The following is a 118,774-nucleotide window of genomic DNA, read 5'->3' as shown; positions in this document are numbered from 1 at the left end:
TTGCCATTTGATGGAATGGTACAGCCATAAAAACATAAAGTCTGGGTTTGGATATTTCACTCAATGTAAATGATAAATAGCTTCAATGAAGAGTTGGAGCTCGATGATATAGAATATTCTGTACATGATGCTGTCAGACAGCGTTGGGTAAGATGTTTTTTTACAACCTTAAAACTACTTCAATGGAAATGAAAGGGAGAAATGGAAATCAACGGGTAAAGACACACTCACACTCTGTATTGTAAGTGGGAGGAAAAAGATAAAAGGAAGCAGTAAATTAAGTGCCAGGTCTCTCAAAACACATACAAACACCAGACAACAAGCAAGTTTTCTAAAGTTTTCCAAGCATGAGGTTTAATTTACTGTATCTGTAACGGATGTGGTTTAAAGAGAAGAGAGATTGCCCACTCATAGAACCAGCACCTAAGGGTTCATTCAGCCATTATCACTGAGGTCACAGGTTTGGTATTCAGTAAACCAGCACCTCCTTTACATGGTCATCCAAGCAGTATGGTCATCTGCAGTTTCCACAGCACAGCGATGGCATTCCCGATAACACCCGCCATTACCTCGATGTTTGTCCACCCTGTGACGACACCTACGTCACTCCTTGACCACTCGGCCGAGGGGCCTAGCAAGAATCACGATGCCCCAATGGTCACTCCTGACGGGCAGACACCCTTAGAACCTTGTCCCAGAAGTGGTCTTGGCAGTTGCTGGATGCTGGCTACGTCATCAAGCTCACCTCAGCCAAAGTGCAGGCCAGGGTCAACTCCTGGGTCATAACGGCAAGGATCGTGTCGTGTTTGATTGTTCACTCACACATTGAAGGTGCCGGCCCGAATGAACGCCACCATCCAGAACCCAAGTCAGGATCCACTCTACCTGGCGTGCTGCTCCGCTTCAGGGATGTTTCACCAGGTCTGCCTCCTGCCGGAGGACAAGCTCTTCCTCCGATTCCTCTGGAGAGACATGGGTCGCAGCGCATCACCCGACATCTACGAATGGTAGGTGCGGCCGTTCGGCACACCACGTGGCCCGCACTGTGCCACCTCCTCTCTTTGCAGGCTTGTTCTGGTTCACAGTACCCCACGTCGTGACGATACCCACCGCTCTGTTGTGAACTGCTTCTGCGTTGACAGCCTACTTCAGAGCTTCACGTCTGTATCAGAAGCCAAGCAACTTGTCAACAAGTTAGAGCAGCTCGTCCTCTCAGGTGGGTTTGACCTAGGCCAGCGGGCTACCAATGTCCCAGACATCATCAGTCACATGCCGTCATGATCACCATCGGAGAGCAGTGGAGAAGAGATTGGGCTGAACCATAGCTGCTGCATGACCTGCTTCAGCTGTGGCTTGCATGGGAGAATGAACTTCATCAGCTCCCTGCCATCTCTCTTCCCAGATGTTATGTGCATCCGGAGACATTTGCCTCTTTTCAGATGCATCAGAGAGACCATACAGGTCTGTAGTCTACCTTCACACAGTGGACCACACAGGTAAAATCCAAGTGGCATTCCTAGCGGCAAGATGTCGAGTTGCCCCAGCCCGTCAGCAATCCATCCCAAGATGCTCACCCTACACATCTCCGGCGCCACCCATTGGACTGACTCCATCACAGTCCCAAACTGGCTGCAGTCACCATCTTGCCGTTATGATTTACTAAATGCTGCCAAAGTTGCAGGCATCCGGGAACTAACAGACCGCCAGATCCAAGCCAGAGACAAGACACACACCCGGCCAGTTGCTCGGTTCATCAGACTCCCAGGACTCCCAGAGGACACCCTTGGCTGACCTTCAACCTACTCAGCTTCAGCTCCTCAAAGCTGGGTGCGGCTGTTTAGAAGGTCATCCAGTCCTCAACGGTTTTCAGTTCAGACATCTCTCTTTTCAGGCCATTCACAGTCCACATGCAGATTCACACAGGAATATCCCAAAGTACCAACAATAGATGAGTGGCACGTCAGTCAGTGTGTGTGTGTGTGTGTGTGTCATGAACTGGATTCATTGACCAATCCCCATTCTTCCTGTTCTTATCAGACAACGGCAGTGGAGAGTGCACATCCATAGAACCAGCACCTAAGGGTTCATTCACTCATCACATTAGGTCGCTCGTCTGGTATTCAGTCAACCAACAGCTCCTTCATACAAGAACTGAGCTTTAATACAACTTTAAGGTAGTTTTACTTTACGTGAACAGTTACATTCTATGCATCTGTATACTTCTACTTCAGAGTTGTACACTGCATCGTATTTTCTACTGCACTACATTTACCTGAGATCTGTAGTTACTAGTTGTTTGCTGAAGTAAAAGTACTCGTGTGCAGATATATAGCCCCTTACAGAGTGCAATGGTGGGAAGTAACTACACTAAGTACATTTATACACTTACTTTCTTTTATGACAATTTTAAGGTACTTTACTTGATTATATCCATTTTATGCTGCTTTACTTTTCAATTCAACTACATTTCAGTGTTAAATACAGTCCTGGTTGAAATGATTGGCACCCCTGAATTTTAATTACCGAATTAACCGATTATGGATAATCAAAATATTTCTAATAAAATGTCCATGGTTACTGAATAAAAAGAAGAAAAAAAAAACCTTGCATAACAGTGAAGTAATACAAACACAAAATGTACCCCAGATACAATTATTGGCACTGTTTTGATTAATTTAAATTAGTTCCTTAAAAAAAAAAAATTAAACTTACCTGTAGTGTGTTCACATGACCAGAATTAACCAATGAATGATGGTTTTAATGTATTAAAAGAGGCTGATTGTTTCCTGTTTCTTTTTATTTACAATGGCGAGGACGAGAGAGCTGTCTGAGAGCATCAGAACTGCTGCTATCAAAAAACACAACTATTCCAAAGGCCACAAGGCGAACGCCAAAGATCCCGAAATCCCTGTTTCAACAGTTTGTTACCAAGAAGTTTCACAGTAATAAAACTGTGGAGACGCTTCCAGGACGCGGAAGTAAGAAGAAGAAACTCAATGAGAGAAGTCTGCGAAGGTTGATGCGGATTGTGCAAACAACACCACACAAGACATCTAAAGAGCTTCAGGCTGACCTGGAGCAGTCTGGAGTGGTGGTCTCAGCCCGGACCATACGCCGCACACTAAACCGAGCAGGGCTCCATGGGCAAAGGCCCAGGAGGACACCACTGAGGCACAAAAAGGCAAGACTAATGTTTGCAAAAACTTTAATAGATGAGCCACAGTCTTTCTGGGATAATGTTCTACGGACAGATGAAACTAAAATAGAGCTCTCTGGGAGGGAAGTGTATCAGTTTGTTTATTGGCGACGAAATGAAGCCTATAAGGAACCTACAGTAAAACATGGTGGAGGTTCTATCAGGCTGCGGAGCTGCTTTGCTGCCTCCATTGCTGGAGGCAATGAACGAATCGAAGGCCTGATGAAAGACAAACATCCAGCAGCACAAAAGAAATGGTTGAAAAGGAAAAGGTGGACTGTTTTATACTGGCCAGCAAAGAGTCCTGGGCTGAATCCCGCTGACAACCTTTGGCGAGAGCTGAAGTCTGCCATTGCGAAAAGGACTCCTGCAGACTTCAAAGAGCTTGAACGCACAGCAGTGGAAGAGCGGCAGAAACCACCAGCGGCCAGGTGCAAGACGCTTCTAGAGGGCGACTAGAAACGTTTAGAGGCTGCCACTGCTGCCAAACGTTGTGCAACCAAATATTAGTGAAGGTTGCCAATAATTGTGTCTGGGCTACATTTCGTTTTTGTTTTACTTCACTATTATTCAAGTTTTGTTTTTGTATTTCCTTTTATTCAGTAACCTTGGACATTTTACTTAATTTTTGCATTTATTTCTGAAGATATTCTAAATATTGCACTTAAAATTCAGGGGTGCCAGTAATTTTAGCCCGGACTATGTTGTATTTTTACTCCAGTACATTTATCTGACTGCTATAGTTACTTTGTGATCTTAAGGTTCTTTGATCGAAGCGACCGGTAGTCCAAATGCAGTATTTCCCCCTCAGCTGTAGTGAAATAGAAGTACTGTGTTATGTGGCATAAACTGGGAACACTCAAGTTAAAGAAGTACCCGGATTGTGCTTAAACAGAGTAACTGAGTAAGTGTACTTAATTACTTACCACCACTGTCAGTAACCTGCGGCACAGGTGCGCACATTGGTGTGAATGGGCCTCAACATACAGATGAAGTCGTCAGCATGTCATGGGTGGCGGGTGGGGGGGGGGGTCAGGCCACCTCAGATTACACTAAAAGCTTTATTTAGCCCCGGGGGGTTTTGAGGAATACAAATCTGGTCGTCACATGAGGCCCCACCGTTAACGCCAGTTGACAGATGATGCAATCCCATGAAGCCATTACGTGACGTTGCATCACAGAGCAACAATAACCTGAACATAGATCAGTGTGTGTGTGTGGGGGGGGGGCAGTGCTCTGAGATCATAGTTTTCACATTGTTTTAGTACTTTTGCAAATGGAGGGAACGTTATCACACGCCCGTCTGGGGGTCACCGTTGACTGGCCACCAAACGCCTCGCAGCAAGCCGCGAAAACGTGCAGGTTGGCCACCGTGGGACCATCAAAGCCTCCAGAGAGCGGCGACGCGAGGAGGGACGTGTCTGTGGTCATGTCAGCGCAGCCCCCATTCAAAGCCGGGGTCTATTATTATCTCGGGAAACGGGCAATTACGGCGGGACATCTCCTGGACGGAGCCCAAAGCCGGCTCCAGCGCGCGAGGGACGCGGGGAGGGATGACATACCGCGGAGTCTCACTGGCGGAAACGCTGACCCTCATTTGCGCAGCCAAACCCCAAAGGTGGATTTATTGTCCCATGTCAAATTAGGGCCGCAGCCTCGCTCTCAGAGCGCAGCGTGGGCGCGCGTAATTTGCGCTCATTATTATTAGTCCCCCCCCCCCCAAAAAAAAAGAAAAAAAAGTTGTGCAAGGACCTCGGGGAGGGCAATTAATGGAAAACACTCATGAATAGACAACGTTGTTCGTGAAGAGAGCGGCTCATTTGCGTCAGACCAGAAAAACAAGGAACTGCTTCACCACCGACATCGATTAAAGCGGCTCCCGAGCGACGCCGAGTGAAAAACCTCTTCTCGTTTTCACTCGTGAGGCCAGAAAAACGCAGCCCGCGCGTCTTGTTACCGTAATCTGGAAACCTAGGGTATGGTTTGGTGCGGCACCCGGGTGAGAAAAGGGGGGAGGGGGGCGTGCGTGCGTGCGTGCGTGCGTGTGCGCGCGTGTGTGTGTGTGTGTTGGGGGGGGTCCTTGATTGCAACATCAAACACTGGTGTCGTCACTCGTCGGCGATACGTGCGGGCACTGCCTGTTCCAAAATAAATATTGACGTGACTGTTGTATTCAAATGAGCTGCCCCGACCGGACAGAGGCGGGCCAATCAGAGCCCATCGTATCACTAGACCCTCTTTTCAGAAATCATTCATAACGCCGATGCGTCAAACACTCACAGAGGACCCGGCTATAAATACGGCTGCACGCAGGGCACAGTTAGACATTTCCCCCCAAATCAAACGAAAGACACAACTGAGCAAGAAGCGTGGGAATCCGGCGTATCCTCTTGATCACTCTCTCTACTCTGCTCCACAATTGATATTCTATATTTAGTATCCAGCTCACTATGTTGGCCGCGGGTGGATTATATTTGAAGCACGTCGTGGTGGCGGCGGTGTGCTCCGTGCTGGCCACGGGGACGCTGGGGTCCCCGGTGCCGGGGCCAGAGCCGTTCCGATGCGCCCCGTGTACTCCGGAGAGGATGAGCCAGTGTCCAGCGGTGGCGCCCGGATGCGCCGAGGTGCTGCGGGAGCCCGGCTGTGGATGCTGCCTCGCCTGCGCCCTGAAGGCTGGGGAGCTGTGCGGGATCCACACGGCGCCGTGCGGCTCCGGACAGAGGTGCACCCCGAGACCCGGCGACCCCCGGCCGCTGCACTCGCTCACGCAGGGACAAGCCGTGTGCACGGCGAGCACCGGGCCGGCGCCGACCCCCGAGTCCCAGACTCAAGGTAGGCCTATCACCTCCACGTTTATGCATCTGTTTTACCACATCCAGCAAATGCTCACTATTACACCCCCCCCTCCTAAAAAAAAGAAACACCTGACTTGTCTAATCTGAAGCCATTCACGGCTGCGTCCAGTCAGTCCCGCTTCACGTCCATTCAATCTCCTCCTCCTCCAGACCAGGGAGAGCCAGCGGCTGAGATGGAGAACGCTGCCATCATCTCGGACCCCAGCCCCAGCCACTACCTCCCCGGCCACAGTAAGCCCTACGACCCGCGGGCCGCGGCCGACGCTCAGGAGAGCATGAAAGCCAAACTCATCGCCGTCCGCAAGAAGCTGGTGGAGCAGGTGAGACGCAGACGCCGCGCCCGTGCGCCTCAAATCCCCAGCGCAGTATGCTGCTCAAAGTTTTTTGGGGGCGACGCTCGGGGAGAGGCCCGGCGCGCCACAGGGGGGCGCTCGTGCGCTGCTTGAAATGCTGAGGGAAAAGGCAGAGAGAGAGAGAGAGAGAGAGAGAGAGAGAGAGGATGGGTGATGCCTGTTGTTACACGTTTTCCACGCGGTTGGATGTCGCTGATAATAAAGCCGTGCTCATCATGACCTCGGTGTGCTGGCACTGTGCAGGTGCAGAGCTCGCGTTAACCCCCTCTCCCACCTGTTCCCTCTCAGCAGGGGCCCTGTCACCTCGAGCTGCAGAGGGCCTTGGACAAGATCGCCAAGTCCCAGCAGAAACTAGGAGACAAGTTAACCAGGTTCTACCTCCCCAACTGTGACAAACATGGGCTTTACAAACCCAAACAGGTTGGTATCTTCAGCAAAACGTGCTCAACGCGTGTGTTGCCTTTGTTTGTGTGTGTGTGTGTGTGTGTTTTTTTGGGGGGGATGGATTCATGACTCCACTCAGCATGAAAAAAAAATCTCAGCGAGTTGTGTGCGAGAGCTTGTGGCCAAGATCATGTCAGGCACAGCCCTTGAATGATTGTGCGCGGCTGTGTGTGTTGCAGGCAGGGATTTGTTCAGCCAGTTGGTGCAGCATGACCCTACATGTGCCTGTTGCATAGGCAGCGCAAACGAAAATGATCCCTGTTTCTGTTGCCCCGCAGTGCGAGTCCTCCCTGGACGGGCAGAGGGGTCGATGCTGGTGTGTGAGCTCCTGGAACGGCAAGAGGATTTTAGGCTCGACCGACGTGCCTGCGGACGCCGAGTGCCCCTGAAGGGACCAACCACTGATGCAGATCTCACAAAAAACAAACAGAAAAGAAGAAGCAAGCCACTGATATTTCCTTTTTGATAGCTGTTTATTTATTGTCCATGGTGGTGTTTAATTCAGGTACACTGTCATTGGGGGACCGTGGGCCCCCCCCCCTTCAAACACCCGTCCCAAAGAGAAAAAAATAATCTATTTTTGTTTTTTCTGAAAAGGAGATTTTAATATTGATGCATTCACTTCTACTCTTCAGCCTTATTTATTTCAAGTCTACTGCATTTTGATTTATTTGTAATTATGTCATGACTATTTATATCTTTTTTGCCTTATCGTTATTATATTATTATTTTTGTGAGTGTATAAAGTGTACATATGTATCTTGGCCCTGAGTAACTCCACCGCCGAGTTGAGCTCGCTCTGCCCTTAAGGAGTCGTCTGGAGGTTTGGTTTGTGACAAACCAAGCGAGAAGAAAAGCACTGAGTGACCAAATGTCATTTAGAAGAGTTTCTAAATGTTTGTTTCAGTGATTCATTTTCACATTGTTGCCATTGTCGCGTCTTCTTCTCTTTGTCGTTGCCTTTTTTATTTTCCGATGTCACGCACGATCAGCTCTTTCCCAGCGAGTGCGAAACTCTCGCTCGGGAATCCTTAAACGGTCTCAGAAAACATTTCCCATGGTTCCATGGGGCTGCAGATAGCAAGACAGGAGGTGCCTCTCTGCGCTGCCTCTCAGACGGGTATTTCTACATTTGCCTACCTCCAATATTTGTGTCTGCTGTCAGTTGTGTGGATATATTTGTCGAGGAAAGACTTGCCGTTTCACTTTGTATGTTGCTGTTCTCTCTGACCAAGAACACATGACCACAAAGAGCAAGTCCCACAGTGAACCGTGACACGTTCTGCTCTATCTAAAAGCTGCTGTCGGAGAGAAAAATAATTGTTAACGTGAGTCTATTCCAAAGTGACTAACCGCTCACTCGAGTGTATGTACACTTTTTGTAATTGAGATGTATTGTAAGAAAAAAAACAGGTGATATATTTAATAAAAACATTAACCTCAGCTACTGGCTCCTGGCCTCTCTTTCACCTCAGGAAGGTTTTTCTGTTTTGTTTTTTGGTTTTGTTAGTTGTGTGCAAACGTCCATAGGTGGCAGAACGTGAGAATCTCAACAGTTTCGCCGGGATGTGATTGTGAAAGTCTTCGCGTAGATGCACTCGTGGACCACATTTTCTATTTTCAGTGTGTTTGCGTGGAGTGTTATCGCAGCGATCTAAAGTGGAGGTCGCTGTCTAACTTTAGACAGTTCGCCGGGACATGCAGCTCTGCTCTGCCTTTTGACCCGCTCTCTGTTTGCCTTGGTCGGGCACAGGAATTCGCCTCAACCTCTCATGCCCACTGCCAGCCTGCCTGGCACCACCAGATTTATTTTTATTCTTTACAAATTCAACCTGTGCTTTATCCTTATTGACACATTCCAAGACTGAGGGGAGCCTGATTGCTTTCAAGGACTTCAACGGGAGCAAATTTACGTGCTGATTGCCTGCAGAAATTAAGCTGATGAGAGGGCGATCGAACTATTAGCTGCTAATGACAACAGGGGTCTGTTCCTTCCCAGTGATGAAAAAACAAAGTCACGCAAGAGTCAAAAACAAACCCTCAGAGAAAGCACCTTAAAATGTGTTCACTTTTTATTTAAAAAAAAAAAAGACATTAAATACAAATTATATTTTGAATCAAAATCATTTCCTTTCTCTGTGTGATTTCTAGTTTAGTATCATGAAAAGCTTGAACCAAAACAAGTCTTTGAAGGATAAACTTGAAATGAAAAACAAAACACATTTACCCGTGAACAGAGAGATTCTTAACGTGACCAGCAGGGAAAATTAAAAAAGAAAAAAGTGACATTACAGGAGTGTGACCCTGGCTCTGCACTAAAAGACTGAGGCGGGATGGCGGGGCGTGCATGGAGAGAAGTGACTTAGTGAGAGGTGAGAGGTTCACTGGCCTTAAGAAGCAGCGAACTAAGGTGACCGACTGACACAGATTTCGCCCGAGGCTGAAACTCGCCTGCTGGGCACGGAGCTTACAAATGACGCTGCTGAGCAACAGAAAGAAAAGGTTCATTAAAAAATATAACATTCATTAGTGATTATATTCCCCAAAATACACTGAATCATATAGACTTTGCTGTGCAATCGGTGAGTCACTGAATTGTTCACAAGAAAACCTAGTTTGGATCAGCTTATAATTCTTTCTTAGATAAATAATTTTTATTTTTAAGTACTGTACATGATGTCTAGTCAGACACATAGCTGGCCAGGAAATAATTATAATAATAATAATTAATAATTAATAATAATAATTAATAATAATAATAATAATAATATATAAAAAGACACACTTACAAATAATCAGGGAGGGAATAGCTTAAACATATTTGTACGTATCTTCCTCCCTTTTACATCAAGTCTTTGAATAGATGGGATATAGCACCAACAGGCTGGTTGTAAGTTGCTGCTGTCTATTAATGGAAGTGTACAGCCGATTTCATGCTACCAAGCTACTGGGCGAGCATTCTTTGTCGGCACTCTCTCCACTTTTCAAGTCTTTACACAGGATGTGGGAGAGCATCGGGCAGGAAGCTCCTCGGGGAGGACCACGCCTCCTCCCTCAGACCCCCTACCACGTGTGTGAATGCATATTTGGTGCTGTGTCCACCTTGTGGAGATTTGTTGGCATACGATCATACACGCATTTTTCAAAGAAACAAAAACAACAACAACAAAAAAAGAAAATAGTTGCATTGAATGGAAAATATCTGAGGGGTTTTCGATAAGTTTGCTGTCAGAAGTCCTGGTGTAGCTTCGTTTTTTTTTTTTTCCTTTCTTTCTTTTTTTCCTCTCAGGTTATTATTGTTTGCTTACAGTATCACACCATTTCATCTGACATTACCTCTAGGGAAAGGTATGCAGATGCAGATAGGTCCAATTGTCTTTAACTGCATGCATTGACGAGTAGCGGCGCAGCTAAAGTGCTTTAAGTGCTTGTGCTTGAAGCATAAGGGCAGCTGGCACCTGCGGCAGGGTGAGACGGTCACACCGGGCTCACCGCGTTTAAACAAGTCTACACCAGGTTGCGCTACTGACAGGAAGAGGACCAGAGGTGAGCAGGGCGCTGGAGTGGGGGGAAAAAAAACAGCTCAGGTTAGTGAGTTGGGGGCAAGGACAGGATTAGGCACAGAGACGCAGACAAGGACAAAGTTTCTGACGGGGGGGGGTGAAGACATCTAGGATTAGCGGGACCTCAGCACCGGAGCTGTGTGACGGACGAGGGACAAGGACGGGGCGAGGACACGGGAGAGCAGGTTAGACCGATAGTGTGCTTGGACAGACAGGACCAGGGGCATGGATGTGGACGGGAACAGCAGAGGGCTGGAAAAAAGACAGAAGACAGACTAATCTAGCCAAACTGTTTCCTAAGACTGTAGGGCAACATGTGAGCACCTCAAATAATACTCCACCAAAAATCCATCTTTTGAGTCTTAAATACTCGTCTCCTGCTCAGAAAAGCTTGTAACTTGCTCTTTCACTGAGCTGTAGTTGGCTTGGATTCCCAGCAGTTACAATGGATTCCACTGGCAACCTGGAATCACAGAAAAAGGATAAAAATGTCCATGGAATCTTCTCAAACCACTGCTGCAAAATGATCCAATATTCCACCGTCTGTTCATGTGACTGGTATGTTCCATGTATGCGTAGCGTTGCCAAAATATGGCTAAATACACAAGCTACATATGTTGCTAGCGCAGCTAGCTTTTTAGCTGTCTGTCATTAGTATACTTGCTGACATTGGTGACACACTTCAAATGTAAAGAGCGTATTTAGCTCTGTGGTGGTAGCCCGATGAGCAGACCGAATCGCCATTTTATGTTCGCATTACTGAGTTCTCCCTGGGAAGTGGTGCTTACTTTTGCCATAACCGCTGGTTTACATTTTGTCGACGTGGAAGCTCTGGTGGCAGATGCTAGGAGCACTTTTCTAACTAACTGGAGAAATTTGTTACCTCAGCAGCTGTTATTTCTGTAAATCGTTGGGGTGTAGGTTGTCTAGCTGCGTCCATCCAATCCACACTACTTTTGAGGCCATTTTTTCTGGGTCTGGCACGGGATGATTACGTCTCCATTGTTATTCCAGTTGACAAAGCTCTGATTGTTCCTCAACCAGGGGAGCAGCCATTTATGAGCACAACACAAGACCTATTTGAGCCGGTGAAAAAGTCAGAGATGTGGGCATCGATTCAGAGGTCTGGAACCAGGCTAATGTTTTGGCAAAATTTGCAGTTTTATCCACTTCTCCACCATTCCTTCAATATGTTCCAAACGTGCATAGTTTCTCCACAGCAGAGCTACTGTAAATATCCAAAGTCCATGTCACACTGTGCACACTTTATAGCTGTAGAATCTCTGCTGGAAGTAGTGTACTCTACATTTCTTGTGAAGCTATCAGCACACGGATCAGCAGCGCAGAAGTGGTTTATGCTGCAGGAGGGGTTTCGGTAGTTTGCGTGGACGTTTTTATGCTGTTTTTGCTGGGTCGCCCTCAAACCATGTGTAGCTGTTGTGAATCCAAGCCAACTGCAGCTGCTGTAGCTACAAATCTGTCAGAGCCACATTTCAAGCGTGCAGGGGAAGAGTATTAGATGAAGGTAGATTTTCAACGAGGTATTCCTTTAGTCGAGGACCACAGAGGGTGTAAGGAGAGGGGAGGCTCGGAAAAGTCGGTTTTTAAGGCACTACAACTGCCCCCATTCCCTTCCCAATAGTAGGCCCAGGGAGAAGCCACAGGCATCAAGGACGGCCTTTGGTGGCTCTCATGCTAGATAAAATGTCAGAGGCCCGCCATCCCATAATCATTCACTTCAAAATGGACCCTGAGCCAGAGAGTGTTTTTTTTCTGCATTGTTTAATGGAGCAGGAGGCTGGGGATGGGCGGTCTGACATCCCTAAATTGAGCTTAGTGACGTAGAGTATTTACACAAATAAACACTTTTGGGAAAGCACCCCCTCACTCGGTAAGTTGCGCAGACATGCAGCTGTGCACACTTGTGTTATGGAGGTGCTCACACATGAAGACACACACACACACACACATACACACACACACACACACACACACACACACACACACAGAACCCGCGGTTACACGATCACAGACAGACACACACACAGAAATGGTGGTGGTGCGGTTTTTGGGGTCACAGTCACAAACAAGTCCTCTTTAAAGTGAGTGGAAAAGTCCCTCCTTCCTCTCTCTCTAAAAGAATAGTGCAGATAGGATTCTCTCTTTCTTCCCCTTCTCTGTCAGCTTTCAGCTTAACTGTTTTTTTTTGTTTTGTTTTTTTTAAAGAAAGGATAGAGGTTCCCTAAGCACAGGACAGATAGCTGTGATGGACAGGAGGCTTGGCCGGTCACCGAGACTGCGCTTCACCCTTTCCCCTCCCCTCCTCCTTGTTCTCTCCCTCCCTCTCCGACAGAAATGGGACCTGAAATCAAAGGTCCAGAGCTCCTTCAAATGTTTACATAAAACTACATGCAAGAGCAAAGTAGGCTCTCTTTCTTTCTCTCTGTCTTTCTCCCTTCTACCCCCCTTATCCGCTGTCTTCCTCTCTCTGTCCACTTGTCGTCCCTCTGTCCTCTCATTTGCGCTCCAGGTTGTAGCACTGCGTCTCACCCCGCTCCCTGCCATCCAGGCCGGGCAGAGGCTGCCCGTATTTGTCCACGCACCAGCAGTATCCCCGCCTCCTGCCTTTGGACGGACGGCACTGCAAAGAGAGGTGGAGAAAACATTTTTTTAGTGGTGCAGAGCTGCTTCTTTGCTTTTACCGAAAATGTTTGCCATGCAGAGACGGACACGTGCAGCCTCCGACAGGAAGGTTTGCACAGACAGGTGGCACCAGCAGGCCACGGACGAACACACAAACTTCACTCGACTCGCTCTGACTTCCAGCTTTAGTTCAAAGTCAGGAGGAAAAGACAGGAAAGTAGCAGGGGGACTTATCGCTTTGAGACACATTGTGAAAACAGATAAGCGTTTCCAGTGTGAGGAATTATTATCCTGACACAGCTTTATCAACACCACCTTCAATGTGCATTTGTGTATTATAGTAACACTCAATCTCTCTCTTGGCTTTTAGATTTCAAATGCTTGTCAGGAGGCCAAGTCATGCCTCAGCAGAACTCTAGTAAGACAAACACCTCATCGATCATGGAGAGGAATGCTCTGCTGCACATGAAAACTGGCTCTGAGTTTTTATTGCGCAGGAACTATTAGAGATAAACACCGCGGATGATACAGCTGCTCACCTTGCGAAAGATGATAATAAATGTATCAAGATCAGGGCGGGATAGCCTCGTTCAGGCATGCACGTGCACCCAGCATGCTGGTGCGTTTGTCCCACTTATGAGCTGTGGAGCAGTTTATTTCTCAGGCTTACGTGCTCCTGACCAGTGGGGGTAAATGATGAAAAAGCAGATCATTTCTGATAGGGGGGAGGGAATGAGGAACGCTCTGAGTGAGGGAGAGCGAAGGAGTGTGAAGGTAAACATGGTGTTGCTAAAATATTTGCCAAGGCCAGTTGGAGGGCTGCAGGGAAACCAGCGCTGCTATTCTGGGAAACTGGCAGACACTCAAAATCATCTGGAGCTGATTATGGCCTGCGCGTGCACGGGCGCGCGTGCCCGCGCACGTGCGCACATAAACACACGTCTTCAAACGTGTAGGCGCACACAACCCAGTTGTATGTGATGTACATACACATACCCCCCACCTGCCTCCACACATGTGCTCACACACATGTACGCAGTAATATCAGATGTCCCACAGGGGGCCGGGCTTTGCAGAGTGGCAACTTTATGAGCTCCATTTGGGGTACACATGAAACGACACAATCAGCCGGGCCAGGCTAAACTGTGGCTCAGAATAATCCTCCACCTACCCATCATCTCCCCTCGGGGGAGTGGTGACAGATTGGCGAGGAGCAGCAAGAGCCGAGGCACGCCCGTCTGTCTCTCTGGCGGTGCGGTCCGTAGGTAGTGGACGGTATATACAGTACACGTAGTCCATAAGTGCGTATCTACAGTATGTATTCGGTTCCGTACACCAGGAGACTGGCCTTCGGCTGAAACAACCACTAGGAGCTTAAAGTGCCTCCTTTCGGTGGGCTCGCATATTTTAGCCCAATTTACTACAAACCACTAATACTTACATATCACCGCTAGTCATTCTGGAAAACATGCTACTGCGTTTTACAAATATGAAAGTGATTTTATTCTGCCGTTTCAGGCACACACTGGTTTCCGTTCTTTTCCCTAGGGTATGAAACTTGTCAACACACAATACTCAAACCAGTAATTTTGCCATTTATTACAATATACACTTTAAGTTTTTGCCGACAAAACGACCACATGCTTTAGATTTTGCCATTGTTTTCCATTAATTTCCACAGGATGTGAAAGTCAATTTGTAGATTCTTTAAACTTGCTTGAGTTCTGTCCATTACAGTGACCTTTAAGTCTGCATTAATATTTGTTCAAATTCCTTTATAGATTGACGGCAATGCAGCCCAGGCTCTTTCAATTAATCTGAACTTGATCTGCATGAACATGCAGTGACAATCTAATGCAGACTTGAGGTTCAATGGGATGGATGACACACCTCACGCAAATTTCATTCGTAAACGAATGAAAAACCAATGGTTGCCAGGGACAGTGGGAAATGTATATTAAAAAATCTTTCACTGAACATGATGCATTTGAAAAATGGTCGACAAAAATGTAACGTAAACATGATTTGCAGGTAAGGATCTCAAACCTGCACTGGACCGCACAAACACTGGTATGTATCGTCCTTTAAGGGTATTTGGGGGTGCTCAAATCCATATTGCGACTCTTAGTTGTTAACAAACTATATCGGCCCTTGCTTAAATGCTTAAAACAACCTATATTCACATGCTCCTGACAGGCGACCTGTTGCGGTTGTGTAAATGATGACACACAGGCAGCATTATGTCATTTAGCACACACCAGGTAGACGACAAGGCCGGGATATCATGAGCCGAGGAGCAAATGTGATAAAATTGCATTCTGAAGAGCTGATGCACATCGGCACTGGGAATGGCGCCAGGGGCATATACAGGCGGGTGTCAGCTTTCGATGATGTGTCGGCTTACAACGCTAACAAGACGTGAGGGTGCTCTGATGGGCATCTTACGCCGCCGTGCTGTGTTGGCCTCTCAGGGACTTCCAGTAGTCTTGATGTCACAGTGACTTTGCAACCACAATTTATGAACAGCAAACTGTTGTTTGTAAAGAAATAGGTCACTAAACTATGTATCTCCCTCGGGAAAAATTTCCCAAAATGCAGTAATGTCCCAAACCGTAACAAACTAGTTTTAGTTAGCTAAACTAGACCTTAGCCGTAAAGGCTGCATATCACTCAGTTTACATTTTTGGAGCAAGCATACAGTATAGGGCACTATCAAATGACGTATTTTGTCATTAAGAAATGAGAACCCAACCCATCTTGGATGAACAGCGTAAGATTCGTAGCAATTTTTATCTTCAAGAGGCTGCAAAAAAAAAGGGCTATTATTTCTACTCAGCTTATCTGATGTGGATGTAAACACCCTCAAATTAAAGCTGAAATCAGCACTTAAATCTCAAAGTCATTGTTTAATTTAAATTCCTACACCCAGGAATGCAGGGCCAAGACAAAATTCTCCTAATACTTAGAGACTGCAGTGTAGGCGGCTGTGCAGCGACACCGAGGAAGACAGACAGACAGGCTTTAGAGTGTGACCAGGTGTCTGTTTCCGGTGTAGTCAACATCCACGTGCAGCCTGAGTGCATGATCAAAGGCAGCTTTATAGAGACAGAGGCCTATTAAAATACCTCGCCAACAACTACTGTAGCAGTATGGGGGCAAGTACGCAGCCCAACATGTCCCGTTCTCACACACTAACATCATCGAGGGACCTTTTTCGATGAACTCAGTTTTCCTCCTTCCTACCTCTCCTCGTCCTCCCCCTCCTCCGTCTCACTCTGTTTTCTGTCTCTCTCTCCCCTCTCCTCCCTCCCTCCCTCCACCCCCCCCCCCCATGTCTGAGTCTGCGGCCAGCTTCTATTTTAGCCTCGACCCAGCGGACGAGACTGCGGAGAGGAGCTTAACATTGTGTTCCTCAGCTCTGGTTAATGATGATAGAGTCCTGTATGCGCCTGGTGTGTGTCAGTGTGTGTGTGTGTGTGTGTCAGTGTGTGTCAGAGTGTGTGTGTGTGTGTGTGTGTGTGTGTGTGTGTGTGTGTGTGTGTGTGTGTGTGTATGGGAGGGTTGAAAAGCCAAAGGAGAGGCGGAAGGGAGAGGAAGAGCAAAATGTGCATGTGTGCATTCCCCTGTTGCTTGGCTACCTTTGAATTTCCGTTCAGTCTCTCTTTCATCTGTGAACTATTAGCAGTCATCTCAAGCAATCCTTTCTTTACTGCTTGAATCCACACAAGCACACACACACACACACACACACACACACACACACACACACACACACGCACGCACACGCACACACATACACACACACAAACAATGTAGGACAAGGCAAACGACAGTCAAACTTCCACTGAGGACTGGATGTCAGTTCAAAGCCTCCTAATGAGGATGCAAGGACTTGTAGAAGTAACACTGAATACAAAGAAGTTTCACAACAACAAGAGAAACAAGAGTTTCTCTTGTTGTTGTGGAAATTTCATGTTTTTTTACACTTTTTACACAATAACACAATAATAGACTTGATTACAGAAGGTGTAAACAAGTCTATTTGACCTCTTGTAATCTCTACATTGATCAAACTGGAACTTAAAAATACATTCTAATCCTGATGGCTTAAAGAAATACTCGCTGAAAACCAGTGTTTGGAGTATCAACACTCACTCTGTAAACTTGAAAGGTGGCTCTGATAACTCTGTAGTTTGCTTGGGTTAAATATGACAAAGGCTTGTAAGAAATTGTAAGAAATAGGAGACAATATCCACAGTCTTCGTTCTGTGCAAAAAATGACTTCTAAAGTTCAGCTGAAGCCAAATCATGTGGATATCTGGTAGGAATCCCTGAGAATTTAATACTATAAAGACCATGATTATGGAAGAGGGCCTGATTTGGCTACCTCAAAGGGGCGTCTCTTCTTAGCTTTGGCTGAACTTTAGAGGTCCTTTTTGCATTGAATGAGGGCTGTGACTTCTGTCCCCGTATTTCACTGTGTAGTCCTGTTAGGAAGGGATTGGTTCGTGGCCGGTATGTGAGGAGATGTGGGATAATTATCCTGACCAATAACTCAGTTTCAGTGAACATATGACATGTTGAGTACTGTATTAAAACGGACTTGGAAAAAAAATCCAAACCTGTCCTTTAAGAGAAACCAAAAACCAAAAACCAATCCGGCTCATTCTACTTCCCCTCTGTCCACTTGTACATTCACTGTGTTCCAAACATCCGCGCTTTTATTTATTTATTTACTTTTCTTTGTTGCTAGAAGGCTTTGCTGTCGACATAAGCCTAACGCAACTATATATAACGCTAGCAACAAACTGAAGCTTTGTATTTAGCCATACTTTGGCGTATTTGGGTGAAAATATCTAACTATGGCAGAGGATAAGGGAATGACAGTATGCTGCAAAAGTAATCTCACATTAGTATGCTACTGGGATCCCGGAGGATTCTGCATCAACCTTAAATCTCAGCTGACTATAGCTGGCATCTTCCATGAAGGAGCCAGCCACAAACTTTTCAGAGCAACTACATCAGGCCCACATAACGTGAGTAGCTGATACTCAAAACACGGGTTTTTGGAAGTGCACTCCTTCAACGTGCTGACTGATCTCGGCATCCTCAACCGCAGAGTCTAAAACCTGGGTCAGCTCAGACCTCGTGCCCTATATTCTGAACCTCACAGATCCGGCACTTGCCCTGCGTGGTCCACATGGCTGTCACTGAAAAAACACATTTCATCCACCCCACGCATTCATAATGCTACCTTTATGGGGTGTGTATATATGTGTGTGTTGTGCGTATGAATGCATGCTCTTGTGATGCTGGTCTTTATAGCTAATAGCAGCACTGCTGGGCTTCACGGACATTAAAAAGAGCCTGGTCTGACCACAGGATAAACACAAGCTCATAAAATGCAATTTGTGTGTGTGTATAGGGGCGCATGTATATGTATTTGTGTAAAAGAGGGTGCATCTGTGTGTGTGTTTGCGAGTGAATTGGGAGTAGCTGCAGGATATTGCTTTTTCAAAAAAAAAAAAAAAAAAAAAAAAGTTTAATGAGAGTTTGAGTGAATTCAACTCCAGAATAATTTGTGTTTGTTTTAGGAGAATGGAGCCACACAAACTTTAAAATAGGAGCCTAAATATGACTTTACAAAGTTTGCAAAGAACAGGGATAGACTGGACCAGGTGAGATCAACATAAGTCATGACTGGACATGATGAGAGACAATGTGACACGAGGGGAAGAAGACTTTTAACAGAAAATTAACCACTGACAAATCTGACTACCACCATGATCATTTATCAACTAAAACTACCAAATATTTGCATGTTCAAGCTTCTCTAATACAATTTGCTATGTTGCTCTACTTAATATTGTTGTTAATTGAAAGCCTTTGAATTTCTCAACTGTGGGTAAGATTAAAAAAAAGATAAAATAAATCTGGGCTTTGCTGACTTGTGATGGGCATTATTGTTGACATTTTTTAGACATTTAAATCGCTGCACTCAAATATACATCCGGATCCGGATGGACATGTTGCGATGTGGATGTTTTTATACAACACTGGGTTTCTGCATACACAGGCATGTTCAATCAATAATGAAAATGATTATTAGTTGGAGCTAATGGCTATCAAAGTTCAATACTTTACGATGTATATATTTATATTATACAAGTATACGATGAAATCAGTCCATAAAATCAAGTGTGGAACAGCACTGAAAGTTGGGATGGAATCCTCAACCAGTAGAAAAATCTGTTTTTATTCTCAAACCAAGGTATTGAAAAACTATAGTTTTTGGTATTAGTGCCAAAACTACGAGTTGGCACTGATACTGAAAAATAGTACTCTGCCCTACATATTATGCAACAGCTATGGCAAAGAAATTACTCCATATCCCCCATTGAGGAGGAAGAAGGGCTGGATTAGAAATCCGGGGCTGGGGGGCGACAGAGAGAGGGAGAGTGAAAATAGCTGTCTGGGTCCTGAAGGTTGGCCAATTATTATAAAGCCATTGTGGTCGGTGTGTACGTTTCCACAGATCCCTTGAGTCACGCTCAATAAGTCAGCCCTTATGAGTCTGGCACTGACAGGACCCGGTGAGGGAGGGAGGGAGGAGGTATAAGGGCATGCAGGCACCTGGATTACATCCTTAACTCACTGCCTCCTCCTCCTCTCAACACACACACTAAACTCTGAAAGAGTACATAGAGAGACGCAGACACTGTCATCCCATTCACAACCCTCTGCTGATCCCTGGCCAAACAAGGAAGGAAAAGCCAGGTGGGCGGAAGGGCAGGGTGGACAGAATGATGGAGCAAGCAGACAGAACAACAGATGGGTGGACGACTGTAGGTAGGGCAAAATGGGGGTAATGATGGGTTGGTGAAATGAAGAATAAAAGAGACAGAGTGCGAGAGTGACAGTGAGAGAGAGCGAGAGAGAGAGAGAGCGAGACTTTGACGGGTGTAACGAGTGGATCAGTGTTGGGCATGCATGTCCTGAACTGGGATACTGAGCCAATTCATATAACTGCGGCTAAAAATAGGTTTCTCTGTAGCGGAGGTAGGGCTAACACGGCTCAAACTTCTCCTAGAGGCCTAAAGTACTCATAGTAACAGCAACATGTACAGAAAACCACACATGCATACAAACATACGTGCTTTTTCCTCATGATCATTGACCAATAAAACATTATTTTACCTCCAAATCTATTGTATCTTTCTTGTGTCAAAACTCACTCATTGTAGGCTTAAAAAGTAGCTGCTTAAGGTTGGTACTTTTGTCCTTAATGGGAAACAGAGGGTGTAATCAGCTTGAATTCACGTACAGTAGACTACTATGGACTCCATTAGCAACAAGTATTCAGAGCGGGGGGAAATAGTATCAAAACATCCAATTGTCCAGCCATTCCTGGAGCATACTTCACTTGTCCATGGTTTGCTTAGTATGCTTAGTGTACGTCCAGCAACTTCTGTGACTTTGCCTACCTGACAATCATGTCCACTTGGCAAAGCATTGACCAGGCGTGTGAAGGTGAGAAAGTATGCAGGAGTTAAACGTTTTGTCTCAAGTAACTGTTTCTGCAGCTTGCACAGTTGGAACTAGCTTTGAGGAAATAGTCACAAGCGACAAATGCAAAGAGCTACAAATGACATCAGTGTGTACAGACACATTCTGACAGAAAAGTGACTGCAACATACTGAGCGTAGTATGTGTAGTGAAGACAGTGAGGGAGCAAATGATCCTACAGGAGTAGTTTCATAAGTTTCTATGGTCATTCTGATCCTTTCCTTTGGCTGCGAAAACCCCGTCACCATTGGAATCCACTGTAGCCAACATGAATCTAATCTGACCACAGATTCAGTTCTCTATTAGCCCTTTCAGTGGCAGAAACTTTTCCAGGAACCCAGAAACCCTTTGATTAACTCTGGGCCTTTTCCTGCATTTCAACCAGATGAACCCTTTTCCAGTTTCAGTAGCTACCCGTCAAAAAGTCCCTACTATGGAAGCAGGACTTTCTGGTGGACCTGGGACTACTGGGCAAGAGTATGTTGGACCTAACGACACTTATTGATCAAACAGAAGTCTACAACTTCTATCCAACTGCAAAACAAGGGCTGGCTGTAGTTACAATCAATATTCAGAACAGGGAAGAACAGGGATCCTTTTCATGCTATGGACGATTAAACAACAGTTATGCTGCTGAATTATTATGAATAGTCTTAAAATGAGAAAATACATTTAGCAAACAAGAGGAACAAAACTGAAATTTCACATTTGCTAATTGAGGTAAGTAAAATAACCACAAAAAAAACTGCCACCGGATCATGAGCTAAACAAACCTGTTGCTTTTTTCTCATTACTGGTCTACTTTGACTCAATATTCTAGCTCTTGAGAAGCAGTTGAAACCGAAACCCCAAAAAATGTTCTCAAGGAACTTTCATTCTCCTTTCCCTCCTCTGTGTGTCTCACACAATGAATATATGTAGTGCTTCTTCATGTGTAAAAATGTGTTATGTACTTTTATCGGTCTGATTTGCCTTAACGGTTCTTCAGATCCAGTGAAAATCCAAACAGCAATGCACATAAGGGACTTGTGTATAGTTTTGTTCTCAGTTTCTGAGTATTTTATTTCCTAGTTTAGCTTCTGCTGAGCCTTTGTTCCTGGAACTATTCGGTTGAAACGGAGTCAGCACCCAATTGCTTCCTGGTACTATTTGGTGGAAAAGGTCCTTATGAAAGATGAAACTAGCAGCTTTAACAATCCACCTTTCAACAGTTCATGAATATATGATATTGAAAGATTTTGGCTGGAGAATCGCTTTAAGATGCTGAGACAGCTTGTGTATCATGTGTATGGTTATGCCGCTTTTGCCTCTGCTCAGTCCTTCACCCCTCCACCCCCTGACCCCTTCCTCCATCTCTCCCTCCCACCTCCTCCCCTCCTCGCTCCCTTCTTTTCACAGTATTGTCACCCTAGATGGTTCACACGGTCTCCTCTTCGCTGTGTTTCCGGTCATAAATCTCTGCAACACACCGTGAAGGCACATCCCCTCGGATGGATTTAACACAACACCCCGCACCCCACGCCGGCCCTCTGAGAAAAGGGCGACAAGGGCTGGCACACTGCTGCACGCAGACACGCAATTAAACACACATACACACACACTTAGAGCAGAACTGACACTTTCCTGGTAGGTATTTGTTGATGAAATCCAGGAAAAGAACAAGGAAGAGTCTGATTTTAATAAAAGCAACAATGAAACCATGCATTGGAGACTTTGGGGAAAGACTGAGGTAAGAATCTGAGAGGATGATTTTATTCTGTGTGAATGCCCGTTTGTGTGCCTGTGTGTATGTGTGAGTGTCTGTTATGGCTCGAATTGGTCTCTGACTCATGGTGCTTGGGGGGGTTTTTTTGGTGACTCATGCGTTTCTCAGAATGGGCTCTAGTCACATGGAATTCCTCCGATAAGGCTCCCAACCCAGGAAATGGGGTGGTGGTTATTTGACATGCTGTATGTCTGTAATGCCCCCCCGCAAACCATCCGCTACCTTCCCGTCTTTTGCACCTCCTCCCCTCAGGATAGCACGTCACCCACCAAACTACTCCAACCAATTTCAGCTTCCTTGTCTTTTTCCTGTCCTGCAAATGAGCAGGCTATGGGTGGCCCGAGTCTGCTGCACCACGGACGAGAAAAACTAAACCAGTGACAGCCTGTTTGTTTTTTTTACCTCACCAACAGCACCCCACACCTACACACCCTCACCAAAACTACCGCCATCACACAAGCGCCATACATACACTCCCCTGCCGCCACATCTACTGTGCCACACACACTCCCAAGACCACATTCTTACATCCCTACCCCCCACACTCTCCCACACCACACACCCACAAACACACCTGACCGACTTCATTTCCTGTGAGGCATGAGTCAGACGGCTGCAGTGCATTTACTGGAGTAATACATGGTTATTAGCCATTCTGATAATATAGTGTTGATGTGGCTGTCAAGGCAACCTGAGATGCACAAAAAAAGGGGACTGTGTATGCGTGGGTGGGTTGGATGAGTCGGCGAGGATCCTTTGGAAGTGTTCAGGCATGCGGTGGGTCTATTTGCATGTCCGCAGGTGTGTGTATGTTGAAGTGTGTGTGTGTGTGTGTGTGTGTGTGTCTCAGAGAGGCGGTGTGTAAAAGAAAGAAACAGCAGGGAGAGCCATTCACCTGTTTTTTCTTGTAGAAGCCCTTTCTGTCACAGTTGGGTATGCGGAAGCCTCTCGGGTTGAGCACGTTGCTGATTTTAAGACTGTTCAGGATGCTCTCCATCTCCCGCCGACAGGGCCCCTAGCAACACGGCAAACACACCCCAACAACACCAATATTACACACTCATCCTTACACAATCACAGGACACGAAGAACATGAGTAGCGTTCATGAAGTTCTAGGAGTTCATGGTGAACATCACAGTTTATGAAAGTTACCCTCCTGCACCCTATGTCCCATTAACAACTAAGCATTTAGAAAAATATTTTCCCATACTGTGTGATTACATATATTCAAAATCTGCTTGTTCAAACACACCCTTTGATCTCTTTAATACTTGCATTGAACAAAACTGAGGTTGGCCATAACTTGGCTGCAACATCACTCCAAAATTACACAATTCTAAATGTCTTGTGCATAATTTTATGCAAATATCCCCAAACTTCAGTTTTTGACACATTTAGTATTTGTGGAAAGTTTGCGTTTTTCGACAAAAAATGTAAATTAAGTTCTGTAAATCTGAACAATGCTTTTCTGAACAACACTGGGTTGCAGTGATGAACCCACTGTTAGGTCCAGATTGAAGAGGTTAAGTCCCAAAATGAGACGTCAACTTTCTGAAAAAAAGTGGTACCTTCTCTCACAATTGATTTGAGAGCATGCAATTTAAAAAACAATCATGTTTAAATCATAGTAGATACCCGAAAGGGACCTGCTGGAGTTTTTGACCACAAATTGCTCTGTAGAGCAATGTTTTGATGAGAGATTCCTCATACTCTTTGCATCTTGTGTTTTTCTTGCATGCACATACACATGCATACCACCTACCATGGATTGACAGCGATATGCATTTTAGCCAACAGCCATGTGCTACGGAGAGCCAGCATTCTGCAGAGTTTAATACCAACAAATTACCTCAGCAGGTGATTTCACTGATGAGCTCCCCTTTAATTAGAAGTGCTAATCAGTGGGTGGTCTTTAGCTGAAATTTAAAAAAGAAAACAGCGGACTGATTCAACCTCATGGCCCAGGAGTTAAAGCGCTGACCATGAACCTGAAGCATCCCTGGCTTGGTGCCTGGCCAGGGGACATTTGTTGCACGGCATATCCCATCTATCTCTCTTCTGATTTCCTGTCATTTCTTTTCTATCAGCTCTCTAAAGAAGGCATAAATGACCAAAAAAAAAAAAAAAACATTTAAAAAAAGGAAAACCTGCAGACTGCTGGTTCTCCATGGCATACAGTATGGTTGGCCACCCCCGGCACCGGGTGATTATGCCTATCAACAGTGACTGGCAGTAATTAGGGAATAAAAATATCTGGTAATAAAGGAAAGAAGATGGCCAAGCCAGTGTAAACGAGGCTTTGCAAATGTTTTATGAGCTTGGACAGGTATTTTATATGTTTTTTTAAAGCCTTGAGGACACACACAGTGTAATTTGGTGTGAAGCATTAAAAGTAAAAAAAAACAAAGTTAAAACTCCACCAGGTACCTTTAAGTAGGTGTTTAAGATATGACAAGGACGAGAAATTATTAAATTTAAAAGGCAGGTTTTAATAAGGGCACAGAACCATGGATTACTGCAGCCCAGGGACATGTCTTTGTCAAGTCAAGACTTTTCCGGCGGCACCAGTACCAGAGTTTCCTGACGGGGTACAAACCCAGAACCGTTTACAGTTGTGAAAATAAAAAGGTGGCAGGATTTTTGAAGGGCCAAAAACCTGGATATCAAACCGGAACTTGTCAAAAGGTAAACACTGTATACGGTTTACAAGTTAGCCTGCAAGCTACCTAGCTAGCAGTTGCCAGCTGCTCATCGCACTCTCCTTTTTTCACCAATCGTTTGTGGGCTCATGATGTCTAGGCAAACACTGTTGATTTCACATCTTAATTTCTCCAGAGGTAATGACTGTATACAAAGTAGGCTGTGAGTTAGCTAGTGAGCCAACCACGCAGCTAGCAAAAGAAAATTAAAAACAAAAAACAAACGTAGCAAGTTGACGCTAACGGTTTTTAGCCCCTGCACGATCGTCATGATTTCTGTCTTCGAAAGGCCAGTTAATCAAATTTTTAATTTAAATTTGTTCAAAGCTGAATATTGTTTACAAATTAAAAAAGTAGCTCGAAAGCTAACTAGCTAGCAAGCTAGTAATTTACGGCCACTCTTGACAGCATATACATATGTATGTTATGGAAAGTTAGTCGTTTATTTTATTTTACGTATTTAGTTGTGAGGACCCGCGTATAATGTTGAATCTAAATGCTACCACTTGATGTGCGGTACCTTCCGCAGTCATACCGGGTTCAGAGTCAACGACTGCCGTTGTTACGAGCACCTGTCACGACTGTTGTTCTTTCAGAAATCGCAAATCTCGTTGCCTCTGGGTGCGACTTACATACTCGGTCTCCCTCTTGCTCTCCAGGGAGAAGTTGTGCATGTCCATGTTGGCTCCTCCTGACACAGATTCCACCTTGTAGCTCTGCGTCTTCCTGTTCTGATCTTTCTGGATCAGTTTGTTGTGCAGCGGGGACCTGGTGTCCATCGATGCCCGACTGTGTCCGCCCTTCACAGTTGCCACGCCGGGCAACACCGTCATCGCCTGGGTCACGTTGGCACAACCCTCCTCTACCTGATTTCCACCATTCTCTGTATGGGTAAATGTAAGTCACACACAGTTTTCAAATGATCCGTACTTACTGACAGATGTTGAAGCTAGCATCCGATTCGTGGCATTCGTTTGGGTAAGATTAATGTTGAAATTTAGTGGCTGGTTGTCTGTTTTTTTGCCACTGATAGTTGTGTGAAAAGTGATATATCTCATATTTAAAACCTTGAAACTGTTTAAAACCCACAAACACATTTGTTAAACCTTTATTTTAGCTTTGTTAACAAAAAAAGGGTGATTTCACAACTACTACTGCATTGAAACCACGTACTTCCACATGTCAAATCTGGACTAGATTAGGAGTAGACTGTAGTGATTTAAGATTCTCTTATCTGCTGTCTTATGTGGTCTGGATGAAGAAAAACGCAGTGACATCACTATTTTTTTCTGCTGTCAGTAATAGAGCTAAGGCTTCACAAATCTTAAACAGTGTTTTGGAAAGTCTCTGGAGTCTACTTGTTAATCTAGTCCAGGTTTGACAAGTGTAAATATATTGTTTCTCTAGTTAGACTTTGTCTCATTTGATTTTTCCGGAGAATATCAGTGAAATCCTCATTTTCCTGTTTTCACAAATACATTACAGACTTCACAGATTTGAAAGTGCGCTCTATATAGTCTCTGTTGTTTACTTGTTAATCTAGTCCAGGTTTCACAAGTATAAATATAGTGGGGTTTTTTTTAGTTAGACCTGGTCTTAAGAGGTCTTGATGCAGAAAAAGCAGTGAAATTGCAGTTTCTTCTGTTTGTTCCCGAAAGAAATAAAACATTCACAAATCCTGAAGTGGGTTTCAAACAGCCTTAAGGCTTTAATTACAATATCGTACGATACTACGTTTTCACAGCTATCTGTGTGTGCAAAATTGGAGATTCATCTACTAAATCGCATATATTTTTCACTTAACTTTGCCCTCAAACTCTGAATCAGAAGGTACAAATCAGCATCGTAGAGCTGTTTTAGTTTGCAGTTCTTACAAAATACCACAATAATAAAATGATGAATGCCTGGTTCGCTAGCACTTAATCCAGCAGAGAATTCTTGACTGCCTAAAAAAGGCCTGTTTAAAACAGATGAAATAAAGTTAGCTCATTGCCTTGTGGGCTGTTTGGAAACAGAAATGAAGCCAAGTAATAAACAGAAACATGACGATTTCATATCCACAAATTTCCACGGTATGCAGACCAAGAGATAGAGACACAAAGAGGAACTGAGTCTAAACAAGGCTTTTTTAGGACGCTGTCAAGGAGAAAACGTTATGCGTGTGTTTATATGTGTAGGGTGGGGAATCGGGGATTGGGGCTAAAAGAGGAGGAGGTTAGGGCAGTAAGTGGTAAAGTGGGAGATAAGGGAACAGATATATTAATAGCCCGTGGTGCTGGCAAAGATTCCTGTCAAATCGTTAAAGACAGACAGAGCGGGGACCATCTGACCCTGAGACAGAGAGGAGGGGGCTCCAAACACTCCTCCCTAATATAGGAGAGGGCCAAACTACCCGCCATGTGCCACCCGGTCTGCCACACCACCACAAGGCCGCAGTCAAAGAAGCTAACTGAGCTTGGAGGCAACATCCCGAAGAGGCAGGGGTGACGATGGGAACACACATGCAGTGGCTCAAACACACCCAAACACAGCTTTAAACCGTTAACTCAAAGCAGATTTTGTGTTGGAGAGCTGTGGTGAGGGCGGCGGACGGGCATGTAGGGCTGTAGCTCGTGTGGGCAGGCAGGCTGGCAGCCCACCCTTTCTCCGTGACCACCTGATCAATTAGTGACGTGGTGGGGCTCCACAGTCTCCCAGGCTCTCCAGAACTTAGAATAACAGCATCAACTGCATCGAGACACAGACAGAAGGCGACAGATGCTCTTTAACCTGATCCAGTTTCCACATGGTTTTCTGAACTCTTAAAAAATAAATGTTCACAACCAAGGAAAAGAATATTGAGCCCTGTTTCCTGCAAGCATTAATTTTTTATTGTCAACATAAACTTTTATACAACCTTTCTAGGAAGTCTGGGGTGTTTCAGATAAACACATTACGCAATTTGTTTATATAATAGCACAGAGGTAAACAGCACAAGCTGCAGTGAGGAGAGCTTGTTAATGTCTGGGAGGAGAGGCTGCTCTGGATTTGGGGACCAATGGCGCTGGAAACTACTGGGCTGCACCGGTACACAATGACCAACGGGGGCGCTTTGGATCATTTCCAACCTTTTCCTGCATCTCCAGTGGTGGAGATACTGTAAATGAGCGCGCATTGACACGGTCTACGTGTCTCACTTGTAACTGATTGTGTGCTGCCTCACGGGCCCGGGAAGTGCTATAAGATGTATTTCTTTGCCCCCACGTGAGAAAAAAATGTTAGTTTTGTCTTAGATAAGAGGCTGCAAATAGTGAGGAGCAGATATGAAATGACACAAAGAGAGAGGCAGAAGAAAACAGGGAAATATTCATACTAAATGACAGGATATCAAGTGAAGTAAAACAGTGTGGGCAAGTTGTTGATGGTCTGCGAGTGTGTGTATGCATGTTGCTGGAATGCGTGCGTGTGTGTCTGTATGCATGACAATGTGACTCCCGAGTGCCTGCACACCACATATTACTGTGGCCAAACCAAATAACCAGGAAGAAGAAAACGCACACAGTGGCTCCTGGAGGCCCGACGTCAGCAGTGCCCAAACACACAACAGTGTGTATTCACATGGAGGTGGCATGTGTGCCGTTTCACCAGTGTGAGCAGCGTGCATCCATTCACACGAAACACCATGCAAACGAGAACTCTCCGTCTTAGCATGCACTAAAGATAATATACAGCCTGCGCTCATTGATAATGGGCCCTGATTGTTTGTTGAAGTGTGTCTTGGTTGCTTATAGGGAACTCAGAGAAATTACCCCCCCCCCCAGCAGCACATATTTTCATGCTGTGTACAAAAATCCATGACCTTTACTTGAAGGAAAATAAAGACATTACAGTAGACAAGGAAATTATCTAGGCTCAGCTTCAGCTAAATACTGTATACTTACAGTATGTATGTGGCATTCCTTAACTATTGGTTTGAGGGAGCCAGGTTGTGTGTGTGCTTGTGGGTGTGTGTGTGTGTGTGTGTGTGTGTGTGGGTGTGTGTGTGTGTGTGTGGGTGTGTGTGTGTGTGTTAGGGAGAAAGGAAGAAGGAGCACTGTTGCCCTTTCTTAAAACAAACTATCTGCACAACCCAAAACGACAATCTTTTAATTTTATTTTGCATTTTACGCATGATGGTTCAAATCTGTGCGCGCATGGAAAAAAGCGGTCGCCTGCTTGGAGAGCAACGATTAATTGCCGGGTAAACCTCCAAGCCATAGCTGGTGTTATCCTCTAAAACGTTCAGGAGCCTATGGGATTTGTTTAACCCAGACCAGCACATCACTGTGCAATGTCAAACCTCCCCTCTAAAACCCCACGGCTAGAATTGGCGCTTTACATTGTGGCAGGGTGCAAAACAGCCCAGAAAATGCGGATAACGCATTCTCCGCATGTTTCTCTGTGCCTTATATCTTAAGTAGATCAGTCTAAGCACCTTTATCTCATCCACTATCAGCACAACGCACTAATCGGTGTTTCCATGAACAAGGAACTCCCCAGACCCGCTCAGCAAAGAGCACCACCTCATGGGGAGAGCGCCTGTCAAACCCACCAAATAACAACACACACACAGACAGACACACACACAGACACACACACACATACATATACACACAGACACACACACAGACACACACACACACACACACACACACACACACACACACACACACACACACAAAAACAACAAGGTATCTACAAACAACAAAAAGCCTCCACAAAAACGTCGCTTCTTACCTTTCTTTTGCGCCGGTATGAGAATGGTGTTGAGTCTTTTGGACGCGGCACTGGAGCACACTCCCCGTCCCTCCAGCAGAGCCTGCAAGGGTCGGCTCTCCCCCGGCTGGTGCCGGCAGGTCAAGCCGGAGCCGCAGCGCGCCGTGTACACTCCACACGCCTGTCCCTCGCCGAGGGCGCAAGTCATGCAGCAGCCGCAGCCGGGCTCCCTCACCCGCTCCGCGCAGTCCTTCGGCAGGGGCTTGCACTGCAGGAGCGCCCCGGCGTCGCACGGCTCGCAGCGGACCACCGGCCCCACGGTGCCGACGAGCCGGGCGAACGCAGCCAGCGCGGCGGCGAGACAAAGCACACAGAGACCGGGCATTCTGCCGATTAAGCTGGTCACAAAGTGACAGTATGTGAGTTGTCACGTAGGCTTAAGGGGACTCTCTGTGACACAGCGAGCCGGCGAGCCTTCTCCATCTGTATTTTCTTTTACGCGAACTTCTCGTTTTATATAGGCGGAAAAAAGAGCCAACAAGTCACACCCTCCCCCGTATGAATAATGTAAACGGAGAGCCCCGATATGAGGGACCGCTACATCCAGTCTGGGGAGAGAGCTGCTCAAACATTTAACTCTTTTAATCACTTATTGTATTTCACTGAGGACTGTTCAGTCGCAGCGCTTTTATGCTCACCCTGTTCTGGAAGGGAAAAAAAAGCAAAGGTGTTTTTTTTTCCGTGTTGAAATTTGGCCTTCTGTCACAAGACAGGCGAGTTATGTGAGCTGCAGATGGCGTGTGGCTTGGAAGTGCTGGCTGCATCCCTCCTCGCTGATCAGTAACATAAATATATTTTACGTTACGGATGAGATGCACATCTAGGAATTTCAGCCAGATGGAGAAATAGGCTGCACCAGGGAAGGTTTCTTCTGTACTGACTGATCCCAAACCACTGGCCACATCCCCTGCTGGCACCAGTGGAATGTGAGTGAATGCCAATGGTAGTACCCCCCACATGCAAAACATTCCTCTGGGCAGGTGTGTAGGTGGCCTCCATATTAACCCACTAAAACAATAATTTCTTTACATATAAGCTCTGTGTGAGTGTGACCACATGGCCAGTGGTGGGTGCAGCCGGCGAGGTATTGCTTTACTGTTCTGGGTTGTGGAAGCTGCAGTGTTAGAATGCAGTCAGAACAGCAGTCACAGCTACTGAGCACGTGCAGACTAGACTGCATACCTGACCGTTTTTCCCAAATAGTTTAAGGAGCGGTGCTCACCTTTCACATACCCACTTTGCACCCCCCACAAGCCCCACCGGCATGCATTCAGACCCCCTTCTCGCCTGTGTGCCCCCCCTCGACCCCACAGGATTTCAAATTATTAGAAAGAAAATGTTCAGGTTCTGCAGGCTCAGCATCGCCCCCCCCTGTCCGGCATATCCTCCTGTTCTGCAATAACAAACGCGAGAGGGGGGTACACACTGAGAAAATAAAGCAATCAGTATTGGCCATTGTGTGATTTCCACCACAGAAGCAGAAAAAGTGTTGAGACTGCATTATGAAAAACAAGCAGAGGGTAAGGAAACACCCCCGGAATAGCAAGAAAACGTCGCCGGCTAAGATTAGTTTTCTTATTACTTGACATTTTTTCTCTTTATGCATTTTTTTCATGTCTAAAATATTCAGCTCCTGACCTTTGGCTTGTTTATTGTCTGCCCGTCCGTGCAGCGTGTGATTTACCTAAAGCACCCTTACAGTTTAAACTAATTCAGCGAAAAGACATTTTTGGGAAACTGTGCCCCCTTCGTAAGAATGCAGTACACTCTCGGTTTATTTTGTCATACTATAAAGGTGGCAGGGTTCATTCTGATACGCTGTTATTATTTCCTCGGCTGAAGATAGCTGCTAAACCGATCCTCAGACAGGATATGAACAGCTTAAATGGGTACAACATTCTCAAGTTTGATGACATTTTTGCTTGATTAGATATCGTGCGATGCAGAAGTGACGGCATGCGGTGAAGGTCAACCCAGCGGGACATGACACAAAGTTCACCTTCTCCCGCACATCCATTGGGATCCTCCAGATTTCAAGATTCAAGAGTCGGAGCAAAGTATGTTGTTATTTGCCTCGGGACAGTTTGAGCATAATAAAAAGATAAAGTGAAATCAGATAACTGCTGGCACAAACCTACATGTCTCATTTCGCAAAACCATATGTTCAACCCGTCTCTGTTGCAGTCTCACCGAACTGCAATAAAAGATGCTATTTGTCTTACTTGACGATCTTGTCTTCATTTTGCGTGTGCACTTCTGTCTTTCACCCTCTTTGTCTTCTCCACTTCAAAGAATCTGATAGTCTCTAACTATTAGTCTCTCCTTTCTTTTAGCGTCTCTGCCCCAGTCAACATTCCTGTGCGTTACATTCCCACAATGCAGCACATTTGAGGCCGTAAATCATTAATTGGAAACACAAAGTTGGTGACGGTCCTCAGTTACACTGGCACAATGCACTTTATAATTTGAGGTTTTGTGGGAATAAAAGGATCTGGGCTGATTTATTTGTTTCCTTCTTCCACATGTGATTTGGGAAGTAAATTTCCTTGCTGTCAACCTATGCCGTCTTCATATGTGAGCTATACCATCAGAACGTGCCCCACTCGCTGACCACGTTTGGTCTGCATTTCGCTTCATACAAGAACAGACATTTTACAGGCTATTGATCATGGATCGTGTTGACAGCACTGTTATTTAGTGTTGTGTTGCTTGGCCGACTTTAAGGTCCATCACAGTCCGCTGCAGTTGGTCTACAGTATGCTTAAAGTGGATCTTGTTTTGGTGTTTTTCACCTTCTTAGTAACACTCACAACACTTCACAATCAGTGTGAAAGTTGAAAGCATACTAGTCAGTTAATCTATCAGTTAAATGACAGAAACTACTAAAAAACTGAAAAGTTTGATTACTGATTCATCATTGGTCACTTAATCAATCAAAAATGCCAAACATTTGATGGTTCTAGCTCATCAGATGTGGGTTTTGCTGCTTTTCCTTAATTTTTTATCTTTGTATATTGAGTATGTTTGGATTATAGACCGTTGGTCAGACAAAGAAAACGTTTGATTCTGGGAATTTTCATCTCAGTTTATTAAAACTTGGCTATATATATCTATGTATCTTTGACCAAAAAAAGCTTAACTCAGGGTCGACTTACCTGCTCTTTTCTGTAACTTTCATCCACATCTCATGTAATTTGCTCTGTTGTCATGGCAAAGGCATTTTTTTTTGTTTGTTTGAAAATCTTCTTTTTTGAGGCCAAGAAGGAATTTTCACACTCATCACTTCTATCAGTTGTAATAACATTTTACCCATCAAAGCAAATGCTGACATCTGGGAACACGGTAACTTTGCTACACCAAAGTGTGATGGGACAAGAAGCATGAGTTAATAAACCAACTGTTTAGCTGGATCTAAAATGCTTTATTTGAAAGTAAAATGTAAAGTTACAGCACCTGTAATGTTGTAATAATCCCTCATTGGACAGGAAAAGAACGTTTACAGTATGTACAGTAGATCAAAGTTGAGCCAGGACGTTGGTATGTAAACTGTGATGTCTGTTTAAAACAGATAGTTTGGGTGATAATTTTACAGCTCAGCTTTATTTTTTCACCTGACTACCCTTGTGTCCTTCCGCATACGACTTGTCTTTAATGACCTCATTGTATTCCCCGTCCTTGACGGTTGCTTTGGTGAGTGCAAGAGCTGTCACTTTTTGTTCAAAGTAATTTGAAAAAAAAAAATGAAATATCTAATCTGTAATTGTCTATTCGAATTCAAAATTCTCAATTTATCATATATTCGATGTGAACTCTGCGTGAAGCAAATGAGGTGGGCTCGATTAGTGGCTCGTAGCAACATGTTTCACCCAGTCCATCGGAAAAATTAAGGAGTGGGGGGTTAAATCCGGTGCGACTGCAGCCACAGTTGTATTTCAGGACAGGCTACATGAGTTGCATTAAAATCAAATCAAAGAAATACATGTTAAAGTTAAAATTTGATTGAACTTGATTTTTTTTTTAAAGAAAGTAACGGACTTAGTGAGTACAACAATGTCCTAACTGATTGAAATGATGTCCAGAGCTATACAATCAGGATCTGAGTTGTAATAAACCAACTTGAAAATAAAAGTTCCAGCTCCAGAAATCTAATCTAGCCATGTAAAATTTCATAAGTGGAACTCAAATCACAGAGGAAAACAGAACTTAATTTTATCGAAACTTTTCCTTTTGCAATACACTCTTCATCACAAATGAATTATTTGACTGCTACCTCACATGTTTTCTTTTCAAAACATTTTTTAAGAGGATTCAGCATATTCCAGGGAGGTGAAAGAGTTTAAATTAATTAAACTTTCCGTTAAGCAGTCAAACGAAAGCATTTCTTATCAACTGAATGCGTTCAAGCTTGGTAAACATGATTATCATGCAGCCCAAATATTTTAAGATAGTCTGCTGTATGTCACACTATTATTATTGTGCTGCTCAGCCAACACAGCCACTTTCAATCTTAACTTTTTTTGTTTTTTTACATAGTTGGTTTGCTTTCCCATCAGGAGAACGAATAAGATGTAATTTTCTTGAATGATGTTGACTGTGGCTTATGGGGAAAAAAGCATAAATAATGTGCTCTGCCAGTTGAGAAAAGTCATTTGGTGCTCCTTAACTCAGCCGGGGCGCTGACAGCGAAGACAGGCCTCGTCTGTCATGGGGGAACATGAAGATGAGCTAACGAAACAGGATTCATTTCTGCAGGCTAATAATTGCATTTGAGATGTTTTGGGGCCATAAACCGACTGTATAGCATAGAGTAAAATCTGGTAAACTTGCAATACGAAAATGTTAGGATTTGTCGGTGGAAGTTGGAAATCTGCTAGTTCCATCATAGTCAGAATTGGCATCCAGCATTACCGCGTAATGCTTTTAACTGTCTTTTGACTTTAGTAGAGCAAAGAAGATGGGATTTAACTGTATATAAGATGCCAACTTGGGTGGTAGACATCTGCCTTTGTTAACCACGATCCTCAGACCCCATTAATTTGGCTTTTTTGAGGTTTGGACTGACAGTTGAATCATTTTCCAGAAAGTTCAGAGCCTATAGTTGTTGTAACTTTATCTGAATCAGCTAAAATTTCCGTTAAGGTTCTCGGTTGAGTGAAAGCAGGTAAATAACTGTGTCAGTATAGCCCTGTTTAGTTTTTGTATGTTTTCCAACTTGAATTAACCCTGAATTTTCCACATTTTCCACATCAGCCATCAGTGATTTGGGTATGCACTTTCTTGGAAAGCATAGGGCTGACTTTAGAGTAAATATACCAGAAATTGTAAGTGATCTCATTATAACATTTGTGACTTTTATGGCACAGGTTTTGCTGCTGTAACACAATGACACCCTTTTTCTAGAGATAATGGTGCAGCTTCTGTTGAAATCTATTAAATGACATGCATGCTTATAAAACCAACTGCTCTTTATTGATTGCAATGGGGGCTGCTCTACAGGAATGAACTCTTCCTGTTGTATCTGCTTTCAGTACACTGATGGAATGAACGTGGCCTTTCCGCTCTGTCACTGTGTGAATGACATGGTTAGAGAAACATCTGGAGGCAAGAAGAGCAAGACAAGAAGAGGAATGCGTGGAGCTACAAAGGTGAGGGAAGAACCAAAAAAAGCTAACTCGCTGTAGGTTTTTAATCAAGGCAGCTGCAAGGGGGAGCAATCAGAAGGAAAAGAGGTTAGGGTTTGAGCATGTGTTATGAAGTGTTTGTGGTGAAGTCTCTGCTGTTTGTTTGGGCTGGAGTTAGATATGCCTGGCAGCCCTCAGCAGGAGGTCTGGGTCCTGCCCAGCAGAGGCTCACTCTAATTGGTCAAACAGGCAGTGTGGCATCTTGGGTTGAACTCGTGCCAGCAGGCCAGGTACGGCATACTTAGCAGCATATTGAGGAAAGATCACAGTCATGTGCTCGCAGTCACTGACTGTCTTTAGGACAGCAGTCCTCTCATGGCCAGCCAGGCAGAGGAGGAGGCTGCTATTGGAAGGAGATACAAAGCTAGACAGTCTCGCCTGGCGCTCTCAGGTTGACCAACTCAAGTGACACTTTCCTGAGAGTGGGCCAATTCCAGGCTGCTAAGAGGATCAGGTTCCCCTTCCTGTCCTGACACACATACCCAGCTAGCGCCACTCAGATGTCTTCAGGCTCGCTGCTCACCAGGCACAGCTGCTTCAAACACTGTTCCATGCTTTCTAAAAGCCATGTGGTCGTGCAGCATGGATGGGATCAGAGAGTGTTTCACTGCAAAGGCAAAGTACTCACTAAGAGGATTGAGATCTTAAACCTAACTCTCACAAAGTGGGTAGGCAGCAGGCAAAGGCCAGCAGTGCAGTTCATACAAATTCAAACAGACTAGAAGAGAGAATAGAAACAATTTTTTCGAGATTGCATTGGGGTTGAGACTAAAACGACTTAAGGGAGAAGGGCAGACAGAAGAAAAGCGTGACACAGTAGTGGAGAGAGACTCAGAGAGGTGTCTAATCTCGGATCTTGGAGTGGCGAGGCTTGCAGCCAGCAGGTCACATGTAGTGATGTCATCTCCGGAGAGCTGGGCATGTGCTCCAAGTCAATAGATTCTTTTGAAGACTCTGTGAATGGACGTTTGGGACAGTGGGATGATAGGGGCAGATGAAGCCGTTTGCTAAAACAGTCACTTCACCCACATCACAAAAAAAATTAATCGGGTCAATTTGTTTGTAGTTAGTAAAGGTTCATAATAGCCACATGTGAAATCTCATCCACTATTGGGGTAGTAGCATAAAACTCACAGACAGACAGAGCTGTCGAGTTAAAGCCACCTTAATCAATATTCTTAAACAATACATGAAAATGCTATGTTTAATGCGAAATATGCTCGTGGCGGCAAACCAACCTACAGAGAATTTTATAATTTTTCAGCTCTGTTTTGATTATACGACTGGCAAATTAACTGTTTTGATTCACCAGCGTCGTTTTTAGCCACAGCAGGCAATTGTTTTAGTGAAAAAGCTCAGATAAACCGACTGTTTGCTACCTGGCACCAAATGGCAGACAGACAAAGTTAACAACTAGCTGATGAACATGGTGGAACATTTAGCAGCTAAAAGACAGATATTTCCCTCAGGAGTTGGCAGTGACCAAACCAGAGCTAACAAACTGACCTTGACATCTTTAGCTGAAATATGTGATTGTCGAATTTATAGCTTGTTGCACTACCCCCAGTCGGTGGAAAAAAAAAATAATTAATGCAGGTTTAAGTCAGAAAAATGAGGACTTGAAACTTGACCTGGACCTTACTGCTGCAGAACCTGATTTACATAAGATTCGCCACCCTGAAGACCTGAGACTTGTAAGCAAAAACATTGGACTGTCTTAAAATACAAAATAAAGCCAGCATCAGACAGGCCTTGCATACAGTAGCTACACACCTTGAGCATTAATTTTGGTATTTGGTCTATACACTGAAAGGACTTTCTGTCACTTAAATACGCACATTTGAATAAAAAACGTTCAATGCCGTCTCATTTTAATGGTCAGCGTTCAAAAACCGGAAACAATACGTATCTCACTGGCATTTTGCCAGTGAAAAAACTTGGGCTCACGTCCAAAAGGCCTAAAACAGCTCTGCAAATGAATATCTCAGTATCAATATATTTTTTTGCCATTTGGGTGAAGTGATCCTTCAAAATGATATTACAGGGAGATGACGAAAAGCAAAGAGAGCTTATGGATTCGAAATTAAAAGATGAAAGCTAAAAAAACAATCCTTTTCTCTTTCTCTCTGATGAAGCAACAGGTGTTAGGACTGCGGAGGGCGCTTCCAAAACGGCGAGAGTACAGCCCATTATGTATGAATGTAACACTCCCAATCCCTGTGTATTTTGACACATGTTGAAGCCTGACCTGACACTGAGCAGGTGTGTGCCAGAATGGGCTAAAAGGCAACATGTCCTGCACACCAGCTGCAGAGTGGCTCTGGCTGAACCATGCCGCCTGCGAAACCTGTGCGCCTGACGTGCTGTTTGGATTGCGGGTGACTGATTAGGTCGTGATGCGGAGTCCTTCCACCACAATGCGTCTTAGCTGCTGCACTCAGGCGGCTAACAGCTGCACTGAGCAGCACCTAGCTGGGTTCTAATGGATGGCTTCCGTGCTGTACATGTGGAGGGGTTGACAGGCTGTATAGGAAAAGTTAGGTGTGGCCGTGGTGTTCGACATGTAAGATAATGTATGGAGCACCCTCTTAGATCCCCACTTAATCAGATTCTGCTGTTAAAGCATTACTCAGCCATAAACCTGTGCTATGAACGGGCCTGCAGCTAGTATTTTCTATATCGATTAACGTATTGATAATTTTTTTTGATTCATCAATAAAATGTCAGTGGTGCCCTTCACAAGATCCAAGAGCCTAAGATGACATCTTCAGATTGCTTGTTTTGTCCAACGGACAGTACAAAACTGAAATTTGTTGACTGTCCACTGGTACAAAAGGAGCAACGCTAGAATTTCAGAAGCAAGAACCAGCAAATGTTTAGCATTTCTGCTTGATAAGATTATCGATATTGCTCTCGTTTAACTGTCCGTCGATCTAAACAAATACATTTATCAGCTAATTATTTCAGCACTAGATCTGTGTATCCAATACTCACCCACGTGTGGCTTTTAAAAGTTTGCTACCTCAAACTCAGAGTCGTGGCAAAAAAGCATCAAAACATCCAAATAACGTATTCAAACCGCTCCTTCAGCGTAATCTGGTTTTTCACTGCCTCTCTACAGTATTAGCCCAGAATATTCCAAACACAAACACAAAAGGCTAACGACCCTGCTGCTGCTTTTACACTAGCAAATGTTAGCCGTATATGTGAGCCGGATCCAACTATGTCATCCCACTTTAGTCACAAAGCTGATATTTTTGACAAAATGTCCAATTGTATTACATGCAATGTATATATATTTGAAACATACCGCTTCTGTTATTATGTTTATATCTGTCTGTTGTTTACAACTAGCTAAACAGCTAATCGAGCCAGAGATAAATGGGAGCTCTGTATCTAGCCATATTTTGAAAAAAGTATTAGTGTTTGGAACATATTCTGAACATACAAATGGACAAAGAAGACGTGGATAGTGCTGCAGGAGTGGTTTTAGAAGGTTCTACGGATATTTTGACGCTTTTATTTTTGCCATGAAACTGGAATGCCTCTTGAATCCGTTGTAACTGCTGTCAGCTGCTGTAACTGCCATCCTCTATGGTGGAGCAATGAGCTACAAACTTTGGAGAGTGTTTCATACCCAAAAATCTTTTTTTTTTCTTTCTCTAAATTACTTAACGTATGTGTGTGTGCTTACTGTGGGTTCACACTCACACACATGTCCCTGTGCTCCCTCGTATCAGTGATTCTGTAAGGGGCATGTTGAGCTCAAGTGAATAGAGAGAGAGAGGGTGTGTAGGGGGAGAAATTAATGGTTCCCCCAGCTTATCACTAAGCAGAATAGCTGAGTGAGGCGGTGATGGTGGGGGGAGTGGCTGTAAAAGGTTGGTAAAGTAAATACACTGTGCTCCTCTGTCAGCAGTGGAAAAAGAGAGAAGAATGAAAATGTAATCTCACTCCAGCTTTTAAATCTGTCTCCCCTGCGAGACCTTGAGAACAACACGTTTCCCATCAAACAGCAGATTAATCTTGTGTAGCTCATGCGTGGTCACATCCCAGTCCTCTCGCAGTGCTGGGAAGGCTGTGTGGGAGTCCAGCGGGGGAGGGATGACAGGGGAAAATTGGAGGAAGGGCTCAGAGTATGCATCATATCGTCTGATTTGCCGGGGGGGGGGGGGTGTAATAAAGATGCCGGGAGTGAAAGCAATATCACCGTCTGGGCCAGTGTCTCTCTGAAGAGCTGTCTCCTGAAGGCTGTGCTTTCATGCCACCTGCTCTGGCTGCAGAGCTGCTAAAAGCAGAGACTGAAGGCCGGCTTTCACATAGACTGATGAACAAAGCTTATGGGATCAAAGTGCAAAACCTAACAGATTTCAAATTGGGGTAATCGGAGACATCAATGAATCAGCAGACTGTCTCAGTTTAAGAGAGAAGAAAAAAACTTGTGCTTGGATTTTAAGACTAACTGACCATGTTTCCGACATAGAAATAAAACATCCACACAAACACACAGCGGGGAAACGTCAAAACATGACCATGAACGGCATTACAAAAACAAAACAGCTCAGATAGTCAAAAATACAGGTTGCATATTGAAGTTCATTGTGCCAACCCTGTTTGTAATTGCCACTAGGAGATTGACATGATGGGCAGCTAATCTGGTATGACATGTAAATACTTGAGTTTTCTGTTTGCTGACTGCAGTCAAATGCTGACATTCATCGCTATCTACCCTGTACTCGTGACTGTGTTTGTCTTAGTGATCTTTCCTTTGTGCTGTCTGAAGAAAGGTGATATAACAGGTTACTTTTGTGGCTATATTGCGTGATAATGACATCCACAGTCAGTGCCAAAGGTTCACTGCAAAGGGCACTGTCATCACAAAAAAAAACAAAAAAATTCAGATTTATATTTTGCAAAGACATAACTTGACACATTTAAGTTGTACACATGAAAAGTGACAGAAGTAATTGTGGGAAGAATGAAAAAGAGCTTGAGTGAGAAGTTCAAAACCTGCCTACTTTATCACCTTCCCACAACTTGAAAATCTCTGCAGAAAGTGGAAAATTTTGTACAAATTGTCACAAACATTGCCTTTGGAAATCGCTGTCAGACGGATCAACATGCTCTATGTTTACATCAGACCTCGGCCTTTAAGGCAACACCCGTGGTTACTTCTGGTGACAGCACTGACTGTTATCTTCTGTATCGCATGACGTGGTCATATGTGCTGGCTTTTGCTTTCTTGCATGGTAAATAGTGTTAAAAAAGGGTTTTTGTAATAAATTGTGAGGGTGATATCTTTAAGATGCTGCTGATTCTGTGAAATACTGATTGAAGTTTTAATAAAACAGAAGATATATTACCGTAACCTGGAGCGATCTGCAATCTAAAAACTCAGAGAGTGAGGCTCAGGTACAAAAGACTTTGCATGAGCAGACCGGTGTGAGTCTTTAGCATTAAAAGAATATATTGAATACAGAATACATATATATATATATTACAAATGCACTTGAAGCTGGAGTGACGCAGGGATAGTGTGCAGTCAGGAATTCAGGGTGTTTCTGTCCACTCTGAACAACTTGCACATGCCAGATTCATATTTCCTGACCATATAGTCTAATGTATTTTTGCCACGACCATCTGTGAAATTCCTCATGCAAACTTTATTTCTGACACAAAATATTTGGGAGCTACTTGACATAATGAAGAAGAGAGAGTGAGTGTGAGAGAAAATAAAACACACACTGTCATGCACGCACATGGGCTCATCAAGGCTTAGACACACACACACACATGCACGCACAAACATATCCTTTCTTGGAAAGCCACAAGTTTCTAATTATATCCTGGGTTTCAAATAAAAAGCGTTTACAGCCAATTCGTTTGCGTAAATGCCATTCCTGTCTGTGTGGAGAGATGTAACCATTTCTACCCTCGAGACAATAAATAGTTTATTGCTTTTATTTGTCATGGCTTTATGTTGTATTGCCAAGCCCTCAAAAGAATAGAAAAAAGCATATTTTCCCACTAATGACTGTGTGTGATTTATACAGTCTGTCTTTGACATGGGGGTGTCTGTGCTTTCAAACTGAGCATAATTAGACCTCTGAAGCTGCATGCAGCGCAAAACACATTGGACAGAAACACTGCGCTTCCCAGAGACACTCTGCTGTGCGGTTTGGGTACGATGCTGCTGAAAAGTCGGTGCATGAGAAAAACGCCTGGAGGTTTCCCTTCCAAACACACGCACGAGTACGCGCACGCACACAGAGGTCAATGATATCTGAAACAAACATAATGATTGGCTTTGACACACTTTCAGAATCAGATACAAGGGGAGAAGAAAGAGCATATAGATTGGCTCAGTGGGGATCCAAAGAGTTAGTCAAGCATGAGCTGTTCCCTGCCGAGCAGAGAAAGAACGGATTCCCCTCCCTCCTTTGTCCTCACTGACCCTGAATGCTCACCGAGTGATTTTAACAGGTCACAAAGGAGCAGGAGTTCACACTTTTTTTGACACCCCTCACCCCTCTCACTCATCCTCCTCCTCCTCCTCCTCTCTCCTTCTTCCTGTCTCTTTGCCTTTGTCTGTCTCTCTTTCACCCTCTGTGCGGATGAGAAGAAAAAGAGTAGGAACTGCTGAGACGTTTCTGTTTTGGGTCCCCTGTCAAGTGATTTCTAATGACACACTGCTCTAGTCCCCACAACATGTATTTTGGAGTAAATGAATCAGGCAGTACATGGCCTCATTAAGTTGAAAGTGCCGCTCTCTGCCGCAAAAGTACATGGTGCTCTGGAGCCGGGCCGTTCACACCAAGAGTCCAACATCACAGAAGTGCAAACGGGGATTGTCTGTGTGTGTTTGGTGGTGAACTCACTAAAAAGGCAGAAGTGTTGAGCAATAGATCAACTGAGAGATAATTTGGAATTTTCATTTTCTTTCACGGGATGCATTCAAGAGCTTGTACACTTGCCAGACTTTAGCTCCCTGTTCAAACTTGATTTGTTTGGGACCTAACACACCAAACCATGTGTGATGTGTGTTGCAGTTGGGCCATCGCTGAGCGTCCGTGGCCAACCATCACTTAAACTTCTTGCGGTGTCTCCGACGACGCTGTCTGTAGTTGGCCTTTACCACTGGCTGTTTGGCTGATGATGTTGCTGAGAGAGAGGTGTCTGATATGCTGATTTACTCATTTTGTGTGGTTTCTATTTTTTTTTTCTCTGACTTTTCATTTCTCTTTCCACAAGCAAAAAGGCAGTGGGCTGAAAATACCAGTACAAAGCAAAGCCTAGCAAAAATTTCCAGTATAAGCTGCAACTTTCTATCAGACACGTTCTTGAATCGACGTTTTAAACTGAATCAAAGTGGTTTGGAAATTATGTTTGTGAAGGTTTTTTTGGGGCGTAAAGGTGGACATACAGGCTCAGGACACATGGGAAAATAAGCAGTAAGCTGGCCGTGGGCTGTGCAGCGTCTTCAACAGAAATCATGAGACATTTGAACAGTCTACTGTTTTCGGAGCTACTTCTTTGAGATTTGTCAGAGATCTAACAGAACTAAATTATAATTTCAGTTATTTAGAAATGTGTCAACGTGTAACATCTATTAGGATCCCCACTTAGCGTCATTAGAACAGAGGCCATTCTGTCTACATAAGAGGTGTTTCCAAGATGTTTTTCTGACCCCATTTATACTCGGACACTTCATGGGTCTTGAGGGCATCCGATCTCAAAAAAGCACAGTGCAAATATCCACTCTATGTCTGATTTACTTAATACATCCATGGTCTGTCTCCTCTGTCCTTGTGATAACGGCAGCTAAAACGACACTGAAGTGAGCCGTTGTTCTTTGTCTCATCAAGCAACAAAGAAAAAAAAACTTCAGCAGTTTCTACACATGCACTCAAATACGTGACCTTAGTCAAATTTTTCTTTTTTTTTAGTTCATGAATACAATTCATTCATGTGTTTGTGTCAGTGTATGGACAGTTGATAACTAATGCTAGCTAAACTGCTATTAGTGTTACTAAACTGCTAGAGTACAAACGTTCTTCTGTTGTTTTTTGGCAATTACCAGACAGCTTCAGGAGCCTTACCACCTCCTTTTGGACTGGATCAGGGCCGACCTTGATATGAATGAAGCCCAGAACAAAGGAAAAAAAAGGCCAACAGGGATCCATATATGTGGTTAAGTGTAAATGGAAGTGTCTTAAATCTTACCTGGATATTATCTGGAAACAAGACACTGGGAAAGATGAGCGTAAATGGGGCCTCAGCCGTATATCTCATGTGTAAATGTCAGAACAGATTTGCTTGTAACTGCGAAAATAGACTTGAAGGACAAAAAATATGCTTCAGGTCACTCACTGTTACTCTGCAGCCTGTGCAGCCATTGTGTGAGTGTTGAGCAAGCTACATGGCTGATCTAACCAATTACAGGCGAACAAGTCAGTACAATTAATACAGGTACAAAAGAAACAGTCGCACTTGCCTGGAGAAGCAGTTCCAGCCTCAAGAAAAGAGATGCCTTTCCCTCTTCATATCTAAACACGTTTAGAACACGTGCAGTCCCTCGTATTGTGATGTTCTATCTTGTAAGGCGCCAATGAGTCTAGTTGCCGCATCCCTCCTTCACTACTCTTATCACTACAATAAAGCTGGTGTGTAAAATGTCATCATAATCAACAGAGATGACAGCTAAAACAACAGACTACGTTAATAAGACCCAAGTGGTAAATAAAAGGAGTTTTCATTTAATTTATTTGATAGTATAACTGATGATTGTTTTCTGTATTTCATAGTCTGTACTTGAGGCAGACCTTATATATAACAATATGAAAATAATATGAAAACATTGGCGCCTCAGTGTTACTTAAAATATTAATTATTTTCAGTACATACCTGTATACAGTTAATTAGTCTTATAATTTGATCATGTTATTGGAGAAGTCATGTTACAGGTTACTCTGGTGTGTGTGCCTGTCAGTGCAGAAGTGGGGAAGCAATACACAACAGAGATATAACACTGTCTATTTTGTGCAAAAAAACAAAACAAAAAACAAAACAAATTTGTAGAAACCACAAATTCTGCAGAACCAGGATGAGATAGAGGACGTTTCACATCACCCAGACACACACAGACACAAATTCCCATCTTATATACAAACATGCGAAACAGACGGTGAAGTCATTGAGTTACTCACTTAACTTCAAGCTGTGTCAAAACAACGTTGTTTATGAGGCACTTTTGCTTTGTTGGGCTTAATTTCACCGACAAAGAGACAAGAGGGAGGAGAAACAGCATAAGCCAAATTGAAACAGTGATGTCTCAAACCTGTGATTCATACCAAAGCAGTACTTGATAATGACCATACATATCCACAGGTTAAGTGTTTATGAGGCAAAGATTTAAAAAGAAACAGGAATTGTTTGTAACAGCTCATAACCCATTTGATCCTCAAACTGCCTCATGATAAATCCAATCTGCAATAAAACATAAACAAGTCAGAGGAGGTGAAATTAGGCTTTTTGCTAAAGGAGGGAAAGAGGAACAATTTATTGCATTGATAAATTTTAGCTCCCCATTGGTGGTGGTCCTGCTGATTGTGGGGTCAGATTGATAACATTGATTATCAAGCGTGTCACAGTCACCTGACTGGCGAGGACTGGTGGAGAAAAGATCAGGAGGTTTCAGCAGCCAATCACAGATCAGCCGTGCAGTTTGTCAATCATCTCACCACAACCAATGGTTTACCCCACAGCTGGGCTGAAGTCCTGCCTCCTGAGCTGCAGTCAAAGGGTTAAAAAGAAATTCACTATGGTCAAATCATCTGGTGGGTTGATCAAAAGCCCTAGAAAACAGACAGCCTTATTTTACTCCCCTGTCCTGTTCCCCAAAATGTACCACAGAGGACGGACTCAATATTCTTCAATCATGTTTCCTTGTCACCATGCACTTTAGGTTATGTACCTAGATATTAAGTAATGCATTGATTTGATTATTTTATATATTTGACATGTATTCACCCAGGAATGAATAAATCTCTTTTTTTGAAAGAGTCCTGCCCAGCACAATTCTATTACATGAACCAATACAGAAAGATAAAGAAGAAGAAGGAAAAAAGAGGATAAACTTTTGGATCACAATGAATGGCAGACTGGAATGGAAGGGAAAAGGTGCATTCAGAGACAGCAGCATTTATTTATTTGACCATACGTTTAACCATGACAGTCTCTGGATAATTAAATCTTTTTTCGAGACTCCTACCAGCATAATTAATTTGCATGAACCAATACGGACACTAAATGATGGTGATGAAGGAAAACACAAGAAAAACTTGAAAAACAATTCAATGAAAACCAGTGGCTGTCTGACCAAGACCAAGACCAAAAAAGAAAACAAAAACTAGTAGATGCAGGGAAGGCTACAAAAACTGCATTCAAACTTTTTTAAACACATTGATTTATTTAACCATGAATTTAAAAAGGCTGGTCTCTTAAAATCTAAATCTTTTTTCAAATGAGTCTTGGCCAGAAAGAAGAAGGTTAAAAGCAACAAAGAGGAAATGAAAGACATGAATGGAAACCAATAGCCTGTTAGAACAGTAGATAAAGTAGAATTAAATATCTCAAACAGAGTAGCGTTTATTTATTCAATTATTCAAACTTTTATTTGGCCAGGATGGCCTCATCTAAATCTCTCTCTCCAGAGTAGGCAAAATGACAACATAATTATGGTAGACAAACCACCACATAAATTTTCACACCAGAGATGAGTCAAGAGGCAAATTATGAGATAAAAACCTTTCAAAAAAACAACTGACCCAAATACGAAACCAAAAAGATAAAAGGAATTTAAAGCATGTTTACACGCCATTTCTACAAAAAAAAAAACCATTGTGGCAGCTCATTGTAAATACAAACAGCCCCCCATGCGTCTCCCACCTTGAGATTCCAGTTCTCCCAGTGTGAGGACAGCTGAGGACACGGGTCTATGCTCCGATAAGATGATGCAACTCCCCGGAGCTCTTACATCAGGCAGAGCACCTATCTGAGCTGTGGCCATAAAAGGGTTAAGCCCTCCTAGCCTCAGCACATATACAGTAATGCCCAGATCATTAAACACGTTAGCCACGCATGCAGTTACTCCATGTCCCCCTCTTTACATGTTTTTATTTTAATGCCCCCGTCCCCTCCTCTCAGCTCTCTGCTCCAGCAACCCCCACCTCTTAACCTATGTGGCAGGTGGGACATAAAATGTTGGGAGGTCTCCAGCTTAGGACATCAAAAGGATGCATCATGGGTGAGTCACCCCCACAGGCTCCAGATCGCTGCCCTGTATCATGAAAACAGAGCGGCTGTGCATAAAACACTCATTGGCAGCGGGGAGAATGGAAAGCGGGATACGGCCGGTCACAGAGGAATGTAATCAAAGTGCGTTTTATTATGTTTTGCAGCAGGGCCACAGAACACTGCGGCCCTTACCTCACACGTCATTCTACTCAGTCACTGTACTTGAGATGCAGGCCTGCTTTGATTTTGGAGTGTGTGTATGTCTTCAGATGAATGTGTGCGCATTCCTCTCATTCGTTACATGAGCATGCTGCATGCCTGCGTGCTTTTGAATGTTTTTCGGGGAGAGAATGTCTGGACTGTCGTTTGTGGCGTTTGTCGTTACTTAAACGATCGTACCAGTGTGTTTTAACTCCGTTGCTGTACATGCCTAGAGAGCTGAAGTAAAAGTGGACCTTCGGTGATCAATTCTAGATGTGGGAAAACCTCATCAAAGTCAAACTGACATTTGAAATAATAAAAATGACTAAAAACCATCCTAGAGGACAACCTTCATCAGTGTGATTTTATTTTTTTATTTATTAAGCACAATTTGACCATTGGACCGTTTGTGCAGTCCATGATGATTTGCCCCAAACAGCCAATTTACCAGCTATACAGACATTAGCTTTAAGCTAGCTTGCAACGAAGTCGTCGACAGTCAGTGTGGGAATGTGCCTGTTTGTGTGTTTGTGTTGATGTCAGACTGACTCATCTCAGAGCTCACCAGAAACTCCAGTTTATACTTTAATTTCCCTCCATTCCCTCCCATTTTTCCTTGTCTCTGTGTTTCTGAACTAATGCTAAATTCACAAAACCCCAAGCGCAAATGTTTTTCTCGAGCCGAAACATTCTGAACTCACGCAGACACTTGGTGTCCGGTCGTGCTGCCCTAGTGAACGTGTGTCTAATCACGTATTTCCTTTGACTTTGTATGCAATCATCTAACGTTCTGTCTGCGCACATAGCAAAGAGGAGAGGTAGACATGTAACAGAAGGTTTTAGTGGCCTTTAACGAACACCATCGCCCACAAGCCCAAGACTGCCAGAGGCAAAATGTTACCATCTTGGCAGAGTGACACCAGTCGAGGGGAGAGCTATGGCTGCACCTCATATTGCCGTGATTCCCTCTCACATGGAGTGCAGGTGGCTTATGAGGCAGCACGTATGATGTTAAATCTCTATCAGCTAATTAAACAGCTGATAATAGATAATTAAACAGCAGTGGCAGCCGTACACTGCCATTGTTTAAGTCATTAGCAACATGCTCCATTTTGTGTGCTGGATTAAAATGTTAAAGTGAGGGGAGTTGCAGCCACAAGTGAAGGAATTTAAGTATCTCTGGGTCTTGCTCACAAGTTGAGGGTATAATGATGTGTTAGATCGACGGTCAGATTGTAATGTGGTAATGCGGTTGTTGTACCAGACCGTTCTGGTGAAGAGGGAGCTGAACCAGAAGGCAAAGCTTTCAGTTCACCAGTGTATCTATGTTCCAACCCTCACTTTCGGTCATGGGCTTCGGATAACGACCAAAAGAATGAGATCACTGATACAAGCAGCCAAAATGAGTGGCCTCCGCAGGGTCGCTGAGCTTTGCCTTAGAGACATGTTGAGGGTGAGGAACTCGGAGTACAGTTGCTGATCCTTTGTGTCAAAAGGAGCCAATTTAGGTGCTTCGGGCATCTGATAAGAATACCTCCTGGGCAACTTCCATTGGAGGTTTTCTAAGCACGTCCTACCGTCCACTCCGGGGAAGACCCATAACACGACAAAGACATTATACAGTATATCTAATCTGACTTCAGAACGCCTTGGGATCCCCCAGGAAGAGCTGAAAAACTTTGCTAGGGAGAAAGATGTCTGGATTACCTTGCATAGACTCCTGACACCGCAACCGCCCTGTTAAGCAGCGGAAAATGGATGGATGGAATAAAAATGTTAAAATTGTGCCCACTTGGCACTGTGCCGGTTGGGTTTTGGCACACAACCTATGAGATTGGATTTGTCAGCCCCCTTAGTCAAAAACATGCCAATAACAATAGCACATATTCCTATTTTTGTTAAAGAAAACTTCAAAGCACAGAAAGAAGTGAACAGAAAGATAAGGAAAGATAAGGGAGACAGACTTACAATGACATATCACATGTGCACCATGCAGGTAAAAACTTACTGGGAGCTGTAGTTTTATAAATGTGAACAAATTAATCTGGAACATCTCAAAGCTTTTAAGTGGACCTTGAGTTCACTGTTTTTTGTCCGTAAACTTAGCTTCATAAAGGCTTCAAATTCTAACACCGAGTTCTGTAGATACTTAGTTTGAGAAGAATATGGATAGTAAAGCCCAGGTTTCCATTTGTTTCACTCTTTCATAAAGATACTGAAAATCTGAATTAGGATACAGAAGCTAGTTTGCATTGCTTTACCTTGTAGCAATAATGTAAGTCAAACAAATATCAATGCACCAGGCCCTGTTGGCTGTGATTGATTAAACAAATTAAGCAAGTATAAAGATTAGGGACATATTTCTGTCAAATTAAAGTATATTTTTGTTTAGTTCTTCTTTCATTTTCCTCCTTCGTGTTTGGGATTGGTGTTATGGTGAATACAGCCTTTGAGATAACAGAGGATTATGAATCACAAACATGTGACATGCCGTCTCTGATATTCATTAAGGATGGTTAAACATGTTTTCCACCCTTATCCTCCAAGATGTTAGTCACCCAAAGAAGAGAAGGACCAGAAAAGAGAAAAGAAGGGAAAGGATGAGAGTTGAGTGATGGCAGGGTAAGAAGCCAGGCGACTACTCTGAGTAAGACAAGGCTGACGTCGTCTGAACATTGTCAACAACAACGTCCTCCGCGGAAAAACCCTCACACTCTGAGAAGTGTTTCAAGGGAGCATTTCAGGAATTGAGGGAGACAATTTGCTGGTCACCTGTCATGGCAGAGGAGTGAAGGAGGGATGTGTGACAGTTCTACCAGGTGAATAAATGTGGGAAAGGGGGAGGTTAATATGGTAGGAATCCAAGAAAGCCAAAAACTCTAAGAGGTCCACCATGACTGAATGCCTGTGACACTTTGACACAGCACCTCCCTGCCTTTGCATATCATAACACAGTAGACAGAGTCAGGCATGCACATACACTACCCTTACACAAATGCCATGAACCAGCATTGGAGAGTGGAGGAGGGTGACAGAGCGGGAGAGAGCGAGTGAGCGACCAAGCATAGGGGTTTAGACAGTGCCATTTATAAAGCATGGCCCTCTGCCTGCCTCATAAACTGTGCATTATTCTGGGAAAGCAGGAAACCGGCTGGACTTCGGGAGAGAGGGAGACGTAGTGAGAGAAAGAGAAAAAAATATATATAGCCCTTTCCTCTCTGTTTGCTCTCTTTCCAGTGTTCTCTTTCTCTGCCACCTTCATTGCCTTTAGAGAATTTCACCGTCATTCCTCTTCAAGACCTTCAGAAACGTGAGTCCAGAGTTTAGCCATGGCCTGGAATTTCCATCACAGCCAGCAGATACACACCGTGCAAAAATATTGCGTAGTCTAAAGAAATTTGCTAGTTTGCTACTTAAAAAAAAACAAACAAAAAAGATCTAAAAATGTCTTGATAAGATTTACTGAAACTAAATTTCAGGCCACTACTAAATCCTTATCTTAACTCTTCAATACAGTCATGCTTCACAAGGTTACCTTTGATTAAATAAATCCTACAACAATTATGACGTTTTTGAATTTCTCTTGAGTTTGAAGGCGAAGCTCTCAATTCACCGTTCCCCACCCGTGGTCATGATCTGTGGATACTGACAGAAGTAATTAGATGGTGGATACAAACAGCTAAAATTTAGAACAAAGTTCACACGCTCCAGAAAGTAGACAGATGCATCAAAAAAAAAAAAAAAAAAGCCAGTGTAAATCAAATGGTCAAAATGGTTTTCCTTCGCAGAGTGGCTGGGCTTAGAGAGATAGAGTGAGGAGCTCCAACGTCCACAAGGAGTTCAGAGTAGAATTGCTTCTCCCTTTCATCAAAAGGAGCTGGTTGTTCCTGTCGGATCGTCACACAGCATCTGAAAACCCACTACCCCCTGTCAGAATCGGGGAGACTGCATCCAACAATTTTTGCATCTTTTTGAAACCGATAATTTGACATCAACGCCTGATTTACGCAATGATTGGCAAGGTATGCAGAGGTGAGAAAGCCAGCAGGATGTGAACTTCTCTCCGGCTGTGAGGAGAGACTGTCCGTAAATTGGCACCGTTATCTCCATTTTAACAATTCATTTTGTCTCACCACTGTGTTTCACTTTATTTCGCTCCGCCCTTCGAGTGGGGCTCTTTTCGAAAATGTTTAACACTTTTGCTTTTAGGCTTTGTCAGATGACACTTTGTTGGAACGACATAATTTCATGCATACCCCGACCTCCTGGGAACATTCCTGAGCGTTTCTGGGCACATCCCAATGGTAGAAGACACAGACCATGTTGGAGGAGTTACATACTTACAGTATCTGGCCTGGGAAAGTCTAGGTATCCTGCTGAAAAACTGGACGGATCCGGCTGGGGAGAAAGACGCCCGTGATAGCTTGCTTAGCCTGTTGCCACTGTGACTTGGATGGATGAAAAAGATTTTCATTTTTGTCAAGAAATTACTCTCTATTATTGAGCCTTAAAGGTCTTCTTACCTAAACTAGAGCTAGATATTGTTTGAAAATATACCCAGTCCTACATAAAATCCATGAAAAATGTTCTAACAATGACTTTAAGTGTCTTAAAAAATTGTGGATTACTGCACCTGGATATATAAATGGCACTTGAAAAAGTTGATTTCTATTAATTGAAATCATCTCACTGCATTGCTAGATTTTTTTTGCTGTTTTAAGAAAATAAGATTGTAGGGACTCAAAAATGGACGAAAATGACTTGACATCCTGGGGATTATGGGGAAGACCTGTCGAAAAATAGGACTAATAAAGGGTAAAAGTCATGATGACAGGAGCCCGATAAAGCTGTGAGATGCATTGTCAAGTTAAGTGAATGTATGAATAATGACGGCATGGTAGGGAACCAGAGAGACGGTTTCTCTCTCTCCTTATTCTTTCTTTTCTTCCTTTTCATGCCGGTCTCCTGCGTCTTCCCCCAGTGCAATAGGAGGTTTATGTTTAGACAGGATAGAGTTCTCCAGGGCCCACATGGATCAAGCTCTCTCTGGTCTCTGCATGGTGAATGTGTCAGTGGAGAGAGTTATAAGCCCTGCCCACCCCACCACCCCCACCCACCTACTGCTTGGCAAGTGGCAGTCAGTCAGCTGATTTGTGCTGCTGAGGGGATTTGGTGTTCCACGTAGGCTATTTAAAAAGCACCAACACCTCTCTCTCCCTCTCTAGCTCTCTTTTCCACTCACTCACTTTTTCACTATCTTGTGCACTGGCTCTCCTACAACCACATAACATACCCCTCACCCATTCCCCTATATTGCTCTCTGCAGTCCCTTCCCCCATCCCCCTTCTTTTCAATCTGCCTTTTTTTCTGCTCACTCCTGCCTCAATGTCTTCTGCTGCATCTATTCCCTCTACTGTATATCCCTGTCAGTCCGGTACTTCTATTTCACAACATATCCTGGAGGGGATATGGACAATTTTGAAATACCAGATTGAAAGCCAGATTTTTTTAATTCTCTCATTTGAAGATAGAGAAATTGATTTATAGTTCTAAATAAGATTTAGCCCATTCATTGTGGGTAGTTTCCAGTGCCTTTCAAAACAACCCACGTGACTTCTCTGAAAATGACTAATATGAGTGTTTTCTGATGTGCCATAGTGTCTAGTTGCATTTCAGAATCGAAATCTACTCGGTTAATGTTAGATAAGATTGCATTCATGCTAGTGGGTAGGAAACTGGTATGAACTGGCCCATGAACCACAGGCTCACTTGTCAAAGTCAATCGATTTAGGCAGCAAGTTTGATCAAATTCCTGCTAATCTGGAGAACTGATGCACGTCAACACTGGGGAAGAGGACAGCATCCGTCCAAGTTGTCGCTACTGCTAACGTGTGATGACATTTGTCAGGACGACACTGGTGTGTGGGGCTCACATAGAAATTACATTTTTTTCTGCAGTGGTACAAGGCTGTATTCAGACCAACATTAGTGCTGCATCAAAAAGGACAACCTCTTTATTCATTTCAGTGAGGCAACTAGGTTGGCAACGGCGGGTGTCCTGATGCAGAGGGATCCACCAAAGAAACACCTGGTTGCCCGTAAAAAAAAATTGAGACTGGCTCAAGTTTGCACTGAAACGGCGATCAAATACGTGCAAGTGCACATCCCAGGTAGATTTCTCTGTAATGTTATAGCTGTTTTTCTACTTCTGCCCTGTCACAATCAAGGATAAAATAAATGGCATCATCGTATCTTTCCTGAGTTGCAAAATCCCGGTCAACGTGCAGCAATCCGATGTTTGGTTAGTCTTCAAACTCCTGGCTCCATGACCCAAATCACCTCACATTCTGAATCACATTTACGGTAATCTCCTCATCTGTACTTGTAGCAACATGCCCACACTACCGCAGCCTCAGTGCCGTTTACGGTCTGACCATCCGCCAACAATATTAAATTGACTCCACCTTTGTTACTGTCAGAGGAGTAATCATTTAAATGGAAGAAGCAAGCGCAGGTCGTTTTAAACGTTTGAATACACGACATGCGACGTCATTCGCGTTGCAACACTAGATGAATGTGACTTACATTAACAGGCTACGTCCTTCACAGGGTCATCAAGTTTGCATTGCGTTATTCACTCTGTGATATGGAGGGATGCAGCAATGTTTGACTCTGGTAGATCACAAAATATACATTTTTCATGTGTTTTTGAAAAACAAAACTTGAATTTGCTGCATGTTATTTTCACTATTTAGAATCTCTATCGGCATTTGAAGCATGTAGGAGAAAACGCACGAAGCCTGAACTCACCAATCACAGTTTTCATAGGCCCTTCATAGTGTCTCCATATCGCTGACATGTAGTCATAATTTTGGGGAGGCGCACATCGGCCCCTGTAGCCTCCTGATCCTGACCCAGATGTATAAATCTGGTTTTGAGACGTAGGGATGCACAAAACTAAATGATGTTAATAGGCATCGCTCTGAGGTCTTTGTTACTTTCCCAGTGTAAATGTTTTTAAATCTACCTAGCACGTATACTGTATATGAATGCACACAGACAAACTGACAAACACGCATGCCGTAGATATATCACACGCACTGTAACGTGTACCCTTCCCAACCGGCGAATGTAACCATGAAATACTGCAGGCTTTACATTCTGGGAGTGACTCCAGCGCCTCGACTCCTCTGTCAGCAGCGGCTGCTTTTACCCTGTTACATTTACAACGGAAACAAAAACATGGCCTTGGGACTTCATGTCAATATATAACGCACGCAGGAGTGTGTCTGTGTGTGTGTGTGTGTGTGTGTGTGTGTGTGTGTGCGCGCGCGCGTGTGTGTGTCTGCACGTTTATAGGTTTGTATGTCCGTGTGAAATTTAAGGGACAAGACAGAGGAAGAGTTATCTGTTATTTCTAAGTTAGCGCAGATTCCTTGGAGTGAGACACACACAAAAAACTAGGCCAGGGAATAAGAGGAGATACCAAAAATGGACTAAGCAAACAAGAGAGAAAATGAGTGGCAGAGGGATCTGGGGGGGAAAAAAAAAAGATAATAACGACATGGAGCAGCAGGCAATGAATACATATTGCTCGGTTATTAGTCCCTTGAGTTTCAAACATCAAGTGAAAAATACCAAATAAGCACTCTAACAAAGAATAGTTAACTTCTTTCTTTCAACAAAGGAACCGTCTTAAGTGCACTGAAAACACTGGCTTATAAGCTCTGTGTCCTTATAAGGCACAAACTGGATGGTGTTGAACTGTGCAGGGGTGTGGCAAGGTTTATCAGCTTGTGTTTTAGCTACTGGCTGGCAAAAACTTTCTGCATTGGACTCAAGTCACAACTTTGATGCCTTCAGACTTGACAGAATCAAAAAAAGACTTAATGACTCATGCCTTGACTTGGACGCGAGTCTCGTGACTTGAAAGACGTGATATACTCCCCAAGCCCAAAGAGGAAGAATCTTGGCTGGTGCTCAGTGACCGAGCAGACAGTCAGGCCAGTGCTGGAGGCTCGGGAGTGTCATGATTATAACTTTTAAAGCAGCGACTTAAAGAAGGAGCTGTCTCTGGTTTACATAGGGACAGAGAGAACAGAGGAGAATGGGTTGCTGTGAGGTAAGTACTTGAGACCATCCTTGCAAGGGGAACAGCATTAGCTGTTTCAGCAAGGGCCCCAAAGCCACATCTTTTTATGCTCAAGTGACAAAGCCCTCTAGTGGCCATAGTAATTATGACAAGAGCAAAACAAGAAGTCGGGTGACGTTGCAGAGCATCAAATAGTAGGCTCTAGGGTGGCGAGTCACCTTTGGTATATTAACCGCTCCGGTGCTTGTGGTTTGTTAGGTCTTGTCTGTGTTTTTCATTTTTATGAACACCCAGCATTATTACTGATGTCTTTTTCTCATGTCTTTGTCCATCATCTGGGATGTGAAAACACGAGATTTCCAATCAGAGAAGGTAAAAGTCCGCAGCTTGGTCATAGCTCAGTTATGGAATACCGCTGCACTGCGCAGTGTGCATCCTGCCACCGGAGCTGAGAGTATCGTAGCGGCCAACAGAAAAGAGTCGCATTCCCCTGCCTGGCGCTGTCCGGCGCTCACCGTTCCCATCAGCCCTTTCTACGTCCATCAAAGTTAGTATTCTGGTTCGGTCATTTTAAGACGTTTCAAGGTTACAGCCTGCCGCACTGTGGCTCCTGCCTCGGCCTGTGCACTGTAAGGCAGTGAATAAAAACAAACAAAAAAAAAAAGCCGTGTGTCCCCTTGGGGTCTGACAGACAACAGCCCAAATAGAAGTCCAGGGTTCACTCTCCTTTTAGCTCCGGTTTGGTCTCTACCGACTCCCGAGAAAAAGATCTGGCTCTTTAGCTGCTCGATGTTTGTTGATTAACTGGTCTCTGGCTGTGTGTGTCTGCTGGTCGGTGGCAGGTAGTGTTCGGTGTACTTTTATCAGAGCTTTGTTGTGGCTGAAGACAAGATTGATGAGAGTGGTTAAATGAGAAAATAAAAAAAAATAAAAAAAACCCAGTAAATGTGCCTTAAATTTTAAACAGTGACCATAAAGAAGCTGAGCATTTACAGTATGTAGAGACGCAAAGTTGGGGAATAATTGCCTGTGTGCCACCAGCTGCACTGAATTGTTGTAATTACAATTCATTCGACTCCTGTATGTATTAATGGTGTGTATGTAGCACTGTACGCATGCTTGCATTGTTCGACTTAGAAACTATGAAAGGAATGGAAGCCACTCTTACCGATCCAGGATTCCTCTGCGGAAACTAAAAGTCGACGTATCGCACTACCTAGCTTGGTGTCTTTGTGATTAAAGCTTCGGATTAACGGAGTGCCTGCACATAACTCGCAAACACGAACGTTTGTCCAAATATGCACGTGTGTGTGCGTGTTTGCACGGACATGCACGTGTGCACGTGTGGGAAATTGAAGAAGCTCAAAATGTGTGAGTTCACACAGAGGTGTGCGGCTGCATCATGTCACATACTGGATTAAGTTGAGACACATAAACACATGAAGAGAAAGACAAAAGTTCAGCTTTTACTCAGTCCTATTGTTTTCTCACACCCCACAAACACACACCTGTGTGTAAGTGGGTCATATCTGTGTGCCCCCCCACCAACCTCAGTCAGCCTGACATCAAACTCCTCTTCTCTTCTCTTTCCTTTTTCTTCCACTATTTGCTACTCATCTCTCCCTTTTTCTTCATTCTTCTCTTCTCACTTTTCTTCTTCTCTTTTCTTTTTCTTTACCTTTCTTCCCACTCTCTTAAACTCTCCCCTTCTCTTTTCTTCTCCCCATTTTTTGCTCGCTTCCACTTTTCTCTCTTCATTTTTTCTTCCACTCTTCTTTTCATTCGTCGCTCTTCCCTTTTTTTGTACCCACCCACTCTTCTCTTATCATTTTCTTTACTTTTCTTCAGCTTACTTTATCTCGTCTACTTCCCATTTATCCATTTTCTCCCATTCTTCTATTCTTTTTTCAGCCTTTTCTCTTTCTTCCCTTTTCTTCCTCTCTTCTCTTGTTCTCATTGGGTCCCCATTCTTCTTTTTCTCTTCCACATTCCTCCACCTTCATGTTCTATTTCCATTTTACCTTTTTGTCTTCTTTTTACTTTTTCCTCTTCCTCTTTCTTCCAACCTTGTTCATCCCCTTCCTCCTCTACTTATTTAACACACGTGCACTTTCTTTCTTTCTTTCTTCTTCTTTTCTTCCAGTTCTCTCCTCTTCCTTTTTCTTCCAATCTTTTCTTCCTCCAATTTTTTCATTGTCTTCCATCTCCTTTTCTTACCCTCTCTTTTCCATGTGTTCTTTTCAATTTCTTACACTCAAGTGTGATCATTGGCTTTGCAAGGCATCTAAACATTTATTGCACAGAACAATACATTAATATTTACATCTCTTTAAGATTTAAAGATACAGGACAATCTTTTTCACCCACATCCCTCCCTCAGTCTCTCTTTTTTTTCCTCCCTCTCCCTGTTTAACTGTGTGAGTGTGTGTGTGTGTGTGTGTGTTTGTGTGTCTGGCCGTGGCTATGGGACAGCCACTGCCTCCGTCCTTCGTCGTCATGCTGGGCAGAGCAGCTGAATAAGCTCATTGTCGGCCTGTGGAGAGTGCAGGTGCACCTCTTCTTTTTCACCTCCGACCCTCGGCCCTCAACCCCACAAAGCCCTTTGTGAACTCTATTTACTGGCGACTCCAATGAAACTGCAGTCCATTACCAACATCTCCAATCTCCCTTTCTCTCCCCATTTTCTGCTCCTCTCAAGAAACCAATTAGCGACAATACAAGTAGGTTAGACTCTCTATTCAGAGTGGGCATTGTTGAACACAATACCAGGAAGCATTGTGAGCTAACAATTAGTGGCAGTGTAGAGTGTCACTGACATTGTTGGGAGTTGCACAAGGCTGGGTTTGTTCCCAAAGAAGGAGTTAGACAGGGGTGGACGAAGAGAGCGTAGGGGGTTCCCAGGTGCTGAATTAGCCCAAACTCGGCCCATGTGTCCCGGTCACACAAGACGCTTCTCAGTGGCAGGGCTCAGGATACAGGAATGTGTCCCAGAGAGGGTGTGTTGCTTTCTTTGGGTGTAGATGTTTACGTTAGAGGTAACCCTACCTGGATGGGATTGTGTGTGCATGCAGGCATTCCTGTATTGGTGGCTGAATGAGTGTACGAGCCGAAGTGTGTGAGTGTGCATCAAGTTACCCGTGTTTTTCTGTTTTTCTCTTTCGGCTCGTTTCTTTGTGCAGAAATGCAGTTGACTGGGCTCGTATGCAGAGCATGGGAGAACTCAGAAAAGGAGATGTTGGCTTAGGGTCTCCCCCCGACCTTCTGGCCTCGAGGTCGGGACACGGGTCATTAGCCCATGCTAATGCTAAGAGCAGGCTAGTCGCCACGTGAGGGGGCTGCCGCAAAGAGGCTTCACCGGGCCGCTGACTCCGTGCTAGAAGGTCACGACCAGGAGGTCAAGGGTTCAGCCATCATTGTTATCCTGCCCCCGCGCCTTCAACCCCCAACACCCGAAACACACCCCCAAACACACCCTCGCTGCAGCATGACATCATAGCACACACAGCACGGGGAGTCTGGAGGAGGAGGGTCGGGCCAGCAGCGTGGAGACAGAGCCGCTGACAGCTGACACTGGCTGGGCTCGACCTGAATACTCGCCTGTGTTCGGTAATGAGAAAAGTAAGACGACCGTGAGATTTCATCAGTCCTGTCTGACACAATTAGCTGTTCCAGGTAAAAAGCAGAGGTTCGGTTCTCAATAGAGGTCAGAAAGAGATGAGCTCTAATCCAGTAGTCTTGTATAAGACTTTGTGAGACAAATTAGTCGTTTTAGGAACACATCTGGTAATTATCATGGTAAACCTCAGTAAACTCGACACTCCAGAGCAGCTGACAGCAGAGTAAGGACACACTCACTCCTGTAGTTTGTTTTCTTTGATCTGAATCATGCCGGAGGCCCGTCTCACAAGGCAGGATTATTAAATTAGCAGGATAAATGAACTGAGCGAAACCCGGAGGAGCTATTTTTACTTCAGACCATGTCGTCGAGGTCGTCAAACCTGGAGAGACGGGGCAGAACAATTCAGGCGCTCTAGTCTTTTTATCAGTGCTCTGTGAGATGCCCGGACGCTCGATTATCTTCACTTAGGACAAATTACGAGGGAGAAAATAAGAAACCGTTGCACCAGAATGTAACTTTTATTCTTCACCCCTCCCCCCGATACTGCAGACAACCCCTGGTTAAATCTGAGGGGTGCGACAGGAGAGATGTGGGGCAGTGAGCACCGATACTACAGACTCCCACTGTTGCCCATTGTGCAGCCATCCCAAATGATCCTCTTCTATTTCTGTCTGCCCTTCTCAGTTTATCTCTCGCCCTCGCTCTCTTTCCCTCCACTCAGTTTATTTGTTTGTTTTTTGCTCTTCTTCTTTCTCCAAATGTTTAGTTCATAGATTTTATTTGCTGATTTGGCTCTAAGTCCCCCTCTGTCCCAGCCCCCTTTTTATGCTCCGCTTTTATTCCCTGACAGCTAAGAGAGAGAAATCTGGGTCATGGAATCCGAAAACTCGCCAGGTAGAAATGCTGAATGAGAGAAAAGGTTAAGAGAGGGAAGGAAAGAAAGATGGGCGCAGAGGGCCAAACGGGACAAGCAACACAGGAGACGCACACGTACACTCAATACTTTGTTCCCACACTCTGTAAAGTGTTTAAAGTTCACACAAGAAGCCAAATAAAAGGCAGGATATAAAAGAGAAAAGGAAAAAGAATGAGGCTGAAACTGAATTTGTAAAAAAAAAAAAAAAAAAACAGTTGAAATGTGAACCAGAGATACATTGGGTCTAATAAAACACCATGGAAAGAGGCAGGAAACAGCACAGGGACACAAAAAAACAACAGTACATAGACTTTTTTCATACGCACCAAAAGCGAGACAGTATGTTAACTTCTAAATTGTGTAATCTTAAAGGAAAGTTCCAGTTTTTTGCAGCTCCAGTCTCATTTTTGTCAGCGTCCTTATCAAAACGAATTGCTGAGATCTGGCAACACAGAACACTGGTAATCAGGCAGGAAACACAATCAGACAACAGCTTGTCCAGATGATCTAAACCACTTTATTTGTGGCTGAGATGAACCAGAATGTTCGTCTGTAAACTGTGATGGATGTTTACAACGCACGCCGAACAATTAGTCGATTACGTAGTCGATCAGCAGAAAATTCTTTTCCAACGACTGTGGTAATCAGTTAGTTGTTTAAGTCACTTTTTAAGCAAAACTGATAAAAATGTATCGGTTCCTAGTTGTCAAATGTGAATATTTGGTGTTTTTAGTCTATGATAATGATAGTAAACTGAATATCTCTGGGTTTTGGGCTGCTGGTGAGACAAAACAAGACGTTTGAAGACATCACCATGCACTCTGGGAAACTGTGATGTGATTTTTCACTCTTTTCTGTTATTTTACAGACCAATCAGTTACTGGATTAATCAAGGAAATAGCTGCCAGGTTAATAGATAATAGAAATCATTGTCAGTTTGAGACCTACATTCAACAGCCAGACTCTAACCGGGGATGTTGCTACCATGTGGTCAGAGTTTTAAACCTCTAGACCATCAGGCCACCCCCTACCTCAGACCGTTTTGGTAATAAATAACATTTTCTGCCATTTTTTTCTTCAAAATGAACGACCTGTCTGACTGCTTGTCCCATTTGATTTTTTTTTTTTTTTTTGATTTTTTTAGTGTCCCCAGATCTCAGAAATTTGTAATGCATGGTAAGACCCAAGTTTTAATCAACTTTCAAAGCCTCAATAATGTATGTATTTATTTATTTATCGGCCACTTGGGGGCAGCAAAACAAGGTGAAAACACAACATCTGACATATAATTGCCTTATTTAATTGTTTAATTGCCTGTTGACCCATCCAGCAGACACTGGCATTGATTTGAAGTGGTGTTTGTGTCCATATGATGAATGTAAGTCCAATATTCATCCTCTTTTAGCTCTGTTTTTGGTCTAGAACGCCTTAGAAAAATATCTGTTGCTAACTGTCTCTGGCAAGTGTTTGGTGCTGGGCAGGAAGTGGACAGTAGATTTATCAGAGCTTTTTCACTGAGAACAGCTGCCTGCTGCTGGGAACACCGCTGATGTGAGCCGTGAGACTGAACCAAAAAAGTCAGTTCGTGGGAACAGTGGGCTGAAAAATGCTAAAATGCTGAGGGAAACTGCGGAGTTGGCGATAATGCCCAGTGGGTTCATCAATACAAACAAGACCTTTCGCATCAAACCAAGTCATTTCGATCCGTTGTTGATGTAACATATTGATTAGTGCAGGTTTAGTGACGCAAAAATGAATGTTATGATGTGCTTCGGCCCCGGAGCGCGTCCGCGTTCACGCAGCCGAACGCACACTGAATCAGCAAAAGTGAGTCATGGCATTTAATTAGTGATGCAATGGCATGAGAGCCAACACACACACGCACACGCACACACGCACACACACACTCGCACATAATACCTCCCTCATTAGGTGTATTGTAGGGATGCTGATGTAATGCAAGTTAATCTGTTGGCCTCTGGTTGGCTTGGTGGCCCAGCGGGAGCTCTTTGTGTGGGACATTACCCCGGCCCCGCCCCCTGGAGACAGGTTCATTAAGACTGACGCTGATACCCAAGTACCCAGGCCTTTGTGTGTGTGTGTGTGTGTGTGTGTGTGTGAAACAGTGTGTTTCAGTCAGTCCTACCAGAGACAATACAATGAAGAGGCTGGTCATAAAGGCACTGTTTTCTCAGCATGTGCCTGAGAACACGTAGGCCAGAAATCTTTATTGGCGCGCAAAGTGTGTGTGTGTGTGTGTGTGTGTGTGTGTGTGTGTGTGTGTGTGTGTGTGTGTGTGTGTGTGTGTGTGTGTGTGTGTGTGTGTGTGTGTGTGTGTGTGTGTGTGGTTCATAAAGTAGGCATGAAGCATATGTGTGTGTGAACTATGTGAAGCTGTGCCACGATCAGAAAACTATGTGAGTGTGCGAAGTTTCTGATGCATCGGTGTAATTAGACCCATGTGACTGTGGTGCGTTCATGTTTCACTGTTTTTGGAAGAGTCAAATGGTCCAGCACATAAATCTAAAACAAGTTGTTTTTCTGTGATCTTGAGTAACACTGATTTCCTGCCCACACTCAGTATACATACAAGTTTACTTGTGTGTTGAAGGAAAATATGGTTGGGAGGGTAAGGAGTCAGTTGCCATAAAAGAGTCCCGCTCAATGATTTGCAACATTACCCCCAAAGGTCCAATACAACCAGAGGTATTAAAGGAAGAGCTACTCTGATGTAACTGTGGAGAATACGCTCAGATGGTAACCATCAATCTACTGCGTCACAGTTACATTAGATGTCGTTATATTGCCCAACTCTATCTTTAATACAATCAGAGGTATTAAAGAACTGGGTTCCTCGGTTTGAACAGTAAAGATTGAAAATGTCACGGTTTAAATCAAAGTTATAAATGAAAAGATGGACGTATTTTATCTCCTTAAAAATTCAGTATTAGGCTTTTCTGCCCTGTAAGTAGCGTTTACGGTTGGAAAAGTTATCTTATTCCACACTATGTGACAGGGTTATAGATATTTTATCAGTTTGTTCAAACTGTTCATGGAAGCTATATGATGTTTACGCTGGGAAAAAAAAAAATCAAAATCCAAGACTCCGTGGGCTGCACCTTTCCATCAAATATATATTCTGGCTGGTAGAACTTTGGGATCTCCTCTAGAATTTACCCCAAAGGTTGGGGCGGGGGTTCAAAAAAGGTTTGGCCCACCTGTTGGGGTTAAGTTGAAATGGTTAAATGACTTTGAAGAACTTTCAAAAAGAAACAGTAGAGAAAAGTCTCTATTAGTAAACACTGTACGTTCACATCAGCCAACATTTACGTTGGCGGACAGTCGCCATACCACAGTGTACAAATACTCCATTACAACGAAAAGTCCCGCATTGACAGTTTGACCTAAGTACACACGTATTAGTAGTAAGCTGAACTTTAAGTACCAAACATAAAAGTAAGTATCTAGAGTAGCACCTTGAATGTTCATTATCAGATTATGTATATATTATACTATATGGTTATTTTTACTGATGTGTTAACATATAAGCAGCTCTGTAGTAGCTGGTCAAGGTGGTGGAACCCCCCCCCCCCCCACCACCCTTTTTTTTTTTTTTTTTAAATGAGTAACAGTGTATTATGATTTATAAGATTATGATATTTGGTTTGCAAATTGATAAGATTCAACTTGTAACTAGCTGTGAAATAACTGTAGTTTAGTAAACAGGACAATATTCCTCAGAAATTTAGTGGAGTGGAAGAATAAAGTAGCATAAAATGGAAATACTCAAGTACACAATTAGAAACACTACAAACTGTTGTGTCATAACACTATATGTATATATATGTATATGTATGTATATGTATATATACACACACATATATATACACATACATATATATATGTATATGTATATATACACACACATATATATACACATACATATATATATATACACATATACATATAGACATACATATGTATATGTATGTCTATATGTATATATGTATATGTGTATATATATGTATATATGTGTGTGTGTGTATATATATATATATACGTGTGTGTGTGTGTATATAATCACACACACACACATCCCTATGCTAATTACACACTAACCAAATTTGGTGCAATGACAGCAATAACAAAGCGTCAAATGACAAATTAAGGAGAAAATCAGTGAGTTTGTCCGCCTGGTCACGGTCAGCCCTGCAGGCCGCGTCCTTTCTGCCCACCAAATTAAAAATAGCAGAGGGATTATTTGTGGGTTGGTGTGGTTTTAGTGTGTGAGATGGAGTGTGTGTTTGCTCCCCTGTGCAGCCAAAGCAGCATAAGCAGCAGCAGCAGCAGCAGCAGCAGCAGCAGCGCACTTAGCACAGGCTTTAAATAGCTAACTCAAATAAAGTGAGAGGAGGCCAGGGATCAGAGGCTGAGAGGGACTTTGTGAGGGAGGCATTCCCGAACGGAAGCTGGCCTTTGGATTTCCAAACACCATTCGGAGCGAGCAATGCCAGGAATGTGATGTCGTCCAGCGGCGACGGCGGCGGCGGCGGCTGTGAAAACCGCCGGGCCACCAGGTGCTGGTGGGCCGCCTGACAGGAAGTGCAGCAGGAAGTGCAAGCAGAGGTCCAGCTGGGGGACAAAATGGCGGCAGGTGACTCAGCAGAGAGGAGACAGGACTGGGATTGAGGGTTGCTACTGTGAGCAGCGTCTCTCTCAGGTCTTTCTGAGCAAAAGCAGAGCTTCTGTCAACTCCAAAAATCTGTGAAACACTGAAAAGGGAAGACGACTCCCCTCTGAAACAGCCTCTTTCTCATCGACTAAACGCTCTTCCGCTCTTTGCCTCCTTTTTTACACACTGTGTTAAATTTCTATTCTTTCTCATCCTTTTTACCTTTTGACGGCCTTCTTTGTTTGCAGGCTGTGGGAAAGTTTCCCGTAATGGTGAGGTCATCCACCACCGACTACCCCCCACCACCACCACCTCCATCACCCCCCCCACACACACACACACACACTCCCCACCCGCCATGGTCTCCCTCTTTCTCCAGGCCAGGCAGGACTGCAGGACAGTGAAGGGTGATGTGTCCCCACGTCTCCCTTTTACTTCCAGTTCCTCAGCTTTCCCCACAGAGACCAGGAACCTGAATAGAGCCTCATTCAGAGCTAGTATCCGTTGAGCTGGCCTCCGAAACCGAGACACAGAGCACGGAAACACGCTGATCAGCTGGTCTGCGAGGCACTTGGAGGCCTATCAGGCATTTAAATCCCCTTTTTCGTCATAGATGTTCTCTTTTTCTCTCTCAAACACACTCACGCAAGCTTGAACACACTCTGCAAATCGCCAGGTTTATTTAAGAGGGCAGCTCTTCTTGCATGTGTGGACTTGCTCACATTCATCTGAAACTGTTTCTCGTTATAAAACCAGTGTGATCATAAAAGCAAGGGGGAGGAGAAAAGCTGAAAATAAAAGATTGTAGATTCTGTAGCTTCTAGCGAGGGCACAACTCGTCCGTACTGTGATTCTGCGTGGAGTTTGAAATCTAGTGGCTGATTACTGCCATCTTTTGGCAAAACTGCAAACTACACTTTTGATTTTAAAGGCTCAGTTCAACCACGATTACAAAACATGTGTTCTCACCTCTGCTGGTGCTTCAGTCATGCACAGTGGGTTTTACTTGCTTAGGTTTTGAGATCTTTGACTCTGAGATGTTTGCCTCCACCCCAAGACAGTGGAAGAGACTGTAATTACATTTGTGATGTTCAAGGCACTGAAAAATTGTTATTCAATTATTTAAAGCTGCAATAATCAATAGTTTCGTATAGTGTAAACAACAGATCAACTAACGATGTGCGATGTGAAAGGAGCCGCTTGTAGAACACACAGACGGTTTTCACCTGCAGTTCTCTTCAGCTCTGTGGAGATTTTTATTCTACTCTTGTTACATCACCAGGATCACCTGTACAGCGCCACGTGGCAGATAGACAGTGCCAGGCGGAGCACAGAGTACGGTGGAGAGGCCAAGTGTGGCGTAGATTTATGCCGCTGACGTGCACCGGGAGCAGCAGGAGAATTGAAAAAGAAACAGGCGTGTACACGAAGAAGGTCCTGGCAATTATCCTTGAAACTTAATTAACCCGTTGAAGGAAAATGAAAAATATAATCTGCTGTGGGAACTGAGGGACCATGACGTCTTGTGTCAGGGATACCTCAGGCTAAACAAGGACCAATCCGATGAGGCGTTTGAGAGGATCAGCCATTAGTGTTTACCAGGTGAAGGAAGGGAAACATTAGCAGCTTAATAAGCAGGGATTTTTCTGAAGAGTTGTTATAGACCAAAACAGAGCCAAAAAGGAGAGTAAATATTTACCAGGTGAATGCAAACACAAATCCAATTCAATGCTAATGTTGCTTTTTTATGTTGTATGCTATAACCGCTTTATTAGGTGGAAATGAACTACCTTCTACCAGAGAAATCATTTCATTTCTGAAGGCAGAAAATCTCAGAGCCAGGTACTGAATCTTAAAACCTGTTGACATAAAACTGAAAACCTGTGCGTGGCTACATGCTACTCTGGGTTGTGAGTGAGGAAAAATAAGAAAAAAGTGTTGTTTTGTAATTTGGGTGAACCGATCCTTTAACCAGGCCTCAGAATCAGAGATGCTGTGGTAGCATTCATTTACAGATCTGCAAAGAGAAAATGAGGATGTCTCTTTTTTTTCATGGCACCATAACTTACACACTGTAAATCCGTAGCGAAGTCACCGGCACAGGATCATATTAACAACTATATTAGTGATACAACAAGTACACATGGGCAGGTTATGTAGTTAGCTTACTGTTATGTTAAATGCATTGCATTCTCCCCACAATAATATGGGACATAATTGTATAAATTCTGAGGTACACTGCCTTTAATCCTAATGTACAATATGTGTTAATATACAAAAATATATGACAAGTATATTTAGGAAAAACAAAGTCTTTTACACATCCGTAAAAAGGGATAAATACTTTGAGCAATATATAAACACAACACAATAAATCCATCTTAAGTACAGAGCAACCACACTGTGACAGTATGGTTGGTTCTGTTTGAACACATTAAATGGACCCGTGGTTTGCACAAAAGTGGTGTTGAAACCTGATTTACGCATTTTTACCGCGAAGAAAAGATTTCAGAATTATAAGCACACTCAGAAAAGTGCATATTTATGGGCAGAATATCTGTTAGTCTTCGGGTTTAATCTGCAGGACATCGGTTAATCTTTGACAGTGATTTCCAGGCAACAAGCGGACTCAGTGTTGTATGGCACATTTAAAGTAGGTTTGGAGGTACAGGTCAGATAAAGTATTCAAACGTGACAAAATCTGATTTTCATGGTCGATCCTCTGTGAAAAAGAGCCTGATCTTACAGGCGTCTCATAAAGAAGCTCCGGGGACGTGCTGGGCGTCTTGCGGATGAGTTTGGAGTTGTACATGACAGGCTTGGCCCCCTCCGGTGGCAGAATCCTGCAGTGCCCTCGTTACAAAATGCTGGTTCTTCTGCAGGCTGGACCATCAGGTCCAGGAGCTGGTGTGTGTGTAGCTTCATGGTTTTTGGCTCTTGGGAGAAAAAGTCCTTTTATTTTTTTTTTTTTAAGTCAACACCCATATTATTCGTGATGTCTGGGTGGGAAGTTGAGCCTCAGTCTGTAGTTTGAGTCTCTCTCTCTCGTTACTTTTTGTGTGAACCAATCATGACCTTTGAGACAAAGTTGACGATAGCGCTCGCCGGCTGCTCCGGGTCGTGCTCAGCAAACAGATGGCACATGTTTTCGGTCTCACTCTGAGATTTCCTGGCCACAAATCCAAAGATCCTGGCGGAAAGAAAAAGGAGGGACAAAGGTGGACGTTTACACAACAGCAGGGGGGACCAATCTTCAGCACGTTTTACAAACAGGTTAGAGACAGGTCCGGTGTCTAGCGCTCGCTCTGGGCTTCAGCCTGATACTTTTAACTGCCGTGAAATGTGTTTGTTCTTTGTGAAGGAGGAGGCGACAGACTTCTCTAGCACCTGTCAGCTCAGCAGAGGGTGAGCGTTCGATATTTAAAGATGGAATTTGGACCTCATGGGGTCTCGGGTCCTGGGTGTCGAACCTCTGCATGTCACCTTATCGAAAAGCCCTACGGTTTCAGTCAATTTTGGTGAAACCCAGCTATATGTCTTATTTTAATAATCATACATCAGTGCTACCAACTGTCGTTATTATTCCTCTCTCTCTCTCTCTCTGAGACCTCGGAGCAGACTCCAGACCTCGGACCATATATTTTATGCATGTAAATGAAGATGCGATTCAAATAAGCAACTTTTTTTTTCCCGTACCAAGATAAGAAAAAGAAAATGTAACCACAATGCGCCGTAACAAAGGCGATGAGGAAAGAAGTGGTGGGGAAAAAGGAAGGAAACGATGAAGAGTAGTGAAGGGAGGAGACAATAAAAACTTACTTCGCAGTGGAACCGCTGCCTCTTGTCCATCTGTTTAGTCAGGGTGACATTAGGAAGTTATAAGACTATTTCTGGCATTCGAATCTACACATTCATACATAACATACATGCATTAATCGTACACGAAATATGAATGCATAAAAAACTATCTCTCCTCTGACTGTGATAAAGTGATAGGATATCATCGTGATTTCAATCTTCTCTGATGATTCTGTCAAAACATGGTCATGGACTGGGATGTGTCAAATAACAGTGATATAAAGTATTCAAATTTTGGTCAATTGATGCAATCATCTTGTACAATATGTACTGATGACTTTGTGTGACAACTAATACAGGCCTCCAGGTGTTTGGAAAAGCAGATTCTGAGCTCTGGTTTATTGCTACAGGAGCAGCAACGGTGTGCTTTTCTCAGATTTTGCCTGAGAGAGAAATCACTGTATCACCATGACTGACTCCGGTGGCCACGAATTCCTTTTCCAGCACTCTTCCAACACAATCACAGTCTTCCATTCTTCAACCGTTTGGTCTACTCGTGTTTTCTCCTGCGTATAAATGAGCGCTTTCTGGCCTGAGAGGCCGTCAGCTAATCAGCAGCATCGTCTGTCACTGTGTGTGTTTTGATGTGAAGCTTCAGTTTAGCATTTTTCAAAAAACAAAAGAAAAAGAACATTAAGAGGACTGTGCAGCCCAGGTGGAGAAATGTAGTCTCCCTCAACTGCTTTCTATCACGATATATAAGAATATGTCAATCATGTCATTGCAGCGTATAAAAGTCACGGTACTCACTTCCTGCCCTGTGGGTCCAGAGAACAGAATATAACGGTGTTGACAGCGTAGTGTCTCCTGAAGAACAACCTGCGGGATCAGACAGAGACAGAGCGCTGAAACGGAGTCTGCGTGAACACGCGGGGTCCCGTGTGATCGCACCTGAGTCTGAATCTGCGTCTGTGGCCTGCAGGAGGGGAAGCCACTCACTTCCGCTGGTTGTCCGTGAGCGTGATGCCCTGTGCCGACACTTTGAAGTGGACGACGGTCGAGGCCGGCTGGGGGTCCATGGAGAGCGTCGTCGTGGTGGCCTTCTGAACCGCCTGGTGCCCCGTCAACGACTCCAGCTCCACGGAGCCCAGGTACCAGACGTTGCACGCTGCACAGCGACACACAGACACGCACATTCAAGGAGTTGGAGGTCCTCGTCTACTGATTTCATTCACTGAAACACTGCTCGGGTTTTCTGTGTATTTTGTAGCGGATACACACTTCATTGCAGTTTTCAACTGATGCCAGGAATGTATGTGATAAATGAATGTGCTGTGCACACACACACACACACACACACACACACACACACACAAGTCAAACAAACACAACGATTTGTGTACGTATGTGATGCCCGTGTTGTACCTGCTCCCTGTTTGAGGAGTTCAGCTGCTGAGTTTGTTGCTGTTTGTGCAGATGAGTCATTCAGCTCCTCCACTGGGTCTGCAAGCAAACACACACACACACACACACACACACACACACACACACACACACACACACACAGATGAGTTCACTGCCCAAAAAATGCAATAAAATTGTGCCAGGCATACACACGCACACACACACACACACACACACACACACACACACACACACACACACACACACACACACACACACACACACACACACTTTTTACCTTTGTCGGGCAGGATGAGTTTACAGGGCAGAGCCAGAGGGGTGATGGAGTGCTGACACACCAGAGCAGTGAGACTTCCTGTCAGGGAAAGAACAAATAAGATCAACCTTAATATTTTACAAACAAACCCACCAACGCGACTGACTGAAGGACTCGTCATTAGTGATTATTGATGATTAACGATGGGGCCAGCTGCACTTCGCCGTACCGACCACTAGAGGGTGGCAGAGGAGACGCATTCAAATCCCGGGCTGCTGTGTATTTAGAACCTCACCGGTTCCACCCCGGTGGACAATTAACAGACGCACTTGAGGAAGCGAACCACCCACTGGACCGACTGAGGAAAGCACTTTAACCTGTCAGCTCAACCTAAATGTGTCGCGCTTTATAGCACGGGGAGTGCAGCCGTCCTGGCCTGGGGCTGGCGTAGAGCACTGGGACGGTACTACTGCTGTGGGTTTTACTGTTTAATGTCATTTTCTGCTTTTTGTCGGCGACGGCCCAGAGGGAAAAGTCCTTTTTACAGCTTTAAAAGTTTATTCTTCGCAGATAAACATTTAATAAAAGATGAGATTAGTTTATAAAACGGCACGAAATGCAGCAGGTGACACAGCCTGCATTAGCATATGGCTCACAAACAGTATAAACACAACATTATTTTTTTACTTGCTGATTTTACTTTGGCATGTTGAAACTGGTCGGTTTACATTGCTCCTGGTTATTTTTTAGCATTATCCACTCGGCTGACTGACAAGCCAGTGTAATAATCATGTGCACAGGACTGTCTGTATCAGTGTATCAGAGTGTCGTATTCTGTATAACAGTGTTGGGAGACAGACAACAGGAATTTGTCCTGTCACAGACTCTGCTATGCTACTCATAACAAGCAGGATCGCGTTATGGCAATGTGGGATTCGGTTCAAGTATTCTGATTTGCCAGCTTTTTAATTCACTGAATCATCCAAAAGGAGACACTTAGGAATTCCGAGAAAAGGTTCGATATCGTGATCATCAATATCGCAACGTAAAAGTAAGCATATATAAGATTTCAAATATGTAGAAACTTTCAGAATAAAATGAAATACGAGAAACGGTACAGGACCCGCCGAATACATTTACAGTATCCTCACCAAAGTAGGGCTCATTGGGGCAGCCTTTAAGACGAACTCCTTTCTGTGTGCACTCTATCAGGAAATGTCTGACCAGCTCATTGGACAGGTCTCCTACTGCAGAGACACAGAGACCACATTTCAGCAGATTTACATTGGCAGTGTATTGAGCTAAATGCGCAGAAACATTGCAAATGTGTAGAAAGTGCATCATAAATTGTTACTAGCTTGTAAAATAAATTTCAGAGAAAGTGAAATTCATCAAATACCATATATCTCATTATATAACAGAGATTCATTTGGTTGGTTAACGATGTATTTAACGTAGGGAACTTTTTTCAATGCATCACAAAGACAATGTGTACGTATAAAAATCACATACATGTGAATAGAAAACGCCGCTAAAGGTGGCGTCTGTAGCGCAGTCCCCGCAGCAGAGACGAAATCCAGGTAAAGCCGAGCGCGACCCTAACAGTTTGAACCTACCTTTCTTACTCTGTTGTAAGACAGACGGAGGGGGAGTTGCCACCTTCATAGCCAACCCGTACGCGCCGCGAAACGAATGGCTGTCTCTGACAATGAACGAGCCCGGCTCTTTGTCCTTTAGCACCGCAATGGCTGTTCAGGGGGCGGAAATGAAGATAAGCCGAAGTTAGAATCATCATGTTCAGACTGTATATGGAGGGAACCCTTTGCACAAGGGTGTATTATCTGCTCAGAAGTGGCCGTTTGGCTCTCCCGTCCAAAAACAATATTTACCTTGGTCTCTGGAAATGTCAGGCTTGTACCAGAACTTGGACGTGTCCTGAACAAACTTCACAGTGTCCTGCTTATTGCCAAAGTCTGCAAGACACAGATTAAAGCCCCACGTTAGGTTTCAGACTGGCTTTAGCCCAAATGTGACGAGACAGTGGAAAAAAAATAGCGTGAGAGAGACTCTTTAAAGGGCCATTACACCCATATCACATAGAAGATGCGTATTTTTGCACAACACTGTTGGTACAGTGAACAGCCGCGCAGACAATTCTAGTTTTATTTGTCCAGGTTTTGACACGTCTTCCCCTGAGAGTCTTGCTGCCAACCTTGAGGTGAAAACTTTGAGAATGTCTCAGGACTCAGCAGAAACCAATGTCCCAGTCCCCCAGGATAAGAAACAGCCTCTCAGTAACACAGACCTTGACCCTCTTGGGTTAAGCAGCTATTTCCTTTGAAAACTGAACTGATCATTCAAAAGAGAAACACAGAGTAAAATCAATCTGTTTAAACCACAGAGAGATACAGTGACCCCTTTCTGGGACGGTATACCTGCTCCGGGTGACGGGGCCCCACTGAGTCCTCTAAGGGGGTCCGGGGTCATCGAAGACGAGAAAGGGATGCTGAGACTGCTGCCGCTATGAGGGCTGGAAAACCCGCTTAGAGAAGGGGAGCAGGAGCCAAGCTCTCCGCCCTCACCCCATCTCCTCTTCTCGGGCAGCAGCGGAGCGAGGCCCCCGTCTCCCCCGAGGTTCAAACTCCCAAGCCCCTCCACGGCCTCCAGCAGGCTGTGATCCAGGCCGCCGTTCCCCAACAGAAATGAGGACAAGTCTGCGCTGTCTGTCTCTCTGCGGACACCCGGACCTCCACCCGGGCTTTTCGGAACCCCCCGGGGAGAACTGTGGGCATTTGGATTGCTGAGGGAGAGGGGGGGTGAGGGCTGGGGGAGATACGGGGAGTTCAGGGCGTTTGGAGTCTGGTCATGCCACACTGGAGGAGGAGTGGCGCTGCGGATGAGAAAGAGGGAGAGTTCAGAGGTAGAAACAAACACAAACAAGTTTTTAATCAGTTACTAATACCTCTGGTATATTAAGTTAAAATAAAATACTCAAAAGCATCAAAACTCTACACGCTTCGTAGTCAAACGTGTGTTTACCCTCCCCGTCCTGCTTAATTCTTCCTTCTCTTTCTAATTTTTATCCTTATTTCATGACACAGAAACTAATTTAAAGTAGATTCTCAAAATAAGCTGCTTTCTGTCGATTACAGGTTAACACATTTCTACTGCTCTGCCCTAATTTCCCCCTCATATTTCAAGAAAATAACATTTTTGTTCTTAATTGTAGACAGAAGTGAACCAAAAGAGCTTTTGGTTCACTTGGTTCACCAGCGGCACAGAGTGTAAGATTCAACGCAAAACTTGGTACAACATGTACAAGAGTCTTTATGATAATACATTTTTGTTTATGACTATTAGACTAATGTCTTAACATGAATTTGGCCATGATTTGTTCATCTAAGAATGCAACACGTAGTGCCCTCTGCCAACGCATACGCTGCACACTATTGCATATGCACTAGGAAGAAGGTGTGTGTGTGTGTGTGTGTGTGTACCTGTCTGTGTGTGGCAGTGGGCTTCCTGATGACACCGAGCACATGGAGCCGAAGATCCTCTGACAGGAAGAAGGAGTGACCGACACGTCTGATCTGAACAGGTTTCCCTCTGTGGAGCCGCCGGTGTGGTTCATACTGTCCAGGAAATTCCGGGCATCTGTAAAAAAAAAAAAAAAAAGGGGGGGGGAAGAAAAGAAAAAAGAAAAATGAAGTCATCATATTAAAAAAAGCAGATGTAAAACAGCCCTGAACTATAATAGCTGCCTACTTGCTATTGACTGCCGCCTCGTGTTTGTCTTCATTGGGACCCTGCCTTTGTTTGGATTATTGAACCATCGATGTGTAACAGCGGAGAAGAAACACACCTGTCAGTGTTGACAGATGTGTCTTCAACCTTTATCTTTCCTGGAGCGGTATCAGCAGCACGTGGAATTTTTGTCAGGGAGAAAAATACAAAACATTGCCAACCTGCAGTCTTATCCCACATCAGCTCCTTTGACCGTCTGACTTTATTTTCACAGGACTAGGACTTTTTTTTTTTTCTTTTCCGAGATTACGACCGTTTTCTCACAACATCCCCACATTTTCTCAAAGATCCTCATTTCATCCTGACTCGGCCTGAATCGTCCACGTCTGATAATACTGTGTAGTGTGTGTCCAGCTACCTCCAGTCTTCCTGCTACGCTAGGTCACCTCCCTGCTACAGCCAGCTGAAACACAGACATATCTTTAAGGTTGAACTGCAGACCTAGTTCATTATGATCCTGCCTAATGAAGCACACTGGAACTTAAATTTGGGCAAAGCTGAGATTGACAGTGACAATGGTAAACAGAGGCGTGCACGTGTGTGTGTGTGTGTGTGTGTGTGTGCGTGCGCGTGTGTGTGATGTTGGAGAGCATTTCAAACATCCCAACATGACATGCTGACATTCTAACAACACAGAGTGTCATTCAGCAAACACCGGGGCAGGCCTCCTCAGGCCACAGACAGGCCTGTGAAGCACGATGAGTCACCGTGAAAAGACTCAGTCATTATAAAGAGCTCCTTGTTTGGGATTGGCGGACCCCCTCCCTCCCTCCCTGCCTCCCTCCCTCCCCCGTCCCCTCTTCCGCTCCTTCCCTCCATTCAAGCACCCAGAGATGGAGGAATTTGGACTGAACCACCGGCTTTGTCCGTGATCGTATTGGACGAGCCACAGCATCTCGAGTGGATTATATAATCACACGTGTGCTGTTGATGAATTTGGGGAATGCATGAATGTGTGTGTGTGTGTGTGTGATGCAACAGCAACACACACACATGTACATATTTCTTCTGAAAGTTTGAACAGTCACTATGTCCAATCGGATGTGCATTTCCATTTCATGCCACTCGATACTTCTACTCCACTACATTTCGGGGGTGAAAACTGCGCTTACTTTACTCCATTCATTAGACACCTATTGTATAGTTACTTATTCACTTGCAAATTAAGATTCTAAACATAAACCGTACGCTCATAGAAGCGTTATTATAGACACTTTACAGGATAAAGTAGTTAAGCTTAGCTTCGCCTCGACCAACTACAACGTTAAAAAGCTTACGTTACATTATAACATGATATATGCTCGTATAATGATATAACGATATACATCTTGACTTTGGGATAACAAGCTGCGATAAAACCACTTAAAGCCAGGTAGAATTTTACCGATGACCCCCGAAGCTCCCGAAAGCCCCAGACTCACTGTATCAGTTTGTTTTGGATCATGAAATTATTGCTCGTTTGTTAAGGAACTTGAACGACCTAAGTGCGCTATCCACCCGGTGTAGCTGGGCCCTGTCACATGGTACATACTGACAGGGCCCTGACAGGCTACTCCGACCGTAGCAGTTGTCTTTCAGTGCCTCTCTGAATGCAGGGCTTTTACTCGTAACGGTGAGTTGTAAGTATCGCCATTAGGTATGTCCTACCAGTGGTGAGAGGGTTTGGAGTCGAATGTGACTTTCCCACAGCAGAGGGCTTCCCACACACATTTCTGCGATGCCTACATTATGAACGGTGTATCAGATATCTGCTAAGTGTGAATTTACTGGCAGCTGCTCCGAGGAGGACTCACTTAAACAAAGCGAAACAAAGTGTTTGGTTTTGTATGTTCGGCGTCCGTCTGTCCAGAAACCTATCTAGTGTGGAAGTTGGACGAAATGAAAAAGTAACAGATAAAGTACCGGCAGTACAATTTTGAGGTGCTTGTACTCTTCCATTTTAGTTTTTGTCTACATATTGTGCTTGAAGTTGCAGTTCGCTTGCATATAAAACATGGGATAAGTGCATTACTGCAGGTTAAAGCTGCACTTATCGTATTTTCATATAAACAATGGATCAAATGACTAAGACTAACAAGAGAGCGAGATCAGGCTACTCTGCGGTTCCCCCGCGCTCCGGGGAGAATTAAGCATCTCTCAGTTCAACGTTGGAGTTTTACAGCGCTTGACTTTACTATTTAGTAAATAAACTGGACTAAGTGGCTGAACTCTTTAGTTCAGCGTCATTTCCAGCAGCAGCAGGCGGCTGTTTCCAGGGAAAAAGCTGTAATAAACCCACTGCAGTTTACAGCTTCAGCCTGTGATGGAGTATTCTTCATATTCCTTCTGTTACTTTAGTAAAGGGATCTGAATATTTCTACCTCTTCGCATAATTGTTCACCTGCTGTGCAAAGTAGTCCATTATATTTACTGCTTACCGTTTTATTTGAGTGTCCAAATTCTGACTGTGACAAGTGTCCATTATATAGTGCATATATTACTCTGGTGCCATATGACTCATTGTGTATCTAGTACTCAAGCATACAAGCATCAACTTAAACTCTTAGAGGTTAAAGCTCAAGGGCCCAGAGCAGATTGTGTTGCAGTCTGCCTCAAATTAGACCCAAACCTCTCATCACTGACTCACAGACACTTGCGCTTACTCATGCACAGCTCAGAAAGCAGAGATAATCCAGAGTTGTAGTGGCTGTTGTTGTTTGGAGGAAACAAACATAAAATGAGGGGAATGCCCTAAGGGCAGCGGGATTCCTCAAACACTCCCACAGTCGCTGTCAGTTTTCCCCTCACGGGACTTTCCCAGAAAGCAGACGAGCCTCTTCTCTCTCTGTTCCCACGGCTGATTCCCCTCGCCGTGGCTCGTCACATCTGCTGCTCCAAAGCTCGTCCCCGCGTCATCGGCTTAATTACAGAACAGCCCGAACCGTGGCATCGCCGGCTGACCCCACCCTGACCTCTGACCTCAGACCAGCCTCCGCTCTGTAAGGCTCCCCAGGTCGTTGTTACGCCCTTACGCACCTTTCACCTCCTGTTTCCATGCTGCACACGTATCCACGGCTACTCACGTTCAACCAGACACACATTAATGGAGAATCCTGGAGAGACGGACTGAGACATTATGGGCCCCGTGTGAAACAGAAAGGGCGACAAGTACATTTTCTCAGTCCATCCATAAATTCTCAACTCTTTCCTCGCGTTCTCTCTCTAAAACTGTCCTTGGTGAAACTGTTGTGAAAGAACCAACTGGTACCAACTGAAATGTCAAGTACCGAGAGCTGGCATCGAACATCAGGTCAGATTTATGCTCTTTACGTATCGACAATGTACTTCTTTGATAACTGCCATCTTACTTGATGATGCGACACGTCTGCGGAGACAAGTCCTCCGAGTTAAACAACAAAAACGTGCTGTTTCTACTTGCCCTCCTGGACGACACATTCAGGTGTTTTCTGATCTGACGCCACTACTGGTAGGATGACGTATCTCAGTGCCTCCTTAGTTCATTTGAAATCAAGAAACTGTACTAATCAAACCGTTTTCTGATCTGAAAGTTATGGTTAAGTTGTTGAGTTATTGTCGGTCGTCAGCGGGAACAGACAGCGTCATAATTTTAACAATTTTATCCAGGTAAAGTTTTTGCCGCCCTTGCTTGGACAACATTTTTATTTAAGACGTTTGCCTAATTTTGTAAAATAAAATAAAAAAGAGTGACATAAAAACATGTTGATAGTTTAACAGATACTCATTTAATCCCTGTGGGACTTTACAGTGTTTCAACAATAAAAGTAAGGTTTGAAAAAACATGTATGCGTTTGGTATTGATGGTAAAATTCAGGCACTAGTATCAAAAGAATTTCAGGGCTGCAACTAACAGTTATTTTCACTATCGATTAATATGCATACTAAGTTCACAATTAATTGATCAATAGTTTTGTCCATGAAATGTCAGAAATGACGGAAAATGCTCACTATAGTTTTCCAGAGCCCAGGGAGACGTATTCAGATTCCTTGTTTCATCTGACCGACAGCCTTTAAAGCAAAAGCCATGCGGTTTACTATCCTATATGAAAACGGGAAACATAAAATCCCCACATTTGAGAACGCGACAACTCGGCATTTTTGACCGAAGAATTACTGAAATGATAGATTGGTTATCAAAATAGCTGCCGCCCGACCAAGCGCTTAATTGAATAATGGCTTCAGCTCTAAAAAACTCCACAACGATGGACAGGCCTTGGCAAAAGCTGGCAGGACGATGTGTTCGCTACCTGCTTGTCATAAAGCAGGATGTGTTTTCATGATGTGTTTTCCTACTTATTTTTCTGCATCGGTCAGGATTTCTGACTCCCACATTTGCCACCAGTAACTACTTGTTCATTCCATGTATTGTGTACATATATTATTACTTAACTCTTAGTGTACATATTTGATTTTTTTTATTAAATAGCTAATACTGTCCCTCCTGCCGGTGAAGCTTCACTGAATTGAACTGAATTGAATTGAACTGAGAGGGCAAAAGAGAGAGAGAGACATACACAAACATGCAAGCAGACTCATACAACAAAAACACAAACATTTTAAAAAACTTTTCCATCCGTGCTGTTTAAACTTTACTTGTTCTATGAAAAGCTTTGAGAGTTTCCCCTCTTTAAATTTCTAAACAGTGTTTTTCTGTCCGTTGTTTTCTCCAACACTTGCAGCTCTGAGAGAGCACAAAGCCTTTTCAGTTTGGGTCGAACCGTGCAAAACCAATTCCAGATGGCGCAGGCCCATGTGGGCACCACTGCCAACCTCCGCCAGTCAGTACCCTCACTCTCAAAACCCGCAACACACACACACGAACACCCACGCTAACAGACACACACGCTCTCCTGATCACAGAGACTGACGGTTATACGGCTCAGACCGAAAGTGTGCGCATACCTTCATGCTTGGTATGGAGATAAATCCCTCTAATCAATAAAACCACAGTGAGGTTATCTGGAGCTAGTATCGCCCTTCATATTTCCCACCTCCGACCCCGCTGGCTGCTGCATAAGCAGGATGGTATGAAAGGCAGGAAAATGAAAAGCAGAGAAGAGATGCAGAAAGATGAAAAACATACAGCCGTCACGTGTTCAGTGCGGCTACAGAGCTCCTGTGTTTTATCCGACAAAGAAACACTTCTCCTCGTCTGTTTTACTCTCCCACTCACGCATTCAAACACTTACACGCTTAGCGGCGTCGCAGTGGACTGAAGGATGAGCCTACACACACTCAAAAAAAACACAATGATGCACATGGAGGACAACAGAGGGTTTGCAGACTCCCCGCTGACCACAGGAATGTGAGTGCAAGCACTTTGTCTCCACACACACACACACACACACACACACACACACACACACACACACACACACACACACACAGTCTGAGGCAATGAAGGTCTGTGGCATGTTACAGCTGTTCAGAGCGATCACAGGCTGCAGCTCCTCGGGGGGATGAAGGGAAGAGAGGGCAAAAGAGCAACACTGAGAAGAGACATGAACAAAATGAGGAGGAAGACACCTGCTGCTACCCTGAGACCCACTGAGGCTCCATGTTATTGTTATGTTATCAATTATACTTTGACTTTTAAAAATGGCCCAGGGCAAAACAAAGTTCTTGTTTATGCTTTTTAAAATCCATGAAGTTAAATAAAAAGGACAACTATCAAATAAAAAACGAAAACTAAGCCCCGGAACATTTAAAACACTGGACCCTGATGATGATGACAGTGCCTGTACAAAGCTGAGCTGAATTCGATCTCCAGTTCCAATCCTGCTAACGTGCCTGATTGAATGACTTTAGGCAACTGTTTTATGAGCTGAGCCAGTCGAGATATGATGACCCGAGTGCTGCCGGTCTGAAACTGCACTGATAAAAAGACAGATAAAGATAAAAGGACACGTACATTATAAAATTTCCATAATCAATCATCAGCATTAAAATGCGATCTGTATTTGGGTATGTTATCTCCCAGGTGTAAATGGGATAATTATCAACTTATATAGCTGTTATCCCTAACGTCTTTCCTACGTACATATCCAGCAGACACAGAGCAACATTATTTTCCCATTAGACTTGTGTTTGTGTCAACCTTACTAATCTACATCCAATATTCACTTATCTTTTTGTTTCAAGTTTGGTCTCCACCAACTCCACAATCTCTGGCTCTTCGGCCGCAGGACGCTCCACTTTCTTCACCAGCTGGTCTCTGACTGTGTCTGTGTCTGCCTGCCGCTTGCTGCCGAGCAGGTGCACTGACTACATCCGAGTTTGTTTGATGAGAGCGTTGAGACTGAACCGGACAGTGTGCCGTAAATGTGCCGTCACGACAAAACTAAGAGCTACGAGAGGCTAAAAGGCTCAGTAAAGCTGCAGAGTTGCAGTGTTTTCTGCCAGAGAACATGCAGCTCTCTCCTGGGTATCACTTGACGCTGCATCAGAATGTGATCAGCTGTCAAGCTCTACCCTCCCTACTCCAGTAAAAACCCATCAACCTCAGCCCCTGCTGTGTCCTCCCCTTCCTCCCCCTATTCAGGAGCTCTGAGTGTCCGAGCAGAGTGTTTGTCTGCGGAGAGGAGAAACTAGCGGGCGGTCGTCTGTAAATCAGATTCCTCTGTTCGCCGCTGGTGTTTGGACCGACAGCTTTATCGACTCAGTGAAGTGGCAGAGGAGAGGCCGAGTTGCGAGCCAGCTGAAGAGGGAGTGAAGAGCAGCAACACTACAAGCCGAGAGAGGGTGTGAAGTGTAACGGTAAACAAGGATTATTTAAACAAAAACACCGCCATCACTGAGGTGTTTATTGGTGTCTGAAGTATTCTGATAATGGGTTGATGGCTTTATAAACTGCGGTTAGAGCCACTGCTGTGGTTTCACCCACAGAAACAATTTGACTCATGATACATCAGCAACAATGAAAACCGACTCTATCCTACTTCAGTCAACACATACATACTGGCCAACAAATCCCTTATCGAGTCTTAGATTCGCGTTCTCTGTTTAGTCCGTTTTGCCTCTCTCTCTGACACTACAGGCATTGGCAGAGGAAAAAAAAGGCAGAAGATTTATACAAACGTGATAACTTAGCGATGCTCATGCTAACCACGTGTATTGTTTTGTTGCTGCGCTGAGAAAAAAGTATATTTGTTTAACTAACAGATGTTAGTTAACAATTCCCTACCAAACACAGTACTTAAACAGATTCAATAAGGGATTCGAAAGGATTCAGATTCAGGAAAAAGGCTACTGTGGCCCATCCCCACACACTGTAGGTTCTCCGTTCAGTTTTCCTCAAGCTCAAGGTGAATATCAATGATTTTATGTATTAAGGAAGTCTGAACTCAGAAAAATGTCCCGGATATTTGATCATGGTTTGAAGCTTGAGTGAAATTCCTCAGACTTGACCCATCTGGAGAAGGGATCATGGATTTTTCTCCTGCTGGTGGGTCCATACATGACAACGGTTACAACATGCCACTGGGTTGCGGGAAGCTCTTTCTAACCTGTTGTTGTGGAGAGATATGGGCACACAAAGCCCAGCTTCACTCTCTTTTTCATCACATTCTTGCCCACAAAATTTCAGACAAAGGTTTTGTTTTCACTGCTGCTTTATGACCTTTATGAGCAACCTTCAACGAATGTTTCTAAGCAGGTTGTGGTATTATGAACCATTAGGCATGGTTTTAGCTTTTTTTCAGGCATCTAGGTCAACGGGCTAAATGTGATTTAAAAGGGAATGTTTGTAGACGTCCAGGTTACATTTAATTATTTGTGTAACCGGCGTTTCAGCGATTATTTTTCACTTTGTATTGGGGACCTGCTTCAAATACAAACATAGCACTTTAAATATTGAAACAACTGTTATACACAGATCATAAGCAGTGTCACATTGTCTCCAGTCGCCAATTCTTTCATTCCTAAAACTGACGAGGATTGTGGTTTTGGTTTCTACCTGTATGTCTGCGTGTTGGGTCAAGTAGTACATGTGATATTTTTTGATGTATGAATGTGCTGGAAGGTGCACAGTGATCCAGAATAACGAGCTAGGTGCATTCTGAGGCGCAGGGGTTTCTGCCAGTGACATTGTTTTCATCTTTGATGATCGCTTTGACTAGATTGTCTCCAGGCAGCTGCACGCCTCTGTGATCATCACAGAGTAGCTGTCGTTGAGAAACCCGTCAAACTCGCACATCCCTCTCTCCATCTGGCAAAGTACAGTGGTTCATGTGTAGCGCCTTCATCTTTTGACTTTTGGAAGAATGATACTGCAAATGAGCTGATGAATGCCCAGTTGACACAAACAACTCTCACGCTTTCTTTGGGTCCTGTGAAGCTGCTCTTCCACCTGTTTCCTGTGTAGACTGTCTCTGTCCATGTGTGTCAGTGTCTCATCTCAATAAGGTCCAAGAAGCTCCTTATCAGTGTCAGCAGCATTTGCTGGGCCTGCGATCAGACCTACAGTAGCAATGCATCAAACGAACTTTAATTTCGGTGAGATCACGTTGCGTTAACACAGCAAAAGAAACGCAAAGAGTCGTCCAGCCGAGAAGTTAAACCTCACACAACTTTTGCCACAACGTTTGCCTGGTTCAAGATTTTGAATCACCGCGCAAATCCTTGATATATTCCGCAATTCAAACAGGTCTGGTCTTGTGCCCAATGACGGCCATTTCACCCAGTTTTTGAAAAAACATCTGACCAAACAAAGCTGTGTATGCAGGGTTAAGAACGTCAGCGTCGTTCCCTGCACAGCTGCCTACTGAGCCTAGCTACATGCATGAAGAACAGCAACAGAAGAAGGGCTAGGAAAATGGCAACAAGAGTGGTTTGAGATTGAAGTGGCTGTAGAGGTTGTTGCAAGTCGACTTACAAAGATAACAACTCCTAAATTGACATATTTTTACAATCTTCATGAAAAAAATTACCTGCGCCTAGCATCAAATTTGTGCAAACGCAGGACATCTACAAAGGCAAGTATCATTGCGCTAATCCTGCCATTTACCCCTCAAACACTGAGGTAACACTGAGGTACAGATCGGGTGTTTTTCCACCCACTTCGTCTACTTTTGATTCAGCGGGGAAGGTAAAAACAGTTGTCGACGCGTGGTTATAATTTGGACTACTTTCTGTAGCATTTGGGAAGTTTCCGTCCATCTCCCATCCGAGTAGAACGAGATTAACAGGGCTCTGGGTCTGGTGGCTCAGCTGATGATGGTCAAAACCAAATGTCGATTGAGTTTATTACGACTAAGTTGAAACTTTTGTCCTGCTCCAGTTATTACTCGGTCACAGCTCTGTGATAGGAGACTTGTAAAAGATTACATCTGTTCATGATTGAAAACTTTAAAGGTTTAATGTAACATTATCTAAAAAACCTATTTCATTTTATTTGACGACTTCTATTATATGGTTTTCATTATTTTACCCATGGTTTTGAGTTTGCCTAATTATAATGATAAATCCGAAAAGTGGGGGCAATAGGATCAATTACTGGGCTCCTTTTATGGGTGGGTTTCGGGCTCTGATTGAGATATCTTTTGTGAGTCCAATCTGGCAACAATGGCAGCGCTTGCTCTTGGTAACTTTCCATAGTTAAACTTTCCATAGTAAAATCCTGCACCACAAGCGCTGACTAGCATCTGATAAGCCTACAAAACGTAGTTCTTAATTCGCACTTGCTCTTTTTAGCGGAACCTTTAGGAGCCAACGCGGTGCTGCTGTTGTTGTGTTGCCTGTTTTCTCTTCCCGAAACATTTTTCTGCTTCACTGCAGCTCAGACAGAGAAAATGTCGCATGGACTGCAGATAGACGCCATACTTCCTGTGGTTTCACGTGTTTTGTCGTGTTGTTGTAAACTGCAGATGTGCCATTACATCATCGGAGCTTGCATGTAGAACAATTGCTTTTCTGGTACGTCTCACACAGGCTTGGCTTGTGACAACACAGGCCATTTGTTGATTAATGCTCTGGGGAACAAAGTCCTCGTTTCCCTTTTTCCATCTTGGTCTCTGCACCCTCAGCTGGCCTTCTGTCCACTGTGTTGTCAACATTTTCCATCCTTGTGGCTTAAATTTTCTGCCTCTTTGCCCTTAATTTCCTTGAGCTCTGTAAAAGCCAAATGTCACAACGTCTCGGAAAAGCACTTGTCAATAACTTTGTCCCATCGGGAAATTAAATATTTTCTCTAAATATACATGTGGCGGCTAATGTTTTCAACCCGCTGACAAGACTGTGCACAAATTTCTGTTGAGTTTGGGCCGCATGCATTTCATTAGCAATTAATCTGCCAGTTGTTTTCTCAATCAATCGAAATGGCAGAAATATCAGAATGAATATGTAAGAAAATTGAGAAAAATGCAGTTTTGTAATGCTTCATTTTACAGGTCTGTAATTTGCTAATAACTGCAGAATCAATTTCTTGGAGGTTTCCTGGAGCAACTAATATAGTAGCATGGTGCTAATTCTAGGGAGGCAGACATTTTCTTGAGAGAAACGCATGTAAATGTTATTTAAATTTTTCATTGATTATATAAAACTCTATTCTCCGTTCATGTTCAACTGTACGCTGTCACATTTCTGCATGGAGACCTGCTGTGCACCGGATAAAAGACTCCTTAGTTCACACCGGCAATGAATTGGATTTAATCGCCTGACTGAATTAAACACCGTGTCTATTTTCCCTATCGTTGTCGCAAATTTACAAAACTCTTTCCAGGAAACAGCTGAACAAACTAGAACGATAAATTACTTACATACTAATAATTCTTTCAGCTCAAGTTGTGTTAGCTCTCTGCAAAACCACATGTCTCCTGAAGGGAATATTTAGCTTTTAAGTGTAAAGGCTGAGGAATTTAACTCATTATAGTTAAATTAAGTTACCGTACTTAATAATTGCAGTTACGATGTTGTAATGTTACAATGTTGAAAATGTGTGCTGGACTTCCAAAGGTCTTTTTTGTATGAAACTGCCGCAAAGGTTTAAAACTAGTTCACTCGTGGCTCAGTAAGATGCTGTCTTATCGTGTATGACACGTCTGGCAGATGTGGGAAAACACGGCAATAAGCACCCCAACAAGAACGAGAACCTTCAAAGACTTTTTCGGTTCAATCCAGGTCAGTAGTGCAGAAAAGGGGGGGGGGGCTCCCTCAGTTAACCACCAATACATCAGCCTTCCATGACTGCATGATGGAGGCCAAAATAGTCTTTAACAGGATGAGATCATGAACTCAGCAGTGGAACAAACCACCTCACCATCCCACCAAATGTGAGATGTCAGAAGCGATGCAGACACCACTGAACAGAACGTTAGAATAACAGATAAAAAAAGAAAAGTCTTTTCGTGCACAGAAAGAGAGATAGAGAGATGAGGTTTGCAGGGGTGTGTGAAAGGTCTGACAGAAAAATTCCAGAAGCTGTCTGCAAAATACCAGAGGCATTGAAGAGAGAGGCGAAGTGTCTCTGTGCATGTATGCCCCCCCCTTAAAATTCCCAGGAGGGACGGAGGAAGAGATAACGCTGTATAAACAAGAGAGAAAATGAGCAGAAAACACAGAGAGAGAGAAGTTGCCTGCTGAGACAGGGACAAGAGAATAAAGACAGAGAGGAGACAAGGAAAGGCTCCTAAACTGCTCAGAAAGATGGTAATGGAAACGGTGACTCTTGATGCTCTGTAGCCTGTTCATACACACACTTGTGAGGAACACCATTCAACCACACACATTCTGTCGTGTTTTCCTGACACCTGTGAACATGCACGTACGTACATACCCAGAGATGCAGTCATGGTGCGAACCCCTCAGAAAGTATCCTGAAATTAGCCGGGTTCCTGTTCACCCCCAGACTTTAGGATCACTTCTTCACCTTCCTGCTCCAAAGTCTTTATCTCTTTCTGCCTCCCAGCGTGAATGAAACTCCCACTATTACCGGAATCTCCTCCTCTCTCTCTCTCTCTCTCTCTCTCTCTCTCTCTCTGTTGTACTTCTGTCTGCAAAAAGCAATCTGAGCCCGGCTCTGTGAAGCTTTTTTTTTTTTTTTTCAGGGGCTAGATAGTTTCTCCACCATGTCCGATTCCTTTCATCCCCCAGATGGAAAAATAAGCTCCCCGTTTGTTCCTGGCTTGTTGTGACATCGCTCGACTTCTGGGTTTGTATGGAGGGCAGGAGAGCAAGCGGGAGAGAGGGAGGGGAGGAAAAAGGAGAGGTAGAGAATGTCTCCCCCCTCCCATCCATCCTTGCCTACATACCCTCCCTCCATCCCTCCCTCCTCTTCCTCTCACTGACCACTGAGCATTGTTCCTGCTGGACCGCTACGAGCACTTTCCCCCAATCGGAGTGGATTCCAGCGGGGTCAGAGGTCACATGTGGCCTTTTATGGAGCGCAGAGAGGCGGAGGTGGTGGTGTTTGGTGGTGAGGTGGTGTTTGGCGGTCTGGGGGGGGGGGTTGATCTGGGGAGTTTCTACGGCCTCTCTGTCAGGGCATGTGTGTCCACTCCCACCATCTGCTCGCCACAAACACAGAGACAAAGGCATGCAGACGCACACTGTCTGTGTCTCCTGCCATGTTTCTAATCTTAGCACATCATAAATTACACCATAAAGCTCTTGATTGAATTGTGTGGAGTTTACTTTTGTTTCAGTGGAAGCATGTGCTGCGTGCCTCATTTTAACCTCTGTGTCACAGGAAATGAGCTGGAATGGGCTTGATTCCATCTGCGCGGCTCGTTTATCAGTTTAAAGGCTCACGTCTACATTTTGAAAACGACAGGGCCGATCTAAACAAAAACTTTTAAGAGCATCGGATAACAGTCAGAAGCTAACTGGCTGCCGGCCCCGGCCTCATATTTCACGGAAGAATACGAAAGCGGTATTGCTCTTCTCGCGTCCAACTTCCCAAAATGTTGAAAAGTTCCTTTAAAAGAATTGTCAAAAGATTTTGCAGCGGATTGCAGGTTGTGTCTTTGAGCCGCGTGGACGTCAGCTCTTGTCTTTCTGGGCCCTTCATTTATAAGCAAAATACACAACTGAAAAGAGGCAGAGATGAAACACCATCTTTGTGTTAATAATCTGATTATGACTGTAACTACAGGCCACTCTCCGGAACACAATGGTGAAAACAAACATTCAGAGTTCAAAGGGCCAATTCTTACGTTTTTCACCGAATTAATTTTCCTCATTTTGTGTTTGTCAGCTGATCAGGACTGAAACGAAAAGCCAGTTTTTCCCGACGATAACATATAAAACAAACCCTCACTGATAAACAGACCAACTCTCCAGTCCAGACCCCTTCGAAGCTGCCGACCGATGACTGCTCTTCACTCTACGCTCCATTAAAATCTACGGGTGATGGAGCAGTTTCCATTATGGAATACTTTGCCCCCCCCACACCATTAGCTCTTACCCCATGAAAGAATATACCATAAAAGTTGTCTAAGCTGTCCCTCTTTAGCTTGATAGTTATTGTGATAACGTGACTGATCATAAATACGTTTTTCAGTTATTCATCAGTGCAATAATCCTATTATTGTATTTTCAGACTTTTTCTCATAATTAAAAAAAAGAAAAGAAAAAAAACAGGCATCGCAGAAGCAGATACAGGATCTGAAAACAGAAATAACTTGGATTTGGTCGTTGTCTAGTTTGTATGGACGACCTGTCCATCAATTTTACAGCAACCACAGCTTCCGGTCCTTTTGTTTACGTGTGGATGACTGATTGTACGTTCAAGTGTTGACCACACAATTGGTCTAGTTGGTAGTTCAACTACAAAACCTCTCTCTGCTCAAAACCTGTTCAAGATCAACAATGGATGGACCTGAAACCTCTGAGATCTATCATGTGTCTCTCCTCCGTCACGGACGACCAATCTCGTCGTCTGAAGGCGAACCACTCCCCTTCCCTTGACCTTTGACCCCTGAGCCTCAGACAGTCCAGTGTTTGTCTGAGCGAACCATCTGCCCTTGCTAAACCGCAGCTAATAGCAGCATCTACATTCCTTCGGCTGCAACCTGCCTCCGCTGGCTGAGAGCTTCCGTATACATATATATATATATAAATACCGCTGTTTATTTTGATTCGGCCACAAGTACACAGAGGAAACGTTATTACATAAGATACCAGAGCTGCGCTTTGCTGTCAAGAGGAAATGAAAGTTCACCAGAACAGGGACCACAGCAGAGTTCATCTATGGGTTGATGCAAGGCAGAGCACGGTGATGAATTTGCAAAGGCTAAAGTACGGAAAACGATGTGAAGAATGCCATCAATCTGTTCCCATTAGCTGAAACCTTTTTATAATATTCGGGTCATTTTGATGAATTCCGCGTTTCACTGCTTTTCACTGATTTCTTTGACTTATTAGGTTCATGAAGTGTGAAGTCAAAACTAGGAAGATGTTTGTCACCCCACAGCCGCGACACATTTTGTGCGTGTGACACATTTGTGTTTGTGTCTGGTTTGGTGATTTGACGGGTCAAAAGTCATGGGGTAAATTTAGTTGAAAAGTGTAGTTGAAAAGACCTGCTTGATGTCGAAACATAGTTACTGAAATACTGTTGAAACAACAGATACAGATAAAATTGCCTAAAACATGAAAAATAAAAACGTGTAAAACTGCTCTAATGATCTTAACGTGGCGCTAATAAATATTTAATATTGGCAGTGGGTCAAATATAAACGGGAGGTGTTGCTGGTAACGATGCCACTGATGCTAACGTGTCTCTGTGTCCGCTGGATGTGTAAGAAGGCATCTCTTTGCTGATCAGTTAGTTTACGACTGCCCCCAAAAGTCACCAAAAATATCCCGAACGCTGCTTTAATTCAGCATTTATAGGAGCAGACCAGAACGTTTCTGTCATGTTGCCTGGAAACGTTGCATATTACCCTGTTTGTTTAGCAATTTAAAGGAATTTAAATGAAGTGCGTTTCACGTGTGTCTGCGCTCGAACCTCAACGACACCGACACCGGCGCATACTGACCGTCACGCTTACAATACCCAGCATTCCCTGCTGATCACCAGCCTGGTGCTAACGCTGTGGGAAGCCATGCCGCAGGGTTCAGTGTGGCCGACTCAGTGCACCGCCGTTGTCTTGCTGCTGCCCACAGTGATCACTCCCCACATCACGGTCGCCCTCGGGTCAGTTCGGGATTACATTGATGGCTGTAAACATAAAATCCAAATAATTTAAACGGGGAATCTGACTGCTCTGCTCCGACGCGGTGAATTGTTTCCCAGACTGCCGTCTGCCTTTAACGTGGGAAACAGGAAACCCTTGTCTGCCCCCCGAAATGGGAGTGAGCAAAAGATATTCTGTGTCCTTTGTTAATTCTTCTGTCCATCCAGCGAAAAGAAAGAATAAGGTGTTCTTCTGCACACAAATAATACTCACTCTTTCATCAGCTGCTTCTCCATCCTGTCGCCGCTTATGTTCAGACAAACGCGTTAACAATAAAAAGACAGACCTGCCCTTTAAAAGAATGACCTGATCTACCGGCAAAGCGCTGGAGAATGCCATCGTAGCTATCCATTTGGTTTTGTTATCAATAAATGTTTGGGAGAATATTCAGATTTTCTGAGCTGTTTATGATTTCGTATTGATCATTTTGCCATTGCATTTTTTTTAATCTCAATTTGATCGAAAACAAGTTTGGCTTGATAAACATTTTAAACATTTCACAAACACCCTTAAATAAAAGAGTTGAGCTGCTCCCTTTCAGGTGGAGTTAAATATATGATATCGATATCAAATATGCCTTTTTTGTATATGCTTTAAAATGACTTAATTTCCACTTGATCAATTAATTACCATCCCTGTCTTATTGTTTGAACTTAGTGGTTTTACCAGTTTAGATTTATTTTCTTTGTTGTTGTGGCCATTGTTTTTTAATGGATGGGTTTTACTCCGTTTCTTGGCCGGATCTGTTTTGCTGAAACGTCTTTACTGTTAATCACAGCCCCGTATTTCCTTTATCGTTCAGCGCTTGCAGTGGTGTGACCGTTTGTCATTCGACTTCCCCTCGGACATCTGCATCGTCAACGAGTCCTCATAACGATTCTTTCTGATCTGCCACCTCTAGGCTAGCTAGGGGGGTCAGGGACAGATCGCCTCCACTGCACCAGTGATGAGAGATGCTGGTGGAAGACAGGACAGTTGATCCAGGTCCCAGAAGTTAAAGTCACACCCTTTGACCTCGCCCATTAGACTTTTTACTGAGTCATGATAACATCCCTCTACTTCTGCCCTTCTGCCTTTTCTCGTTAATTATCACAACAACGAGAGGCTGCACGCCAGGAGCATGTAAACACCATTGTTCTAAGTGTTTGAGCAAAATGACCAGCGCTGTGGTTTTTCTGGTGAGGACGGTCTCGCCCAGTCAGTCTTGAACCCCAGCTTCGGTGCTCGCCCTCCGATCCACCTCATCGCTCACTGGAACTGTAGAAGACTGCACGTCTGCCGTGACAATCCAAGTCCAGCGTGCAGTCCTGTCTCCTAGACATCACGTTTCTACACAACTACACTGCAAAGGCAAATGTGTGTTGTAGGTAGCGTAACTGCGACCGGATTCCGTGTTGATTTTTCTAGGAGATGTGCCTGCAGTGTGGGACGGTACGGTACATCAGTTAGCATGAGGCTGACCGACAGTCAGCTAGGTCTCGGCAAAAGTAAAGGTACTGTCATCGCTCTTCGCCTCCATGCGACCGCCGGAAGACAACTGAGTAGCCAATAAGAACTTTTTTATTGAATGCTTCAAACAGTGACAGTTTTGCCAAAACTTTTGCTAAATGCACTGCGTCGGTGTCGGACTCCTGGAAGCTATGAACTTTGCCTAAAGTCTCACATTTACACCTTGTAAACAGTGACTGTTTCGAGCCAGGAATGCGAAGAGCTCCCTAAACCGGTCCGATACCGAGTGCTCTCTTTTTCCTCAAATTTAAAATGCGCAAACCTCTCTGTGTTGAACTGACTAAGATCATTCTGTTACATGTAAAGTAACTCGAGGCTTTAAGCAGTGGAGACATTCATACAGCAACATCGTTTTCGGGCCCGTGCAAAATGTACTGATATTCTTTTAAAAGTTTCATGAGATTGGATCTTTACAAAACCAAAACCAACCCGTTAGACAGCGTGGCTCTCCACAGTGTTTTTTATACTCACGTTTGGTCCTAAATCAGTTGTAACGTCAGCCCTCGTTTTTGAGCTATTCAACCTTTACAGAGTCTGCGATGAAAACTATTTCATCCATGCAAAGTTTTAAAACGTCCCTCTGATAAAAAAACGGCAGGAAGTGGTGAATCGCGCTTTGAGAAAGACTACACAGTCAAATTCGACCTCAGCTGAACTTAGCTCGCGTCAGCAAAACCACGAATGTCACGGTCAATACTTCCAGTTTCACGGTGAAGGTCTTCTCCTGCCTTCACATGCATATATCGTGAAGTGCAGGAAGTGGCGCAGTTTCAGCAGCAGCTTTAAGCACCAACATCAGCTCACCGCAGCGAATAAACAGAGCGGAACATGAAAGTGTACTTGGCGTTAGCTGGCCGGTATCTCCTAAAAGCTTCCTTGGTGCTAACTGCAACATACTTTGCACAGAGATGGACAAAGTTTATTGGATTATATGATTAAAAATGTTTTGTACTGCAGAAGTTGTTTTCAGACGAGCCGACAGCTGCTGTTCTTCCCGAGGGAACAATCTACGTTTTACTGCCAGTTTTCAAAGGACGCAGGATTTCGAGCACAGAATCACATTTGTCAGTCCAGGTATACTTCCTTCATTCAACTTCCACCTAATGTACACGCGTCTCGCATCGTCACGTCACGCGTGGCTTTTGTTTCCTCGCCGCGAAAGCACAAAAAGGTTAGCGCCACCACGGGGACATGACGGCCACTGATACCAGATACGAAACTCGGCCACTGAGGGACGCTTGTGTTTTTTGACACTACATTAAATTCCTTCTGCAGCTGTGTGGTACACATCTCTTCAAGCAGGATGTCCCGGCAACAAAAGACCCTCCCCTCTCCCCCCTGTCCCCTCCCAGAACAGGACGTGAGTGGACATCCTGCCAGCAGTGGTCTCTTCCTCTGTTACCGTCAGCTATTATTAGCGGACATCCAGCATCAGCTGTCCTGCAGGGGCCTGATAACATGTACAAATGAAGTTTTTAATTCCTCCGAGCACTTTTTTTGTTTTTACCTCTAACCTAAAAACAAAAGTGCAGGAATTAGCCATCTGTCTGCCTCTGAGCAACCGTGACTTGCCAAAAACAGAGCCGTGCCCACGCATCCAGCCAATGGCAACAAAGTACAGGCCAGGTGTGTGTATGTGTGTGTGTTTTCGGTACATTATGCCAGGAGGACATTCCAGCCGACTCTTGAACACCGTCCAGCCGCAATCAGGAGTTCAAGTGTTTGAGTTCAAACTTCAGCGCTCTCGCCAGTCACACGCTCGCACACGCACGCGCACGCGAACGGTCCCACACACTCCTGGGAAAGTCTACCTTGTGTCCAGCTGTGTTGGTCCCACTGCCCGCCAGTCCCGAGCTGGGAACACTCGGAGAAATTTTTCACTGGGAAGAGAAGGACGACGCTGATAAGATTTCAAAATGCCGACACACCCACAGCTAGACACGTCCATTCTGACATTATCTCTTACCGTAGGGCGTCGGAGGAGACACTGGGAAGGCCGGAGTTTGTGGGACGATGTCCGAGCTCTCCGCTTGTCCCCGATTGTCCACGCCGGTCGCTTTGTGGAGATGCAAATGCTTTAAATGAGAACAAAAGAATAAAAGAAGTAAGAAAAGAGCAGGGGAGAAAAGTCAAAAGCTTGATTTTTTCTCACACACACACACACACACACACACACACACACACACACACACACACACACACACACACACACACACACACACACCAGCAGACATCAGTCTTGTGATCTGTGTGTGGCTGCAGCCTGTGTTTTGGTGTAAACAGTCGGGCCATTCATGCCACCCAACCATAAGAGCAGAAAAGCAGAAATAAAGAAAAGAGACGGACTGAGAGAGAGAGAGTGAGAGAGTAGAGGGAGAAAACGATTGTGCAAAGATGTAGCTAGAGTTACACAATCATGACCTCAACAGAGGTCCTTCTCTGTAACAGATTTTAAAGTGATAACTCAGTGTTACCCCCTGATGTAATTCAGTACAGTTTATAAAAGTTTAGGGACTTGGGTTCATCACGCCTAAAAGAATCTGGTACAATCTGATCAGAACCGTAGTCAAGGCCACTTAAAGCGAGCCAGGGACGAGTCCAAGTCCAAAAAGCTTTGAGCCCAAGTCAAAACCAACACAAAGGCCTAAAAAAACAGCGGCCTCTCAGTATTTTTCATACCGTTGTCTCCCTGTGGTTTCAAACACTCAGCACAGTCCTTGAGATTTAGAGAGGTTAGAAAAGTGACAGCACTTGTAGCGTCCCGTGTCTTCTTCCTGTGTGAACGGTGTCCTGGAGTTTGGCCTGTCCTGCTGACGTGTCACCTGGCGGATCCATACTATCCATACTTGGTGTGAGTTGTGACTCCGCACGCTTATCTGAGCTCTGGGTTTGTGTTTGTTGACGAGGCAAAATATCTGGTTACGGGAAGCGAAGCCATTTGGACTCAACTGAACGGTATGCGGATCCCTGCCTCCTGGGTAGCGAACATCAGTTAGCAGGCTGTCTGGAGATAGCACAATGACGTCAACAAGCCTAAACAACAGGAGTATGGGGACTTTTCTGCTCACTCTGTGCTGAAACTGCTCATTAAAGCGGATATCTGTAATCCACTTAGTTGAAATATCTAGCACTGACAGTCCGTGGCTGTATTGGGATAACACCATGAAGACAGCCTTCTAGCCGGTGGAGGTCTTTTATTATACTTGCTCACCTGCCTCGCACACAAAGTCCTAAAACTATGATGTTTCAATCACGCTCTAGTCTTTATGCATTTTGCAGGAAAAAAATTAAAAAAAAATCAGGTATTTTCATTTCATTCTAGCCGGTTATGGGTGAAGTTCAGCTACGAGCAGTAAAGTGGCTGTCGGGTGAGGTGATTAGGAAACCGTGTTTACCCGAGACAGTGAGAAAGAGGGACTGTTGAGCGGGGAGCCCCTGAAGGTCTGAGGTCCACCCCCTCTCCATCCTGGACTATGTAGACCAGCGTGGTCCGTCACGTCGCTGGCCTGCCCCTGCTGCTTCCACCCTGATCAGGAGCGGTGATAAAGAGAGAGGGGTGAGGGTGGGGGTGGGGTAGCGTGGGAGGCAGAAAAGGAGAGCCAGACAGTCAGACAGATTACGATCACAAATGTAATCGAAGAATCAAACTCAGTCGTGTTCTTCTACCAAGTTAAATATCCACCAACAGTTATGTCTATTCTTGTAAAAAAACAAAAATAAAAATACAAAAAAACCCCATTACATTAAAGGGTATTGACACTTTGTTATGACCAGACGCAAACTTGGCAATAAAAGGTGAGGACAGTGATTGGTGTTTGGTGCGTTTGTGTCTGACGAAAGCTTCTATCAGTGTGTTTATCATGGCAGAGCGTGGCTGCTATCATCAGGGCAGAGCCTGTGTCGCCAGACGGTGGAACATCCTGGCGTTTTTGTCGGAAAAAAACATCTGTTGGAACAGTCCGTCGTTCTCTGATCCGAGTGGATCATCGCCACCCCCTGGGGTGGAACTCCGGTTGCGCAGATACTGTACACCATGGCGCCCTCCGATAGTGGTTGTCTACCACCGGCATGATGAATAAAACATATGGTTATAAAACAAATTGTTGAGGAAGGGCTTATTTTTAGCTTAATGCATCAGTATTTGTCTCTACGTCGGTCACTGAACGACAAGAAACCGCCACTTTCGCTCACTGGAGAGCTCTGACACGATTATTCTTCAACAGGAAAATGTCCCACTCACTACAGAACTCATTCACAATTCATTAATACCAAACGTTAAGAATTCCTTATTAGAAATGGCTGGTTATGTAACTGATCATGTTGAAGAATTAAGGGGAAAAACGCGGTAAAAGCTTGTTATTCGACCTTTATTTTTAGCAGGAGAGACGGCAGAGCAATGAAAAACTTTATTGGCTGGGGGCCGGCCTCAGATCGGTGGCTCTTTTCCAGCCGCAGCGCTAGCTCAGCTACCGGCATCATTCGAGTGACCCTCGCCTTGCCGGTGGTGGCAGTCCATCAGAAGTCTCCCGTGTTGTTTTTTGAAGAACAGCGGAGTGTTCTTTGGACCAAAAACTTCATCATGAAAAATGTGGCCATATTTTGAGCCAGAGATATTTATACACAGGAAACCCTAAAATTAGAAGTGTGTCACCAAAATTTGGAATGCAAGCATGATGGTAGAGATATTTTTCAGTTATTTTAGGCAGGGAACAAGCTTACGAACGCAGCGCAGACTTCATTCCATGTATTTGGGTCATTTTACTCAGCTAGAACAATAAAAACAGTCTTACTTTACTGCGCTGCAGCCTGGAAACACCAAAAACACACCACAACACAGTAACCAGCGGCTGACGTGTGTGTCGCAATAGAGATTCACCATATATGGGCTCATGCTCAATTGTGCATGTCAGCTATAAGCAGCGACGAGGAGCATTGTGAGCTCAGCTTTCACTGTGAGCATCCGTCGTCTCAAAATCAAATGAGAGGCCAAGGTGGTCCAACGTAAACCGGTTACTCTCCCGCACCAGAGGGCCCGCTGAGGGTGCCTTCACAGAGGTTTTCTGCAGGGTCGAGGATCACTTTGTACCCTCTGCGCTTGAGAGAGGGCTACTCTCCTTTTTGAAGAATGCAACTCGGAGATGATGAGAGGTAAGGGGAAGGCATGACGCAACAGCACAGGAGAGCAAAGTGTTGTGTCAGACTTCAAAAGCATTCCTGATCGCTTACAAAGTCCCGCCAGAAAACATCCCCTTTCAAAACACATGTTACAAACAGACTCAGTGGCAGAGACACTGTGCGGTGAAATATTAGGGTTACTGCTACAAATGTGCCCTTGGGAAATATCGGCCTCCAGCCCCCTGACCTACATACATGCAAACACACATGCTCCATTTCCTGCGCTCAAATTCCGTGATTTAGGGAGAACCTAGAGGACCTCTCATTGACCTGACGGCGTACAAAAACGCGGGGTCGGAGGTTAACGTCAGCTGTAACGAGACCCTGTGTGGCACATGGCTGCGGGTCAGTGCTAACCACAGCAGAGACCCCTGACAGGCATGATTCAGGAGCCGTCACGGCCATTTTCGTCAGCCTTCGGCTGTCGGGGAGCTCCCAAACGGACCATCGGGCCACTTGGAGGCTAGCTTTGAAGGAACAGCTGCTCCGTACGCCAAGAGGTGGGAAGCGGTGACGTCACTCGTACACCTGTGACCCGCGGCCCTCGAACGGAAGATGAATTAGCGACGGCGCTCGCAGCTGAAATGTGCCTCTTCCTCCAGGCTCCCTCCCGGTGGATACGAGAGGGAGTAAATCTATCACGTGAGCCAGCGGGGCGAGAAGAAACAGTGGAGAAGAGGCAGCGCTGACACACATGGGTCAGGAAAACGGGCGTCATCCAACCCTGTCTCCTAGGAACGGAGACGAATATGGTCAGAATCATGGTTTCTCCTTCAGGAGATCCAAGTTCTCAGAGGTGCGACAAAGTCGTTGTCTTGCAAGTCATAAGTCTCAAATCTCAAGTCCGAAACTTTGCGTTTCGGGTCCTAATCAAGTCACCATTTGTCCGTCAGAGACACCTTTCCATCCCTTCAGCGTGTGTTTGGGTTCTTGTTGGATCGATTCAGTGCATAGTTTATTTGCTATCAGGAGATGAAGAGTTTATACACGGCACAACCCCAATGATTATTTGTTGACTGGATTAGTTGATTAACCTAAAATGTATTAGTTAACTATTTTGATAAACAAATAATCGTTTGAGTCATTTTCTGAGCAAAGCCGCCAAACATCTGAAGACGGTGCCTTGAGTTGTGGGAAGTTATAACAGGTGTTTTATTGAGTCTGAAGTCGCCTGTTTGGTGTGTCTCGAGTCCTCACCATTACCTCAGCCCACAGCTCAGCTAGTACTTGTCCTCAAATTATGTAAAATTGACGGTATTTACAACACAGGACATGCAGCGGGTCAGCAGTAAAGGCTATAGAGGTGAGACGGGTTTCAACGTGATCCTCACAGTTATAAACAGAGCTCATGAGCTCAAGGTTTATTTAAAGTATCCTTTTAATAAGATACTGAACTAAGCTTTCTGGAGATATTTAAAACGATAGGAAGTGCAGCTGAGAAATGGTCCATATACAGACACAAATCATCATCCTGGCGTGAATTTTCACACAATCTTCACTTCATCCAAAAGGATCACGCTTTATCCTCCAGCGATTCCCGTTAAAAACAGCCAAATGGATTGTGGACTCCCTGGCCGTGAATGAAACGATGACCTACAACTTCAGAGTAGTTTAACTGGTGTAGAAAATTACAGGGTTCTAAAGTTTAATCTGCTCTTCTTGTATTTGAGAAACCTTATAGCACTGTTAACATCCTAATACTAATAATAATAATAATAAAGAATAAAACTAATATTAATAACAACCTCTCTTCTTAATACCTGTGTTGAGGTGTTCTAAAACTGAGGCCAAACCTGAGACTAAAACTCTTGTGATATGATACTAGATACCAGGAGAGTGGAAATGGTTCATATGTTCCAGTGCCTCAGTCAGCTTCTTCTTTTTTTTTTATTGTTACTGGTGAATCTACAAATTCGGCATCATAGGAAAAAACACAGGGTAAACTACCGACCACTGAAGAAGAGGTCTAGCTCCATCTGTAATTTAAATTCATGTACATTTGCTCATGTCCCCTGTTAAATAACACCGGATCATGTAAAATAAGTTTGCTTTGCTTTGATTCCATGGAATTTCTCCCTATGAGCTGGGAATTAGTTTCTCTTTGGAAGCAAAGCACCAAGTTCAGATTTAACTTTTTGAAACATATATGATCTGTTGAAAAAGCTTTTGCTTCATTATCAATTTCTCCCTTTATCAGTGTCTCTTGCCTTGACCGAAATCTTTCCAGATAAAAAGGAACTCATTCGATCCCAGTCAGCGGCTTGTAAAACTGTAGCTTCTGTAATTATGTCAGTGGAGTATGTTTTGATGGCGTCGCTCCAGCGTGAGCCTCGCTGTGGCGAGAGCTCAGGTAGGTCTGCCTTTCGCACACGCTCTCCTTACGTAACTTCTTCTTCCAGCTCCGTACATTTCCATTCAGACTCAGGCAGAGTGGAGGGTAAACACGACATTGTGCGGAGAGCAGAGGGCCTGATTTGACACTGATTACGCGGCAGGAATATCCACTACCTGTTTAATCAAACGCTTCCACCCTTTCAGCAAACACCGCGCGCACTCGCAAACACACCGTGTTCAACAGACACAGACGTATTCCTCTCTCTCAGGTGGAGGTTTCCACATTCGGGCGGCGCCTCAGTGCCTCACGCTTATAAATGGTTCTCTGTGTGTGTGAAGGCTGAGCCGAGCAATATCGCGACCTACAAGCTTCATCTGCCACCAGCTGTGTTTGTCTTAGTGTGGCATTTCGGCCAGTCATAACGTGACAGTGGACTGTTGTGTGTCTCTGGACAAGGGGGAAAAACAAAATTGTGTTAAAGGGCCAGTTCACCCAAAATAAATGCATATTTTGTCGCATACCCCATGCCTTTAAACAGCTCCAAAGCCCCCACGCCCACGCGCCACACATCTTTTACCTCCAATGTGTAGAAATAGAAAAAGATTTCATGACTTTATATCTTGGTTTGACCATCAACTAACAACTGCACGGCGCCCTCCAGACGCCCCGACCTCGCGGTGAAACTTTGGGGTTCGCACACCCTCCTCAGCGTAGCTTTAACGGTGGCAAACTCTAGCAACCCAGAACCCAGAGCAGGGGACATGTACATAAAACAGCTGTGGAGCTACCGGGAGCTGCATTTCCCCTCTTTTGGCAGAGACTAACGCCCTCCCAGTGCCTCACAAGTCGACCCCCAAAATGTCAAAGTAGCAGAGCTGTGCTGGGATCAGCCATCACATCACCGCATTCGTCGCATTACATCATTGTAATCGTCTGTGTTTTATATTTTTATATTGTTATTTTATTGAAGTTATTCTGATCGGTCTTACCTGACAGATGCGTATTTCCCTCGTGGCCGACGCCGTTGGTGTGGAGGGAGGCGGAGCGGGACAGGGGGGCACAGCGGCTAGGAACGGGAACGGGAACAAAGGTTGGGTCCAAATCCAGAATCAGCTGGTTCAGCTGCTCTATGGAGTCATCGATGTCTGTGGTTAGCGACGCCAAATCATCTTCTTGGTGAGACGAATTGTGTGCGGTGTGAGCAGACTGTGTGTTATGTGTATTAGCAGCGTTTTGCGTGAGGTTGCGTGTCCCGTCCTCGTCCACCTGCCCTCTCTGCACGGCTTCCCTGCTGCTGGATCCTCGAAGTGGTGTGTCCGGAGCTACCGGAGGCGGCTGCCTCTCTTTTCTCACTCTGCTCGCCCTCTCCTCTGCATCCACTTCAAAGTAATTATCAGAGACGACATCCACCATCTGCTGCCGCCGCACCCAGTAGTGTGTGGAGCACTCAGTTTGGGCCGATCTCTGGGTTTCGGGAAGATTCTCTGAGGACAGGGAGCAGAAGCTACTCGAGCTCTGCACGTCTAAAGCAGAAGCTGCCACATCAGCTAGTTCATCCTCATCGTCCAGTATATCAGTCTCTCTCTCGCTGGACGACGCCTCTCCGTTTATGGGGTGCCCCAGTCCAGACCCACCTCCAACCATCTCCACCTCCCCTCCACCACACGCAGCCAGCTCAGTCATGACCTCCAGAAGAGGCTGAGCGATCTCAAAGTCCACCGCAGAGAGCAGCTTCCCTGCCCGGGTGCACTTGTCCCGTGCGACCCCTGTCCTCTGCCGGGTCGCGGTCCTCCCCTGGGAGGCAACAGACAGGCCTGAATCACTGCTGGCAGACGGAGCTCGGTCGCTGCAGCTGCCGGTGGTCGGGGGCAGCGAAACTCCTTCCTCGCTGCTCCTCTTCCTCACGCTGGCGTACAAGCTGATATTTCCGGGGTCCAGGACATGAGGTGCAGCTGCGAAGAAAAAAATCACCGTGTTCAGCATAAGGTTTACATGTCGAGGGAAGAGTGAAAACAGATGCAAACGTGACCTATTGAAGCACCCGTGTAGGTTTGGTCTGAGAAAAGAGGGGGACATGATGAAATCAGGGTTTCTTTAACCACAAAAAAACACATATTTAATGGAGGCTAATGCTGTATTTGTATTTTTAGTAAAATCCTTTACTGCTTTATCTTTTATTGATATTCAGTTCTAGCATCTTTTTTTAGGAGTCTTATAATTTCACACTTTCACCTGTAAATCAAAATATAAACCAGACTGACCACTTGTTTGTTCGTTAAAATGTAAGAAAATAGCGAAAAATGACCATTACAGAGCACATGGTTCCATATTTTAGTTGGAATCTTTTGTCCAACCGACTGTCCAACACCAAAAGATATTAAATTTAAATTTACAACAAAGAAGAAAACAGCAAATATTCACATTTAAGAAACAGGAATCAAATAAAGTCTTGTCATAAACAAATACTTAAATGATGCTGTATCATTTTCTGTCCATCAACTAATCAATTAATCAACAATAACATAATAACTTCCCCAAAAGGCGCTTTTTTATCAGCTCCTCTCAACTACACAGTCAGACGACGCTGTTTAGAGACATTTTAGTCAGTGAATTATCAAGTTAAACGGTAAAAGTTTGACTAAAAGTGGAAATTACGCCCTTTTATTGAACGTATTCGTGGTACAGATGACTCAATACCTGCACCACTACTGTATATGATTCATTATGACACACACACACACACACACCACCTGTTGGACTGCAGCCATCACTCCAGACATACTCCGTGTAGATAACACAGAGCCCCTTTGTGTGGGCTGAGCGGATGCATGTGTGTGTGTGTGTGTGTGTGTGTGTGTCAAGCAAAGGATGTGTCTGTCATAGACGTCTACCTGAGGTCAGATAGAGCTGATTGCTGATTACTTTGACTGCAGCGATACAAAAACAGATTTCTGATTTTCGGCGTCTTGCGGCACGTCGGAAAACGCAGTAGAGGCGTAACAGTCAAGTCGTTAATCAAACAGCCGATCAACAGAAAACTAATTTAATGAACTATTTTTGATAATTGGTCCATTATTATTGGTTTTCATCCAGCAAATATGCCAAATATTCTCTTCACAATTGTGAGGATTTCTTGCTTTTTTCTTCTTTTTTTTTCGTCATTTGTGAGAGGAAACTGAATATCTGTTAGTTGGACCAAACTCCTAACTTAAAGATGACTCCTTGGGCTTCAGGACACTGGGACAGGCATTTTTTTTTTTTTTTGTGTAGCAACCCAACAGTTATTAGAGAAAATGATCGACAGTTAAAACGTACTAGACAGTAACATGTTACGACTAAAGCAGCAAGTTCTTTTCTGATCAAGGCAGTTACACTTGGATCAAATAAGACCGCCTTGTACAGTGACTGCAACAATACATACAGTGCATACCAGAGCTCTATAGCACAGCCTCCTAAGTCCAGAGAGGCAATAAAAGTCAAATACCAGACATCCAGGGTAAAACCTCACAGCTGTTCTAATAGGTCTCACACTCACAGATGCACAGATGAGAAATACGTGCACAAACACACTGCATAACTTCTACAGCACAGTAAGAACTTCAGAATGAACAGAGCTTCAGTTAAAAGCCACGCACGGCCAGTGCCAAATGAGCATCAAAAAGCAAGTTACTTTACCGGCAGACAGGAGCAAACTTTCACTGTTCCCTCTGCGGACTAGAAACAGGATGGAAATGTTTGCCGGAGCCTCGCTTTGCAGTCAGAGAGAGAGGAAAAGAGAAACAGATGACAAGCGGGAAGGAAAGAGGGGGCAAGGACGAGGACCGAATGAAAGGGATGAGGAGGCGAGAAGAGGGGAGACTGAAAAGATCCGGACCAGCTTAGCTGAAGTCTCTTTTCCCTCCCGTGCTGTCGTCCTCTCGGTCTCTCGGGCAGCCACAGGAAGACAAGCGAAGAACATTCTTTCTCTTAAGGTGCTAACAGCCCCTCTGTGTCCCCCGCCTCCCACCTCCCACTCTCTTTTCCCTCTCTCATGTCGCTCCTGCGCTCCTTCCTCGCCTGCTCCGTCCCTGCGCTGTGAATCCCCGCCTTCACCGTCACCAAGAAATCAGCCTTTGCCCCCCCCCGCATCCTGTCCGGCGGTGACACAGGTAGGTAATGTGCTGTGCAGAGAGTGTGCGCTCGTGCATTTTCATGTCAAAAGGGGGGAGGCGGCAGACGGAAACCGAAGGGTGGATCATTCACTAGACTTGCAGGCACACATACACGCACAGGTGGAAGAGTCTGTGCAGCACACATAATGAACTGTCAAGCAAGGAAACACAAAGCACAAGGACCTCGAGCCGGCCAAATATGGAGAGGGGAATGTAAACATGGGGGTGGGCTCTGGAGAGACTTGTGTGCAGAGGGGGGATGGGGACATATTGGACAAATTGCAACCTGCAACTTGAACCTGAAAGCAACACGCATAGATGGAAAGAGAGAGAGACAGTGGAGCAGATAAAGGGGAAGGGAATGATGTGGAGATGGAGTGATACGGGGGGGGGGGCTGAGAAGGTAAAGTAGAACCACCTGTGCTTGAAAACAACATTCCTGCGACTGGCTGCGTTGCTAACTGGCTTGTACCCTCATTATGCTGATGTAAATGCCTGTGTGCTGGCGGTTAAATGTAATGGCTGTGTGTGTGTGTGTGTGTGTGTGTGTGTGTGTGTGTGTGTGTGTGTGTGTGTTTACATGCTACTTTTTGTCCTCCAGTGATCGGTCTATCTAAATTACATGGCCGGCCGGAGCAGATTTAGCAATGGCATAAAACAGCTGGAACTGAAACCTCAACCACTGGTTGAAAGTGATTGTTTCAGCTGTCTGGACGTGTGTTTTTGTGTTGGTGTTTTTCTCTGTGTGTGTGAACGGTTTTTCTAACTAAATTGAAACTCAGTGAAAAACAGCCACCTGCAAATACACGGGTCTGGTCTGGCTGCTGTCTAGATGATCGTTGTTACCCCTGTTCCCAGGAACATTAAGGTGGCCTCTGTGACCACAACAGTTTTTAAGCTTGCCACACTGATGACTAGACAATTACCAACAAGACCGACCACAGCGAAGGCCGGGGTGATCTCAGAGACTGGGTCTCTACCCACAGAGGGAAGCAACGTCTGAACAGCAGCCAGAGATAAATTAATAGATTTTTCTTGGCCACTTGGTTTCAGAAAAATTCCACAGCAAGGCTAAAAAACGTACAACTTTTGAGCGATTAGCACCATCTTTCACATACAGGAGACACAGGGCAACATCATCATCCCATTGGAGTCGTAGTTGTGTCCAGCTGATGAATCTAAGTCCAATATCCATTCTCCTTTTAGCTCTGGTTTGGTCTCCACCAACTCCTGACAAAAATATTTCTTTAGCTGCTAAATGTTCCAATTTCTTTACGCCTGGTGTCCAACTGTGTCTGTCTGCTGTTTGGTGCTGGGCAGGTAGTGGACAGTGGCTTTATCAGAGCTTATTTGCTGAAAACTGCTGCTGCTGCTGCTGCTAATGCTGCTGCTTGGAGCGCTGAGACTGAACCGTGCAGTACACGTGTTGAAAAAAAGAGGCTTAACAAGCTCCATAAACCTGCGTTTTCAGCACTAAGATTCAGCTTTTTCAATTTATTATTATTTGATCATGAATTTTTACATTTTTAAATGTCAGGGTTACCTCGCTCACAGTCACGCAGTTTCTAATCGTTCACACCTGGAAGCTGCTCAGTATAACCACAGCCTGAACCGTCGGCCACTAGGCTGCTGCCCTGGAGCGGCTTGGGGTTAAAAACCCTGCTCAAGGGTAACGCTGGAAATGAAGGATGGGCAAGTGCTGCTTTCTCACATTCCCAACCCAGATTTATCCTGACGGTCCAGGATGACCTAACAGATACGAGCCGGCTTCACTGACCCTTAGCCCACCAATGAACATAGTCTTTTTTTTTTAAATGTTTTATCCATTATTAATATAAACGTAATAGGTCAATCTTTAAAGGACCATTCCCATGATTTTCCGTGTTTTATTCCCGTTTGGCTGTTAGAAATCATGTATACTTTACATTCCCGACTAAACATTTTGAAGACAATGCTGTTGTTGTGGTGTCAGAGTTGTTTTAGGGGCCAAATCCCCATTAAATCAGATCCCCCTCAGAGGGCCACTCAGGCAGTACGTTTTTACTCTTATTCAAATATTCATTTCATTCTTTTGGTTGCCTGTTGTCAATAACTCATGACTCAGAGGAAGAAAAGGAATAAAAATCATATGAGTAGCAGTGTAACTTTGTCCGTAGGATTTCAAGTGTTCAATTTCCACGAAAAAATCCTTCAGCGCTTCTCTCAGAAAAGAACATTTGGAAAAAGGCAACTTCTTAATCAAACAATGTTCCTGCTCCCATCTTAACTTTGAGTCCTAACAAATCCGTTTGTCTTCTAGAAGTGCCAGTGACGTAGTTCGACCCAAAAAAAAAAAAATCTTTGCTCAAGCACCACTTACTGAAAGATTCCCAGGGCTTTCAGCCACATCTCACGGCTGTGGGAAAAAAACAACTGTGATGGTTTACAGGTCCTTGTAGCAAGCTTCAAGAGCCTGCTACCTACTTTTCAGAGGCTGTCCGGAAGGCAGGAAAAATCCACGAACATATCTGAAGCCAAGCCGCCTGCTTTGGAAAATTACCAGCAGGTTACCAGCATGTAAAGTAAACAGCACAGGAGACATGAGGGAGGGCAAACTTACAGAAACACTGCTATGGCCCTTTAAACTGGCAATCTAGCTTTCACAAGAATGTCATGGACACGGACAATAAAGGTCACCGCTGTGTTAGGGCAGAGCAGACGAGTTTATTTATATCCCATTATGTGCTACCCAGGTAATCCTGTCTGATAATTAAAGCAGGGAGACCGCAGGAAGTCAAAACAAACGGGAGAAGAAAATGAAAGAAAGGTGGGTGAAAGTAAATTCCTTATTGAAGACACCAAAACGCGCCGTACCTGTTTCACAGGGGGACGTTTCTTGGTAGGAGTCTCGTCTCACTAAGGGGTCCAAGGTGTCATAGTCCACGGTCACGGAGGCTCCGTTGTGCCACAGCTCTCTGCCTGCGCGTGGAAATGAAAAACAGACCAGCAGAGACAGAGGCAGCGCTGCTCAGGCGTCAGTTAAACAACAACAAGACACACACACACACACACACGCCTACGTGTGAATGCGCAATAATACCAGCTGATTTCCCAGCGCCGGATTTTATTTCATATTTGGTTTTAATCATAATTTGGGTTTAATTTTGCTTTTATCCCTCTGTCAGTATGCGTGTGCGTGTGTGTGTGTGTGTGTGTGTGTGTGTGTGTGCGCGCGCCTGAATGAATGGGTGTTTGAGTGCCCCGGTTTTCCCCGCCTGTGTGTTTTCCCCTGTGTACAGTAACTGCGATCTGAATTCCTTTCAGATGTGTGTGTGCGATAACCCCTCATATTGCTTCCTGTTGAGAGGCGAGGAGTGTGATTGTACATGCGGACGGCCGACCCGGCTGCCGTGCCCTTCTCCCGGTGTCCAACACTGCCCCCGCCTGGGTGACTGTTTGTTGACCCTGCTGATGAACTTTTTCAGTCATCAGCGAGTGTGTGAGTGCGTGTGTGGGCGTCACGCTTCAAACTGAGTCATTTCTGTCTCCCTCTTCTTGAGCTGAGAGACACAACGAAGCTCGGAGCGGCCTTTGCTCATCACTTGTAGCCCAAACAATGTGTCGGTGTGCGTCGCGCGTGTGTGAGTGTGTGAGCCCAGGTATTTGTATGTACCAGCTGAGAGCGGCGGTTCCACACCCTGGGGCTCGGGTCCTCCCACACCGGGTCACCAAGATAGATGTTAGGGGTCGTGACATTACGGACAGAGCAGGGAAGCAGAAGAAGCGTGTTTCTGCCACACAAAGCTTATTTCTCTCATTTCCTCAAGCAAATAGTTTTGATATTAAATCACTTGAGACATCTGTCTCCGGGATTTCTGCTGCCACTCTGATACATCGGCGGATACAATGGAACTTTGTGCTCAAAGCAATGAGAAATTACAAAAAACGGTCTATAAACCGAGGCCGAGTTGCTGTGGATAAACTACAGCCTCCACTGTGAATAGTAGCTGGAACTCATTTCCACTAAAAGACAGTTTCTAGTTAAACTTTATGTGCAAACACTTTAAAGTCAAAATTTAAAGTCCTTATGTGTGGAAATGTAATAATAGCATCTTTCATCAGTGTCTTCGAGGCCTAAATTTTTTTTAATAGAAATAAGAAATAATTCGGATGAAAATGGGGGCAGCGTGTGTGTGTGTGTGTGTGTGTGTGTGCGCGCGCCTGAATGAATGGGTGTTTGAGTGCCCCGGTTTTCCCCGCCTGTGTGTTTTCCCCTGTGTACAGTAACTGCGATCTGAATTCCTTTCAGATGTGTGTGTGCGATAACCCCTCATATTGCTTCCTGTTGAGAGGCGAGGAGTGTGATTGTACATGCGGACGGCCGACCCGGCTGCCGTGCCCTTCTCCCGGTGTCCAACACTGCCCCCGCCTGGGTGACTGTTTGTTGACCCTGCTGATGAACTTTTTCAGTCATCAGCGAGTGTGTGAGTGCCTGTGTGGGCGTCAGGCTTCAAACTGAGTCATTTCTGTCTCCCTCTTCTTGAGCTGAGAGACACAACGAAGCTCAGGCGGCCTTTGCTCATCACTTGTAGCCCAAACAATGTGTCGGTGTGCGTCGCGCGTGTGTGAGTGTGTGAGCCCAGGTATTTGTATGTACCAGCTGAGAGCGGCGGTTCCACACCCTGGGGCTCGGGTCCTCCCACACCGGGTCACCAAGATAGATGTTAGGGGTCGTGACATTACGGACAGAGCAGGGAAGCAGAAGAAGCGTGTTTCTGCCACACAAAGCTTATTTCTCTCATTTCCTCAAGCAAATAGTTTTGATATTAAATCACTTGAGACATCTGTCTCCGGGATTTCTGCTGCCACTCTGATACATCGGCGGATACAATGGAACTTTGTGCTCAAAGCAATGAGAAATTACAAAAAACGGTCTATAAACCGAGGCCGAGTTGCTGCGGATAAACTACAGCCTCCATTGTGAATAGTAGCTGGAACTCATTTCCACTAAAAGACAGTTTCTAGTTAAACTTTATGTGCAAACACTTTAAAGTCCAAATTTAAAGTCCTTATGTGTGGAAATGTAATAATAGCATCTTTCATCAGTGTCTTCGAGGCCTAAGTTTTTTTTAATAGAAATAAGAAATAATTCGGAGGAAAATGGGGGCAGCGTGTGTGTGTGTGTGTTTCTTGCTTTCAGTCCATTCATCTCAGTGTCTCTGGACCGGATCCACGGGAGGTGAGGGGACGGGGTTGATGGTACCACCGGATGGTGCCAAATTAATAAAATGTTCAGACCGTTTGCATAGTGGCCCTCACGCTGACAATGACTGGCAGCCCTCACAAATATGTTGAATGTTGAACCTTAGAGAGTGTTTTTAGACGCGCGAGCACCGTGGCTCCAGCCGTGGCCATGTCGATCTGTCGGGTGGCACACCAGCGCAGTCCAGACAGAAATATCTCCACAACTGTGGGACGGATTGTCGTGAACTGCGGTCCCCATTCGCGGTCCCCAGAGGATGAAACCGAATGACTTTGATGATCCCCCCCGACTTTTTATCTGGTGCCGCCGTGAGGTTCGCATTTTTGGCTCGGAGCGAAATATCTCCGTGAAAATTTGGTTCACGCATTTACAGTAAATCTGAGATAAACATTGGAAACATCCTACCTGCCTAACATCAGCATGTTAGCATTGTCATTGTGAACGTGCTGGCGTGCTAAGGGCAGAGTCTGAATCGCTAGAGTGTGGCATTAGACTCTCGATCTTGTTTCCTTTAGAATAATAACAGAAGGATGAAAACTCGAACCAATATACAGCAGATCCTGAATCGAAGCTTGGCAAAACCACTGAAAAGCATCTGAAACACATTTTCACCTGCACATTTATTCTCAGTTTTTTTTATCCAGTTCGCTAAGGTTGTTGGTTCCCGCTGTTTATGTAGCTGCAAGCTTCAATTTCAAATCAAAGAAAAGGAAAAAAACAAATATCCTCTTTTTGTGAAAGTGAGTCTACCTGCGGTCTTGTCAGGACTTTGGGAAAGCAACAGCTCCACTTTTCCATCTTCTGGGAACCGAGGATCTGGAATATTATATAAGAAGAAGATCAGGCAGCTGCTCAGGTAACCTGTTCTCATGGGTACAACACACCTGCGCACCCGATACGGGGTCCAAGGTTAGTTCAGGTGTGTGCATTGGAGGACAGCGGAGAGACGCAGAAACTGAAGGATTTATCAGTTACAGATTGATAGTGATAGTGCAGTGGAGTAGTGGAAAGCAGTTTAAAAAAAACAGTTGGCGGCGTACGGCAGAGTCTGGCAGCGGCGGGTTATAAATACCTTCACTGGCACAGTCAAGGTCTGCCTTCAAGAAAGTGAGGGTGTGTCCGTGTTCGAGGCCAGTGTGAAACTGGAGACGAAAGACGACCTGACGGCTGGCTGACCGGCTGTCTTTATCGTAGCAAACCACCTAAGATCAGAAAGTAACCATGTAAGCACACGTACTGTATATGTACCGCTCCACTACAGTCAGTGTGACAAAGCTAAATAACAGGGAAGTTGGACAATGTCAAATTTGGTTTTTATTAATGATGAAGCATTACTTTTTGTAAATTTGATTTTTAATTTTTGTTTATTATTATTGACTTTAAATTTTGTGTATTATATCGTTATTTATATTTTTAGTACTTTGCCAACATATGAGACATTACAATAGAACAAGAAATGGTAGCGCTTCATTTAACGTGGCTGCACTTTCCAAATCATTTCTCTAATAATTTCCCACAATTTCTTCCTGGATAGAATTATACAGTTTGGTACTAATTCTAGGGAAAATAGAAACTTTCAATTAATGAATTTAAGTCATAACTAATGTAAACTAGAGAGTCTTCTAGTTTATCAGACATCAGGTCAGTTGAATATTGAAAAAATGTGAAATTTGTCTAGATCCAAGCAAACAGTCTAACGTGTGTGGATTTTATTTTCAATGATAAATTAATAATGACTGAAAGTTCACTTGGGTTTAATTTGATCTTGTCTTTCCAGGAAATTCCTGTTTTCCCTAGAATTAGTACCAAATAACAATTTCCCTGGAAACTTCTTCGAAAAATATTAGGAAATTATTTGGAAATTACGGATTGGTAAAATAAAGTGTCACCAAACAAAATAAAAAATTATATTAATAGTAATAAAAAAAAATTTAATTGGGGAGAGGCCTTTTTTGGAGGGAGGCTGAACACAATAACTGTATTTTACAAAAATAAATTCAGTTTCATACATTAAAAAAAATAGAGTAAAGCAAGGCTCCTATTGGCTCCTTCTACTGGGTCCAAATAATTAGCATTTAGCATTTTTTGCAATAGTAGTGACGATAACCTGTAAATGATTTTAAAAACTGCTGAGGCGTTTCTCACAATAATGTTCAGACACATCTCCACTCACCATGATGTCCCCTTTGAGCAGCTGAGCCGGCTGGAGCACAAAGTAGAGCCGGTCCGTCTGTCCTGCAGCAACATGGCTGCGATGGAGATGAACACACATTAGCGGCTACATCCCGTGTGTCATGTTCAGCGATTATTGTGTCGGGATGTGCTGTATTTCTTACTAAACTGCCGACGTGCAGACGGCTTGTAGGTTCTGGTAGACTCTCAGAAAGAGGCAGAGACCTAAGAAGAATTCCAAAAGATAGCGGTTAAAAACAAAATGTTGGAGCTTGCACAGCCTCGGCCAAAAGTTGACAATTGTGGGGGAAACGTGGAGAAATGCCTGGTTGCCAATCCAGAGTCGTAATTTTGGTATCAAGTTGAGAAAATCAGTGCGATGGGCACGGCCAAAGAGGTTTTTCTGTTGTTGTTGCATTTTGAAACCACGAGAGCACAGATGGACGATGCGGGTTGATAATCTTTATCAAGCAGATAAACATTATTAGCTCGTGGGTTTGTTTTGTTTTTTTGTTGTTTTTTTTTTTTTATATACAGCAGTGATTCACCAAACGTGTATATGGCAGGCTGACATGCCTCAAAACTGAAATCGTGACTAAGATTTTATTACTGGAGCCATCTTGCGGAATGTGACTGCAATGAGCCTGTAAAATCGCTGTTATCGCCCCGTTTAAGGGAACCTACTTTAGACTTCACTGCGGTGGCAGTTGGGATTTGTGATCTCGGGCTATATAAATGAAATCAACTTGACTTGGCTTGTCTCGACGTGACTTGGATGAGTTGAGACTAAGTTAAAAACAGGTCCGAAGTCAATCGAAGCGGGGCCCTCTAACGCATGTCAAGGACAAGTGTGAACTTGGGCACAGAACTCCTGCTTGACTTGGTACAGTATCAGTTTGTTTTCCTTAAATGTTCTGAAAAATATGAGTAAAGTTTGAAAAACAGGTCTAATCATTAAAAAATAAAGACAGAGAATCTGGACATTGTGGTGAACAAATAGTCAGTCTGGTATAATTACTTTCATTTAGTAGAGAGGAAGGATAAACAGTACGCAGGAGAGAGGACTCCTACATCAAGCCGCTACTGCTTTTGTCTACTTGGTTCCCTGGATTGCAGATCAGACAGATCAGACATCTGCTGCTTTACCTCCATTTGGTCTTATTTTGGGAAGGCCGTGAAGAACAACACCGAGGAGGAAAGATGGAGAGGGACAAATCCTCAGTCCTCCTTTTAACATGCTCCCCAGCATCCAAACATACCTGCAGAGAGGAAGGAAATGTAATAACTGCGTTTATCCGTCACAAGTATTTAACTGGATGAGAGCGACGGTGTGATTTCCATTTAGTCGCCTCCTTGTTTCGTAACTTTATAGTAGCTTTATTATAATAGCTATTTCCCAAGAGGATAAAAAAGTTTACATCATAGATCAAAAGGCTGCACTGGTGCGGACCTTTGATCTGCAGTGATCCAGCTCGGTCATGCCAGTTCTTACCGTTTCTGTGAGGGGGTCATCAGAGCGGACAGTTTGTCGTTGTAGAACCTCCTCATGGCAAAGTGGTCGAGAGAAAGGTCTGCACTGAGGGACAGGCATATATTCAGACGGGGACATCTGGTCCACCCACATAGCAAAAGGTATACTTTCTCTGTTCCCTGCGGTGGAATCTAGCCATGCAGATTTCAGATTCTCGATTTTGTTTTTTGTTTTTTTTTTTTATATACAGCAGTGATTCACCAAACGTGTATATGGCAGGCTGACATGCCTCAAAACTGAAATCGTGACTAAGATTTTATTACTGGAGCCATCTTGCGGAATGTGACTGCAATGAGCCTGTAAAATCGCTGTTATCGCACCGTTTAAGGGAACCTACTTTAGACTTCACTGCGGTGGCAGTTGGGATTTGTGATCTCGGGCTATATAAATGAAATCAACTTGACTTGGCTTGTCTCGACGTGACTTGGATGAGTTGAGACTAAGTTAAAAACAGGTCCGAAGTCAATCGAAGCGGGGCCCTCTAACGCATGTCAAGGACAAGTGTGAACTTGGGCACAGAACTCCTGCTTGACTTGGTACAGTATCAGTTTGTTTTCCTTAAATGTTCTGAAAAATATGAGTAAAGTTTGAAAAACAGGTCTAATCATTAAAAAATAAAGACAGAGAATCTGGACATTGTGGTGAACAAATAGTCAGTCTGGTATAATTACTTTCATTTAGTAGAGAGGAAGGATAAACAGTACGCAGGAGAGAGGACTCCTACATCAAGCCGCTACTGCTTTTGTCTACTTGGTTCCCTGGATTGCAGATCAGACAGATCAGACATCTGCTGCTTTACCTCCATTTGGTCTTATTTTGGGAAGGCCGTGAAGAACAACACCGAGGAGGAAAGATGGAGAGGGACAAATCCTCAGTCCTCCTTTTAACATGCTCCCCAGCATCCAAACATACCTGCAGAGAGGAAGGAAATGTAACAACTGAGTTTATCCGTCACAAGTATTTAACTGGATGAGAGCGGCGGTGTGATTTCCATTTAGTCGCCTCCTTGTTTCGTAACTTTATAGTAGCTTTATTATAATAGCTATTTCCCAAGAGGATAAAAAAGTTTACATCATAGATCAAAAGGCTGCACTGGTGCGGACCTTTGATCTGCAGTGATCCAGCTCGGTCATGCCAGTTCTTACCGTTTCTGTGAGGGGGTCATCAGAGCGGACAGTTTGTCGTTGTAGAACCTCCTCATGGCAAAGTGGTCGAGAGAAAGGTCTGCACTGAGGGACAGGCATATATTCAGACGGGGACATCTGGTCCACCCACATTGCAAAAGGTATACTTTCTCTGTTCCCTGCGGTGGAATCTAGCCATGCAGATTTCAGATTCTCGATTTTGTTTTTTTGTTTTTTTTCATGCAGTGAGGTTTTCGAAATGTCTGCCGCAGAGATTCTGCCTCCAGCCCGGTAGAAGCGAAAGCGAATGCAGAATTGTCTCACAGCACTGAAAAGTACACTTTGTTACAGGACGTTGATTTGCTGATGAAGATAATGTGATATGATCAAAAGCTCCACAAAAGCCAACTAAACACGGACCAAAAAGATGGAAATTTGAACATTTATAGTTCCATGACAACTGGGGCAAACTCCGCCTGCTGACGAAGATGGAAAGTGAAACGATTGAAAGCTCGGGGTGAGGAACTAAATGGACCTTGTGGTGAGATTGTTTTTTGTCAACTACCAAACTTTATTCTAAAGTTTGGGAAAATGTGTCTAAAATGATTTGAATAATTTCCATCGAAACCATAGTGTCTTGGGTTTGATGTTGGAACAAGCTGAAAGAGAAATTCAAACACTTCGTCCGTGGAATAAGCTGATTTTTCCAACCATAAAGTTACTTTTTAATTTTCAAACTTGCAGTCTACAGACGCAACCGACGCTGACTCAGGACTCAAGACATTCATCGGACGTCACACAGCTCCCTCTGGAGCCACAGAAGGCTTTCCACACTTTTTCACAGAGGCAGTCATACTCCCCAGGACCAGTAAACAGACTTTGATGTGTAAAATCTGTGGTTTTCCCTTTCGGGGATTAAAAATATTCAACAGCAATGTGCCTTTCCAGAACGTGCGTCCCCAAACTACTTTCTACTGAATAAATAGTCCCTATGAAAATCGTTGAAAGTCTGTTCTGTGCCTTATCTGCAAAATACACTGTTGTTTCTTGTTTTTCCTGAAAAACAGGAAATTTTTTCTGTGTTATTTTTTTTCAATGCACCACTAACAAAACACATTCATCTCCATTGTATTGAGGTGGCTGAAATCTCAGAGACAAAATATGCCCCCGCCCCCAAAAAAAACCTGGACAAATAAAACCCAAACTATCTGCATGACTATAAACCACAACTTTCTTTGTTCAGTGAACTGACTTGAACCAGTCAGATCAGATTTACAATCATTCGCAAACCTTTGCCTACCTGCATTCACTCAAACAGGCACATACAGGGTCATTGTCAAAGGAACAATGGCCATAATCAGATTTTTCTCAACAGTGAGTCAGCTGCTCGGCCGTGAACAGGGAGCACACACACACACACACACGTGCAAACCAACCGTATGGCAATCAACCTGATCTTCCTATTTACTGCCTCTAACTGACCTTTCACCTCAATCCAATATTAGACATGGCTAAAAGACGATGAGCTTTTAATAGCTAAAATGGAGACCATAAAACAGAAGTTATGTAATGACATGGACTGCAAGGACTGTATTGAATGCTTTTAAAAATGCCTTTAACTGAAATTAGCAGTGTCTTTTGCCTTCTACAGGCCCAGAGTCTGGTACGAAGGTAAATTAAGAGTAAGTTAATTTACTGGTGTCCACTAGTAACAGGATCCCTGCCCAGAAATCAAACAACAGTTTACTTCAGTCTCCTCATTCAGACGTCCTGCCCTTTGGCTGATGGACACGTACTAAGGATCAGCCTCTGTTCACTCTGCCTATTGTTCTGTCAGTGCTCTTTGATCTGCAAACAGGTCCAACAGTGAATGTCAATACGGTGTGTTTAATTTTTACAGTTGGAGTTGCATTGATTTTGAACAATGACTTAGTTTCCCATGAAAGGTGAAAAGGTTCTTTTTGAGCCGGTTTGGCCTGATGAAGGCACTGGATGAAAGGTCGGGGGCTTGGGGGGCGGGGTTCTCAGGATTCATCCTCTGGGGACCATGCGATCCGTGCCAAATGTGATTTTAATTGTCAATTTGGCTAGTAGCTGTGGAGCTACCTCGGCCTGGGTGATGGACCAGTCAGCACTGACGCTGAAAAGATTGGGTTTGAAACATACACGCTAACATTTTGTCCAAAGTCCATACAAGTAGAACAGAAGACCTCCTCGGACCCCAGGAACACTGAAGTTCCTCTTATCTCTGTAGCCATGGCTTCATCTCTTTTTTTTTTTTCGCTCTATGTTTGGCCGTGTCTGAATCTCCCACCTTCTATCCAGGATGGTAGAAGTATCTCCTTGGCTTGATTTGCTGTTTACTATCACCTTAAATTTCCATTGTATGTTTTTTTATGTATCTTTGTATATTCATGATATTTGTATATATTTAGCCACGCTAGAGGCATGGCTCGAAGGATGGTCAGTTTGGTATAAAAAAAATAATTTACAAATGATTGTAAAATTTTGTACAGACAGTTATGCCCCCGATAAATCCTCCGAACTTTTCCTTATCCTCCGGCTTCTCTCCTGTGCTGTTTTGAGTGAAATATCTCGATAACTATCGAAGGGATTGCCATTAAATTGATCCCCAGAGGAGGAACTGTAAGAACTTTGATCCCCCAACTTTTCATCGAACACCATCATCAGATCAAAACTTTAACTTGTCCAATACTTCAGTTTATGGCCAAATATCTGCAAAACTAATGACATTCTCATCAGCCTCAGCTGGACTTTCTGTTTAGAGCTAATTAAGCAAATGTTAGCATGCTAACACGCTAACCTAATTAAAACTGCTAAACACCAGCAAGTTAGCAATGGCATTCTGACCATGATAGCATTTAGTGCAGCCTCAAAGTTCTGCTAGCATTGTCATCATTGTCACCGAATTTTCCTCTGGTTTGCAAATATTAATAAAGTTGAAGTTAAAACGGACCTTTAAATGCTCCTTTACCATCCTTTACCCTGTCATATTTCAACAAATTCACCGTGACATCAGGGTTACCTGGCGGACATGTTGCTGTAGTGGATGTAGGAGGCCAGAAGGACTCCGAGCCGCCCTTTACGTCCCTGTGGAGGACAGACCCAGAATCAGGATAAATAAATTTTACGTTCTTACCTACAGTTGGCAGATCGATTTAAAGAACACGTCCGGGTCCGTGTGTGCAGAGGAGCCAGAGGAGTTTACCCTGCAGTGTAACACCAGGACATGCTTCGGGTTCGTTTGCAGCCAGTTCTCCATTGTCGTGCACGCATTGAAGATCTGATTCAAGCTGGGAGCCAAGAGATCCACCCAACCTGTGTCCAAAACCTGACAGACAAATCACACGCACACTCTGTACTTTACCATATACTGCAATATTTATTCTCGTAAATAAGCCATGTGAAGTGTTATCACTACCTTGTGGTTCATCTGTGTGAGAGTGTTGTTCTTCTGTGAGAGATTGATGAGCTGAAGAAGAAAGGAAAAGCAGTTAGCGCGAGAAGGAATAAAACGATACGAGGAAATTGATTTTTCCATGACAGAAATAATTTAATTAACTTTCTGAAAACTGAACTGAAAAGACAGTGGGTGTAGAACAGGAACTTACATTTACTTATTTAAAACTAAACTCATAATCTTCGGTGATCATATATATTCTCTCTCTCTATATAGATATATATTCTCTGTTGATTTAAAATTGAGAGTATTTGAAATTAAATGTTTGGTAATGATAATACGTAACAAACTGCTCTAGAGTTTATCAGGTCAAAGCAGCAAAACCCAAAATCTATCGTAATACTGTATAGCACTGAGGATGTCTTAAATCAAGTCTCATTGTACCCTTTATAGCATTTACTTTTTGCTCTATATATTACATAATTGTGGAGGTGTGGGGAAATACTCTGCATATAAAAGAAATCTGATTTTCAAACCTCAAAACATGGCCATACCATTTGTAAATAAAGCTACTTATCAACAGCCAACTAAACCCACTTTTGGCTGGGAGATATTAAAACTTAAAAACATGTACAATTTTCAAAATAAATGTCTCTGTTTGTGCAGGTCAGTGTAAAATGATGCACAGAGTGTAAAGCGAGACAAATACGTGATTTTTGGGCAAGAATAATTAAAAATGACTTGACATCAAAGTGACCAAAAAGATGTTAAAAATGTGAGGAAACCAATGTGATTTGTTAGGAATGTGCATTTTTAAGAATCAAAGGGTGAAGAATGTGAAAAAAAAACACTTAAAAATTAAAACAAACTATTGAGGGTGAAATTTGCGACACACATAAAACCACAGTATGGCAGCCTTGGAGCATTTTAGGATCGTGCTTTCAGATCTCACTGAGAGACGACTTCTTTTTATCAGTTATATATCATTTTCTGTTTTTTTCTGTTTCGTATATATATATATATATATATATATATATTTTTTTTTTTTTTTTCTACAGTTGGTCAGACAAGATAAAGCAAATTGAATATGTTTACTTGGGCAAAAGATGGAGGATGGAGGACCCATCACAGCTGGGCCCCTGGGAATTTGGAGCCAACTGGGGTAGCTGTCCACTTTGCCCTGTTGGTAACCCCGCCTTGCTTCTACCGAAGTACAATTCTGAATGCGGGACTCGTAACAGAGTATTTCTACATTGTAACTTAAGATCTGAGCACCGTCTGTTCCAGTCATCTCACCATGTAGTTGTGTCCATGCTTCGACTGCAGCATGAGAACAATCTCCCGCAGGTTTCGCACATAGGCCTCCTCCGGACACTTAGGGGGGCAGAAAATGGTGATGATACGTTCAGTGATGTAGGTCAGATCGATTTGGCGCAGTTCCTCCATGACTCATTTCAGTCACACCGGCACCTATCAAGACACGGGAAGTGAAATCCAGGGCGTTACGATGAAAGTCGCGGAAAAAAAATTTAGGGAAGTGAGAATTGACCCCAGGTCATCAGATGTCTGCAGAGCATTTATCTGAGCTTGTGCCGTATCAGCTGGAACACCAAGTAAAGCAGAGTGTTCTTTGGCACAGTCAGCGATATGTGGGTTCAAATGCGGTCAGTCTTTTTAATCCAAAAATCCTTTTACTGGATGTGATGCTAAAACAAAGTGGGGTCAAGGCCAGAAAAATAAGGAACTCACCCAAATGCTTAGTCACTGGAACCCCTCACTCAGCTCATGACCGGAGGAGAGACGATGATGAGTCAGAGAAGAATGATGCTGGCTAAACACCAGATCACAATCTCATTATTCGTCATCATAAAACCACTAAACCGCGATACAGAGTCTAACAAGGACAGAACACCACGGCCTTAGAATTATCAGGTCCTGTCTGACTTTGTCAGAAATTTGTTATTCACACCACTCACATTTTGAGTAGGTTTATTTTTAGTTCTAGGCATTAATGGGCCTATAGTTTGAAAAAAGAAATGTCTTACTTGTGCCCCTTTCTATTTACAGAGGGTGTATAAGCTGTAATTAGTGTGTCTTTTAAAGCTTTACACATCATTTATAAATGCTTTGTAGATCCATTGTAAGCCTTTAACAAGAACAACCTTTTGGTTGCCAGGTTGCGGAAAGGCCTCCTCCAGTCCCCTCCTCTCATCTCTTTAATTCACTAGGGACGACCTCTCTGCCGGACTGTTTGACCACTTATCTTCTGGAAGAGGGCTGCAGGCTGGAGGAGGATTTTCCACAACCTGGAAACCCAAAAGATGTTCCTATTACTAGCGTTCTACTAGTAGAGTAGGGTGCCTGTTATTTTGACCTTTCCGAGGCAATGAAATGTGTCTCTAAATCTTCTTGTTGTTTTAACACACAGAGTAACTTTTAAGCTTTGTAAATTTAAAATATGAGCAGTCTGTCTTTTTTTGTTTTTTTTTTGTTCCCCCCGAATCTGATCTGAGATCCTAAAGAATGTGAATGTGTTGCCTCCCACATTCTTCTGTAAACCATGGGGTGGGTAACTCTGTGGTATCTGGGCTCTGTGTTAGCATATGGACCAGGAAATTGCATGCATGCTGGTGCGTGTCTACGGGAGCGAGATCACCAGACAGCGGAGCAGAGAAGAGTGTACAAACAGCAGGGGCTAACCTTGCCCTCACCCTGACCACGTGCCCGGAGCGGCGGAAACAGCGATGCAACCATTTCCGCCAGAGCAACGCAAAGGAATACACTGCATTTCGATTAGAATCACACTATTACTCTGTAACATGAGCAGATTACGTCGGCCGCCCATTGATACGCTGAAACACGGCGCAGTGTGAGATCTGTAAGGAACAACGAAGGATGTCAAACTGGCCAAAACTCAACGTGACACCTCGCTGACAGGATCAGAAGCGCTGACTCAACCGAGTTATTCATCCTGCTTCCAAAGAAGAGACTATGAATCAGTCTCCAAAGTGAGCTTAAAGGTTCAAAGCTACATTCAGACCAATCAAAAATGTTCTACTCTTTCCTTTCTGTTGCAGTCTAGTGAAGTCCTCTCTTTGTTACTTGCATTTCTTATTATCTTAGTTTTAATTAGATTATTCATGAAGTGTAAATTATGGTGCGGTTTGAGGACATGGATGTGTTTTAAGCTTTTTTGGATGTGTGTGTGTGTGTGTGTGTGTGTGTGTGTGTGTGTGTGTGTATGTCTCTGTTTGCATCATTTTTTACGATATCCACAAACTAATT

The 118,774-nt window shown here is 44.1% G+C and overlaps 3 protein-coding genes and 1 long non-coding RNA gene across 9 annotated transcripts; 2 read left to right on the top strand and 2 right to left on the bottom strand.

Moving 5' to 3' along the window:
- The first annotated feature begins 5,358 nt into the window (after positions 1-5,358).
- On the top strand, positions 5,359-8,291 carry igfbp1a (insulin-like growth factor binding protein 1a). Of its 2 annotated transcripts, none has more exons than XM_040129584.1 (4): positions 5,359-6,028; positions 6,202-6,371; positions 6,696-6,824; positions 7,127-8,291. In XM_040129584.1, the coding sequence occupies exons 1-4, from the start codon at positions 5,647-5,649 to the stop codon at positions 7,235-7,237; spliced, it is 792 nt and encodes a 263-aa protein (XP_039985518.1). In that variant the 5' UTR covers positions 5,359-5,646; the 3' UTR covers positions 7,238-8,291. The 2 variants fall into 2 exon arrangements, with proteins under 2 accessions (XP_039985518.1, XP_039985517.1); XM_040129583.1 differs by having other exon boundaries at positions 5,361-6,028; positions 6,693-6,824.
- A 1,808-nt stretch (positions 8,292-10,099) lies between these two features.
- igfbp3 (insulin-like growth factor binding protein 3) lies at positions 10,100-30,471 on the bottom strand. Its single transcript, XM_040128323.1, has 5 exons — positions 29,841-30,471; positions 25,718-25,968; positions 23,281-23,400; positions 12,962-13,052; positions 10,100-10,663 (listed from the first exon to the last, which is right to left on the bottom strand). Exons 1-5 carry the CDS (start codon positions 30,202-30,204, stop codon positions 10,536-10,538), a joined length of 954 nt encoding a protein of 317 aa, XP_039984257.1. The 5' UTR covers positions 30,205-30,471; the 3' UTR covers positions 10,100-10,535.
- Positions 24,532-32,105, top strand: LOC120790604. Of its 2 annotated transcripts, none has more exons than XR_005707564.1 (3): positions 24,532-25,071; positions 25,745-25,982; positions 31,810-32,105. It is a non-coding gene; the product is annotated as an uncharacterized LOC120790604 (long non-coding RNA). The 2 variants fall into 2 exon arrangements; XR_005707563.1 differs by lacking the exon at positions 24,532-25,071 and adding an exon at positions 25,080-25,223.
- Positions 32,106-67,313: 35,208 nt separating this feature from the next.
- Positions 67,314-116,973, bottom strand: LOC120790644 (tensin-3-like). 4 transcript variants are annotated; one of them, XM_040128395.1, is made up of 26 exons: positions 116,786-116,973; positions 115,511-115,561; positions 115,298-115,420; positions 115,115-115,179; positions 112,090-112,173; positions 111,744-111,856; positions 109,578-109,638; positions 109,415-109,490; positions 108,314-108,443; positions 107,992-108,057; positions 104,853-104,957; positions 98,838-99,800; positions 93,734-93,864; positions 92,305-92,413; positions 92,150-92,218; positions 73,332-73,488; positions 72,270-72,724; positions 71,724-71,807; positions 71,451-71,582; positions 70,986-71,081; positions 69,856-69,933; positions 69,579-69,656; positions 69,153-69,321; positions 68,964-69,032; positions 68,175-68,204; positions 67,314-67,545 (listed from the first exon to the last, which is right to left on the bottom strand). In XM_040128395.1, exons 1-26 carry the CDS (start codon positions 116,933-116,935, stop codon positions 67,404-67,406), a joined length of 3,786 nt encoding a protein of 1,261 aa, XP_039984329.1. In that variant the 5' UTR covers positions 116,936-116,973; the 3' UTR covers positions 67,314-67,403. The 4 variants fall into 4 exon arrangements, 3 of the variants coding, with proteins under 3 accessions (XP_039984329.1, XP_039984327.1, XP_039984328.1); XM_040128393.1 differs by lacking the exons at positions 111,744-111,856; positions 112,090-112,173; positions 115,115-115,179; ... (1 more) ...; positions 115,511-115,561; positions 116,786-116,973 and adding exons at positions 110,560-110,672; positions 110,906-111,011; XM_040128394.1 differs by lacking the exons at positions 111,744-111,856; positions 112,090-112,173; positions 115,115-115,179; ... (1 more) ...; positions 115,511-115,561; positions 116,786-116,973 and adding exons at positions 110,560-110,672; positions 110,906-111,011 and having other exon boundaries at positions 70,986-71,078.
- Between the last annotated feature and the right edge of the window lie 1,801 nt (positions 116,974-118,774).

This window comes from Xiphias gladius, chromosome 6 (assembly GCF_016859285.1).
Source record: "Xiphias gladius isolate SHS-SW01 ecotype Sanya breed wild chromosome 6, ASM1685928v1, whole genome shotgun sequence".
Taxonomy (NCBI): Eukaryota; Metazoa; Chordata; class Actinopteri; order Istiophoriformes; family Xiphiidae; genus Xiphias; species Xiphias gladius.
Note: the sequence above shows the minus strand (reverse complement) of the source record. Positions and strands in the feature narration are given on the sequence as shown.

Coding starts and splice junctions, on each gene's coding strand:
- igfbp1a (XM_040129583.1), top strand. CDS start 5,647: ATGTTGGCCGCGGGTGGATTATATTTGAAGCACGTCGTGGTGGCGGCG. Junction 6,372..6,692: donor GCAAGAAGCTGGTGGAGCAG/GTGAGACGCAGA, acceptor GTTCCCTCTCAG/CAGGGGCCCTGTCACCTCGA. Junction 6,825..7,126: donor GGCTTTACAAACCCAAACAG/GTTGGTATCTTC, acceptor GTTGCCCCGCAG/TGCGAGTCCTCCCTGGACGG.
- igfbp3 (XM_040128323.1), bottom strand. CDS start 30,204: ATGCCCGGTCTCTGTGTGCTTTGTCTCGCCGCCGCGCTGGCTGCGTTC. Junction 25,969..29,840: donor CATACCGGCGCAAAAGAAAG/GTAAGAAGCGAC, acceptor TTACCCATACAG/AGAATGGTGGAAATCAGGTA. Junction 10,664..12,961: donor CCTGGATGGCAGGGAGCGGG/GTGAGACGCAGT, acceptor TCTTTTTTCCAG/CCCTCTGCTGTTCCCGTCCA.
- LOC120790644 (XM_040128395.1), bottom strand. CDS start 116,935: ATGGAGGAACTGCGCCAAATCGATCTGACCTACATCACTGAACGTATC. Junction 115,562..116,785: donor AGCATGGACACAACTACATG/GTGAGATGACTG, acceptor TTTCTTCTTCAG/CTCATCAATCTCTCACAGAA. Junction 69,934..70,985: donor CCCCAATGAGCCCTACTTTG/GTGAGGATACTG, acceptor TTTCCCTGACAG/GAAGTCTCACTGCTCTGGTG.